Below are 140,039 nucleotides of genomic sequence, written 5' to 3'. Positions count from 1 at the left end.
AGCAATTGAACACTAAATTCCTCCCATTTGGCCTATAAATTAATGTAAATGAGATTTTAAAATCATGTTTTATTGTGAATTCTTTGTGAATGTTATTTGGACACTTAGGCTATTTAAAAATGTTAATCTTTTCTTAAGAAATGGATATATATGTTTAGATCTAGTAATTGAAGTTTGGAATTAGCTACAATTGGGTAACTAACTAAGTAAATGCTTTCATTTCAGGTCATCCAAGTAAGATTGTTTCATATTTGTTTCAGAATGCTTCAATCTATAATAACTGAAAATTTCTTTCAGTTCTCTTAATTTTTAATAAAGTTATGGCCATTTCACTGTCCTCGATCACAGCTTTTGTGTTAAGAATGGAAAATCAATAGGGAACAAGATGCTAATTTCCGAGTATGAAAATGGCCATAACATTTTTAATACTGAAGATATGAAAGTGAACTAAGTGTCAAATTAAACTTATTTTTGTGCTTTATCTGATGGGATAAATTGCAGACGATTTTTTAAATCTCAAAATTTTGTAACATTGCTACTGCATGTGATCAGTATCCCTCCATTTCTTGCTTATCCACGTACCTATCTAAAAACCTCTTCAATGTCACTGTTTTATCTGCCTCCACCATCACCCCACCATCGCAGCAAGTTCCAGTCACCCACCACTCTCTGAGTACAAAAGCTTGCCCTGCACATCTGCTTTAAATTTTGTTCCTCTCACCTTAAAGTTCTTGACATTTCCACCCTGGGGGAAAGGTTCTGACTGTCTACTCCATCTGTGCTTCTCGTCATTTTATGAACTCCTATCAGGTCCCTCGTCAGAACACCATCTCTTTTCAAACCCTCACCAAAGCTTTTCTGAATTACATTCTCCTGGATCTGTATCAATTACTTTACCAATATATTTTATATTGCTTTCATGGATAGGATTTGGAGATTATGTTGAAGTGATTATATTTTGAATTGAAATGGATTTGTACAAGTTTGCAGCAAAATGCCTCAACTTGTCGAATGTGTAGCAAAACCACTCGAGCAAAAGATATCACTAAACACTGCCTACTTGTCCTAATTGTCCCAATGGTGTAAAGCAAATTAAAATTATCAACAGACGTTTTATGCAGTGGGGTTGTAGATGACTCAGGGTTGCTTTAGTAGTATATATTAATGATCTGAATGGAAATATAGGACTTGTGATTTAAGTTTGCAGATGATGAATGAATGATTGAAACTTTATTATCACATGTGACATGTCGCAGTGAGATTCTTTGTCTTGGATAGACAAGAATGCAAATAGTCATCACATTTAGTGAAGGTGTTAAGAGAGATTACAGCCTAGAATCAGAATTCACTTAAAAGAGGTTATGTGCAGCTGGGTTAGGATGGGAGTGGATTGAGATGTAGCTTCATTGAGAGTGGAATTCCTAGCCTGGGATCAAAATCTGTAAATAATTTAAGACGCAGACAGAGAGGTTGTCAAAAGAGAAATGTTTCTGTGCAGAATACATGCACCTTGAATTTTGCAAGATCTCAGCCAATTTTAATTTCAAGGTAAAAGAGGCAAAGATCCTGAAGAAATTGCATAAGTAGCCTTAACAATGCAATGAAAGATGCTGTGGATTTTATTTACGGCGCCATTTTATTCTCACCGTGACATGTAACGTGTGATAATAAAGTATCATTCATTCATTCATCATCTGCAAACTTAAATCACATCCTATATTGCCATTCAGATTATTGCAGCAGGACGTCAGCACTGGAAAGAGACTGTAGATGACTTGAACTTTACGCACTGCAGCAGGAAGGCTTGGACTCTCCTACGTCATTATAGTGACAGTTTTTACAACGTCTCAAGGATTTAGTCCCTGATAGCCACTAAAGTGCTGACTATAGGTCAGAAGGTAATCTAACGCATTCCACGAGCTCTCCACAAGGCATTCAAAGCTGTCGAAAGACAAGTATTCCAGAAACAGTCGCTTGATTGATAGTTTCTTTATTATAGTAGCACAAACAGTAAAATCACACTCAAAACTTATTCTAGTATAAGTACATCATCTTCCAGCATATGTACGTTTCAATCATACTCGTGTTCGTGTTCATGGTCAAAAATTATATTCTCCCATAGTCTTCACCGAACTAAACTAAAATATCTGGGCGTCTGCGCCAGAATCCTCTTGCCAAAAACACGACTCGACTACGTGTATATCCCACCCACATAATTACAGGCAGATACAATTAAAGGTAACTGGTTTTAATAATAATATACTGAGTTAAGCTAAATGGCTGCTACTACATCTTGGTTCAGCAAATGCTGCCATCTCTCGCCTGCTGGCAAACACGAAGGTCGCCACTTCCAAAGAAGCCCGACAAGAAGTGAGACAGAGCCTGACAAAGTCCATCTTTTCTTCACCATCCTCAAACCCCCTTTCTAATCTATACACTCCAGTTGATGTAGACAAAGGCCTGTCCTCCACTAAAGCTGGGAAAGCAGCAGGAGTTGAGGGGATCTACCTGGAATTTCTGAAGAACCTTGGCCCCCATGGACGCAACTGGCTGGCTGCTTTTTCACTAATGTCCATTGTAGTGGAATTATCCCTAAGGCCTGAGAGGGTCTAATGTCATCGCCATCCTCAATCTCATCCTCAATGGGAAATCTGATGATCCATCTAGTTACCGACCCATCTCCCTCTTGTGTACATCCTACAAGCTGTTGAGCACCTCCTGCTTGCCAGGATTTCTCCATTGGTAGAACCTATTCTGCCCAGAGAGCAAGTGGACTTTAGACCTGGTAAAAGCTGCACAGATCCTTGCCCTCACTACCAATATAGAGGCTGGCTTCCAACGTGCCCTGAAAACTGGTGTTTCTCTCATAGATCCATCCTCAGCAACCATCGATTTAGGGTCTCGCTTGTCAGGACCCTGAATGATGGTCTCCCCCAGGGCTCTGAAACAAATTATTTCTGCTCAGAGTTTGTAACCTGAAACAAATCATCATTTTATGGCACAATAGTGTGTGCAGGTGCAGTAGTTATGCAATGGAAACTATTTGAACATGCCAACATTTTACATTTATTTGTGATCTGTCAAAGATAAATTGTAAAGCTTCAAGAAGACAACAGGGGATAGGGATAAGTTGTGTGCTTAGATTGTTTAAAGTCCTCTTCATGTGTTCTAATAATTCAGTGCTTTAAGGAAGGTTGAAACAGCATGCGTAAATGACATTCACTGCTGTCTACTTTAGTCAGATTCTGTTCTCTATTGCCAAAGGAATAATGACAATCGTAAAACAATAAAATAAGGTTGAAAGGGTAACAGGACATTTGCTTATTTGTAATGGGGTGACATTTGACTGTATTTACTGTTCGGTGTTTTCTGGAGGTGAATGGTCTGTGAGGGTTCTAAAACCATTTGGGAAGAAGGAAAATTCCTAATTTGCTGGCTTTGGTAAACAGAACATCAAAGGAAAAGTCTATATATAAGGAGCAGATGAATCTTTGTTCGTTAAGCAATCTCCTAGATTGCTCCCAGTGATCATTGTATTTGGCGCTCTTGAATAAAGTCTTGATTGGCTTGCCCGATCTTTGTGTTGTGTTTTAATGTTTTCTTTAAAGTCAAAGTGAATTTTATTCGTCACATACACCCGAAGGTGCAGTGAAATGAATTTGCCAGCAGCGATACACTTAAAAATAACACACAATACACAATAGAATTGACAGAAACATCCACCACGGCATTCTTCACTGTGGTGGAAGGCAACAAAGTTCAGCCAGTTCTCCTCCTTGTTCACCCGTGGTCGGGACCATAACTCCTCTGTAGTCGTCGCTATGGAAGGCCGGATGTACAAGCCCTCTCGTCGGGATAATTGAAACTCCGACGTCGGGACGGTCGAACACACTCCACGGCTTGGAGGTCCCGAATCGGCATTTTCCTACCGGAGACCGCGGCTTGAGGATGTTATAGGCCACAGGCCGGCGGTCGGAGCTCTTCTCCGGCAATCCCCAGCAAGGGATACCAGGCTCCGGAAAGTAAGTCCACATTAGTAAGCCCACGGATAGAAGCTCCGCGGACCACAGCCCCATGATTTCAACGTCACCAGGCCAGTGATTAGAGCACTCCTCTCTGGCGACCCCCAGCAAGGGTTAGCCTGCTCCGCGATGGAAAAGTCCACGCTGCGCCCGCTGCTGAGCTCCGGGCCCGACTCCGGGAAAGGCCGCTCCAATCCATGCTGTTAGGCCGCACTTAACAGCTCCCAGTGAGAAATAATGGACTTGTTTAGGAATGTTAGAATTGTGCAATGCTCTGTGGACAGCAGACTATCAGTCAAGACTTGTCTTTAACTTTATCTTAAAATGGTTTACCAATTATGTTTATTACCACTGAAAACAAAGTTATTTTTTTCTGCCTTGCAATTTATGAATCACTAAGACAATTTTCTACATTGTAAATTGAAGTTGTTATATTGGTTAACCAAATCAATTAGAATTGACAAAAAGTAAAACTAATGCGACAACCATGACATAAAATCATTCGGTGCCAACACCAAACATATTAATACTAGACAAAGTTACCAACTGTCTGTAAGAAACATTACATAATTTCCTGAAATAAATCCCAAATTCAATGCCAATCTGTGCTTACAAAGGAGGGCAATTGCTCATTTAACCAGACAATTACAACTTCACTTGATAATCCACTGGGCTTTGTTGGATATCAACTGTGCATAATTTCTGATATAAATCTTTCCTTTCTGTACTCTACCTACATGTAGGGTCAGCTTCATTGCCTGCCACTAGATGGCTTGGATTTAAGACTTATCCAATACATTTGTTTAACTATAAAATTGAAAAAATTGCACATATTGGCAGAATCTGTGGATAGAGAAACGGTCATAATTTCAGGTCTGAAACCCCTGCTAATTTGTTCCCACAAATGTTATTTATTCATTTGAGAGCAGACGAGTGTGGTGGATCCCTGATTTTACTGGAGCTCATATGTAAAAAAATATCAATACAGTGCCAGTCTTTAATTGTCTATAACGGACAGCCTTCAGCATTGTCCTGGTAAGAGAGGTATTAGCAGCAAGCCAGTCTGGAAACAATCCTCATAATCAGTGGTATACAGGCAATCTGTTATTTGGATAAATTATCATTGTTTATTGTAATAATCTGCAGTGTGGAAGAGAAAGATATAAAACCCGTTAATTTTCTCCCACCCCATGTAGTAATGGCAACTGAAAAGGAAGGTCACACACTCGCAAGGTCACATACTCGCAAGCCTCCAACAAGAAGAGCATGGTAACACTCTACTAGAATAAGCTCAAGACCCACATAGTTACCAAACATTTATTAACATTTATTATTCAAATGTAACCTAAAATAAGCAACGTCAACATTAGGCATGGAAGTGTGGACCATCAACAGCAGCAGAAGTGTGCACAACCACAAGCTGCTGATCCTGTATATCCCTAAGGCTACCATTACAATTAAGCCAGTGAACAACCCTGGTTCAATGTGGAGAGCAGAAGTGCATACAAGAGGCACTACGAGAAGTAAAAAAAATGATATCAACTTGATGAAGCTGCACATGTGCTAGAACAGCATGCAACAGCCCGAGCTACTGTACAGTGCATTCAGAAAGTATTCAGACCCCTTCATTTTTTCCACATTTTGTTACGTTACAGCCTTATTCTAAAATGGAATAAATTCATGTTTTTTTATCATCAATCTACACACAATACCCCATAATAAAAAAGTGAAAACAGGTCTTTAGATTTTTTGCAAAGTAATTAAAAAGAAATAACTGAAATATCACATTTACATAATGTGACTTATTCATACATATTCATTTTGTATGTTAATGAGTTGGTGTTCAATATTAGCAGGGGATGCTGGGTAATAAAACACACGTGATGCAGGCAACCAATGTGTAAGTCTAGTTCTTCATTCTGCCGTCCGGAATATAACAACACAACACACAACAACGGGTGACTCACCTGCAGAACTGTTGATGAAGAGAAGGCTAAGAATACACCTAAGTCTAGAATACACCTAAGTCTAGAATATGCTGAAGACAATACTGGTTTAAATCAAGTATCACAACAACAAAATGGTAACCGAGTACTTAGATTTAATACTTTAAAAAAAGGAGAGCAGTGTAATGTACTCATACATATTCATGTTGTATGTTAATGAATTGGTGTTCAATACAAGCAGAGGATGCTGGGTAATAAAACACATGTGACGCAAGCAACCAATGTGTAAGTAGTTCTTCATTCTGCATCCGGAATATAACACATAAGTATTCAGACCCTTTGCTATGACACTCAAAATTGAGCTTTGGTCTATCCTGTTTCAATTGATTATCCTTGGGATGTTTCTACAGGATGCTGGGTAATTGTGACGCAAGCAACTCCACTGGAGTTAAATTAAATTGATTGTACATGATTTGGAACGGCACACACCTGTCTATAAAAGGGTCCCACAGTTGACAGTGCAAAAACCAAGCCATGAAGACGAAGGAATTGTCCGTAGACCTCCGAGACAGGATTGTGTCAAGACACAGACCTGGGGAAGGGTATAAAACAATTTCTGCAGCATTGCAGGTCCCGAAGAGCACAGTGGCCTCCGTCATTCTTAAATGGAAGAACTTTGGAACCACCAGGACTCTTCATAGAGCTAGCTGCCTAGCCAAACTGAGCAGTCGGTGGAGAAGGGCCTTGGCCAGGGAGGTGATCAATAACCCGATGGTCACTCTGACGGAGCTCCCAAGTTCCTCTGTGGAGAGGGGAGAAACTTCCAGAAGGACAACTATATCTGCAGCACTCCACCATTCAGGCCTTTATGGTAGAGTGGCCAGACGGAAGCTACTCCTCAGTAAAAAGCACATGACGGCCCGCTTGGAGTTTGCCAAAAGGCATGAGAAACAAGATTCTCTGGTGAAACCAAGATTGAACTCTCTGGTCTGAATGCCAGCATCACGTCTGGAGGAAACCAGGCACCGTTCATCACCTGGCCAATGCCATACCCACGGTGAAGCATGGTGGTGGCAGCATCATGCTGTGGGGATGTTTTTCAGCGGCTGGAACTGGGAGATTAGTCAGGGTTGAGGGAAAGATGAACGGAGCAAAGTACAAAGAGATCCTTGATGAAAACCTGCTCCAGAGCGTTCAGGACCTCAGACTGGGGCAGAGGTTCACCTTCGAACAGGACAACGATCCTAAGCACACAGCCAAGACAACGCAGGAGTTTATAAGTCTGTGAATGTCCTTGAGAGGCTCAGCCAGAGCCCGGACTTGAACCCGATCGAACATCTCTGGAGGGACCTGAAAATAGCTGTGCATCGACGTTCCCCATGCAACAGGCTGAGCTTGCGAGTATCTGCAGAGTAGAATGGGAGAAATTACCCAAATACAGGTGTGCCAAGCTTGTAGCGTCATACCCAAGAATACTTGAGGCTGTAATCGCTGCCAAAGATGCCTCAACAAAGTACTGAGTAAAGGGTTTGAATAGTTATGTAAATGTGATATTCCAGTTATTTATTTTTAATTACTTTGCAAAAATTTCTGAATACCTGTTTTTGCTTTTTTATTACGGGGTATTGTGTATAGATTGATGATTAAAAAAAAAAAATTGAATCCATTTTAGAATAAGGCTGTAACGTAACAAAATGTGGAAAAAGTGAAGGGGTCTGAATACTTTCTGAATGCACTGTAGGTGACCTGATAACCAACAAATGTAGACATAACTGGCACTGGGCAATTAAACAGTTAACATGAGAAGGCTAATCCAAGATCACCGACATTGTTTGCAAACATACTCGTTCAGAAGTGCCGAGTGGATAATCTTGCTTGACTTCCATCCAAGATCTCCAATAGCAAATAAGTCTGTAACGAGGTCATTCAATTAATTCCACATTCTGTCAAGAAAAAGCTGAGAGCACTGGATACGACAAAGACTTCGGGACCTTATACTTACCTGGTTGTAACAATGATGGCGAGCACTGCAGAATAGCTTGGCTCCAGGCAAACTGTTCCAAGCAGTTATCATACAGGGATCCACCAAAAATAGCCCAATTATGTTCACAGTAAGTAAGATAAGTCCAATTTGGCTAATTATTACACAGCTTGTTCCCAATTAACGCAATGATAGACCGCACCATCAACAGTGCTATCCAGCATTGCTTTTTCATCACTGCCCTGTGTGGATTTTGCCCTGTCTATTTGGCTCATGACTTCTTCACAATCATTTTCCAAAAGTGGACAAAAAGACCTGAGCAAGGAGGGACTCGCAAGCACCCACTGAGAGCAAGGTGGGCCATCGAGGAGCAAGGAAGGCTGTCGGAGAGAGGTGGGCTGTCGGAAGCTGAGTGCCGTAGAGCTGTTCAACAGAGGACAAGAGGACCCGGCAGCGGGCAGCTGAGGACAGGCCGTGTAAGTGCTGGTTGGCTGCGCCGGCAGTGGGTGCTGGGAGGTGTTGACCCTATTACCTCTATAGGGTATCAACTGACATGTCGAACAAAAGACTAAACCATGGTTTAGTTTAGTTTAGTACAACATAATCTTTATTAACACTCGAGTAACTTTAAACATGCATGCAAACAATTGACTTCTAACAACTTCTCATTTACTTTACTATTTCAACATCACTTCTTAAACTCAATCACAAAACTCATGAGTTGGAGTCAGATATTACCCGTATGAATGAATTGGCCAGATTCACTCTGTAGGTAGGGTGTAATCTACTCTGAGCTTTGAACTCGGGTCCATCCTTCTTGCGATGGTTGTTCCTGGGTTGTCGCTCCTGATGTCTGAACCGCCCTTCTTTATTCTACTTTTCCTTCCATCTTCGAAAGGAAGCCTTTGTTCTAACCCAAGGTATTCATGGCTTTACAATCAATCATTTCAAGCTGTCACTCCTCCAAGGGATGAATAGACAAAACACATCTTCATTCCTTATCAGGCTATGGAGTTCTTAATTACAGTATGTTGCTTGTTCATATCTCCTTCTCATTATAGAGTTATTTTGCAGCATGTCCGTTTCCAGGCTCCTTATCTTCTCAAGGCCGTACTGCCTTAGCCGTGAAGTTACCTTCAGCTCTGCTTCCACCAGATGCCAATGACGTGACCATTTTCATGGCTCTCCTTTGTTCTCCTGGCTCCAGCATTTGGCTCGGTCTGTCTCTAGCTAGTAGCATCCTCCCAAAGCCTGTTGGGATACTTGACATCCAGTCCCAGGCTATAGGGGGCAAAACAAAGAGGTACCATGGGGACTACATTGAACGTTGACATTTTTTCAGCACCCTATACGTGGTGATTCTTTGCATACTTTATGTATGGTAGGCAGAACAAAGAATTTAATTGTGTAATGTCACATGTGCTAATAATGTTTTAATCGATCATTGTTGGCAACTTCAATCAAACTACATCCAGGCCATACTGCCCAAGCACCATCTGCGTGACCTCTGACTTATGCGGGTGTTGGAACTCAGCAACAATGATGAGACGGGGTAAAGAAAATATTTGGGAGCCTTGAGTCATGGTGCCAGATGGACAACCTAGTCCTTAAGGTAAGCAAGACAAATAATTAATAGTTGAGCTAAAGTCCCAACCCTGACTTCATCAATAAAGTAGTTGTAGAGATGGTTGACAGATTCAAGTTCTTAGACATTCATATCATCAGCAACCTAACCTGGTCCCTTCATGTTGATGCAGTGATCAAGAAAATGCCTCAACGTACTTACATAGGAGTCTGAGAAGATTTGGCAGTTCAACAAGGATTTGCTTGAAGCTTTACAGATGCGCTATAGAAAGTATTCTGATAGATGTATCTCACCCTGGTATGACTACTGCTCTGCTCTTGACCACCTGAACCTCCAGCAAATGGTGTACACAGTCCAGTCTGTCAGAGGCTCGTCACCTTCTTCCACCCAGTCCATCCTTATGGTGCCTTGCGTCAGGAAAGCTGGAAGTATCATCAAGTATGTTTGCTGGCCTGACCATCCCCTTTATCTCTCCTCTACCTTCTGGATGAAGATACTGGAACTTGAAAGCTCAGTCATCTAGACTCAAGGACACCTTCTCCACTGCTGTCAGCCTCTTGAAGCAATCAACTCTTTCATAACCTCTTCCCAGTGGTGCTGCCATGTACCCTTACTCTTAGTTTCTACCTCAATCAGTTATTCTGTTATTGCATTTGAGCACTACTTCAGATTGCACTATGATTTTTGAACCATATTGCTAATTTATTATTATTATCACGTGTTATTTTATTGTAATGTACATTATTATCATGTATATTGCTTACTCAGTGCATTATGCCATCAAGGAATTTCATTGTACCTCAGTCTATATGACCATGAACAAATCTGAGTCTAATGTAGATCTCACTGTGTCCAGTCTTCATTTCTGTACTGGATGAGATGTGCAGTGTTTTATTTTGCCTACTCCCTTCTCCCTCTCCATAGTGCATGTTATATTCAGTCTCATGCTTCGGTTTGCTGTTCTTGTACTATGCTAATATTTGATCACCTTTTGTTGATTTTTCCCTCATGAGATTGCTGAATCTATCTGTTTGACGTTGTTTTGTTTGTTAATGTGACAACTGAAAAGTAAACTTTGTTTTGCAATCACCTGAATATTTTCCGCAAAAAGTGCCTTGCATAGGATATACACCACAGAAAGAAGCCATTTGGCCCATCTGTACTTACCAGCAGTTATGCTCTACTCTATTGATGTTGCTATTACATGTACTGAGATAATGAAAATAATTGTTTGCATGCAATCCAGTCAAATCATACTCAACATGAGTACAATCAAGTCATATACAATTTCAACAGGTAATGCAAAGAGTGCATAATATAGTGTTATAGTTATAGAGAAAGCACAGATTAAAAAAAGTGTAAAGGACACAATGAGGTAGGTTGGGGGCTCAGGACAATATCCTTATGAGAGGTCTGTTCAATAGTCTGATAACAGCAGGGTAGAAGCTGTTGCTGAATCTGGTGGTATGTAATTTCAAGCTTTTGTGTCTTCTTCTTGATGGTAGATGGTAGAAGAAGGAATGACTAGGATATACATGGTCCTTGATTATGTTGGCTGATTTCCAAAGGCAATGCGGAGTGTGGATGGATTTGATGGAAGGAGACTGCTTTTTGTGAATGACTTGGATGCATCCACAACTTTCTGTAATTTCTTGCAGTCTTGGGCAGAGCTGTTTCCGGAACAAGTTGGCAAAAGTTGCTGGAGACATGCCAAATTTCCTTTGTCTTGTAAGGAAATAGATATATCTCTCCTCATCTAAATCTATCAGCATTATTCTCCATTCTCTTCCTTTTGATGTCCATGTCAAGCCTCATCTTAAGTGCATCAGTGCTATTCAATTCATTTTTTTTTACAATACAATACAATACAATATTTATTGTCATTTGAGCCTCAGTGAGGCTCAAACGAAATTCCGTTTCCACAGCCATACAAACAAAGACAATTTCCTACAGACATACACACAATTCAATTTACACAAACATCCATCACAGTGAACCCACTGTGATGGAAGGCAAAGTATTTTCTCTCCCCTGTTCTCCATTTCTCTCCCGATGTCCAAGCCCCAGGCGGGCGATGATAAGTCCCACGGCCATTTTAAGCCGTGCTGAGCGATGTACGGCCCCGCTCTGGGTCTAAATGTCACGAAGTTGGAGCCCCTGGCGGGCCACGGCCATGAAGCCGCGCCAGGTGATGTACGGCCTCGCTCCGGGTCGTTCCAACCCCGCGACACGGGCTGGAGAAGACGCGGTCTCTCCACCCGGACCAGCAAGCTCCCGATGTCCCACTCCACCGGACCTGCGGCTGCGTTGCTGGAGCCTCCGAGCCCCAGGAGTCGAGTCGCAGCAGCGAGTCAGCACCGCTCCTCACGCTCCAAGGCCGGCCAGCCCCACGATGGTGAGTAGTCCGCAGCTCCGCAGTCTCCCGAGCCCCCAGGTCGTTCAGGTTGGAGGCCGCTCCATGGTGCTAGGCCCTAACGACAACGGAGACCTGACAGGGAAAAGGTCGGGTCTCCCGGACAGGGAAGAGATTTTAAACAGTTTCCCCCTTCCCCTCCCCCCGCCCCCCGCATATACACATTTAAAACTAGTATTAAAAAACACCAACACTACATTTAACTAGACCAAAAAAAAAAAAAAAGACAAAGGAGCATATTCCATATTTTCACCACTCTTTCGATTAAGCAGTTAGACCTGAGTTTTCCAATCCAGTCCAAACTTGAACATATATCACTTTTTGGACTAATTTAAATCAGAAATGTCGGGAAGGTTATTAAAATGAAATTGAAGCACGTAAAATTAGTTGTTGAGTTAATCATCAAAGTTAATCAATAATTAACATGATCTAACCTTGTTTGAATATTTGCAATAAATATTTCTTATCTATCTGGGCTGAGAACTGCCAACTTTACTTACAGGCCACTGCTCATGTAATGCAGCTCTGCCTGCCATTAGAGTCCATACACTTCTCTTGGTGTAGACTCGCCAGGGTTTTGTATAATTGCAGCTTTTTATTTAAACTTCTCGTACTCCAATTCCAATACAAAGGCCAGCATACCTTTAGCCTGTCTGATTGTACATGATACCTTACTTGTAAATTTACATGGATTCCAGTCTCTTTGGACCTCCACTACTTTTGTCATATATCATAGATTGCATTTTATTCTGTACTTTTTGAGATCCAAAACACATCACCTCATATTTTGTTAAGAACTATTTGCCACAATTCTTAACCATTTGCTGCTGTTAGTGTCTCTGTAATTAAATGTTTCCATCTGCACTAATGACATTAAAACTGTCTATTCCCATTTCTTCTCATTTCAAAAATCTTAATTTTGAAAAGAATTCTGACAATCTCCCATGATCTCTCTTTCTTTCTGAAATATGTGCTGGCCACCTCTAGTTATTTTCTCTTCATACAAGGGAGTACTATTGTCATTAATTAAAGTTGCTGCATTATTCCCACCACAGCTATTAACACAGGTGAGCTCTGAATGCCAAATGAAAATAGGTATTACATTACATTGCCCATCTGTAACACACAACTCCTAGAGTCATAGAGTTACTCAGTGTGGAAACAGGCCCTTCGGTCCAACTTGCCCATATCAATCAACTCAGAGCCTGGAAATATACTTTCCTATGTATAGTATAGTATAGTATAGTATAGTATAGTATAGTATAGTATAGTATAGTATAGTATATCTTTATTGTCATTTTCCTGAGTACTCACATACCCAGAGGAAACAAAAAATGTTGCTCAACCAGTGTCCATTCAGTGTGCAGTAAAAAATAAATAGAAATAAAAATACATATATCATGAACAAATTTTACTTCGGAGTCACGTTAGTGACTACGTGAAGAACCCACCCAGTGCGCAGGCGCGGCATTACGCCAGCAGCGCAACAGCGGCGGCAGCTGGAGTCAGGCTCTCCAGCTGCAGGATAAAACAAGACCTTCAGGTAAGTGTTTTTCGTTGAATAGGAGAAAGCAGTCGTGAGTATGGCTTCCAGAAAACGACTAGCAAAAAGGACTGCCTGCCTGACTCCCCCTGAGGAGGGTTCGATATCTGGGCGGCAGCCACTGGCGGCGGGACAGCTGTTCGAGCGCTCCCCAACACCTGAACCCGAGCCGCTCCCTGTGCCGCCGACTTCTACACCGCGCACAGGGAGGAAGTCCACTCGAAAAACGGACCGGCCGGTGGTCTCCGATTCATCGGAGGAACAGGATGAGTCTCCCCCTAGGAAGCGGAGAGACAGCCGCCTGAGCTGCATGAGGCAGCTCCTCGAGCAGATGCTCGATCAGGAGATGCAAGACAAGCATCCCTATGGAGGACGGGCTTATGCCTCCTCAAAACTGTCACCGCACCCCTCTGCTCCCTCTTTATTCGAGGTTAGCAAGGGAGGCCAGGGCTGGGCTGGCTTAACCCATGGGCAGGCGGACGACTGCGCTAGCATGCCAGGGGAGCAGGAGCACGAAGAGCTGCTGGGTGTTGTTGACCGCTACGCGGCACCTCCAAAAGCAGGGAGAATACTGGAGCCGAGGATGGCAGCCAGTATAAACAAACTCTCAAATAAAGCCCTGCAGGAGAAGGTCATCCTAGAGGCTCTAGAGACCTACACAGCACCTGAAAACTGCGAGGCGCTGAAAGTAAAAACAGTCAACGGACAAATTTGGAGCCAGCTCGGACAACATATCCGTGCACAAGAGCTGAAAATGCAGCGCATCTTAAAGCTCCACACAGCGGCTATCACCGCCTTTGCTCGGTCCACAGAAAACACCGACCTCACCACCTGCCAACTACTAGCACTTATGTGCAACACTCAGTACGAGATGAACAACCTGAGGCGGGATAACATCAGACCTGCCCTCAACCCCAAATATGCGGGGCTATGCAAAGCCCCTGCACCAGAAAATGAGGCACTGCTGTTTGGGGCCGACCTAGCCAAAAGGCTAAAAGAACTAGAAGAGGCAGCCAAACCTGTGGGCCTCATGAGGGCAGGCCTAGGACCGAGCAGGACTAAAACACCCAGTTGGCAGCACCCCTCGGCATCCACCAGCAAATATCGAACAAGGACTGGTGAAAGCCCGGCGACCGCTTCATATTACCCCCAAAGGTCTTTTTTAGACAGGGGCCCAGAGCGGAGCCGTGGGAAGATGCGCCGCCCTACGACAGCACCGTTAACAGTACTACAGAACCGGGCCTACAAAAGAAGACAACCCCAAAAATGAACTTGGAGGTAGGTGGGTCTGGTTCCTGTCAACATACGCTGAACAAGGGTGCTCTACTAACAAGAGGGCGACTACACTTGTTCAAAAAAGCTTGGGGTACTGTCACTAACAACAAATACATACTCAACAGTATTAGTGGATACAAAATTGAATTTAAAACAGGCATAATACCGCCGGTTCAGCATATACCCCAAAGGGTATTTCTTCCCTCTGAGAAAGAGAAACGGGAAGGACAAGCTGAACTAGAAAGGCTCATGTCAAAAGGAGTCATTGAAAAGACCAGACATGAACCATTGGAATTTGTATCAAACATATTTACCAAAACTAAAAAAGATGGTGGATGTCGCATCATCATTGATCTAACATCACTAAATAAATCTGTTGAGTATATACACTTTAAAATGGAGACATTTGTCACTGCCAGACAACTGATCTCAAAAGGATACTTCATGGCAAGCATTGATATCAAAGATGCTTACTATTTAGTACCCATACATAAGGATCATTATAGATACCTGAAATTTATCTGGATGGGGCAACTATGGCAGTATAAAGCATTGCCCAATGGCCTAACCTCAGCCCCCAGATTATTTACCAAAATTCTAAAAGTTGCCATGAAAATATTAAGAGAACAAAAACATATAGTCATGGCATATCTGGACGATATTCTCGTATTGGGGAGAACCAAGGAATTAGCTGTGGCAGCAGTTTCAGCTACTAAACAGCTCCTTGAAACGTTGGGGTTTGTCCTACACCCAGATAAATCAAAATTGAAGCCATCAACTAACATGGATTATTTAGGCTTCACTATTAATTCAATCCATATGACTGTTACTCTGCCAAGAGATAAAATGGTTGCATTAGCACAGTCATGCAACAATTTAATAGTCAACAAACGACCAACAATCCGACAAGTTGCCAGAGTAATTGGAATTATTGTAGCAGCAATTCCAGCTACACAATTCGGACCTTTGCACTATCAAAATCTACAAAGAGCAAAGGTACATGCACTGCATCGATGTTTGGATCATTATGACCGAAATATGTATTTACCCACTGAAGCTATATCAGAACTACAGTGGTGGGCAGACAATGTTTGGCACAGTTTCAGTCCCATTATCATCACTAACCCTAACTTAGTTATCAGAACAGATGCCAGTGCTTTAGGCTGGGGAGCAACTAACTCTATATCCAGCACAGGTGGCAGATGGACTAATTCTGAGTCATCGTTACTACACTCACTGGGCATCAACTATTTGGAAATGCTGGCCGCCTACTATGGGCTAAAAGCATATGCATCTAAAATGCAGCACGTGCATGTTAGGTTACAGATCGACAATACTACGGTGGTGGCTTACGTTAACCACATGGGTGGCATAAAATCAGTATCATGCGACAAATTGATCAATGCAATCTGGCTATGGTGTGTCAAAAGACATATTTGGTTATCAGCTGCCTATATACCAGGTAAGCTAAATACAGTGGCAGACACCAGGTCACGAAAATTCAATGATAACATCGAATGGATGTTAGATCCAAAAATGTTTGCGAAAATTATTAAGCAATATGGAACGCCAGATATCGATTTGTTTGCATCTAGATTGAATCACCAGTTACCCATGTATGTGGCTTGGGAACCAGACCCAGAGGCAGCAGCGGTAGATGCTTTCACGCTGGATTGGGGAAATTTCTTCTTCTATGCTTTCCCTCCCTTCTGCCTCATCAGTCGGGTACTCCGGAAAATTCAGACTGACTCTGCTTCTGGAATTTTGGTCGTACCCGACTGGCCTACCCAACCATGGTTCCCAGTCCTTCACGACATGGTGGTCGAGTCACCAATGGTTTTCCATAGTAACCCACAACTGCTGACTCACCCAGTATCCGGCATGAGTCACCCATGCCATCAAAATATTAAACTCCTGGTTTGTAGGTTCTAACCAGACCTTACCAGGGACTGGGGCTATCAGAAAGAACAATCACCACCATGTCGGCAGCCCTGCGGGATTCAACAAAGAAGCAGTACCTGACGTACGTCAAAAAATGGGAGAAATACTGCTTGGACGCAGGGACATCGTATGACACAGCCTCAATCACCGACGTGTTGGAGTTCCCGGCCCACTTATACCATGATCAAAGGATGAGCTACAGTGCCGTGAATGCAGCACGAAGCGCCCTGTCTGCTTATCTTAAACCAGCAGGACACCAGAGCATAGGGTCCCATCCGCTAGTGATAAAGCTCCTAAAGGGTATTTATAACAACAAACCCCCAACACCCAGATATACCCATGTATGGGATATTAGTGTGGTATTATCACATCTCAGAGGATGGCCACCAGCGGGATCCCTCAGTCTAGAGGAATCTACTCTAAAAACACTTATGCTCATGGCGCTCGTATCTGCTCAAAGGGTCCAGTCGTTACACAAGCTACGACTGGACAACATGGTAACTACCCCAGACTGCATCACGTTTGTCATTCCAGATCTAGTAAAACAAAGTAGGCCAGATATGCCCAACTCACCGATTATTTTCCGGGCCTACCCTAGGCTATGTGTTGTGACCCATCTCCAGAACTATGTAGACACAACCCAAAAACTCAGAGGGAGTGAGAAAGCCTTATGGGTCAGCCACAGGAAACCTTTTGGACGGGTAACCAGCCAAACCATATCAAGGTGGCTAAAGCAGGTCCTGAAAGCTGCGGGAATTAATACTAACGTTTTTAAATCCCATTCCACCAGGGCAGCATCAACATCAGCGGCGGAACGCATGGATGTCCCAATAGACCACATCCTACATACGGCAGGATGGTCAAGGGAGTCGACATTCCGCAAATTTTACAATAAACCGCTGATGAAACCAGACCTATTTGCAGAGAAAATCTTACAAACTGCAAATCTATAATTTAAGCCCGGGGGAGCAATTTTTTGAATTTTGTTATTGTTAATAAACATTTTTGTTTTTAAAAAACAAACAGATTCGTTGGTCATTAGATACCACTTCCTCCCTCAAGAACTTCGGCAGCGAGTGATATAGCTGTTACACGGTTTGAAATCACAGACCTTTGAAATCTTCACGTAGTCACTCACGTGACTCCGAAGTAAAATAGTAAGATTAAACGAGTACTTACCAGTACGAAGTTTGATCTGTATTTTATGAGGAGTTACGATGAGGGATTACGTGCCCTCCGCTCCCACCCTCATTATATGGATCAAACTAGTAAACTGATGTCTCCTTAATCTTTACTATCTTCACTTCAAATATTGTGTCTACCTGTGATTCCACACCGCTGCTTGGAAGTATGCCGCGCCTGCGCACTGGGTGGGTTCTTCACGTAATCCCTCATCGTAACTCCTCATAAAATACAGATCAAACTTCGTACTGGTAAGTACTCGTTTAATCTTACTATTAAACACTCTACTCTCTACTAAACATCAACAGGCGTTCCGATCGGCAGCGACACGATAGTGGCTCTGCTGCAGTGTGTCCAGGTTGGTGGTTGGTGCGCGATACTTTGGCAGGGGGCAAAGTCCGTTTATCAGTCTTATAGCCTGTGGGAAGAAGCTGAGGAGCATCCTGCTGGTTTTGCAGCTAATGCTCCTGTATTTTAACATATTCTTCCAGTCCTCATTTAATTTAACAAACCACCAAAAGTTGCCTTTTATGTATTACAAGCTCTCATGTCACTTTAACCAGTTCAATGTTTATCTACTTCACAATAATATTCTCTTCAATAGTAACAAACCATTTTTTTTCTCTCAAAGCTCCCACCTCACATTAAAACAGTCATGTTATAATAGATCTTCAAATCTTTTGGTAGTCTTTCCTCACAATCTTCCTTATTTCTTCCTTACTATTACATATTTTCCCATTACTCGCAGACACTTGTCTGTGCATGCCACCTTGTTGATTTTAAATCTGTTTAAATTTCTTTCTTTGTTTGTGGCATCTTGGAAATAGATTTTTTTAATGGTTTTCACAGCAAGACACCAGAGTGGTCCCTGGGAGAGTGACATAATTTCCTTGACAACAAGTGTCTTGTTTATTTACTTTAGTTTAGTTTAGAGATGCAGGGTGGAAACAGGCCCTTCGGCCTACCGAGTCCACACCGACCAGCGATCCCCACACACTAACACTACCCTACACACACTAGGGACAACTTACACATACACCAAGACAATTAACCTACAAACTTGTACGTCTTTGGAGTGTGGGAGGAAACCGAAGATCTCAGAGAAAACCCACATGGTCACGGGGAGAACGTACAAACTCTGTACAGACAGCACCCATAGGCGGGATCGAACCCGGGTCTCCAGTGCTGCAAGCGCTGTAATGCAGCAACTCTACCGCTGCACCACCTTTATTTTTTACATTCATTCTGAAGACATGAATTTTACTGGGAATCCATCAGTTATTGTTCAATCTTTAGTGCGTGAAAAAGTGGGTGATCTGATACCCTTTGAATCTTTGAGGTGACAATGCTTCCACCTTCCTGCTGAGCAGGCATTAACGAGACAGCAGTATATCTCCTAGTCAGAATAATGTGCAACTTGGAAAGGAACGTATAGGTGATGATATTCAATGCAGTTCCTGACTGGGTTGTTCCCAGTGGAGGTTACAGTCATCTTTCACAGCTAAGCATCAAGTATACATCTGCAGAAGTTCAATTCTTTGAATAGGATCCCACAATGATAAACAACTTCTGCCTTCATCTTTCTGTACGTAAGAGGATGTAAAGAATCATGCAACATTCATTTTATATTGATGGCAATGCAAGGGGGCCATGAAAAATTATTGTGCATTTGGACCTGTCAAATGTCAAGCATTTTCCTTCCCCACTTTAAATAAAAAGTCCATGACTTTGTAGATATTCATGTTTGAAATGATTAAGAAATGAGTTTTGAACACATAAACATTTTGTTTTGTGACATATATGCAGATTTTGAACTTTGAATCACTATACTTTGCTGTCTTTTGAGATTTTGTTACTAAACTCCATAGTCCTCAAGCCCAGGACAGGCCAACAGCTGAATGACCCCCACAGTGCCATGAACTGCCAAGTCAATGACACTCTTTTCCATTGCCCCACTGTTCAGTGTGTCATTCACTGTTTGTTCCTGGTACAAATATTTAAACAGCACTAAGTTACTTTCTGTGTAGAGATAACAAAACAATTTGCCTTTCCAAAGGGTCTTCAAACTATTTCAGGATAACACAAAGCCCGTGATGGTTGTTCTTCAGACTGAAGAAGGGTTTTGGCCCCAAAAGTTACCTATTTTCTTTGCTCCATAGATGCTGCCTCACCTGCTGAGTTTCTCCAGCATTTTTGTCTACCTTATAATAAAGTTTAGTGGGCATTTAACATTACCGGTCGGTTTTCCTTGGTCCTGAAAACGCCAATGAGCCAATTAAAATGCCCAGTCAGTGAAGGAGATTGCCTACGGCTGCCGTCGACTGCCTATAACTACATAGCATTATAACTACATAGCGACCCCACTCCACTGCACTACGAGTTCAAAAGAACCATGCCGACCAATTTTTATTCGCGGAAATTTTTTCAACTTGCTGAAATATTTTCCTCGACCAAACTGAGGCCGTGAGTATGCGGGAACTTCCCTTGAGCATGAAGGAGAGTTCCAGTGACCTCATAGGACCATGTGTCGACCATGCTGCGAGTTTGAGTCAAGGGCAAACTTTCTAAACTCGCAGATTAGGTCGCCACAGTGGGACAGCCCCATCTATGTTTTTGTATTCCAGTCCTCTTGATAGAAATGCTAGCATTGAATTTGCCTTCCTTACAGACAATTCGACTTGCAAATTACCTTTTTGGGAGAGTAATGGGAGAGTGTTGAACTTGGGGGTTAACCTCTGACTCACTCTTCCATTGGCCTAATGGGCTTTGGAATATCCTGAGGCATTGAAAGATAGGATCCAAGTTTGCCCTTTCACTTTTACATGGAGTTCTTAATGCACGATGTGCCCACCAGGGATCAGCGCTGTTTGAAAACATCGAATATTATGTGCATATATTTAAGAATAACAACTGCAGATTGAAATCCAATCTAAAATGGAATGCAATTGGAAAGGGAAATTGGCTTTTGGTTAATTGGTTAATGTAAATTGCCCGTAGATGTAGAGACGTAGCAAAAATAATCAAAGTGGAGTTGATGGACATGTGAAAAAGAATAAGTCCCAGAGTTCAGGGAAATAAAGAGAAGGGGAATGGGATTGAAAGGATTGCAGTGAATGGAACTAATGGGCCAAATGGCCACCTTCTGCTCTGTCATAAATAAGGTATCTTCCTGCAGTCTGCAACTTATTTCATTGAGATCAGCCGCAATGCAAATATTAGAAACATCAGCAAACGTATTCATCGTGGCCACTTAAATCGTGATCATTAATGTAAACACACATACTGAAAAGCAAGAGGCCATGTAAGATACATGCAGAACCCAACAAGTCCCCAGATATCTATCCTGTCATGAAAATGCCTGCTGATCATTAGCCTCTGCTTTGTCTCACTGAGTCCGTTTTTAATACAATGTTGTACTCCCTTGGATTCTATAAGCTTTTATATTCCTAAACTCCAGGCTTGTAAAACATTGTCAAACATTGTAAAATCCAAATGGTTCCAAATGGAGCATACTAAATGCACTGGCCTCATAGATTTTTCTTGTGACTACTGCAAACAATTCAGTTCAGATTTTTAGATATATCCTTCCCTTAATAAATCCATGCAAGTTGTTTGATGCACCATTGCCTCTCCAAATGTTGATTTATGTTCCTGCAATTTTTGTTTCCAATAACCTGTCCAGTAAAGATATTAGGCCGATGTTAGCTTGTCCATAGCTTTATCCTTTTTGAAACAAAATGCTCCATATTTTTGTCATCTTCCATTTCTCCCAACACCATGTCAGTAGCCAAGGAGGATACATAAATGACAGTTCCTTTTGCTACTTTTTGTAAAAACCAGGGATACATTTTATCCTGACTTGGCAATGCACCCATTTTTTAATAAGCTAGATGTCTTAATGCATCCTCTCCCTCTCATTTTATCATTTCTTGTACTTCACATACTCTCCTCTTAATGTATAGAAAGGAACTGCAGATGCTGGTATATACTGAAGATAGACACAAAGTGCAGAAGTAATTCAAAGGGTCAGGCCCGCATCTCTCGTGAAAAAGGCTGCATGACGTTTCAGGTCGAGACCCTTCTTCAGATAGCGTGAAGAAGGGTCCCGACCTGAAGCAGCACCCATCCTTTTTCTCCAGAGATGCTGCCCGATCGTGTCTATCTTCCCTCCTAATGTATCTGTCCTGCTCATCCTATGTAACGGCTGATTCAAGTTCAAGTTTAAGCTTACATTTATTGTCACATGTACCAACTGCTACAGTGAAATTTGGGTCACCGTACAGCCATACGAATAAAAAAAGAACACAACACAAGATAGAATTTAACATAAACATCCCCACACAGCGGAATCAACGTTTCCCACTGTGAGGAAAGGCAATAAGGTTCAGTCATCTTCCTCTTTGTTCATCGGTGGTTGGGGCCTCCCGAGCCCTCCGTGGACCAATGTTCAGGCCCTCTCGCCGGGATGATTGTAACTCCGATGTCGGAATGGAAGAACACCCTCAGCGGCTTGGAGTTTCCGAATCAGCCACTTCCTACCGGAGACTGCGGCTCCCGAAGTCCACAGGCCGAGCTGGGCGGAGATTCATCACTAGCGGCCCTCGGCAAAGGGACCCCAGGACTCCGCGATGTTAATGTTTGCGCCGCCCGAGGCTCGAAGCTCCGCAACCACAGTTCCACGATGTTGAAGCAGCAGGCCCAACACACCGGAGCTTCAAACAGCGATCCCCGGTAAGGCATCGCCCGCTCCGCGATGGCAAATCAGTGCTGCGCCGCTGCTGAAGCTCTGGTCGGTCTCTGGCAGGAAAGGCCGCGCCAATCCAGATGGTAGGCCTTGAGGGGGGGAGAATAGTCGCATCCTCGCCAGGAAGTGACTGAGAAACGGTTTCCCCCTTACTCTCCCCACCTCCCCCACATAAAAAGACTAAGAAACCTCCAAAACATACTTTTTAAACAGACTAAAAATAACAAAAAGATGAAAAAACAGACAGATTGTAGGCAGAGGCTGCCATCATATGGCGCCCCTGGTGGTCCAAACTAGCGCCCCTGATGGTTCAGACACACATTTAAAACTTCATGGCTCTTCTGTTTCACAGGCTACCATTTTGATCTCTAACAGAATCTATCCTTTCCTTTGTAATTGTATTCCCATTCACTTTATTTGCAAATGGGGCACCAGAACCGTGGAGACTCTTGTGTACTGACTCAGTGTGATCTACTACTCTTGCACTCTTCTACTCGAGTATGATTGTGTTTATGTATAGTAAGATTTTACTGAACAATACAAAAATAAAGAATTTCTCTGTACCTCGGTGCATGTGACAATAAAGTAACATTGAACCACTGGGTGAAACTTAAACCCATGAGGTGAAACTATATTCACAGCTAAAGTATAAGGAATTCCAGGGTGATTGTGATGCTAATCTAAGGGATTATATTTATTTTTTGACAGTATGCTTTCATGCATCCCCTTGGCCTTTCTGATTTTCTTTTTTATTTAATTCCTGCACCTTTTATGTTCCGATAGGTTTCTGCAGTGTTGAGCTCTTGGTATTTGTCAAAGCCTTGTCTATTCTTTCACTTATTTGAGAGGGGGCTCGTTTATCTATGTGGTAATACTCTTAATGAGAGTTTTTATTTTGTAGGAACCAGTATCACACTACTTTACTGTAAACAACTGTGCACTCAGTTCTGCCATTGGAAACAGTTATTGTGTTTGTTCAATCTCTTCTTTTTTCAGTTTTTACTTGCAGACTCTTGTTAATAGTGATTATTAGACCCCCATTTGACTTGCTCGTAATCTCCCTGGAGTTCTTTATGTCCTCACTATGGCTTAGTTTGCTGCAATCATACCTTGTGATTTCAGTGCCATGTGAGCCAATGCCTTTTAGAGATGACACTAATGCCCCCTCTGCCCTTTCAGGTAAAAATAAAAGATTCGGTTGTCTCATTAAAAAATGAGGAAGACAGTTCTTTCTGGCAGTTTTGCTGAAATTTATCTCACAGTTGATGTTATCACTCAATAAAACGGATCATACTTGTTACTAATTCACTGCTAATTATGAAACTTCCTGTATGCTATCTGCCATTAATGCGAAAATACAGCACTGACTACACTTTAGAAGTACTCTATATACTCTTATGGTCAATTGTTCAGCGGTGTTCTGAAGTCATCTAAAGATACAAAATGGAACCAGGCCCTGCTGAGTTTCCACCAACCTTTAAACATCCATTTACCCATCCTAGATTAATCCCATTTTTTTATTCTCCCCACATTCTCAACAACTTACTTCAGATTTTATCATTCACCTTCCTACTTGGGGCAATTTACAGAGGTCAATTAACGTACCCCACTGCACGTAAACAGGAGCATCCAGAGGAAACCCATGCGGTCATAGGGAGAATGTGCTAACTCTGTACAGACAGCACCTGAGGTCAGGATTGAACTCGGTTCTGTTGCAATGCAAAGCAGCGGCACTTCAATTTTCTATGTTTCAATGTTTCAAGCTGTGCCGACTGTACCCTTCCAAACTCAACATTTCCTTCCTGACGTAAAATGCATGAAACTGAATGCAGTATTCATGATGGTAGAAACGTCTGTCCTGTCACAGCTAAAGTATCCCCACACAAATTCAAATCTTTCTTTCCTCCTCCCCCTAATTTCTTTAATGCCACACAGAACATTCTGCGGCCTTGACTGGACTACAGAATCACAGAGCATCTTCTTTGCTTTTGTAATGTGACCCCTCTGTTTTGCAAGCTGCCCTCTGTTGATCTTGTGTACTATTAACCAGGATATTTTTCTAGCCTCTCTGCTAGCTACAGACTTCTACGAGCAGTTGCTAACCATGCGGCTGATCAGAGATTCTCTAATTTTGCAGGTTTTGATCCTTGCGGCTGTTCAGTTTTGCCGGTCTGAGAAAGGTATGTATGTTGATGTTTGTTCATGCTAGTTTGCATTTCATTGAGATGTTCAATGGTACATGTGTCACTAACTCAAATCGTCATGTCCAAATGCAGAATGTAATTGCAATGGAGTTAAGTTAGGGGAGGGAAGTGAAGGAAGAGATAGAAATCCAGAGAAAATATGGAATAATAAAGTTCTACTTTAATTGGACAGAGTTTTCATGGAATAGCCATCAGGAATATAGCTTTCTGCTAAACCATTGTACATCAGAAAGGAAATGTTGTGATTGGAAGCCCACAGTGCAAATCTACCAACATGTACCAAGGCTTAAAGAGTTAGAGTTAAATTATGCGGAAGGATCGGATGATATTGATTGTATTCCAATAAGTCTGGAAGGTTGAATGTTGATATAATTAAGTTCATCATGATGGTTAAGGATTTTGATAAAATAAACTAGAGAGGGACTCCAGATTAAGAGGATTATACATGCCTTTTAGGAGAGAAATCCAGCAATAACTTTGCATGGTGTTCCCCCAAATGACAGCGGTAGGGTCACTTGACATTTTTAATATTGAGATCAATAGATATTCATGAGATTAGGATATCAAATGGTATGGAAACGTAGAAACATAGAAAAATAGGCGCAGGAGTAGGCCATCTGGCCCTTCGAGCCACCACCACCATACCATTCAATATGATTAAGGCTGATCATCTAAAATCAGTACACTGTCCCTGATGTTTCCTCATATCCCTTGATTCCTTTAGCCCAAAGAGCTCATTCTAGCTCTCTCTTGAAAACATCCAGTAAATTGGCCTCCACTGCCTTCTGTGGCAGAGAATTCCAGATTCACAACTCCCTGGGTGAAAAAAAATATCCTCAACTCAGTCCTAAATGGCCTACCCCTTTTTCTTAAACTGTGACCCCTGGTTCTGGACTCCCCCAACATCGGGAACATTGTTCCTAGCTTGGTGAATGGAGCTGAGGTGCAGATCAGTCACACTTTACCTAAATGGTGGAATGTGCTGGGGACAATTGTTCCTTCCACATCACAAACACATGCAGGTTGATTGGTTAATGGACCCCCCTAGTGTAGAATCTGGGAGTGTTATTGGGAATGTGCGGAGAAAAATAAAGATTCAGTTGGGATCAGTGAAAGTGTTTTGACAGTCAGCGTGGACTGTGGGCTGAAGGGCCTGTTTCTGTGCTCATTGGCTATGGTCAGGCTTGCTGTTCCATGGGTGCAAGTAAAAAGCAAACTGCTGGAGGAACTCAGTGGACCAGGCAGCTGAGTTCCTCCAGAAGTTTGTGTTTTGTTGAAGATTTCAGCGTTTGCAGTCTCTCGTGTCTCTGTTGGATGATAGCTTGCCCCCAACAACATTGCCTAGCAGCTTCATTTATGAACAGCAGTGATAGGAGTTCACAGAATTGGGCACAAATAGAATCACAGTTAATCCTAAAACAAAAGGAGGACATTCAACTCGAAAGACTTCTTCCCACATCTGACATTCCACTATCTCAGCTTCATATTCATTATTATCATTTCCTAACACAAATCTTTAATGGACCAATTTGTAGATAATATAATAAAAAGCTGCGCATCTAAGATTGTTGATCATATCAGGACAGGCAATGTAGCATTAACTTACAACGCAACATTAATTGATTTAACAAACTGACAATACAGTGACAAATAGATGCTGCCATTTGCGGCTGAGAGCTGTCACATTTTACCTCAAAAGTTAGAACAGAATCTCTCTCTCTCTGTTCAGATTGATGGTATATTTTACCAGTTATTGACATTTTAAACTTTATAAAAAACACTTTAAAAAACTTTCCCACTTGCCCCGCCCATCAGCAGTGTTTCACCCCACAATTACATCACAATGGGATCTCGAATTTCATTTACATTAAAAAAATCAGTTAAAAATGTTTTTTGATTTTCATTGTGTGTGTGTGGGGGGAGGGGGGGGGACAGGAGGATAGAGGGAGAGGGGGGGGGGGGGGGGTAGAGAGGGGAGAGGGGTATGGAGGGAGGAAGTGGCTGAGGGTAGGGGAAAGGAGAGGGAGGGAGTGGTGAGGGAGGTAGTATGGGAGGAGGAGAGAGGAAAGAAGAAGGAGGGTGAAGAGGAGGGGGAATGGTGGGGAATGAGGGGGAATGGAGGAGGGTATGAGTAGGAAGAGGGATGGCGAGGCACAGTTGGGGAGGATTGCCGTGATTCCCGACACAACGGGGATCTCTGGCATCACAACAGGAACCCGTCAGCCGCGCCTGCGCAGTTGTGGGCTATGGGTGAGTGGTGGAATATTGCATTGGGGGAACAGGGCCCAACGGGTCCCACTTGGTCTAGTATTTTCTAAAGAGAGAAAAACAGCTGCCGTGGCCATCCAAACAGACTTATGAGTCCACATATTTATTAAAATGATGCGGACTGGTTCATGAAAACAATCAAAATAGCTCATGGAATGTTGGCCTCTGTATCCAGAGAATTGTAATAAATAGTTTGAAGCTTTTCCACAGCTGTACAGAGTCCAGGTTTTGGAGGGAGCACCAAGTAGATTTACCAGGATAATGTCTGAAACACCAGGGTCAGGTTATGAAGATGATGAGGGAAATTAGGATTATTTTCCCAGGAATTTGAAAAGGTAAAAGGAGACCAATTTCCACTGTTAATGGACCAATTTCCACTGTTAATTGGCATAATCCAAATATTAAGGCTGAGCTTTTCAGATGTCTGAAAACATGTGGATGATGTCAGAATATTGGAACTCCTGCTAATTGATGTGTATAAAGTCATTTGGAACACTTTTTTACCAATGGATCAATTAGAGTCATAGAGTGATACAGTGTGGAAACAGGCCCTTCGGCCCAACTTGCCCACACCGGCCAACAATGTCCCAGCTACCCTAGTCCCACTTGCCTGTGCTTGGTCCATAACCCTCTAAACCTGTCCTATCTATGTACCTGTCCAACTGTTTCTTAAACAATGGGATAGTCCCAGCCTCATCTCCCTCCTCTGGCAGCTTGTTCCATACACCCACCACCCTCTGTGTGAAAAAGTTACCCCTCGGATTCCTATTAAATCTTTTCCCCTTCACCTTCGATTCCCCTACTCTGGGTAAAAGAGCCGTGCAGCTACCCGATCTATTCCTCTCATGATTTTGTATACGTCGTAAGATCTCCCCTCATCCTCCTATGCTCCATGGAATAGAGACCCAGCCTACTCAACCTCTCCCTAGAGCTCACACCCTCTAGGCCTGACAACGTTCTCCAAATATTTTCTGAATGCTTTCAAGCTTGACAATATCTTTCCTATAACATGATGCCCAGAACAGAATACAATATTCTAAATGTGGACTCACCAATGTTTTATACAACTGCAACATTGAGTATAGAAGTTCTCCTAACTTCTATACTCAATATTCTGACAGATGAAGGCCAAAGTGCCAAAAGCCTTTTTGACCACCTTATCTACTTGCTACTCGACCTTCTGTGGAACCATGCACTTGTACTCCTAGATCCCACTGCTCTACAACACTACCCAGAGGCCTACCATTTACTGTGTAGGTCCTGCCTTTGTTTGACGTCCCAAAATGCAACACCTCACACTTCTCTGTATTCAATTCCATCAACCGTTCCTCCGCCCACCAGGCCGATCGATCCAGATCCTGCTGTAATCTTTCACAACCATCTTCATTATCTGCAAAACCACTAACTTTTGTATCAACAGCAAACTTGCTAACCTTGCCCTGTATGTTCTCATCCAAATCATTGATGAAGATGACAAACAGTAACGGGCCCAGCACCGAACCCTGTGGCACACCACTAGTTACAGGCCTCCAGTCTGAGAAACAACCTTCCACCATCACCTTCTGCTTCCTTCCATGGAGCCAATTTCCTATCCATTCAGCTATCTCTCCTTGGATCCCATGAGTTCTAACCTTCCAGAGCAGCCTACCATGCGGTACCTTGTGGAAAGACCTACTAAAGTCCACGTACACAACATCTACAGCTCTGCCTTCATCGACCTTTTTGCTCACGTCTCCAAAAAAATCAATCAGATTCATGAGACACGACCTCCCATGTACAAAACCACGCTGACTGTTCCTAATCAGCCCTTGCCTATCCAAATACCTGTATGTCCTATCCCTCAGAATACTCTCCAGTAACCTGCCAACTACAGATGTTAAATTTACTGGCCTATTAATAGTTCCCAGCATTTTCCAAGCAGTCCTTCTTAAAAAGAGGCACAGCATTTGCCACCCTCCAACCCTCTGCCACCTCTCCTGTATTTAAGGACGACACATACATTTTAATTAATCAATTATTAATTTTTGCTGGCTCCTGCCAACCCAGAATGGGATGAAAGGTTTTTTGTCCAAATTATTGGCTCTGTTTCTCTCCCACAAATGCTGCCTGACGAGCTGAATATTTCTAGAATTTTATTTTTTTATTTCAGGAGATATGAGACATTTATAGACTTTGAACCACAAGGTCCTGCCCCGAGCCTCATTCTTCAAGTTTAACCGACCTAATGAAAATGTTGCTTACCTTGTTGCAATTATGTGATTCGTTGTTGCACAGTGACTATGGTGCAGATTTGGAGGAGATAGATTCATGGTATCATGCAGCACAGAAACAGCCCTTCACCCCACTGAGTCCGCACCAACTATTGAAGCACCCATTTACATCAATATCCCTTTTATTTTCCTTGGATTCACCTCAACTCATCCCCACATCCTGATTCCCACCACCCACTTACACATTATGAGCAATTAACCTACCTGCTCTACGTTTTGCATTTGGGAGGAAACATGAACACCTGGACACAAACCATGCTGTCGCAAGGACAGCGCACACGCTTTATGTGGACAGCTCTGGAGGTTTTCAGTTTAGAAATACAGCGTGGAAACTTCCCACCGAGTCCACGCCGACCAGCAATCACCTATGCACTAGTTCTATCCAACACACTAAGGACAATTTACAGAAGCCAATTAACCTACACACTTGCATGTTTTTAGATTGTGGGAGGGAACTGGGGCACCTAGAGAAAACCCATGCGGTCACAGGGAGAACGTACAAACTCCGTACCGACAATACCCGTAGTCAGGATCGAACTCGGATCTCTGGTACCAACTCCACCTCAATGCCGCTGTGCCATCCTAACTGTACCACCGTGCTGCCCTAGTCTAGATCCGGTCTGAATAGAAACTAGGTTGCGGGAGCTATGAGGAAGCAGCTCCATTGTGCTGCCGTCATGTTGAGGAATCCATGATTTTGGTATTCAAAATTGTCTGCTTGGTGTAAAGAAATTGCATTTCAGACAGGCAGTGGAGAAAGTGTAGGGTTTGCCAAATGACCTTGTGAAGACTCAGTATGTTTACAAGCTGGGGCCTATCTGGAATGAACCTTTGGGAATAGGCAGCTGACCTAAAAGAGAGATGTTACCCTTGTGACTACATGTAAACTTGGGCTAATGAGTGCAGGCGCAAATATTCTGATGCCATCATTGAAGTGATTGGACATTCTCAATTGTTTACCTGAAATACAAATGAAGCCCCTGGAAAATTGCAGTCATCCAGCAGTGTGAGGGCCTTCTCAGTGGGAAGAGAGTAAAGAGTATCTCATGTATGAGCAAGGTGAAGGAGGTGGTCACCTTCTGTTTGGACTATTCATGTTGATAGAGTGAATCTTTCCACATGGCAGCACGTATTGAAGGAAAGGGAATGCCAATGGGAACTGACACTGCTGCTGCATTATTGGTGATGTGTGAATAGGAATTTAGCCCAACAGTGCTTTGAAGCTGAAGGAGTCATTCACCTCCCTTCATACTTAGAGTAAAAGAGTCAGATAACACAGAAATAGACCCTTTGGCTGAACATGTCCATGCAGACAAAGATACCCCATCTAATCTAGTCCAATTTCCCTGCATTTGGCCAATATTTCTTCAAAATCTACCCTATCCATGCATCTAACAAAATATCTTGTGTGTTGTTATTGTACGTGTCTCAGCAACCTCGTCTGGCAGCTCATTCCATATATCAACCACCCTCTGTGTGGAAATGTTGCTCTTTTCTCCCTCACCTTAAACCTATGTTGTCTAGTTTTTGCTGTCCCAACCTTGGAAAATATTCTGTACATTCATCCTATCTATTCCCCTTATGGTTTTATACACCCACAGCCTCCTGCACTCAAAGGAATAAATTCCTAGCCTGCCCAACCACTTCCTTTATCTCAGGCCCTTTAGTAGTGGCAACATCCTTGTATTCTCTGAACTCTTTCCAGTTTAATGGCATCCTTCTTACAGCAGGATAATTAAAACTGGACATGTGAAGAAATAAACTGTAGAAAAACTGCATAAACAACAGGAAGCAAGAATTGGTTGTTTTCTCAATGTGCTATTCCAGCTGTTCTTGTTGTCGAGATAGATAGCACCATTAGGAGCTATGGAGATAATTTGTTAGATTGTAGATGATTTGTTCGCTCTGATGGCCAGAAGACAGACCTTTGCAACCCTTGTCATACTACATGCTTACCAGCAGATTAGGCTGGACAAAGGTTAAGAGGAGTATTCCATGTGTACATCGGAATATTTTAATAGACAGTCGTCCATTTTGGATAGCAACAAGTCTATGGTTGATGGGTTTATAGTTTTTTTTCTGAACATGCTTTTATATCTAAATGATTGAATAATGGGAATAAATAAACCTTTGGAGGAGCTCAAAGGGTTAAGCAGCATCTGTTGGTGGGGGGGGGGGGGGGGGGGGGGGGGGGGGGGGGGGGGGGGTTTAGGGGGAAAGAGAGGAATTGTCAACATTTTGGGGTTGTCTCCTAATCACTCACCTGAAAACCATGTGAGTTACAAGGCCCTGTGGCGCAGCGGTAGTTGTTGCCTTACAGCGCCAGAGGCCTGCCTTTGATCCTGACTACGGGTGCTGTCTGTATGGCGTTTGTACTTTCTTCCTGTGACTGCGTGGGTTTTCTCCGGGTACTCTGGTTTCCTCCCACACTCCAAAGACGTACATGTTAGTAGGTTAATTGGCTTCTGTAAATTGTAAATTATCCATAGTGTTTAGGATAGTGCTAGTGTATGGGGCGATCGCTGGTCGTCGTGGACTCAATGGGCCGAAGGGCCTGATTCCATGCTGTATCTCTAAAGTCTAAAACTCTAAAGGGAGGTCACCCGTCCAGTTTTCCAGTTCTCGGGAAGCTTGATGGTGTGGGCAGTGAGAACTAATTCTGATATTTGTTTGAGCAACAGACTGTTGCCTATTGTATTCGACACATTCTTCACTTGTCTCCTGGTGTATTGTTAATCTTCCCCTCTCCAGTGTTCCTCAACACACGGGATGCATTCTCCATGTTGAAACGAACCCGGCGAGCCAATAGTTTCTTGGAAGAGACAAAGTCAGGAAATTTGGAACGAGAATGTATTTCAGAATATTGTGACTTTGAGGAGGCTCGTGAAGTGTTTGAGAATGATGAGCTAACAGTAAGTAGCAATACCAGAAAGGACGTTTATTTAGAATATTTATTAAGTGTGCTGTGAGGACACTAACAATGACATTTTTGAATGACTTTTTAAATGCCAATATTAATTAAATAGTGCAAATATTGACCGAGGAAAGCAATTTGCTACGAATTCTGAGTGCAAATGTTCATAAGCATTCAAAACATCTCTTGTGTATGTGCGATGAGAGCTACTGCAGAATCAACAGATTAAGAACCTTGCCTTCTCTATTTATATTTGCTTTCATTATCACAGGTGTGAATTGGTTAAATTTACACCTTGTCAAAGTAGTGATTTTAAGAGTTCGATGCAATATTACCTTTAATAGGAAGTTCTATGTTAAAGGTGCATTGATGTCTTGCTAGGTGTACATACAGGGAAAACAGTTAAGTATTTGGTTCTGAGACGATGCATAGAGTCATACAGAATGGAAACAGGCCCTGCGGCCTAACTCATCCATGTCAACTAAGACAATGAAGCTAATCCTGTGTTTGGCCCATATCCCTCTAAACCTTTCCATCCATATGCCTGTCCAAGTGTCTTTTAAATGCTGTTATAGTTTCTGCCTTAATTTTCTCCTCTGGCAGATTGTCCATGTACCCACTACCCTCTGAATGAAAATGTAGCCCCACCAGGTTTGTATTAAATCTTGTTCCACTCACCTTCTTGTTTTTGATTCCCCTACCCTTATTAAGAGACTATCTTTTTGCCCTCTGATTTTATACACCTCTTGATTCCACTACTCTGTGCAAGATACTCTGTGCGTCTACCCGATCTATTCCTCTCATGATTTTATGCACCTCTCTAAGATCACACTTCAGCCTCCTGTCTCCATGGAATAAAGTCCAGGCTTGCCCATTCTCTCCCTATAGCTCAGCCCCTCAAATCCTGGAAACATCCTTGTAAATCTTCTCTGCACACTTTCCAGCTTAATGCCATCCTTCCAAAAGCAGGGTGACCAAAACTGAACACAATACTCCAAGTCTGGCCTCACCAACATCTTGTACAACTATAACAATGTCTAACTTCTCCACTCAATACACTGACCGATGAAGTCCAATGTACCAAAGGCCTTCCTGACCACCCTAACTCTCTGTGATGCCATGTGAAGGTAACTATGTACCTGGACTCCTGGACCCCTCTGGTCTACAACACACTCCAGGGCCCCTACTATTTACTGAGAAGGTCCTGCCCAGGTTTGACTTTCCAAAATACAACAGCTCACACTTATCTGCATTAAACTCCGTTAGTCATTCCTCAGTCCACTTACCCAGCTGATCAAGAGCCTGCAGTACCAACAGCAATGAGCCCAACGCCAATCTCTGAGGTACACCACTAGTCACAGACCTCCAGTGCAAAAAAACACACCTCCACCACCATCCTCTGTTTCCTTCCATGAAGCCAATTCTGTATGCACTGGAAATAAAATAGATTGCCCTTCATCAGAACTATCGCAAGACACTGCTGTGCAGTTTAAACACTACAACCTGAATTTATCATAATGGACTATCACAGTAAATACAACTCACCTGCACATGTTGTGAACCCCAGCTTTCCAACTGAACCATTGTGACTTTCTGAGGTTACCAGCTCAGACTCGATGACTGTAGCTGTGGAGCAGTCATGGCAGGTGAAGATTAATGAGGATTCCTGTTCTGGGTAAATTATCATATGCAAGTCTGGTCTTCAAGCTAAAATTCAAATCATGTTGTCCATTATGTTTTTGACTGAGTGTAAAATCCAGTTATGGAACAATTTGCCTTCACTATCTTTTGGCTCTTGCACCATTGCTTGGCCTGGTTAAGAACATGAAAAAATAGATTTGGAAATAGACCACTCGGCCTCAGGCCTGCTCACCATCCAATATGATCATGGCTGCTGTATCACAGGCCTCATGATGATGATGACACTTTATTGTCACATGTATCTAGATACAGTGAAATTCTTTGTTTTTGCATATAATGTGCACAAAAGAGTCACCACAAAGATGCCAACAAGGTTACAAAAAGTACTCTTTAAGTAATGTTGGTCCCTTCTTCATCCAGGCCCCCCCCCCGCCGGGCCCCTCAGTGCTTTCAGCGCCCCCCCCCCCCCCCCCCCCCCCCCCCCCCCCCCCACATCATGTCCCCCTTAGTTCTTGGCGGCCCCACCACTCCGGGTTCTCCATTATTCTTAGTGGCCCCGACGGCAGCCCCCTCACACCTGGTCCCCCTTTGTTATCGGCAACATAGCCCGTCCACCTCGGCCCAACCTCCAGGGACTTCGACCTCTGCCTGACTGCCAGGATTCTGACCTCCAGGGATTCTGACCTCGAGACTCCAACCTTGGCCCGATCTCAGGGACTCTGACCTGGGTCCGTGCCGGCTTCCCTGTAGGCCAACTTCTAGCTGCGTGCAGCGCCTTATTCATCTGTACCAGTTTTTTTATTGTATTCAATTGCTGGATGTTTCAAAAATGTATCTATCTCCTCTTTAAATACCTCTGACGATCTAGCCCCCACAACCACCCAGGATAGAGAATCCCAAAGATTCAACACCATCTGCGAGAAGTTGTTCTTCCACACCTCAGTTTTAAGTGATCAGCCCCTAACCTGGTAACAATGTCGCCTTGTTCAAGATTTTCCTACTTCTTCTTGTGTATGGCGTGCACAGCCTAAAGTTGTAGGACAACTTGTTCTATTTGATCTTACTTGATTGTGCACGCCAGGTTGATTGTATTCGTCGAAACAGGGCGGACCACGTAAAGGTTGCAATCTCCCACCACACGATTTTCCAATTAGAAATATCTTGATTTTTCCCATGTCGCAGCCCAGAAGAATTTTATGTTTCATTGAGATCCCCTCTCGTTCTTATGAACTCCCTCTAGTTTTAGAATACTCGAGAAAAATATTTTGAATGTTCACTTTATCCATGCCCCTCATGATTTTCTGTACTTAAATCAGATCATCCATCAGCCTCATATGCTTCAAACAAAATAGCCACAGCCCATCCAGCCACTCCATATAACTCAAGCCCACAAGTCCAGGTAATAGCCCGATGAATCTTTTCTGCACCCTTTCCAACTTAATGACATCTTCCTATAGTCAATTGCCAGAACTGCGCATGTAATCCAAGTGTGGCCTCACCAATGATTTTTGCATGATGTAAAAGCGTTTGTACTCAACACCCTTCCCAGCGAAGGCAAGCATGCAAGCCCCTTCTTCACCATTCTGTTCACTTGAACCACCACTTTCAGGGAACCATGCATCTGTACTCCTAGATCTCTCTGTTCCACAACACTCTCCTGGGCTCTATCATTTACTGTATAATACTGCCATGATTTCCAACATCACTCAAGTACTGTGGTTCCCTAAATTTTCCATCCTTCCCCTTTAACTTAACTTGAACATGCTGTCCCTGTACTCTTGCTATCTCACTTCCATTCCCTGACCTGTAAATGGACTCAACCATTCGACCTCTGCATGATCCCTCTTAATGCTTCCAAAATCAACCTTCCCCAATTTAGGACCTTAACTTGTCCCTCCTCTATCCCTCCCCATAACAACTATAAAACCAATAGAATCATGCTCCCTACTCCCAAAATGCTCCCCTACCTCATTCCCTATGAGGAGGTCCAGCGTTGCATCCTCTCTGGAGGCCCCTCTATATATTGATTGATTATCTTGAACATATTTAACACCTTCCATTCCATCCAAGCCCTTCACACTATGTGAGATCCAGTCAATATTAGGGAAGTTGAAATCTACCACTAATACAACTGCATTATCCTCATTACAGCTATCTTCAATCTCCCTGTACATCTGATCGTCTAATTCCTGCTGACCTTTGGGTGGTCTCTAAATACGGGGATAGTGAATGTTAGATATGAGGATACAGTCATCATCTGTGGCTTGGCCCTGTCACTGAGGTTTAGAGGGAACTGGGTGTTCTAGTGCATGAATCACTAAATGTTTGCAGATAGGTCATTGGAGCAGTTAAAAGGGCAAATGACAATTGGCATTTAATGCAAAGGAATTGGAATTTGAGAATAGAAAGGGTTTGTTCCAGGCCACGCCTGGAATATTGTGCACAGTTTTGGTCGCCTACAAAAGAATATCAAAATTGGAGGCAGTCTAGAAGGATAGATAAATTCTAGATTACATTTTGAAGAAATGAGCAATATGGGGAACTGGCACAGGAGGAGATGAGGCCAGATAGATCAGCTTGATCATATTGAATGGTAGGACAGGCTTGAGGAGCCTGGTGGCCGACTCCTGTGTCTACTTCCTTGTATTCTAGGTGTAGCAGAGGCCACTCCAAACATTGTGCATTTTCCTCCATGTGGGTATTGTGCAGCCCTGCTTTCCCCCCCAATGTTTAGCACCCGCTGCCTGTAATGCTGTGTCATCTTAACCTGCAAGAGGGATTACAGTTTGTTTGCGGCTACCATGCATGTGTTTGAATGAATTTGTGGTCCATTAACAGTCTGTATTAGCCATGAGGTGCGACGTGTTGCAGGGTGCACATGTTAAACAGGACCTGTGTCTATACTGTTGCGTGATTATATTGCTTTTGTCCACCTTGCAACACACCTCACCTCATATAACCATATAACCATATAACCATATAACAATTACAGCGCGGAAACAGGCCATCTCGGCCCTACAAGTCCGTGCCGACACAACTTTTTTTCCCTTAGTCCCACCTGCCTGCACTCATACCATAACCCTCCATTCCCTTCTCATCCATATGCCTATCCAATTTATTTTTAAATGATACCAACGAACCTGCCTCCACCACTTCCACTGGGAGCTCATTCCACATGATTCATATTCACCGTTAATGGAGATTGTGGTGGGTGAATGGTGGTGTGGAGGATCAATAAAGTACGAGGCTCTTGCTGCAGCTGGATTGGGGTATCAGTTGGTAGGTAGCAGGGCAGTTCTCCCTCTCTTGTGCTTGTTCTTCTATTCATCTGAGAGTATTAGCCTCACCACTAACTGGCAAGTTGACTTGGCATACAACCTCATTTCTTTAATCCTATATTTCTGTTTATCCACCCAGACTATGGTTATAACAATGTGCTCAGGTTAAATATAAATTTATAAATTCATAAATTATAGAAGCAGAATTAGGCCATTTGGCCCATCAAGCCTACCCTACCATTCAATCATGGCTGATCTATCTTTTCATCTCACCCTCATTCTCCTGCCTTCTCCCAATAATCCCTGACAGTTTGATTAAAATATGTTGTTGAAGGAGCAGTCACGGTTAGTAATTTGGAGAGATCACTTAGGGTGAAGTTAGGATTAGGATTTTAAAGTGGTATTTGGAAGCAATAGTCTGTGACTATGCAGCTTTTTTGTGCTATGTGTCCATGTCTCTGGGTTTGACGTGGCTGCGATCTCCACAGCCCATCCCTTCCACTGCCTCATGAGTGTGCTTCAGTCTCCCTGCTGGATAAATAGTAATAAACAATGATTTTAACTTGCAGCTCCTTCATGAAAACCTCCAGTTGCATCACAAAACCGTGGAGCCGTAGACCTCCATTGATGGGCAACTCTTCAATGACACCCAAACCAGACGTGTGCCCACCATTTGCTGGAGTGTTTATACATCCCCCATTTGAGGTGCAGGCAGGCTTTAAGATGGCTGCTTTTAACCAGCACAGGCCAGCTTTAAGCATTGCCAGACGCTCAAAATATTGGCCCAGCGATGATATTGGCCCTGAGATGAATAAACCACACAGTTAATGATTGAAGGAATTAAAGCAGCAGTAGGTCATATTGGCCTTCAACCATTTGATGAGATCCTAGCTGAATCTTTGCGTCATTCACCCTCCTGCCAATTCTTCAAAACCTTTTAATTCTGTTTGTGTTCAAAAAATCTATTGATCTCAACTTTGATTATGCTCAATATCACAGATCTCTGAAGCAGGAAAATCCAAAGACTTGCAACACTCTGCCTAAATAACTTTATTTTCATACCATGGGCATGCTAGTAAATTAGGTGGGTTATTGGACGAGGAGACAGAATTCTGGGACATTGATCGATGCACAACTGTACAAATCCCACCGGTACCTGGAGAATTCATGTAACTAAATAAATCTGGTATCCAGAAATAAAGCAAAGCTAGGCTAGTAATTGTCAAAACTACTAGATTATTGTAAAAATCCATCTGGTTCATAAATACCAATCAGAGAAGAAAACCTGCCTCTGTTAACAAATCCGGCAAATTCAGCAAACACAAATATCCATTCAGCATATTTGTAGCGCCAAACAGCATAGTGTGCAGATGAACCTTCTTTCCCTAAAGACCATACAGTGGTCAGTTCTATCAATGATAGACAAAGTCAAGTAGTTTAAGCCTCTTCTTGGCTCACTCTTCACCTAACGTTGGCCCAATTTGCCAACCATGTCCTTCAGATTCAATCGCAATGGCGTTACCGTGCTACTTTTGGTGATGGACATAAAAGTCCCACCCAGATTACAACCTGTATCCTCACTACTCTGGATGCCTCTTCTTGAACATAGAAGACTGCTGATTCACCAGCGCAGGGAGCATTGTAGATTGTGATTGGAAGGAGGTTCCATGTCCATGTTTAACCTGACGCCGTGATACCATACAATCTGGAAACATTATTGAGAACCTATAGGCCACTTACGCCCTGCTCTCTCACAGTTTTTTCAGTCTTTTCCCAGGATTTGTGTCAGTTTTTTTCCCAGGATTTGTGATGGAGACACTTGACACATTGCTTGTAAAATATGATTCTGGTCAGTTCACCTGACTCTAGATGTCTGAGAGAATCTAATAAGGTCTGTCTGATTTGATTCTTATCCTGTACACCAACATGGTAATACAGTAAACCCTCATTTTTACGGACCTCTTAATAACGGATTTTGGTTTTAGCGGACTGACCTGCCAACCTTCACCGTCTGCCTGGGCTGTCGACACCACCTCGACTCGTGCCGCCCCTCTGGTCATTCCCACCGCCGTCATCACCCCTAACACCGCCACCACCGCCAAACACCGCCGATCCGCCCACTCGCAGGCCACTGTGGCTGTGCCGATACTTGCCTCTCCTCGGATGGGGCCATTAACTCGCATGGATTCCAGGTCCAGTCCCAGACTGAGAGTCTGAAGAAGGGTCTTGACATGAAACGTGAATGGAAAATAAGGCCATTTGGCCTCCTTGAGTGCCGGCCATGCTGTCAGGAATAGCGAAGACATGGCTCAGAGTGACTCCCTACTGAAAAAAACCACATGCCTGCTCTGTGGGCAACAGAACTGAGGCCAGGAGCTCACTTTGTGAGGGCTCATTGTTCATGAAGGTGTCTCATCTTATCCCGATTCATGGTGAAACAGTCCCTCGACAGCTTTGGGTAGCACGGCGGCACAGCAGTAGAGTTGCTGCCTTACAGCACCGGAGATTCGGGTTCAATCCTGATGACGGGTGCTATCTGTACGCACATTGTACATTCTCCCCATGACCGTGTGTGTTTTCCCCAGGAGCTCCGGTTTCCTCCCACACTCCAAAGATGTGCAGGTTTGTAGGTTAATTGCCTTTGGTTAAAATTGTAAATTGTCCATTGTGTGCAGGATAGTGCTTGTGTATAGGGATCGCTGGTCAGTGTAGACTCGGTTCACCGGAGGACCTGTTTCCACGTTAATCCCTGGTTCTCATTCGCTACTTTGGCATATTGAATGGTAAAGGGTTCTATCACATTGTGCATGGATACAGGGAACATTGAATGCCTTCTGCAGAAAGGCATAGATTCATGTATGAACATTTCTGCTGATAAATTCCTAATAGGAGCCAAGTTTAGGGAGAACAGGAGTCATTCCCTCCATTCAAGGAATGCTTGATGTACCAGGGGATCTCAAGAAAAGTTAGCGCAAACATAAATATATATGTTTAAGTACCTTATGCTTTTCCTTTTCACAGCAATCAGTGTTCTAACAGTTTTCTTCCTCTTTCTCAGGATACATTTTGGAAAAATTATAATGGTAAGAAACTCTTTTCTACCTCTTGCATACCTTTATTCCCCAGGGTGGTAGAATCAAATACGAGTCAGCATAACTTTAAGGTGAGGGGGGCAAGTTTAAAGGAGATATGCGGGGCATGTTTTTTACACAGAGGATGAGTGGCTGGAATGCAATGCCTGGGGGAGTGGTGGAAATAGATGTGATTGTGACATTTAAGAGACTTTTGGATAGGCATTTGGATGTTCAGGGAATGGAGGGACATGGATTATGTGCAGGCGGGTAAGAGTTGGACTTAGCATTATGTTCAGCACAGACATTGTGGGCTGAAGGGCCTGTTCCTGTGCTGTACTGTTCTATGTCTATGTTCTAAAACAGATTGTCCTCTCCCTCCCAACCCATTGATCAGTTGGCTGATATTACATGTCACCTTTCTCTCTCTGTGTTCCTCTCAATTGCTGCGATTGAAAATAACAGATCCAGCGGTTTTGGCTTTGGAAAATCCTTGAACAGTGACATCATGGATTCGGATAGAACTTTAAAAAATATTATTCTCAAATGTAGACATTGGTGTCAAAGAGAATGTTTATTGTTCAAGAGAATTGGTCTTCCTAGTTGCAGGCTAAATGATAGGGCATTTTTTTTAGTTAACAATTGAATACAAGCAAGTAATTTACTAGAAACCTCTGGAAAGATTAAAACTGTAAGTTGGACGCACGGGAGACAGATATCACTGATGAATACATATGAACCAAAACACTAAATGCTGGAAGACTCAGTGAGTCAGGCAGCATCTGTGGAAGGACTGGATAGGTCGGGCACCTTCATCAGACTGATCATGGTAAAAAGGTAGAGTGAATGGGGTTTGATTGACAGATTAGTTGACAAAGACGAGAAGAAGACAAAAGGGGAAGAAGGGAAGAAGAGTGAAGTTAGAGGGAGGAATATAGGTGAAAAGGGACAGGGAGGAGGTGGGGGGTTGCAATGGGTGAGAACTGTAGCGGCAGAGCAGAGGAAAGCGAGAGGGGGATGAGGAGGGTATTACTTAATTCAATGTTGTTGCCATCAGTTTGCAAGGTACCTGAGTGAATATGAGGTGCTGTTCCTACAGTTTGCATGTGACCTCACTATAGCAATGGATGTGGCTCAGGACAGATGAACAAATGAAGCATTGCTTTTAACGTTAACCCAATGGCCTCATGTCTATTTCTACTGTACAAACAGTCACAATGCATTTGAATTCACATTCTTTGGAGTACTTCTCCAAATGGGTTGTCAAATTCCCCCATTTCTAGTATACCTTTGCTGATATTTGCTGCTACATATCCGATAATTGCATTGTAACATTATGGTCTACTTTATTTTCAGATTGCATTGGAGATAAAACAGGCAATTCCCCTCCAGCATACCTGAAAGAATGCTTGGCTGGTAAATATTTACCTCTACCCTCTGCTAATTTACTTGGTTAACACAAGACTTGGGATTACTCAAATTATGATTGGGAAAACAATAATCTTAAAACTGCTGTAATTCTCCTGATGTTATAATTCTCTCCACTGTCTTAATTCAACAGTTTAGTTCAGTTTAGAGATACAGTGCGGAAACAAGCCCTTCGGCACACCGAGTCTGCGCCGACCAGCAATCTGTATAGGAGGATCAATCATCTGAGTGAATGGTGCGAGCGCAACAACCTTGCTCTCAGCATCAGTAAAACCAAGGCACTGATTGTTGACTTTCGGAAAGTAAGGCCAAGGATCCACAAACCTGTCTTCATCAAAGGAGGGGTTTGTTCCTGGGCATCCGAGTTGCCGAACCAGGCTGTGATGCAACCAGTTAATATGCTGCCTACTGTACACCTGCAGAAGTTCAAGAAAGCATTAATCGAAATACCAAATCTCCTTGAACTTCTGTGGAAATAGAGGCGTTGATGGGCTTTTGTTTTCATTGCATCAGTGTGCTGGGTGCAGGACAGATCTTCAGTGATATGCACACTAAGGAACTTGAAGTTGTTGACTCACTCCTTCAATGAAGACAGGTTTGTGGACCCTTGGCCTTCCTTTTCTAAAGTCAACAATGAGGTCCCTGTTTTTACTGATGCTGAGAGCAAAGTTGTTGTTCTAGCACCATTCATTCAGACAATTGATCTCCCTCTAACTCATCATTATCTGTAATTCATCCAACAATGGTGCTGTAGTCAGTGGATTCATAGATGGAGATGGAACTCTGTCCGGTTCCACTGTCATGGGTATAGAGCGAGTTGAGCAGAGGACTGAACACACGGCTGTAAGGTGCTCCTGTACTGATGGTTATCATGGAGGAAGTCTTGCCAATTTGTACCAATTGTGTTCTGTTGAGAATCCAGTTTCAGAGAGATACGCAAGGACCCAGTTCCCTGAGCTGGATGGTGTTGCACGCCGAGAAGTAGTCTATGAACAACAGTATATGTAAGTATTTTAGTGTCCGAGTGGTCCATTGCAGAGTGGAGAGCCAGGAAGATTGCATCCTCTATTGATCTATTGAGGCGGTAGGCAAATAGTAATGGGTCCAAGTTCTCTCTGAGGTAGTAGCTGATATGCATCATATCCAACCTCCTAAAGCAGTTCATCACCACAAATGTTAGTCCCACCAGTCGGCAGTTATTGAGACACGTCACCTTACTCTTTGAGCATTGGTATTGTTGATATCATTTTAAAGCAAGTGGGAACCTCACATCTCAGTAATGAGAGGCTGAAGATATCAACAAAGCCTCCAGCCAATTGGTCCACGCAAGCTTTGAAAACACGACCAGGTACACAATCAAGTCCAGACACTTACTGAGGGTTCATCCTCCTGTCAGGGGCTATATGGGGACCCAAGAAAACACATTAGAGTTCTCCCTCTCGAAGCATGCGTAGAATGCATTGAGCTCGCCTGGGAGTGATGCCTCACTATCACTTGAGCCACCCCCCTTCTTTCCTCTATGCCCCTTGAGTTTGACCTCTAAAAGGTCATCCCTCAACCTCTTGCTTTCCAGAAATGTCCCAGCCTCTTCATATAATTCAAGCCCTCAGGTCCTGGGCATCCCAACTCCTGTACCCTGACAGGTGAAAGTTAGCTTGCCAAATGCTTTCTTCACCACCCTGTCTACCGGTGAAGCCACTTTCAGGGTACTGTATATCTGTCCCCCAAAATCTCCCCCAAATGGCCCTACCATTTACTGTGTAAGTCCTGCCTTGGTTTGACAAGCCAAAAGGCACACCCTTACACTCCATACAGACAACACTTGCAGTCAGGATCGAACCCTGATCTCTGGTGCTGTGAGATGGCAAATCTACAGCTGCGCCACCGTGCCACCCCAAACTAGTTAAATTCCATCTGCTATTCCTTGGCTCACTTGCCAAGCTCATTTCCTTTTTATAAACATAGTCTCTGTAAAGTTCCTCACTATTGACATCTGCAAAATAATATGAATGCTTTCCAGTATGTTGTTCATCTCCAACATCTTCATCACAAATATATTTTTCCAAATGATCTACCATATTTTCAGTTCTCTTCTTTATGGTCATCCTCATTGAAAGCAATCCTAAAATCATGACTAAATTATTACTTTTATTTTTAATAAGACAAATTCTGGAAACCCACTTATTAATAGAAACCTTCTTTGCTTATGTTACCGAGGGGAAGGACAGGAGATTCAACTCTGAAAAGATAGGCCACATCCCAAGATTATGCAGAGCAACAAACTCTCACAGGCCACAGATGAAAATGAAGAGGGAGTCGAGGGATTTCCGAAAATAAGTCATTGGCAATAATTCATTGGGTGGACACGGTGGCGCAGCGGTAGAGTTGCTGCCTTACAGCGCCAGAGACCCGGGTTTGATCCTGACTACGGGCGCTGTCTGTACGGAGTTTGTACATTCTTCCCGTAACCATGTGGGTTTTCTCCTGGTGCTCCAGTTTCCTCCCACACTCCAAAGACATACACGTTTGTAGGTTAATTGGCTTCGGTAAAGATTGTAAATTGTCCTTGGTGTGTAGGATGATGCTAGTGTATGGAAAACTCTGGTCTTGCTAAGCTGAAGGGACTGTTTCCATGCTGTATCTCGAAACTAAACTAAAGACACATCATTGAGAAGCCCACAAAGCTGCAATAAGGTGCAGTCCTGGTTAAGGCACCGATATCCCTGGCCAGCCAAACTAAACTCTTGGATCTTCTGATCCCCAGAACAAAAGCTATTCATCCAAATTGGCTGTTAAAAAGAAACAAAATTGGATAAAATTGATTATTTTTTTGCTTCCTTTTCAGATAATTGTTATCAAGAAATCGGCTCTAATTATAAGGGCAATGTTTCAATAACGATATCTGGACGGGAGTGTCAGAGCTGGTCAAGAAATTATCCACATAAACCAGAGTAAGTGACTGAGACGGCTTCCACTGGTTGCAAAGTAATTGCAAGTTCTCGCATGCTTTGTTTCAGCATGATGGTGTTCACTCACTTTTTCCCACAGATATAACGATAAGCAGTTGATTCTTTCAGGACTGGAGCTTTCTCATCAGCTGAATGCCACTGCCATTTTCTGTTTTTATTTCAGATTTTTGGCATCTGCAATTTTTTGGATCAATTTATCCTTTCTCATGAGATAATCCTGGATTTAAAATCATGTATTTTACATTCTCATCCAAATCATTGATATAAAATACAAACAGCAATGGGCCCAGCATGATCCCTGAGTCACCCCACTAGTCACAGGCCTCTAGTCTGAAAAAACAACCTTGGGTGGGGCGGAAAGTCTCCAGAGTCATGAACTCCCGTTCAGGTTTCCTAAGTGGGACGGGGGCATTAATTTTGAATCTTGAATCTACTAGCTACTTATTAGAGCACAGGAGGAGGCTGTACAGCCCATCGTTCACTCCCAACATTGCAACCCATCAATCCCCTTACCCCTCTCTCTATTTCCCTGTCTACCTGCAATTTATTGTCTCTCACATTCTCATCAACTCCCTTTGATTCTTTTCCCATTTTGTTACACAAGGGGGTTATGGGACGAGCACACTTTGGGGTTTTGGGAAGAAACAGAACACCTGTGGGGATGCTGCTTAGTCACAGGGAGAAAGTGAAAACCCACACAGATTGCACCAGCGATCTGGATCGAACACACAACTGGAGCTGTTAGATCCTTTCTCCCTGCTTTCTTCACCCTACTCTCACCTTCTTTTCTATTTTGCCTTTCTCTTCTAATCATCATTTGCCATCTGGGTGGTCAGGCAGGTATCTACAGCTTACTGCTTCCTTTTAGTGATATCAAGGCTCGGCACCACGGTAGGTTGTTGGCTGTGGGTTTAGTATAAAAGACTGCTGGGTTGGAATTTTGTTTCATGACAATCGAGTCCTGGTCTGGCTCTCCTTTGTGTAGTCTCTCTGGGAATCTCTTGGGAGGTAGCATATGTAACGAAGCTGAATGACGTCAGCAATATTGTGTGTAGCCCCAGTCATCTCTCTGACAGTCGGCCCAGATTCAGGACAGAAGGCATGGAATCTGGACCGCCACGATGAGGAGAACACTGTGCATGATGAGAACACTGTGGAACAAAGAGATATCATCCTCGAAGAAAGCTGCATGATGTGCAAAAACTAGCAAGTCATAACTGGACAGGCCAACCCAAACAAGGTTCCTGCCCACATATCAAGTTAAAAGATATAATGTTAGGGTGAAAATCCATATTATTGGAAGGGGAGCTGTTGTTCTCATTGGCGTGGGAAGTAATGACTTGGGGAAGGGAGGTATATCTTTCATACAAAGGAATTTTTTGAGATGTAACGTTGTTACAGGACGTAGTTTCAAGATCACTCTGTACAATACACTGGACTCACAATGCAGAAGTAGATTGAACATTGTGTCGAGAACAAATGGTACGCATGAGAGAACCATGCGCATGACCGAGCTTTGTGAATGGAGAAGGGAAAGAAAGCCCAGAATGTTAATAAAAATACATTTAAGAAAAATCTGTACAAGTTAAGTTGGAAGTATTCAAATCAGGTGAGTGGATCAAATCCTGAACTACGATGCCACCTCAGAACCTATTTATCCTCGAGTGAGATTGTAGAGATCTTGCAGTGTTCAAGAAGGGGATGCTGGACAGATGGGAGCAGCAGCGGTAAATGCATGTGGCATTGTACTGGGTGTGCCTCCTGTTCAGGAATTATGGCTGCATTGCAAACAATCAATTACTTTTTTTTTTCTCTCACCACTAATCAATCACTTATGTGTCAACATTCAGGTATAATCCAGTGACACACAACGAATCTGACCTCGTAAATAACTACTGCCGGAATCCAAATGACAGCCTGAGAGGACCGTGGTGCTACACTAAAGACCCAACTGTTAAAATAGAAGCCTGTTACGTTCCTCGATGTGGTGTGTTCCACTTTATACTGTTTAGCTGTTATCCCAGATTTATAAGGGTTTTTAAGAGGTGCTTATTTTGTGGCTTATCTGTATATTTTAACTTATTTTATAACAGAGAGACTTTCACACAGGTTTGTAAAAGTATGAAGCAGAGAAGGAGATTTACTCTATCATATTATTCAATGGGAAACAATGTCACGTCCCAATTCTTCAGGAGGGCAGGAACATGACTAGAGGGATTAACAGAAATAGCACCATCTGAAAGAGACCAGTTAATTCAATTTCCAACCAATATTCCCTTATACTGTTTAAGAGCATATGACCTTAGTATTTCTGCTGGTTGTTTCAATATATTTATTTCATTTAATTTGGACAATCGTCTCTCTTATTCCCCACACCCATTCTTTACTTAAGAGGCTAGTCGTCCCGTCGCAAGGAGCCATCCTGTACCTTGTCCAGATTCTTTGCGTTGAGACATTAAGCTATTGGATTATAAAATATTGGGATGGTGGCATGTGGTTACAGACGGACTTAATCCTGTCCCCACCCAAACATTCTGATGTAAATGGGTTGAAAAGGGCATCTAAAGGGTAATTAAATGTGGGGATCCTGGACCACTTGTTCCTTGCTCATCCGTGTCCTATCCCAAAGATGATGAGTTCTGCCTTTTGCTGCCACGACTGAGATCGGGTAGCAGAGAACAGACCCGGGACCTCCCCAGTCTCCGTAATTCCTTGATTGACAATGCTGTTGATTTAAAGGAACGGAATCAGCAATGTACTCTGCATTGAATCCCCATGGGATATCTTTATACTGCATGTGAGAGGGCAGGTAGTGAAGCTATCTGGTCTGTCTGTGTTACATCCCTTTAAGCTCATTGTTCACTCCACATCACTGGCCTCTTTTGCTGATTGAATCAGCAAACTGAAGACGTTTAGGCACAAGCCATTTAGACACATCAAAGCCCTAGTGTGGAGAAGATTTGGTTTACAGTAGCGTTCAATTTCCTCTTGAACCGCACAGTGGCGAATCAGTAGAGTTGCTGCCTAACAGCACCAGAGACCCAGGTTCAATCCTGACTATCAGTGCTGTCTGTATGGAGTTTGTACTCTAACCCACTTTCACTCTAACCCGATGCACACCAACTAAATTGTCCACACATTCCCATCAATCCAGCCCAACATCCCCACCACCACCCTTCCCTTTCCCATTTTGCCACCTATCTACATACACACAAGACAATTTACAGCAGACAATTCATCTCCCAAACAGCACATATTTGGGATGTGGGAGGAACCCAAGTAAACCCTGGTAGTCACAGAGGGAATGTGCAAACTCCACACAGACAGCACCATATGTCAGGATTGAACCCTGAGCTTGCATCTCCAGTAGCTGCACCCAACTCAAGACTAGGGATGTTCAGTTGGATCTGACATATTTATTGTTAATTTCAGGTGAAACGTTGCCACCATTGCCAGTTCAACCACCAAAACAAAAGCCATCTGCTCCTTGTGTTCCAAGTCAAGGATTATTCTACCACGGAACATTGAATGTAACCAGAAGTGGAAAGGTTTGCCAAGCTTGGAGCTCACAATATCCTCACAGGCACAATTTTACCACAGAGAATTTTCCCACAGCAGAACTGGAAGAAAACTACTGCAGGAATCCAGACCATGATGAAGATGGTACCTGGTGTCATACTAACGACCCAAGGACAGAAACAGAATACTGTGAACTCGACTATTGCGGTAAATTGTCTAATAATCCTGCCGAGGGAGCTAGCATTGACCACAAATGAGTCATAGAGCCTTACAGCGTGGAAACAGGCCCATCAGCCCAACTTTCCCACACTAGCCAACAGGTTCCATCTACACTAGTCCCACCTGACTGTGTTTGACCCATATCTCTTTAAACCTGTCCTATCCATGTACCTGTCTAAATGTTTCTTAAGATACAATAAGTTGAGATAGTACCTGCCATAACTACCTCCTCCGGAAGCTCGTTCCATACACCCACTACCTTATGTGACAAAGTTACCCCTCAGGTTCCCATTAAATCTTCCGCCCCCCCCCCCCCTCACCGTAAACCTATGTCCTCTGGTTCTTGATTCTCCTACTGCGGGCAAGAAACTCTTTGCGCCTACCTGATCTATTCCTCTCATGATTTTGTACACCTCTATAAGATCACCCCTCATCCTCTTGCGCTCCAAGGAATAGAACATCCTCGTAAATCTTCTCTGCACTCTTTCCAGCTTAACAACATCTTTTCTATAACAGAAAAAAGAACAGTCCCTTTTGTGTAATAATGCACACCACTCATGGAGCTATGTATGAGCAATTGATGTCTATCCGTGAAGAGTCAAAGATTGTGCAATGGCGCAGGGAACACACTAGGCTTTTGAAATCATAGGAATTGTTGAAGAAACGGAGCATAAGATCAGTTTCATTGGGCTTCTTTATATGTAAATGAGTTGGCACTCGATTGAGCTTATGAGCAATAGAAAGTGAATAGGAAAGACCTCAAACAGGCGTGAAGGGCCCAAAGGGGGCCATGCTTTTTACATGTACGATTTAAAATAAGGGAGTGACCAGGAAGAAGGTAGAACCATTCTATCTTTGGAGTTGGAGGATGTTTGTTTGTGAGGTACTAAACAAGTACTTTGCATCTATATTCACCAAGGAGAAACATTTGGAGGATAGCGAGATCAGGATTTTAGATAGGGACGTGGAAGTACAGGGAATAGCGAGATATGGATCGTATACAGGAGTCATGTTCGGCACAGATATTGTGGCCGAATTACCCGCTCCTGTGCTGTATTCTGTTTTATCAAAGGATCACAAATTCTTTGAAATCGTGGGGATAGTGGTGAATCTCTGCAAATAATCTAAGTTATCCTTGAGCCTTATCTGTCATTGATCATAGCAGCTGATTCTCTACTCTTAGGCAACCATTCTACCTGTTCCCCTGGAGAATTCCAAAGAATTATTTGGAATTTTCTATACCAGAGGACCGCGAATGCTTGGCCACTTGGTCCAACAGATCGACAAATAATGGATTAGGTGGGCATAGATTATGTGAATACCCACAGTCTTTTCCTCAGGCTGAGGTAGTCTAAAACTAGAGTACATAGGTATAAGGTGAGAAGGGAAAAGTTTAAAAGGGACCTGAGAGGCAACTTTTTCCACCTGGAGATTGATATGTTTACAGAACGAATTGCCTGGGGAACTGGTAGAGGTGTGTACAATTACAACATTCAAAAGTCCATATGAAAGGTACATTGATAAGAAAGGTTTAGAGGGATAGTGACCAGGCACAGGTAAGTAAGGTTAGCTCAGTTAGACGACTAGCTCGGCAAGGTCGAGTTGGCTTAAAGGGCGTGTTTCCTAGCTGCACAGTACTGTGACTGTTTCTGCTGCTATTTCTTATGGAACAATGAGCAATGGTATAGCCAGAGCAAAGAGTTTGGTAATAAAGCAGGGAGAAGTGTACTTAACATTGGGAACTCATTTTAACTCCCACACTGATTACCTGTGTCAATAGCTTAGAATAGAATAGAATAGAATAGTTTCTTTATTGTCATTGTAACATGAACCATGTACAACAAAATTTAAAAATGTCAGCCAGTCAGTGCACCATTCAAACATTTCTAAAAGCTAACGATACATACAAGATAAAATATTAAAAGATAAACAACTAAAATAAATATCATGAAAATAGCACGCATAAACACCCAACCCTCCATCCTTCTGTCGATTTCACAGTGTATGTGACATACAGTCCCTTAGTATGTATCGCCCCTGCGTTCCTTGGCGGCTACACTTAGTGCTTTTATAGCAGTGGGGTAAAAACTGTTTTTTAGTCTGTTCGTCCTTGTCCTTGTAGATCTGTACCGTCTGCCTGACGGCAACAGTTCAAACAGGGAGTGTCCGGGGTGGGAAATGTCCTTTATAATACTCTGGGATTTTTTGATGCAGCGGGAACTGTGTAAGTCCTCCAAGGTAAGGAGAGGGCAGCCGACAATCCTCTGGGCGTTGTCAATGGCCCTCTGGAGCGCTTTCCTCTGAGCCGCTGTGCAGCTGGTGTACCACACGCATACACAGTATGTTAGTATGCTCTCAATGGAGCACCGTATGAGCTTCCTCCGTATGATCAGAATAAGTTGATTGCTCCTTCCTTTCCCACCTAAAATACCATTCCGTTTTTGTTTGATCATACACATGAAGAATTACAAAGATTCACAACCCTCCCCCAGCTGCCTTGCCCCATGTAACCACATCATTTGGCCTATTTCTCTTTGCTAAATTTCAGATCTTTCTCTTGGCCAAAGCTCTTAGCTAGAATTATACTACAAGAGTTTAGAGATACATCGCAGAAACAGGCCCTTCGGCCCACCGAGTCCCTGCACGTTAACACTGTCCTACGCACACTAGGGACAATTTACATTTCGACCAAGCCAATAAAACCTGCACGTCTTTGGAGTATGGAGGAAACCAAAGTTCTCGGAGAAAGCCCACGTGGTCACGGGGAGAACGTATAAACATAGAACGTATAAACCGGGTCTTTGGCTAGTAAGTGCTGCAAGGCAGCAACTCTACCACTGCGCCATCGTGCCGCCCATAAGGAGCTCTCCCTTCTTGGTTCTGATCCATTGACACTTTCTGTTTCAGGCAGATAGTGCGTATTGAATAATGTTTCTTTCCATCCATTAGATGATCTCTGGAATCCATTTGAACGGCCAACACTGGATCAAATAGAGAAAGAGGATACATTTGCTGGTCGAACAATTAAGACTGAGTTTGAGCCCTCATTCAATCCAAAATATTTTGGTAAAGGAGAGAGCGGTAAGTTCAGATGAATTTTTAATATTGTTGTTTGAATGAAGAATTAATCTAGTTTTGATTAGAATCAGTAAAATTATTCCAATTAGATTTGCCTGGGTTACTCTTGTGTTGACTAAGTGCTGACAGAATGGTGTAGTAAGCCTTGGAATCACCCTTGGCATCTCTGAGAGTGCCACAGAATGGAGGGCCTACATTTTTAAGACTTAAAAAAATATGAAATATAATTGTGGAATTGGTCACAAACTGGAAAGGCCACTGTTCTCTGATAATCCCAGGCACCTCATCTACAGGTCATCATCAGCGAGTTAAAGAAACTAATTCACTGCAGATTTATTTGGATATTAGAATATGCACTGCATTCAGTCAGATGGTTAATCTGGCATACAAAGTGCTGGAGGAATTCAGCAGCTTTGGAGAGAAATGAATAGATGATGTTTTGGGCCAAAACAGACTCCTTAGTCTAGCCTTTGTCTATTTGCTAGATACACTGCACCTAACCCAACCATTCTCCATCTAATCTACCCTTATTGCACAGTTTAATTTCCACCATTATGCAACTAGGTCTTGAGTGCTAAGTTCACTCCATCCACCCTCACCCAGCTGGGTTAACATCCACCTTTTGTTTATCTACTCTTAGACCTACGGATTAACTCCAATCCCTTTTTAATTTACTCTTCACCTCCTTATACTTTTGGATTAACTCCCATTCTCTGCTTCGCTGTCTTTAAATTGGTGAATTAAATACAACACTGCTTAATTTATCTTTAGACTATCTTAATCGATAGTCGAACACCCATTCTCAATTTAATCTACATTCAGAGGAATGATTTAGCTGCAACCACAGTGCCTAATCTATCCTTAAACTGGTGGTTTAACTCCACTCCACTAGCTAATATCCCCTAAGGATGATGATGAGTCAACTTGCACTCTAAATAAACTATATAACAGATAGGTTAACATTCTCCCTGTGTGTAACCTACTCTCTGTTTAGTATACCCTGAGTATGTTGTCTCTAGTGTAAGTAATTTACACTTAGACCTGCTACACACTAGGGACGATGAGTTAGTTCTCATCTGTTGTTCAATCCACCTAAACCTCTACTATCTAATTTTATCTTGGACTAGTGGATTAACTCCCTTCTCTACACAAGGGCTTTGCTCAAAGAGAGATTAAGATACCTTGTTGAGAAACTGGCAGTGAAGGATTTAGCATTATTCCAGCAGAATTTACCGTGTGCTTAGCATGTTGTAACATCTGGTACAAAGGCTAGTTACAGTTTGGACCTGTAAATGTAGTCACTCAACTATTTTCATTGACCACAGAGTGTGGACTCAGGCCATTGTTTGAGCGCATAAACAAAGAGGATTCACAGGAAAGGTCGTTGCTGGAATCCATGAAAAGCCGGATTGTGAATGGAGAGAATGCTGAAGAAGGAAGTGCACCATGGTGAGTGAAGCGTCCATTAATACTCCCATTTACACCGGGGCATAATCTTCACCAGCATGATGCTGCAAATGGTATAGCTTCTGGCCTCACAACCCCAGTAGCCTGGGTTCAATCTTGGCAGAGTATGCAGGTTCTGTCTGTGACAAGGTATGTTTCCCAGCGGTGATCTGCTTTCCTTCCAGATCAGGTTATTGGCCTCTTTAAATTGCCCCTATTGGAGGTGGTGGTAGAATTGATGGGGATGTGGGGAGGCTTAGTGGGGAATGAGAAAGAGTGAGACATTGGATGGGTGAAACACTGTGGTTTTGTCACCTTGTGGATTCCTTCACAGCTGCATAGGTCAGTATTCAATCCTGACCTCGGGTGCTGTCTATGTGGAGTTTACATGTTATCGTATTTTCTCTGAATGCTCCATTTTCCAATCACATATCAAAAAATGTGGTGAGTTGGTGAGTTAATTCAACATTGTATGCTGCGTCTAGAGTAAAGCAGCTCAGTGGGAAAAGTCAGTGGAGTTGTTGGGAATGTTGGGAGAATAAAATGGAATTCAATTAAATGGATGATTGATGGTCGGCACGGGTGTGGGGCTGAAAGGCCAGTGTCGATGCTACATAGAACAATGTTTCTGTTATTTCACAGCTGCTTCTGTGCAGAATGAAATGACAGGATTTGTTAAGGTCACCAAGATTCAAGATTCAATAGAGTTTATTGTCATGTGTCCCAGATAGGACAATGAAATTCTTGCTTTTCTTCAGCACAACAGAATATTGTAGGCATAAATAAATACAGAACAGATCTGTGTGTCCATATACCATTGAATACACACACACACACACACACACACACACACACACACACACACACACACACACACACACACACACACACACACACACACACACACACACACACACACACACACACACACACACACACACACACACACACACACACACACACACACACACACACACACACACACACACACACACTTTTCACACACATAAATAAGCAGCACGATAGGCTATTAACCAGATTTTTGTTTGAGTTGAGTTAATAGTCTGATGGCTGTGAAGGAAGAAGCTGAGTCCTGAACCTGGATGTTACAGATTTCAGGCTCCTGTACCTTCTACCCGGCAGCGGAGAGATGAGTGTGTGGCCAAGATGGTGTGGGTCCTTGATGATGCTGCCAGCCTTTTTGAGGCAGCGACTGTGGTAGATCCCCTCGATGGTAAGGAGGTCAGAGCCAATGATGGACTCACTGGACAATGTTTACAACTTTTTGCAGTCTTTTCCGCTCCTGGGAGCACAAGTTGCCGAACCAAGCCACGATGCAACCGGTCAGCATGCTCTCTACTGTGCACCTGTAGAAGTTAGAGAGAGTCCTCCTCGACATACCGACTCTCCGTAATCTTCTCAGGAAGTAGAGGCACTGATGTGCTTCCTTTATAATTGCATCCATGTTCTGGGACCAAGAGAGATCTTCGGAAATATGCACGCCCAGGAATTTGAAGCTCTTGACCCTTTCCACCATCGACCCGTTGATATAAACAGGACTGTGGGTCCCCATCCTACCCCTTCCAAAGTCCACAATCAGAGCCAGGTTATTTGGTCAGTCGGTCGATCTCACTTCTATACTCTGACTCGTCTCCATCAGTGATACGTCCCACAACAGTGGTGTCGTCGGCGAACTTGATGATGGAATTTGCACTATGTCCAGCTACGCAGTCGTGAGTATAGAATGTGTACAGCAGGGGGCTGAGCACGCAGCCTTGAGGTGCTCCTGTGCTGATTGTTATTGAATAGTATTTCAAACCCCTGACTCTCTTATCCTGGAGTACTGCTCGGAAAGGGGCAGTGGTTCTCTCTAGCTATTCTGCGTGTCAACCCAGGAGTGAGGGCTGGCAGAGAAAACTTAGCCCTGGCCAGACCTCACATTGTCTTATCTACTCCCGCCAGCTGTGAATATCTGGTTCACCATCAGAAGTGGAACGGCGAGTATTTCTCCTCACTCCTTTAAGAGGCTGAGACTAAATATTAACAGGTTGACAGTACACACATACACACACACACACACACACACAGGATCAAACACAGGATCAAACACAGGATCTTGTTTTTTGGCTTTCCAACATTGGTCAAGCTCTTTTCAGAATCCTGACAATATGATCAGTATAATTAAATACTATGGCAATACAAGTTCATCCTCTTTCCATTTCTCATCAGATCTGACCTGACAATAACAAAGACCCAATGAATAATCTAACTCATGCTAACTATTTTGATCCAAATTTTAACATCAAGCCATCCACTGCATTTCTGCACCAAATTAAAGGATTTGCTCTCAGACAATTTGAAGTAATAATCTTGTGGCCGTTTTTCAGCTCAGATTTTATTTTAATGTTTTCACAGGCAAGTGATGCTCTTCCAAAAAAGTCCCCAACAACTGCTTTGTGGAGGAAGTCTATTGAGTGACCAATGGGTTATTACTGCTGCACATTGCATCCTCTATCCACCATGGAATAAGAACTTCTCAGCCACTGATCTAGTTGTTCGTCTTGGAAAGCATGTTCGAGCCAAGTAAGTTTCAAAATAACCAACTGGTCTTTAATTAAGTGAACAAACAAGGCCCCATGCTATCAGGAGATCAGTTCTTCTTATTGGCCTAGTTGATAGTAATACACCTATCAATAGCACAAGCAAAGATGATCTGGTCGTGATCAGTTTGACGTTTACAAAACCTTGCTGTGTAAAAACATTAGTTACAGTTTACAGTAGAACTTTGATAAAGTAGCATCTGATTGTTCAGAAATCCTGATATTCCAGCCTCTGGCTCACACTTCAGTCTGGAATAGCATCCAGGTTTGCAGCTGGATCCAGGGTCTGCAATGCATGTAAGTATCCCTCTCTCTTCAAACTCACAAGATTCATTGGATATATTACACTACAGGAACTGCCCGACTTACATTATACTCGAGTAACGTAAACTCCCACTTGCGTGAACAATTCACAGTAGCTGATCCCGTTTCCTGAATGATGGGTGTTATTGCAATGGGAAGAATGCGAGGGCTTACCATCCACTTCATAGTTATAAAAGCCTCGCCCAGGCACACTGCTTTTCTAGTTTCGGCCCCAGCCTGTGCGACACTGGGAAGGCAAGCAGGAACAAGGGAGGTGGTGGAGAGCAACTCCCGGCTGAGTCTTCCACAAGGTCCATCAGCGAGCCCTTCTTCACCAGCCGCCGCACAGTCCGGTTGACTAGGCTGTTGTTGCGGCTTCGCTGTAGCACCTGGTCAACAGCGCTCTCTTCAAGTTGCCACCACCGACAGGATCCACGCAGTCACTGGGGCTCCTCCTCTCACTTCTTCTGCTATTCTTGTTGACCATCACATTGTTCGCTTCCCCCCCACCCCCACTGATTCCTCCTCCTTCTCCCCTGCATTTACCTTTATATTTCATGACTGTGAGGGAGAAGGAGCAGGTACAGGTGGCGGCAGTGGAGGGGGAAGTGGACAGCGATGGCTGACAGGAAGAAGCTGCATCTGGTGAGAGAGAGAGAGGAGGGACCCCAGTGACCGAACACGTCCGGTCTGTGGTGTCAGCCTGAAGAAAATGCTGTCGATCAGCGGCTACAATGCGAGTCGCAGCAACAACTGCATCAACCATGCAGCAGCTGGTGAAGTATAGCTCGCTGGTGTAGACCAGTGTCATCGGCGCCTAGTTTGAAGGTGAAATGACACAGTGCTGGAGTAACTCAGTAGACTGAACCAGTGAAGAAGAACCTCGACATGAAACATCCCCCTATCCATGTTCTTTAGGATGCTGTCTAACCTGCTGAGTTACTCCAATACTTTGTGTTACTTTGTGTACTAACCAACATCTGCAGTTCTTTATTTAGTTTTAAGGTTATTCTGACTTATGTAAAATCTGTCGTACGTAAGAGTTCATGGACCGTAACCCTTATGTAAGACGTACCATGTCTGTACCATCTAACGTGCAAACTAAGTGAAGTAAAGGAATGTTTGATCGTTAGTTGGAGTAAGGCCCAATAATACAAAAAAAAATCTATTAATTCCAACTCCACTGAAGTCCACCTATTGACCTGACATGATGACAATTACAACATAAAGGCAACTCTTTCTTTCTCATTACTCTGAATGGATTGGCAGTAAAATGGATCACTGTAATATTGTGAGGTGATAGTAGTGGAAGTAAGGTTTACTGGCGATGTTGAAGGTGGCTCAGTATGAAGATGGCGCCGGTGTGTGTGGCTGCTCGTCTGTCACTCTGTCTGTGTTTGGTGTTTTTCCTTGGCACTATACAATTAAAGTCTCTGTTGGTGTACGACCGTCAATCTCTCCTAGATCTTCGACATAATGTCGGTGCGTCTGTTGGTGCGTTTGACTATCGCGAATATAATACCCTGCCCCCGTTCTTATCCGGAATCTCGACTCACCTGGACTGGGCCTTGCCTCGAAGGAAGCGTCACCGACGCCGTGGAAAGCGCAGCGGTCGACTGGTGAGTTTTAAACTGGGTGCACCCGGCAGCGGCCGTCAGCAGCTCCCTTGTCAGCGACTTCTTCGTGGGTTTCGCCTTCGGGGTCTCCAGCCTGGTGCTTTTCAGCTGCCACCGGACCACCTCCTTCCAGAGGGTACAGAGCGCTGCCTGCCTGCTGCGGCCTGGAGAGCTGCCCGGACACGCCGCCTCGGAGGGGAAGGGGGTGGCCACCAGGTGTGCCCGCTCTTCCGGGGTCTCCAGCCTGGTGCTTCTCAGCTGCCACCGGACCATATCCTCCCGGAAGATGTAGAGCGCTGCCCGCCTGCCACGGCCCGGAGAACTGGCCGGACACGCCGCCTCGGAGGGGACGGGGGCGGTCGCCGGGTGTGCCGGCTGCTTCAGGCTGCTCCTTTCTCCCACCCCCACCCCCTCTCCCCTCTTACGATCGGAGGTTGCAGCGGGACCGGCTCCGCTCCCCCTGCTCTCCTCGGCCCCGCCATCGTGGGGTGAATATCCGGAACCTGCGGACACTGCCCCGGGCTCCCCGATCTGCAGACCTAAAGAGTCCATCCCCTTCCCGGGTTGGCCTGGTGAACGCCAGATCGCTGGCAAACAAAACTTTTATCTTGAGGGATTTCTTCTGCTCCCGAGCCCTGGACTTCCTCTGTGTGACAGAGACTTGGATCGGTCCTGGTGAGTGCAGCGCTTTTATTGAACTTTTACCGGCGGGCTGCTCTTATTTCAACTCGCCGCGGATGTCGGGCCGTGGTGGTGGAACTGCAGCCATTTATAAAAGCAATTTTAAATGCAAGCAGTGCACTACATTATCAACGTTCTCCAGCTTTGAAGCTACTTTATTTGAGGTGGGTCGCTCCGACACGGTGCTTTGTGCTGTCATCTACCGACCCCCCAAATACCATAAGGACTTTGTGAATGACTTTTCTGAGTTTCTGGCTGGGATTATGCCCAACTATGACCGTGTCCTTATGGTTGGGGATTTTAACATACATGTGTGCTGTCCTGATAAGCCGTTGGTGAAGGACTTTTTAAGTCTTATTGACTCTTTTAATTTTGTGCAGTGTGTGTCTGGTCCCACACACGAACATGGACATACATTGGACCTTGTTCTCTCTTATGGCTTGCCTGTGTTAAACTTGGAGGTCTGCGATAGTGTGTTTTCTGATCACATGCCTGTACTATTTGATGTTGGTTTTTCCTGTGCTGCAGTTAGACCTGTAGCGTCTGCTCGGCGCTGTCGGACCTTTAACCCTTCCGCTCTGGCCAATTCTCTGCTGCTTTCGATCAGCTCTGTGCCCCCTCTGCGTCCACTTCCCTTGGTACGGAGGAGATTAGTTCTTGGTTCCACTCCTCCTGCAGAACTATACTGGACTCCGTGGCTCCGTTAAAAACTTTGCAGCCCAGAGCTAAACCCGAGCCCTGGTTCAGTGACGTAACTCGTACAGCTCCACGGGAGTGTCGCAGAGCTGAACAAAAGTGGAAGAAGGACAGGCTGCAGGTTTCATCGCAAATTCTAAAGGACAGCTGGCGTAATTACCAAAATACTGTTAAAGAGGCCAAAAGATATTACCTGTCTAATATAATAGTGTCTAAGCGTAACGACCCACGTGTGTTATTCAAAACCATTGATTCTGTTTTAAATGCCCCACAGCCTGTCTGCCTGGAAGCATCGTCCGAATTGTGCAATGACTTCCTGCACTTCTTTATCAATAAGGTTGTTTCTATAAGGGCTCTCATCTCAGCTCCTGCCTCTGACCCCTCTGTTCCGGCCCCATGCCTGGTGGCATTCGATAAGATTGTGCCTCTGACATTGTCGGGTCCAGAGGATGTGGTTAGCCATAGCAAGCCGTTGGGTTCCCCTTGTGATGCTGTCCCTCCTCTTCTTTTTAAAGAGGTTTTCCTGAGTATAGGGCAGTCGGTTCTCGCCATCATAAACAGTAGCTTGTGTTCTGGGGTTGTCCCCGAAAATTTTAAACATGCAGTAGTGCAACCACTACTTAAGAAACCTGGCCTGGATCAAACTGTTCTGGCCAATTTTAGGCCGATCTCCAATCTGCCATTTATCTCTAAAATCATGGGGAAAGTAGTTTATGCTCAGCTGAAACTCTTCCTGGACGAGCACAATATTCGGGAGGTTTTCCAGTCTGGATTCAAAGCTATGCATAGCACAGAGTCAGCTCTGCTAAGGGTTTTTAACGACATCCTCCTGGCAAACGCCTCTCTATACCTACTTCCTCTGGGCTCAATTTTAAGAAGGCATGCCATCTCCTTTCACTTTTACGCAGATGATAGCCAGTTATATATGCCACTCAGGAAGGAAGACGACTATTCTCTAAAATCACTTCCGTCTTGTCTTGAGGACATTAAGTCCTGGATGGCCTTAAACTTTCTGGGACTTAATGAAAAAAAGACAGAGGTGATTTTGTTTGGCCGCAATGGTTGCCGTGAACCTCCCTTTGTTGACTTGGGTCCATTGGCATTGTCTGTAAAGCCAACAGTTTTAAACCTGGGTTTTAGGATGGACGGTGATTTTAAACTAGATAAACAAATAGGCGCGGTGGTTAAGTCCAGCTTCTTTCACCTAAGGAAGCAGGCAAAGGTGAAGCCCATTCTCGAGCGGCAGCATTTTAAAACAGTAATCCATGCCTTTATTACATCTAGGCTGGATTACTGTAACGCACTCTACTCTGGAGTTGCACGAGCTTCATTGGCTCGTCTCCAGCTGGTTCAAAATGCTGCCGCTCGCCTCTTAACCGGAACTCGAAAGAGGGAGCACATTACGCCAATTTTGGCCTCCCTTCACTGGCTCCCAGTGCACTTTCGAGTTAATTTAAAAATTATTTTATTTGTTTTTAAATCGTTGAATGGGCTCGCCCCGCCTTACCTCTCTGAGCTGCTCCACCCATACGCCTCAGGTCAGCTGATCAGCTGCTCCTTGAGGTACCAAGGTCTAAGCGGAAGCTCAGAGGGGATAGAGCCTTTTCTGTTGCTGCTCCGGCACTGGAACACCTTGCCGTTGCACATCAGACAGGCCCCCTCACTGTCCATCTTCAAATCCACCCTAAAAACTCATTTTTATTCTCTGGCTTTCGACACTGGCTGAGACATTGCTCTTGTTTTTAGTGCTTTTAATGTATTTTAATTTTTACTGTTTTATAGTTCTTTGTTTTACGGTTTTTAATGGTTTGTAATAACTTCTTGTCCATGAGTTCTCATGTACAGCACTTTGTGGCAACTGCAGTTGTTTAAAGTGCTTTATAAATAAAGTTATTATTATTATTATTATTATAGCTGAGGAATTACAAGTGGGAAGCTGAATGGAAGCTGACCATTGTGACTCTAGGTGGAAACTAAAGGCACTTGTTAAGGAATGGCAATGAGCGTAAAAGTGAACCAAGAATGAAAATTTAAAAAAGAAACTGCAAATGCTGGAAATCTGAAATAAAAACAGAAAATGCTGGAAATAGTCAGCGGTTCAGGCAGCATTTATAGAAGAGTCAATTTTTTTAAATCTGGGGCCATTTGTCGGAACTGGAGTAAAAAGCACAACAGGCTAGTTTTCAGGAGAGAGACGAGGAAAGAACAAAAGGAATATTTGTTAGTGTGTGTCCAGATGGGTTAATGGGGGCAATTATCAGTACATTATGCCTCTTTGTGTGTAATGGATTGTGAATGCAAGACTGTTTGGACCAGGTATGTCACTGCCAAAGGGCTACATTTTTTTTTAAACACTGCTCATTATTTCTTAATTTTGCTTACTTATCTTTCACTTTTCCGTGCACTCTGTCATTAACATTTATTGTTGCTGACCCCTTCATCCTGCAGATATGAGGAAGATAGAGAGAAAATCTTGAAGATTGACAAAATCCTTGTGCATTCAAGATATGACTGGATGAGGAACCTTAATCGTGACATTGCTTTGTTGCATTTGTCAAAACCTGTTCCTTTCACTAAGTATATTGCACCCGTCTGTATACCATCCAGGAAAGTTGCCTCAAGGTTTGTATTCAGTGTAAATTGATTTAGTTACCTTTTTATATGCAAGCACCAATATAAAAGCTTTTTGGTGACTAAATACAGCTTTAAAGCAAGAGGTAAAAAAATGCCATGGCATGGTTTCAAAGATTCAGGTAATGATGGGAATATTGCACAGTTTCTTGTTAAAATGAGTGATATTTTTAGTGAAAACTGTAAGAATAGGACTTAAGAACTGCTTAAATCTGTTAGCATATTTGACCATTTGTGGTTTCTGAATTGTGGCTCCCATTTTTACGATAGTCACAAATGAATTATTAGTGAGATCAACAATCTTAGCATTGAGAACTGGATGTTACTGTAGTTAGTGTGTTTTTAGGAAATACAAAGGATTTTGGATAAATTCCATGATTAAAGAACTTGTATTTCCTTTCATTTGTGCATACCTTATTAATTGGAGACAGGATGACTAAGTAATGTCGGTGGCAAATAGTCTGGCGATTGAAGAAAATATCTAATTTCTGCCTTTTCAACTCAAAATACCACACTGTACCATAATGGCAGAATGACAGTACATACAGTATGTCAGATGGCTATTCAGAACGCATGCAACTTTTAAAGTTACAAAGTGGGCGAAGGATTGGGAGTACAAGTATGGTGCAGGTGGTGCTTGGAGATTAAGTTTATCTGTATTCATAATTGCTTTTAGCATCATTTGAGAGAAGGATATGAATGTTTCTCAATTTTAACTGATATATCTGGAGGAGTGTAAACAGAAGATAAATAAGGGCAATCGAGAGAGTAAACTAAAACAAGCTGGAACAGTGAGATGCAGAGCAGTTACTTGGAATTTTAAATATAAGAAAATGCAGGGAATACTCATTAGGTCACAAGGAATAGGAGTAGAATTAGGCCCATCAAGTCTACTCCGCCAATCAATCATGCCGATCTATTTCCCCTAACCCCATTCTCCTGCCTTCTCCCCATAATCTCTAACAATCGTACTAATCAATATTCGTCAGTTCGTGTAGTATCTGTAGAAAGAGAAAGGATGTGAATAATGAATATGCATCAACTGGCCAATACACAAACAGAGAAAACTGGTTATCTGAAATTGTTGAATTCACCAGCAAGGATATAGCGGGTACCTGGAAGGAAGATGAGCTGCTGTTCCTCAAACCTTTGTTGGGCATCATTGGAGATGAAGACTGAGGAGTTGGAATGGAAGTGAAATAGAGAATTAATCACACAAGCAGTTGGAAGGTCTGCTTTGTAGATATCCCACATCCATTTTCACAAGGCTTTGCTTGTTCATTCCAGAAATCTCCAGAAATTCCAATGAGATGCCAGCTCAATTTGGCAAATGTAATAGAGAGAGGGGATCAAACCGAAAAATGTATGTTTGTGATGGGAATGGATCAGATTGTCAACTTAGTCTACGCAATGCTTCCCAAAGAGAAAGCAAATCAAATGGACGGCTGGTCAAGGCAGAGAGTATAAATGTAATTCCTGGGTTATTTTCAATCACAAAGGAGTCCTCTCTTTTTTTCTCCATTGTTTCCAGTTTGCTACGCACTCAGCACAAAGGTCGGGTCACAGGTTGGGGAAATCTGGCTGAATCCTTTGTGAATACTGGTTCCATTAAACCTCTCGTGCTACAGCAGATCCAGCTTCCTGTCGTTGATCATGACGTCTGCAAGGCATCTACCAGCATTAAAGTGACACTCAACATGTTCTGTGCTGGTGAGTAATAATAAACTTGGGCAGCTTACAACCCAGCAGTATGAACTTGATTTCTCTCATTTCAAGCACTCCCTGCATTATCCCTCTATTTGATAAGATAGGTTTCATGTTCATTCCATCTATCTTGAAAGGCCAACAAAATCCTAACTGTTCAATCAAAAGCAAAGTCACGGAGGCACTCCTGAACCACGTCAATAGCTGAATTTGTATCTCAATATTGTGGCAATCCACAATCGCCATTATAGGTGTAATAATAAATAAATAATAATGCATTTTATTTGCTGGCGCCTTTCTGGACACCCAAGGACACCTTACAGGACATAAAATCACAATACATTTATCAATATTAAAATCAAGTTGATTAAAAACAAAAAACAAAAAAACAAAAAATACACAAAACATTTTAAGTCATTAAAATCAGGGTGAACATGGTGGAAGTTATATCGGGTATGCTAATCTAAACGGGTGTGTTTTGAGTTGTGATTTGAATTGATCGATAGTGTCCAGGTGATGGATGGGAGGTGGGAGAGTGTCCCAGAGACGTGGGGCAGAGCAGCTGAAGGCGCTGGCACCCATGGTGCTGAGTCTAAATGTGGGGACAGTGTAAGGTGCTGTCTGTTGGATCAAGAAAACAAAGCTAAGTGGAAGGAGGACAATGGGACTAAGCCCATTTATATTGGGAAGAAAATGAACAGGGATGGAATTTTTTTCATCGATTGACTTTAAAGAACAGTCAGGCAAGAGTTGACTCAATCTCAGTATAATCCCGAGGTCAGTTGATAAAACTATTACCCAAAGGAATACATCTAGTGGCTTGCTTTTCAGTTTTTTGTTTGTAAAAAAATTTGAAAACCATGTATCATTTTCCTTCCACTTCACAATTATGCGCCACTTTGTGTTGGTCTATCACATAAATCCCAATAAAATACATTTACATTTGTGGTTGTAACGTGACAAAATGTGGAAAAGTTCAAGGGGTATGAATACTTTTGCAAGCCACTGTACCTCCAGTATCTTACTCCTAATCTGGAGCGCAGTTCATGAGCAACTTTTTGGGGACTTTGCATTAAAAAAAACAAAAAACTAACTTTTTCTTGTTTTTAATAAAAAGCAAGAAAAAATTAACAAAAAGATATTTCCATACCCATAATTATTCCTTGCTTTAAAACATTTCTTCAGTATCTCTAAAATGTACAATATAAATGATCATTAGCAGATAGTGAATGACAAGGATATACGATTAAGAATTAAGATGTTATTGAAGATGGGAGAAGGATGGTGATAAGGTGGAGTGCAGATGAATAGTAAAAATGGAAATGGAGTGGATGGAGATGGTTGAGTAAATTATTCAACAAGAAGGGGACTGGGATGCAGCAAAAGAGGGTGAAGAAAACGGCGGTGAAAATGAAAAAATGGATGGACTGAAAAAGGGGAAGCAAAGAAATTGGATGTTGGGACAAAAATATGAAGGGAAAGTGAAGGTTGGAATAAGTGTAATAAGAAGGCAATTAAATTGTTCCTATGGAGGTAATATGACAGATTGGAATGTGTCCTTTACATTCACTTTATTAATAACAGTTTAGAAAATGATGTGATGAGCATAATGGTTGAGATGGGCGAGTGAGGCAGGAACACAGAGCTATGGTAGAATGATGAACAGAGTACACAATACCCAAGGGCTGTTCGTCACCACAACATCACCTTTTGAAAATATAAAATAATCTATTTTTTGTTCTCTGTAGGTTTTAGTGAAGATGAGAAAGAGCATGGAGATGCTTGTGAGGGAGACAGTGGTGGTCCTTTTGTAATGAAGGTAACTGTATCATATTTTTTATCATTCTTTGTTTTATAGTGCTACTGGAAGTATGGAAATGTATCTTGGCCAAATCCTTTTGCATCCATCTGTATTCTCTTAACCTTCTCTCTCACTCAATCAATTCATATTTACCCAAAATAATATTTCATCTTTTCCCATTTTTCCCTGTATTACATGTGCACTTAAGTTGAAAGTCCCTTGCCAATGTAGCATGTGAGCAAGATGCTAAGGCTAAGTGAATGGGCAAATGGAACATAATATGGAAACATGTTGAGGCCATTCCCTTTTTTGGAGCCAATGGATAATTTTATTTATTTATTTATTATTATTATTTTTTTTTTTTTAAAGCAAATGATTAAAAGGTTGGTGCTCAGAATGATATGAATGTCCTCATACAAAAATCAGAGAAAGTTAACCTAAAACTCAAGCAATTAGGAAGATAAATGGATTTTAATGCAATAGGATTTGAATGCAAGCGTAGAGATATCTTATAGCAATTACATGGGGCCTTGATGAAACATAATCTGAAATATGGTTGTTCCTTCCCTTTCATATCAGTCTGGAATTGATATTACTCCTCTGTCTTCATTCTGCAGTGTTGATTCAATGAACTTGGGGTAATACTTATGCTCAATCACAGAAGATTCATCTGCGATAAGCCAAATGGGTCAAGTTCCCTTCAGTTTATGTTTCACATTATCTTTCCCTTTTTACTGCCAGCTTGGCTGTCACTCTTTTCCCCATTTCCCCCATTCTCTCTTGAAAACATCCAGTAAATTGGCCCCCACTGCCTCTTCTGGCAGAGAATTCCACAGATTCACAACTCTCTGGGTCAAAATGTTTTTCCTCATCTCAGTCCTAAATGGTTTACTCCTTATTCTTAAACTGTGACTCATGGTTCTGGACTCCCCCAACATTGGTAACATTTTTCCTGCATCTAGCCTGCCCAATCCTTTAAGAATTTTATGTTTCTATAAGATCTCCTCTCATCCTAAATTCCAGTGAATACAAGCCCAGCCGACCCATTCTTTCATCATATGTCAGTCCCGCCATCCCGGGAATTAACCTCGTAAATCTAGGCTGCACTACCTCAATAGCAAGAATGTCCTTCCTCAAATTAGGAGACCAAAATAGCACACAATACTCCAGGTACGGTCTCTCCAGGGCCCTGTACAACTGCAGTAGGACCTTGCTCCTAAACTCAAATCCTCACTCAATGAAGGCCAGCATGCCATTTGCTTTCTTCACTGCCTGCTGTACTTACATGCTTACTTTCAGTGACTGATGTACAAGCACACCCAGGTCTCGTTGCACCTCTCCTTTTCCTAATCTAACACCATTCAGATAAACTGCATTCCTGTTCTTGCCACCAAAGTGGCCTCACATTTATCCGCATTTTTCTGCACCTGCCATGCATCTGCCATCTCACCCAACCTATCCAAGTCACCCTGCAGCCTCATAGCATCCTCGTCACATCTCACACAGCCACCCAGCTTTGTGTCATCTGCAAACTTGGAGATGATACATTTAATTCCCTCATCTAATTCGTTAATATAGTAAATAACAGGTCCCAGCACCGAGCCTTGTGGCACCCCACTAGTCACTGCCTGTCATTCTGAAAGGAATCGTTAGTTCGTACTCTTTGCTTCCTATCTGCCAACCAGTTCTCTATCCATGTCAATATGCTACCACTAATACCATGTGCTCTAATTTTGCGCACTAATCTCTTGTGTGGGACTGTGTCAAAGGCTTTTTGAAAGTCCAGATACACCACATTCACTGGCTCTCCCTTATCCATTCTACTTCATACATCCTCAAAAAATTCCAGAAGATTAGTCAAGCATGATTTTCCCTTCATAAATCCATGCTGACTTTGACCGATCCTGTCACTGCTTTCCAAATCTGCTATTACATATTTAATAATCGACTCGAGCATCTTCCCCACTACTGATGTAAGGCTAACTGGCCTATAATTCCCCATTTTCTCTCACCCTCCTTTCTTAAAAAGTGGAGTAACATTAGCTGCACTCTAGTCAACAGGAACTGATCTACAGTCTCTAGAACATTGGAAAATGATCACCAATGCATCCACAATTTCTAGAGCCATCTCCTTGAGTGTTCTGGAATGCAGACCATCAGGCCCTGGGGATTTATCTGCTTTCAGTCCCAACAGTTTACCTAACACCATTTCCTGACTAATGTGGATTCCCTTCAGTTCCTCCCTCCCACTAGATCTTCAGTCCCCTAGTATTTCTGGGAGATTGTGTCTTCCTTAGTGCGGACAGAACCAAAGTACTTGTTTAACTGTTCTGCCATTTCCCTGTTTCCCATTATAAATTCACCTGTCTCTGATTTTAAGGGACCTGCATTTGTCTTCACTAATCTTTCCTTTTTTACATATCTAATGTTATCCAGTCCATTCATTATTCTTTATTTTCTTTCATTGACTTTACCTTTCTTTCACCATTCCATTCCCGTGCCCCATTCCTACATCTAGGTCTCTTGCTATTAACTTTTTTTCAGTCCCATCCCACCCTGCTTAAAACATTGCCCAAATATGTTGCAAATGGTTTTCCTAAAGCTTTAAAAATAGATCCAAGGTTTGATTATTTAAATTCAATATATTTGTAGTACACAGTTTTCAGCAACTTGAATCCATTCAAGTTTTCAATTTCAGCTTCACTCAGAATGACAGCAAAGAACCATTACAATGTTTGGAAGGGTAGGCATATTTGCAGCCCATTGAGCAGTGCAACTGACCAGTTACAGAATAGCACTGATAAAAGGAGTTGGACACCAACTTGCCAGTTACTGTTTCCCAATAGAAACATTGTTTTAAACGTATGATAAGTGAACACACAACTCAGAAAGATGCGTGTGCTTTCCAACAACAGTACACTGTTCATGTTCTTTCCATGTCAATAATCTCTTATCTGATTGTTGATCTCAACAAGTGAACAGGTAATATCAAACCCAAATCAAGGAACACGAGCAGTAATTATAGAGAGCAAAGGGAAAAGGATAACATAACCTTAAGTGCAACATAAACCCAAAAGAGTAAAGATAATAATGGAAGGATAACATCATCCTCAGAGAATAAGGAGATGGTAACATGCCTAAAGACGATACGGGTAAAGTCAAATACTAGAATGTGAAGAACTGTATTGTCCGGTGGCATCAAAAGTAAATGGACCAAGGACTTATCCTCTCCCTCTATAGTTCATTCTATACAAACAGCTGCAATGAGAAAGACACCCAAGAGAAACAGAGTGAGATTTTAGATACAGTCCATTAACTTACCCATTAGCAAGGGAACTTGACCCCTTTGGCTGATCTCATAGATGAACTTTGTGCTAGATCATATGGGTTGCCCTGTTCATGGAATCTCACAGCCTGGAAGCAAGCCATTCAGCCCATTGAATCAGTGCTGACCATCAAGCCCCAATTCTGTTTAGATCGCATTTTATTCTCCCCCTACCTCCTCACTATTTCCATCAACTCACCCAGATTCTACAACGACAAGATAATTACAATCTTTGTGGAATCTGGGAGAACATGCAAACTGAACCATCGAAGATCTGGATTGAACTTGATCAATGGAAATGTGAGAAGCAGGTCTACCAGCTGCACTGCTTGGTCATTCTTTAAACTAATTAAGAGTTCAAGTCTCACTCTGAAGAGTGTAGCATAAAATCCAGACCTGTAGTTCAAGGAATACAGTACTATCACATGTTCAATCTTGTATTTTAATGTTCAACTGGTTGTAGAAGATTTCCCCTTTCACATGAAAATAGAGTGTCTCATGAAACTTTCAAAATGACCAATGAAATGAAGTGACCTTCCCTTAAAAGCAAGTTCTCAACTTCTGTAATTGCCTTTGTCAACCAAGCATTAAATGACAACCATGTTTGCTTCAGTGCAACAGTAACTAAACCCTAAACGTGCTTCATTGGCTATAAAGTTCCTCCAGGCATCAGGAGTCCATAACAACTACCAGATAAATGTTGTTCTTATCTTCATATGTATCTAGATTATGCAGCAATAGTTCCCATCTCTCTGGTGTATATTATTTTTAAAGATTATTAAATAAATATATATTTTTTGCCCATGATACAGAATCCCGAAGATAATCGGTGGTACCTGATGGGAATAGTTTCTTGGGGAGAAGGATGTGACAGAAAAGGGAAATATGGATTTTACACTCATGTATTCAGGTTAAAGCAGTGGATCAAGAAGAATCTGATGAACTATATTGCTTCCCGTTAAAGATTGCAATGTTCGACTTTGATGATATGGCTACTTTTTGATTTTCTCTGGAAAATCAAGACCATCAAAGACAATTTTTTTTAATGAATCTATCATTCTGTCAATGGAATTACTTTTAGATGTGTTTGAAATAAAACAAATTAATAACAAATAACATTGTTTGTCTTCTTTCCATCAAATTTCCCCTTTTATTTTCCTTCTGTTCGTAATGTCATTTTCTACCCGTCTCACTTATTCGATGATTCTTGCCTTTAAAATCCATCATTTACATCACTTAATTGCTTCAAATTTATTGTCATTCTTCAGTGGGAATAAAACCAAGGGTTTCATCCAGTAAAATATAGATCGCACGCAGTGCATTAGAAATTCTCATTTAGAGCATATATGCTAGCTTATAAGAAATAAACATACATTATATACAAATAGCCCCAATTTTCTCAAACTATAGTGGTATTATACAACTTCGCCAGATGAATCTTTGGAAATGATCTATCTTTGGAAGTGATGTCTTCAAAATAATTTGCAGCAGAAATATTTGGTAAATGATATTTCCCCAAAATATAAGAAATAAAAAAATGGCTGATCTTCCACATTTACTTGCCCACCCTATCCCCTAAAATCCATTGGTCCTGGCCTTAAAGGTACACAAAATTGAATAATTAAAAATAAACTGAAGCAATTTAGTGGAGGATTCCAAAGATTCATTCATAGATATCCTCTTCTGGATGATTTTCCATCGCCAGCCACCAATCTGACCATTCTCCAAGATATATCCATCTGTCATATTCCCAAGATAGACTAATAAACTACCTTGGTTTAAGCCTGCCTGTCCTTCCTGGCTGGTTTTTGTTCGACCTCAACATATACCTCTCATTGTCCAGTCTGCTCTTTCCTTCATCTACGATTTTTCCAACATTCAACATTTTAACAGTGACTGCTTCCTGCTTCTAAAAATCAGCATTTTACCATGGACATGTAGTTCCACTTCACTTCTTAAGTCTCCCAGCTCTCTCTCTTCTCCCATCGGACTGAACATGTTCTTGCATTGAACAAATACCCAGCTCCATTCCTCCACAAAGTGTTGGTGCAAGAACACAAATAGATCTATGTTTATCTAATTGAGTGTTTATGTGGAACATTATTTCAGTCCCAACTTCTCATCCATTTTTCATAACCTTGGATGTTTAACAAGGACACATCTATGCTGCTCTTATTCTCACTGACACCCCGACTAATTCCTCTCTAATGTTGCATGCAAACCAGTCAGCTGAAAGACTATGCATGTTTACATGTATCTCTGACTATATTTTATCTCTGTACCACCCACTCCCCTGACATCAGTCTGAAGGGTCTCAACCCAAAACATCTCCCATTCTTTCTCTCCAGAGATACTGCCTGTCCTGCTGAGTTACTCCAGCATTGTGTGTCTATCTTCAATTTAAACCAGCATCTGCAGTTCCTTCCTATACAACTTTACAATCAAGCCATCCACAGTGTAACAATACACAATAAAGTGAATAACATTTAGTGTAAGATAAAGTCCAGTAAAGTCCAATTAAAGGTAGTCTGGGGGTCTCTAGTGAGGTAGTGTAGCTCAGGACTGCTCTCTAGTTGCAATATGATGTTTAAGTCGCCTGATAACAGCTGGGAATACCATACATATATCACTCTGAAAATGTTTCCCTTCTCATTTTAAACCTATGCTATCAGTTAACTGTTCCCCTCATGAAGATTTCCTAAATCTATAAGATCACTCCGCAGCTTCCTGCACTCCAAGGAGTAACACCTTAATTTGAAATAAGGTTCTGGCTTTTATTTCTTTTTATATTAGAGCTTCATCTTCCTTTTTCCTCTCCAAAATCATTGATAAAATCCTTGATCATCTCCATTTTATTTAGAGTCGTAGAGAATGGAAACAGGTCCTTCAGCCTAACATGCCCACACAGACCAACATGTCCCACCTGCCTGCATTTGGCCCATATCCCTATCTGCATATCCATATACCTGTCTTAATGTTTTAAAAATGTTGCGATAGTACCTGCCTCAACTACGTCCTCATGCAGCTCGATACACACACCAACCTTTCCCGTTAAATCTTTCCCCCATACCTTAAACCCATGTCCTCTGGTTCTCAATTCTTCCTCCTAGGCAAGAGATTCTGTGCATCACCCCGATCTATTCCTCTCATGTTTTTGTTCACCTCTATAAGATCACCTCTCATCCTCCTGCCCTCCATCAAATAGAGTCCCAACCTGCTCAACCTCTCCTTCAGGCCCTGGCAACATCATAAGTCTTCTCTGCACCCTTTCCAGCTTGACAGCATCTTTTCTAGAAATGGTGACCAGAACTGAACACAATACTCTAAATGTGGCCTACCAACGTCTCGTTGGAGTCTTATATAACTCCAACATGACATCCTAACTTCCATACTCATGACTCTCGTTTTAGGTTTGCTTGGAACATTGGGTTTTTGAGATTTTAGCCCATCCTTTTCAATCTAGGAACCTTGATACTCAATGAAGCCGGATAACCTTACTGCTTCCCTCTGCATTCTTGAAAGAACAAAAACTACAACACATCCTTTTACCTCATCCCTCCATCCCTCCATCCAAATATTCCTTACACATGAAAATGTACTCACAACTCACTCATACTACAATTACACACTGGAGAATGAGTCTTGACTGATGATGGCTTAGTTAAGTATTTCTGTTTAGTTTACAAATGTAACCATGAGCTTTTGACTGCCTGGGTTTGAAGTTTTGTTGAATGCAATTGTCTGTGGATTCAATGGCTAAGATTCAAGCATGAAAATCTACACATTTCAGGGCAGTACTAGATACTGTGGTTCAGATCTATATCGGTGAGACCAAGCGGAGGTTGGGCGATCGTTTCGCCGAACACCTCCGCTCGGTCCGCAATAACCAAGCTGACCTCCCGGTGGCTCAGCACTTCAACTCCCCCTCCCACTCCGCCTCCGACCTCTCTGTCCTGGGTCTCCTCCATGGCCACAGCGAGCAGCACCGGAAATTGGAGGAACAGCACCTCATATTCCGTTTGGGGAGTCTGCACCCCAGGGGCATGAACATCGAATTCTCCCAATTTTGTTAGTCCTTGCTGTCTCCTCCCCTTCCTCAGCTCCCCTGCTGTCTCCTCCCACCCTCCAGCCTTCTGGCTACTCCTCCTTTTCCCTTTCTTGTCCCCACCCACCCCCACCCCCGATCAGTCTGAAGAAGGGTTTCGGCCCGAAACGTTGCCTATTTCCTTCGCTCCATAGATGCTGCTGCACCCGCTGAGTTTCTCCAGCTTTTCTGTGTAACCTTCGATTCTCCAGCATCTGCAGTTCCCTCTTAAACACTGTGGTCATTGAAGCCATCTTTCCTCTAGCACTGAATCATATTGTACTCACCTCAGAGCTCCATTGAAGACCCTCCTCAAAGGACGTCTGACAGAGCAAAGGAATATCATGCCAGCGCCAGATGCATTTTCCACAGCCTTCAGTTTGTGCCACGTAAATGAGGTGAATGCAGCTCATTTTTGCTTTAGTTACAGTAAATTTAAAATGAAATGCTCCCTATGAATATTTTGAAAGGCATGCACCAGTTTCTTCCCAGCTGTTATCAGGCAACGGAACCATCCTAACACCAACTAGAGAGCAGTCCTGAGCTACTACCTACCTCATTGGTGACCCTCGGATTCTCTTTGATCGGACCAAACGTTATTCCATTTATCTTGTATCTGTACACAGTGGATGACTCGAATGTAATCATGTATAACCTTTCCGCTCAATGGTTAACATGCAACAAAAGCTTTTCACTGTACCTCGGTTTGTTAAACAAAACAGTGGATATTGCAGTTACTGCACAACTAGGGACCTGGATCCAGTCTTGACCCAAAGATGCTGTGCAGAATTTGCATGTTCTCTAACTGGGTTTCACGTGTTCCAGTTTCCTCCCACATCTTAAAGATGTGCAATGAAAATTGTCAATCACAAGAGTGGATGATAAAAGAGAACAAAAATATAAATAACAGAGAAACAGACTTAGAGTCTGAAGAAGGGTTTCGGCCCAAAACGTTGCCTATTTCCTTCGCTCCATAGATGCTGCTGCACCCGCTGAGTTTCTCCAGCTTTTTTGTGTACCTTCGATTCTCCAGCATCTGCAGTTCCTTCTTAAAGACTTAGAAACTGCATTGACTTAATGGTCAAATTACACCCATGAGAAAAAAATGGAGGTCTTTCAGACAGTGACAATACAATACCAATACAAAAGCCAAATACCTACACAGGAACAGTACTAGGGTGGGGAGGAAGAGGTGGGGCAGAATTTGCAGGACACATCAAGCCTATTAAACTCCTTTAGGTCAGCTTTCCTTCAGCAAATAAAAGATTGTGCTGATTTTCTTTGGCGACCACAAAATATGTGTGGTATAGACAATAAGTGCAGGAGTAGGCCATTCGAGCCATTCACTGATCATCCACAATCAGTAACCCGTTCCTGCCTTCTCCCCATATCCCTTGACTGCGCTATCTTTAAGAGCTCTAACTCGCTCTTGAAAGCATCCAGAGAATTGGCCTCCACTGCCTTCTGAGGCAGAGAATTCCACAAATCTGGGTGAAAATGTTTTTTCCTCATCTCTGTTCTAAATGGTTTACCCATTATTCTTAAACTGTGGCCCCTGGTTCTGGACTCCCTCAACATTGGGAACACGTTTCCTGCCTCTAGCATGTCCAATCCCTTTATAATATTATGTTTCATATTATATTATATTATAAGATATCCTCTCATCCTTCTAAATTCCAGTGTATACAAACCCAGTCACTCCATTTTATCAACATATGACAGTCCCGCCATCCTGCGAATGAACCTTCTGAACCTTCGCTGCACTCCCGCAATAGCAAGAATGTCCTTCCTCAAATTTGGAGACCAAAACTGCACACAATACTCCAGGTGTGGTCTCACAAGGGCCCTATACAACTGCAGGACCTCTTTACTCCAAAACTCAACTCCTCTTGTTATGAAGGCCAACAGGCCATTAGCTTTCTTCACTGCCTGCTGTACCTACATGCTTACTTAAGTGACTGTTGAACAAGGTCCCACAGATCATTTGTACTTCCCCTTTTCCCAACTTGACACCATTCAGATAATAATCTATCTTCCCGTTTTTGCCACCAAAGTGGATAACCTCACACATTATACTGCATCTGCCCACTCACCCAACCTGTCCAAGTCACCCTGCATCCTCCTCACAGTTCACACTGCCATCCAGCTTTGTGTCATTCCTCTGAAGATGTACTTTTCAATATCTTTCAATCACCATTGTGATAATTATTAATCAACAATTTTTGCCACTTTGCTAATTATGAGTTTGCCATAAACAAGCAAGGTCCTGTGTACTAGGGAAACCACATTTCAAAAGCATCTGATTTATGCACATGCAACATCCATGGACAATGAAAGGCACTAAGTAAAGGCTTTAAGTCTTCAGCTTCCTACACCATTAAAGCTGAAATAACAGAATCTCAGATGGTCCATTTGGCACAGTTTGGTTTTCCATTCTCAGTGCAAAGCAATTTGGAATTTCAATATAGAATTGCCAGTATTTCCCTCTTATTAGGACATTCAAGACACTTACATAACCATGTACAAACATGGAACAAACATGAAGCAGATGCTGATGAATTGATGATTGTGGTGGCACCTGGTGACAACCCAAGGTCACAACGAACCATCGGCTCTGGAGAGCGGCGTCTTGGTGTGGGAGGCGCTAGTCACGGGGTCGGTACCCGATTTGGTATTTAAGGCCAGGCAATGCCCGTGTGCTTCGAGGAGTCGGGAGCTGCATTAGAGAGATTAAACACGTCTAGTCCACACAACTCGTGTCCGACTAGTTTTTGGCTGGACTCCCACGAGTCTACGATACAATTTCGTGAATTTCAATAGAAAGAAAATGGTTGCAAAAGATTTACTTTAAAAAAAAAGATAAGATTGTTAAATTTGAATTATATTAATTCCAAAAAATTAAAAATTTAAGTTTTTGAATGGCTTGATGACAATGTTTAATAAAATTAGTTCAGATACAACACAGCACCACACCCTTCAGCCCATCTGCACTGATTATTCACCCACTCACATTACTTCTATATCATCCCACTTACTCATCTACTCCCAGCAGTCGAGGAAATGTACAAAGGCCAAATAACCTACAAGTCCCCATATCTTTATGTGGGAGAAAACTGGAACACCCGGACGAAAAACACAACCACAGGGGGAATGTGCTATCTCCACACAGACAACACCTGAGATCTGGATCAAACCCATGTCTCTGACACCAAGAGACAGCAAATCTATCGCTGTGCCAATGTGCCGCCAGTTGAAGCATTTCTGTGGGATCTTGGGGATGGAAGGAATTCCATATTTCATCATGTAATTAACTTCAATTATGAACTTTCCAAAGTCTCAGCCACATTAAAAAGTTACCCTAATACTATTTGAGAAAGGGAGTATTCAGGCCAATATTTTTCATGTCAATAAAAAAGGATTATTTCACGATGTGCCTCATCTGATTTATCGAAAACACTAAAATACTACACTAAGTTTCTCATTCAAGAAGCTGCTTTAAGTTGGCAAATTCATGAAGAAACATTCCATCAATTGCGGTTTTTGCTGGAAACTGATTACTACTGTCAGTCAATTTACGTTTTAGATAGGCTAAGATTGAACGATTTTCACATTTAGCTAGTCATCAAGTTTTTTTGGAAGAGCAATTTGATGACCATGCTTAGAAAACAGTTTTTTTTTTAAAAAGTAACATCTTTAACATTACATATGGGAAGTGTGGTGACTGCTATCAGATATGGCATTATATCAGCACGAGGTAACAAATTAAAATACTGTTATCTGAAAATACATAAGGTAATGGAATACAGACGTGGAGGCATCTGTGGAAAACCATGTGCAAAACACTCAAAGAAAACAAATTCAGCATTGATCACTTTAATTGGAAATTAAACATCAACAAGTCAAAAAGAATCCAATTCAAATTAGTCAAGAACATGTAACAAAAATGATCAAATTGAAATGTCAAATGACTATTGTGAAGCCAAAGGAAAATTAAAGCCAGCAAAGATGTTATATCAAAAAATATATAGTGCGTGGAATGAATAGTTGTTGTACTTAAGTCATTCAGACGAGACTTGAAAACTCAACTCTCACTGACAGATTGAGTTGGAAGTATTTATGATATTAGCAAAACAGATTAAGTGCTCAATTTGAACTTCCTTTCTCCAACAGCCCACTTTCCATGTTATTAAAATCATTATAGTCCAATGACTTAAAGTGCTGCATTTGTGCAGCATGATTACTTGCAGTATGTCAATGCAAGAACAAAGGCACAAAAGCTATGAATTGAAGTTAGATGTAGAAATCTTAACATGTGTGCAAAGTATAAATGTTAACATTAAAGGAGAACAATCTTCAATAATCACTGTAGGCATTCAGCAGAATTATAGAAGAGCTGGCTCAATGACAACTGCTTGTTATGAAACTTTAACATCATCATACCCCAAATCAACAAGGCAGCATTTAACTAAATTTTGACAAGTTTTATCTTTAGAACCATACAACTTAAATAGGAGGCCGGTAAGGAACTGCTGTTGCAAATGGGGAAAACTGTAGAGCAGGAAAGAAGGGAACATATGATTGGTTTCAAATACAAGCAGCCATCGGATTTTTTTCTCAAACAAACAATTCAGGAAAATTCTTCAGTTATGAACAGATTTGAACTTGAGCTAATCAGTATAATCAGTTAACAGTTGCAGCTGATTTGAGTCTGGACGTTTTTGCATCAGGAAGAATGCAGAAAAAGTGGCAATGCACATTCAATTCAACTTATCACAGATTAGACTTCTCAGAAGTTGCAGCACAATCAGAAGTATGACGAGAATAGGTTTTGATCATCGCCTGCAAAAGAATAACTTCTTATCTAATGTTAGGAATCATTTATAAGTACAAACAAATTATTTGATGGCACCACTTTTAACTTCTTCATTCCTAGAATATGGGCACTGGAAAAGCATTTCCCTCAAATTGAGTGGCTTCAGAGGATATTTCAGAGGCAAGATGAGAGTTAACAATATTGCTAAGTCTCGAGTCACACATTGGCCAGATTACCTAAATCGGGAGTATTCAATGTTGCCTGGATTATGAGGTATTGGCTCCAGGGAGAGGCTGGACAGAGACAAATTGTTTTATCTGGAACGCAGGTGGTTCCGGGGAGACCCATTAGAAGTATATAAAGTTATGAGAGGCATTGATAGGGGAGACAAAACCTTTTTTCTCAGCAAGGGAGAACTCAAATAATAGAGGGAACAGTTTTAGAATTTGAGGGTCAAAGTTTAAGAGGCGAGGGGCAAGGTGTTTTTTTTTTGTAAAAACAGACAGTGGTGAGTGCCAGGAATGCATTGCCAGGGGTGGTGGCTAAGGCAGATATGATAGTGACATTTAAGAGACTCTTGGATAGGCATATGCAGGGATGGGGGGGGGGGGGGGGGGGGGGATATGGATATGTGCAGGCAGATAAGAGTTTGTTTTGGCATACTTAGCACAGACATTATGGGCCAATGGGCCTGTTCTTGTGCTGCTTTGCTCCTTGTTTTAATAAAGAAATTTCCTTAATATTTTCCTTGATAAACTAGTACCAATTTTGTGCTAATGCTCAGATTAGGTCATTGTAATTGATCATGAACAAGTTTCAAGAGAGAACACGGCAGCACAGTCGTAGAGTTGCTGCCTTACAGCACCAGAGACCTGGGTTCAATCTTGACTACGGGTGCTGTCTGTATATTCTCCCCATTACCTGCGTGGGTTTTATCAGGGTGGTCCGGTTTCCTCCTACACTTGGTATAATTGCAAATTGTCCCTAGTATGTGTAGGATAGTGTTAGTGTGCGGGGATCACTAGTCGATGCTGACTCAACGGGCTGAAGGGCCTGTTTCCACGCTGTATTCCTAAACTACCAGTTAGCATCAAGAAAAATGTAAAGATAAGAATACGTCAAGTACCTTCTGAGGATTTGCAGCATTGTGCTTCTCCAGGAATGAGGAAACTTGTGCACCAAATTCAACATGCACTTTGGTTAACAGATCCACCTACAAAGATAACATCTATAATCATAAATACTGTAGCATTAGCATTCCATAAACAATGTCATCCAATTGCACTAAATTCCTCTTCAAAGTTCTTTATGCTAAAGACTTTGCACGAGATCAAGTTGAGGAGAGTTTGTCATATGCCCAGGTATGGTGAGGTACAGGTATAATAAAACTGGATTGCAGTGGCATCAAGGCATGTAAACAGACAAGAATACATACACTATAAATTATACAAGGCAATGTAAAGAAAAAAAATCTGCAAAACAAGATATTAGTGCAAAAATAATTAGAATCAAGTCCATGGTGGTGCAAGAGGTGGTCTGCAGTATTGTTGCAGGGGTGGGATTAGGGCTGAGCAAGTCAGTTCAAAAACCTGATGGTTGTAGGAAAGTAGAGTAACTGAACCTGGTGGTGTGGGACTTCAGGCTTCTACTAACATATACTTAAAAAAAAAAAGAAATATGATAATCAGATCTGATAGATTTCCACTTGATTCATCTGCATATTAGAGCATCACTTCTGGAAATTGGACCAGAAATAATATTTATCAACTGTAAGGCTAGCAGCCTGTCAGATGGAATTTTTGACATAAAAATAAAAACATTAAGGTTGGGGGAAGGACAGAGCTAGTTTTTCAGTGAAAAAGGCAGAGTTCTTGCAATTATTTTAACAGCCATGTTCATCTTTTATTTATTTTAACAGTTAAACTGAAATGCCAATTTTAAACACCAACTTTAATAATGTGAAGGGCCTGAAAAAGAAAAAAAAAAAAGCCAACCTGTAATTTACAGTGCCCTCCATAATGTTTGGCACAAAGATCCATGATTTATTTTGATATAAAAGGCTATTTTTATACATTTTGGTTTCACCATGTAGAAATTACAGCTGTGTTTGTATATAATCTCCCCATTTCAGGGCACCATAATGTTTGAGACACATGGCTTCACAGGCATTTGTAATTGCTCAGGTGTGTTTAATTGCCTCCTTAATGTAGGTATAAAGGTGCTGTCCCACTGCGGCGACCTAATTGGAGAGTTTAGAAGAGCTCAGGAGAGCTTGAAAAAGAGTCATGAAGACTTCCTTCGACTGTTGAAGACCAGCTTCGACTAGCTTCGGGAAAATTGGACAACGAATAGTGGAGAGTGAAGACGACATCCTTCGACCATGTTGAAGACTATCTACGACTACCTTCGAATACCCTCGATTACCTACGAATAACATGCCAACCTACTACGATCTACCTCTACTAAACACATGAATAAAAAAAATTAAATTAAAAAAATATTTTTTTCCCCCATGGTGACCTTTTTTTAAACTTGCGGGCATTTTTCAGCATGTTGAAAAATACGCCGCGACCTAGCTGATGCCTCGAGTACGTTGGGACTACACTTGAGCATGAAGGAGAGTTACAAAAACCTCCTAGGACCTAGTGTCGACCATGCTGCGAGTATGAGTCGAGGGCAAACTCTTCTGAACTTGCGGATTAGGTCGCCGCAGTGGGACAGCCCCTTAAGAGAGCCCTCAGCACTTAGTCTTTCCTTCAGTCTTTCCATCACCGTTGGAAACTTTTATTACTGTTTATCAACATGACGACCAAAGTTGTGCCAATGAAAGTCAAAGAAGCCATTATGAGACTGAGAAACAAGAATAAAATTGTTAGAGACATCAGCCAAACAGGCTTACCAAAATCAACCATTTAGAACATAATTAAGAAGAAAGAGAGCACTAGTGAGCTTACTAATCGCAAAGGGATTAGCAGGCCAAGGAAGACCTCCACAGCTGATGACAGAAGAATTCTCTATAATAGAGAAAAATCCCCAAACTTGTCCCGACAGATCAGAAAACCTCTTCAGGAGTCAGATGTGGCTTTGTCAATGACCACTGTACGCAGAAGACTTAATGAACAGAAATACAGAGGCTACACTGGAAGATGCAAACCACTGGTTAGCTGCAAAAATAGGAGGCCAGGTTACAGTTTACCAAGAAGTACTTGAAAGAGCAACCACAGTTCTGGAAAAAGGTCTTGTGGACAGATGAGACGAAGAATAACATATTAGAGTGATGGCAAGAGCAAAGTATGGAGGAGAGAAGGAACTGCCCAAGAACCAAAGTATACCACCTCATCTGTGAAACAGTGGTGGGGGTATTGTGGCCTGGGCATGTATAGCTGCTGAAGTTACTGGCTCACTTATCTTCATTGATGATACAACTGCTGATGGTAGTAGCATAATGAATTCTGAAGTGTATAGACATCCTATCTGCTTAAGTGCAAACAAATGCCTCAAAACTCATTGGCCAGCAGTTCATTCTACAGCAAGACAATGATTCCAAACATACTGCTAAAGCAACAAAGAAATTGTTCAAAGCTAATAAATGGTCAATTCTTGAGTGGCCAAGTCAATCACCCGATCTGAACCCAATTGAACATACCTTTTATATGCTGAAGAGAAAACTGAAGGGGACTAGCCCCCAAAGCAAGCATAAGCTAAAGATGGCTGCAATACAGGCCTGACACAGCATGAACAGAAGACACCCAGCAACTGGTGATGTCCATGAATCGCAGACTTCAAGCAGTCATTGCATGCAAAGGTTATACAACAAAATACTAAACACAACTACTTTAATTTACATGACATTGCTGCGTCACAAACATTATGGTGCCCTGAAATGCAGGGACTATGCATAAACACTGCTGTAATTTCTATATGGTGAAACCAATATGTATAAAAAATACCCTTTATTAAAATCTGACAATGTGCATTTTAACCACCTGATTTTTTTCTATTACAAACTTCAAATCGTGGAGTACAGAGGCAAATAAAAAAATGATGGCTCTTTGTCCCAAACATTATGGAGGGCACTGTGATTGTTTCTCTTCCCGCAGATGTTGCCCGACTCGGGATTATCCAGCTTCGCTTTTATTTTTGAATCTATTTCTACTCTCTTCATTGATTATGGCCCTCTACAAAAAGACATTGGATGTAAGAACTCAACTACAAGTTATTTTAAAAACAAGTTTCCTATAGGTGATTACTGGTTCCATAACTGAAGACTAGGAATGTAAATTATTAGAACACAGGTCAATGTCCATGAGAACACCATTAGTGTAGCATCTTATGCTAATAGCATAACCGATATGATAACAGCGTTAGTGTACTACAAAATCATAAACCTTTCTTGCTTCTACAAAATTAGCATCAGGCCATTTTAGGTTGAGTCTATCAATATTTTGTTCCACACGTCTTCTCCCAATGGTGGCGGTACTACAAGATGTTAGTTGTGACATGAAGTTCTTTCAATGGTGAAAGTACATTAGTCCTAGTATTTTGCCCAAGTATCTAGTGTCCAATTTTTCTTAGTGTGAAGGCAGCCTATCAATGTACAAAATCACACTTTATCTCCTTTAGCAGAGGTATGAGAGAAAAGCAAATGATCCTTGAAGAGACCAGAAGAAAATGAGAGAATGCATTTAGTATCAATCTTTAATTTAAATTTCCCCTTAGAAAAACTTAACCCAGGATTTCCGACCTAGGTAAATTACCAATGTAGCAAGAAACCCAGAGTATACCAATTCCTCAACAAGACTTTCACAATGCTTAAGGAATTTAAAGTATGGATTTCTCCGACAACTAATACAAGCAAAGAAAAGCTTGAGACAACATCTTGTCCAGTCTTCAACTCACCATTCTTCTCTGAATGAAATGCTGAGCATCCTTGAGACTCCCTGCAACATTCTCACACAGTCTCCGGCGCTCGTCTGCATTTAGTACACTCACATAAAATGACGTTACCTAATCCAGACAAATAAAAACTCAATCAAAAAGGTGCTCAAATAGCTTCTGTTGGAAAATCATGGCTTAATTAGAAAAGACTTAATGTCAGCCCAAGGTACTGAACTTAAATATGTATGATCACATTTATTTCAAACTGAAATGTACTTAAGGTTTGATAGCACTTAACCAACGATGAATTTATGTACTGTTGGCCGAGTCAGTCCTGTCAGCTATTAAATTATAACCTTTATTCAGAACAATACCCAGTGCAAACGACAACTGAACACACATGGAACATTTAAGATTACAGGCATAATCTTGTGTTTTTCCATTGTCTACATAGTAAGTGAATCTCCTGGCAGGTTTGCCAGTCTCAAGGACTTGAGAGTACTTTAAGCTGTACATGCAACCCCACAATGAGCCCAGATTAAAAAAAAAACAAAAAAACAACCTACTGGGAGTGGGAATCTGTACTGCAAATGGGGGTCTATACTGCAATGCAGCATCAGAAATGCTAAAAGATCTACGGTCAAATGCACCAGATGCTCATAATGGCATCTCCACTGGACACAAAATTAGATGATAACAATTATAGGCACTAAATTAATGATCTATTATCCCATTAATAGGCGATTTGTTCCCAAAGGGTAAACAGCTAATAGACTGACAATGTTAATATACCTAGCAATGTCTACAATTAGCTTGCACTGTCACTTAGTGGATTCAACTGTAAACCCATCAGCCCACATTGGTCATGTCCCATGCTTCAAGTTCCAATTAAGTGCAGATAACTGTTTTCATACAAATTCCTCTTCATGCTCAAGGTTATTTACCAGCAACAAATTACCAAAAAGCGAGATTAAGCTTAAGACTTGAATCAAAATAAAGCAGTACTCTCTCCACACCAAACTTGAGGCACTGGCTTAGCACATTTGCATTTACATCGTACTCCCAATTATTCCCATGTGCTAGTGAGGGTAGCAAGAGAAAGATAGGACAGATGTACAAGTGTCTGATGGATTAGTGCAGAGATTCAGATCCAGCAATCTCTTCTGGGGAAAAGATGACCGATACAAGGAGAATCTTAACAAGTGGAATAACACTAGCTACTCTTCAATCCACAGGAACTGATCCAAAATCTATAGAACATTGGAAAATGATCAATGCGTCCATCATTTCCAGAGCTATCTCCTTGAGTACCCTAGGATGCAGACCATCAGGCCTTGTGGATGTATCAGCCTGCAGTCCCATCAGACTACCCAACACCATTTCCTGACTAATGTGAATTTCCTTCAGTTCCTCCGTCATCCTAGGTCCTCTGTCCCCTACATCTGGGAGATTGATTGTCTTCACAAGGGAAGACAGAACCAAAGTACCTGTTCAACTCGTCTGCAATTTCCTTGAACCCCATAATACATTCACCTGTGTCTTCAAGGGACCCACATTTGTCTTAACTAATTTTTTCCTCTTCACATACCTAAAGAAGCTTTTACGATCCTCCTTTATATTCTTGGCCAGTTTACCTTCGCAGTTCATCTTTTGTCCCTGTATTGCCTTTAGTTAGCTTCCGTTGATCTTTAAAAGTTACCCAATCCTCTGGTTTCCCACTCCACTTTATGTGAAAAACTTTACTACGTGTTCCCTTTAATTTTTATACAGTCCTTGACTTCCCTTGTTAGCCCCGATCGCCTCTTACTCCCCTGAGAATCTTACTTCCTCTTTGGAATGAAACGATTCTGCATCTTCTGGATTATTCCCAGAAATAGCTGCCATTGCTGTTCCAAGGACATCCCTGCTAGTGTCCCTTTCCAGTCAACTTTGGCCAGTTCCTCCCTCATGCCTCCATAGTCCCCTTTGTTCAACTGTAATACTGATACTTCCAATTTTACCTTCACCCTCTCAAACTGCAGATTAAAATGTATCTATTATTGTGACTACCTCTTAATGGTTCCTTTATCTTTAGTTTCCTTATCAAATCCGGTTCATTACACAACACTAAATCCAGAATAACGTTCTCCTAGTAGGCTCTCAAACAATCTGCTATAAGAATCCATCTCGGTGGAACTCTGAAAAATCCCTTTCTTGGGGTCCAGTACCAACCTGACTTTCCTAGTCTACCTGCATGTTGGAATCCCCCATAACCACCGTACCATTACTTTTGCTACATGCCATTAGGGTCTTTTTACCCATACAATTTCTCAATTCTATCCACAATGACTCTACATACATATTGAAAGTGCAGGATGTACATGTTCCTCTTTGAGTGAGGGGCAAGACCGGTAGGAGAAAGGAACCTTGGATGTCAAGAGAAATAGTGGTTCTGGTCAGGAAAGAGGAGGCATGGGTCAGGTATAGGTAGCAGAGATCAAATGTATCCCTGGAGGAGTACAAGAGATTGAGAATCATACTCAAGGAGGAAATCAGAAAGACAAAAATTATAAACAGCCGTGGGATAACTCTGGCAGATTAGATTCATTTGAATCAGAAGAGTTATGTATATTAATGGAACAAGGGTAACGAGAAAGAAAATGGGGAACTCCGAAACAAAGTTGGTCGTCTGTGCGTAGAGCCGCAGGAGATGTGCGAGGTCTCCCGCTTTTACTTTGGAGAATGACATGAAGGCTATGGAACTTAGGAAACTATTACATTTGAGGTGCTGAATGTCCCAAGATGCATGAAGATATCTCTCCCAGACTTGATCAGATATATCCAAGGACACTGGGAAGCTGGAGAAATTATTACAATGGTCCTGGCTGAGATATACGACCATCATTAGACACGGACGGTGTCTAAGAAGATTGGAGGGTAGCTGATGCTGTGCCTTTATTTAAAAAAGGCCAGAAAGCAAAACCTGGTAGGAAAGTTATTGGGACGTATTCTTTGGAGTGCAGGAGGCGGAGGTGTGATCTTGGAGCTCTATAAAATCTTGAGTAGGAATAGATAAAGTGAATGGGCAATGAATGCAGTGGTAGAGCTGCCGCATTACAGCACCACAGACCTTGGATCAATCCTGATCTCAAGTGCTGTCTCTTCTCCCCGTCTGCACATTCTTCCTGTGATTGCTTGGGTTTCCTCCTAGTCCATTGGATTCCTTCCACATCTCAAAAACGTGCTGGTTTGTCGGCTAATTGGCCTCTAAAATTGCCCCATGTGTGTAGGGAGTGAATGAGAAAGTGGGATACTAACAGAATGCACAGTCTTTTCAGGGGAATGACGAACGGCAGGCAGAGGTTTAAAGGCAATGGGGGTATGAAAGTCCCAAAACTGTGGAAGGTGCTTTATTTATTAAATACATTTAATAAAGTCACCAGCGAGCACCTTCCAAATCACAAGACCATTTCCAACACTGCTATGTCCTCTGCCACATCTCTTGGGTTCTGATGCGACTTCCAATACCCATCGCCATCTCCACTACACCCCGGCCCTGGCGCATATACCATTAACACATCTTTCCCTCATCTTCTTGTTCTGTTGTGCGCAAAGTCCTGAAGACGCCAGATTGAATGCCTATACCCACTAGGCCCTGGTTCTTGCAGACTCGCCATTAACACCTTCATTGGCATTACCTTTGTATCTTGTTGTATTTGGAACAGAGAGGTCACAATCTAGTATCAGTTGTTATCATCAAGTATCTTACCTTTGTACTCTTGTGTATGGAGCCAAGAAGTCCACAACTTATGTACAAATGTAAAAGTATAGATCCAGTAATTAACATAACAATCTACCTCACATTTGTACTTCTTTGGTAATTATCTTTTTGGTGTATAATTGCTCTGCTGAACCAACTTAATTCTAGAGTTCTGATCACAGCCTTTGACTGTGACACTCTCTCCTTGTGCAAGTAAAATAAACTCACTGCTGATGGTTAATCAAGTCATCCATGAGTCTTATTGCAGGGTTTGACTTTGACAGGGGAAAGATTTAAATGGAACCAGAGGGGGTATTTTCCCCTATATGCGGGTGGGTATATGAAACAAGCTGCCACCGGATGCAGTTGGGGCACATACAACAGCATTTAAAAAGACATTTGAAGAAGTACATTGAATGGAAAGGTTCAGAAGGATATTGGCAAAAATCAGGCAAATGGGACATCTTGGCTAGCATGGATGATTTTGGCCAAAGGGCCTGTTACCGCGCTGTATGACTACTTAATATAGCAAGCGTGTGAATTTGTGACCAGAAACTATGTTTCACCATGATCAACACAATGCACAATGCCCAGTTGACTCAAGAGGTATATTTCTGCTGTATGAAAAGTGGCACTAAGAAAAAGCACTGACCACAAAAGTCTAATTGAACTCACTTGGCAAAAATCATCCTCATTTGAGCAATACCGAGCAACATCATTTGTTACAGCCAGAGAGTGCTCAATGGCCTGAGGCTGAGTTTCAGGGGCACTGAAACTATTTGGATAATAATTTGGAGCTCCACCTGCAAAGGAGAGCAGAATACATTTTTATTTATATATACACAATTCCATCATTCCAATTTTCTTCTGGAAAGCACGTATTTCATTGCTTTGCTCATGAACACAGGAGAGGTTCTCATGACCTCTCACGTTCATTATCACACCAACCCAAGAAAACAAGGTGTCAATTCCAAATAAGTCACTGTTTGAAGCAGAAGAAGACTAGCCCTGGCTCAAACAGTTGTGGTGGGAGAGCAAAAACATTCCCCTGTGTCTCTGGCAGAGAGGTTGACAGGGAAGAAAACAAAGAATCTGTATTCTCATTTTGACACAATCCAAAAGATCTGCTGGGAAATGTAAACATGGCCATCAATAGGAAAGAATCAAAGCCACTTGTTGGTTCATGTGTTGAGAAAGCTATTCACTATCCAAAGCAACACTTTTGCAATTAAAAATGAAAACTGTTGGGCAACATATAGCAGTTCACTTCATAAAGTAACAGGTTGGGGGTTGAATAGGTGCAGGATGTTATGATGCTACAGGGTAACTTGGATAGGTTGGGTGTGTAGCCAAATGCTGTATAATGTGGATAAAAGTGAGGTTATCCACTTTGGTGGCAAGAACAGGAAGGCAGATTACTATCTGAATGGTGTCAGATTAGGAAAGGGGGAGGTGCGTCGAGACCTGGGTGTCCTTGTACATCATTCACTGAAATTAAGTACGCAAGTACAGCAGGCAGTGAAGAAATCTAATGGCATGTTGGTCAATTTGAGTTCAAGAAAAAGGAGGTTCTACTGCAGATGCACAGGCCTCTGGTGAGACCACACCTGGAGTATTGTGTGCAGTTTTGGTCTCCTAATTTGAGGAAGGATATTATTGCTATTGAGGGAGTGCAGCGTAGGTTCACCAGGTTAATTCCCAGGATGACGGCACACACACAAAATGAAAGAATGGGTCAGCTGTGCTTGTATTCACTGGAATTTAGAAGGGTGAGAGGGGATCTTATAGAAAAATAAAATTCTTAAGGGATTGGACAGGCAAGATGTAGGAAAAATGTTCCCCATGTTGGGAGAGTCCAGAACCAAGGGTCTCAGTTTAAAAATAAGGGGTAGGCCATTTAGGACAGATGAGGAAAAGCTTTTTCGCCCAGAGAGTTGTGAATCTGTAGAATTCTCTGCAACAGAAGGCAATGGAGGCCAATTCACTGAATGTTTTCAAGAGTTAGATTTAGCTCTTAGGGCTAATAGAATCAAGGGATATGGGGGAAAAGCATGAACGGGATACTGATTTTGGATGATCAGCCATGATCATATTGAAAGGTGGTTCAAAGGGCCTACTCCTGCACCAATTTTTCCGTTTCATCCTTTCTCTCCAGAGATGTTGCCTGTCCCGCTGAGTTACTCCAGCATTGTGTGTCTATCTTCGGTTTAAACCTGCATCTGCAGTTCCTTCCAACACACTCCCATGCAGTAATCTAAATGGTTTGTGGTAATTTTTTTTATAATTCTACATTTAAATCTGATGGAATTTGAACTTTGGTTCAGCAAATCAGAAACCTAGACTCGAACCATAGACCACTCTTCCTATAGCCCAGTTCTTGTAACAATGATACAAATCTGGTTAATTTCATTAAAAATCCTCACTGCATAACCCCACCGTAATCTCTTCAAGGGAGCACAATTTTAGTTATGCTGCTCTTATATTATTCCAATACCACCACAATCATAATTTCAATACTGATCATCAATACAACAGCATTCAATTTTTAGCAAAACACCCAGCATGAGATTAAAAAAAAAAGACAAACCAAGAGGTTTTATCTCCTTGGTGGAACCATGGCTCCAATTTACTGGAGCTAATTATGGTAGAAATTGTCTATACTATAATATAACAGTCGGTTAATGACATGCTTTACTATTAGTGTTGTCACTTTAGACTTGAGATAGTGTGGAAACAGGCCCTTCGGCCCACTGAATCCACGTCGACAATAGCAATATCCTGCACATTAGGGACAATTTACAACTTTACTAAAGTCAATTAACCTACAAACTTGGATGTCTTTGGAGTGTGGGAGGAAGCTGTAGCACCCAGAGAAACTTACAGTCACAGGGAGAACATACAAACTCCATACAGACAGCTCCCGTAGTCATGATTGAACCTGGGTCTCTGGCGCTGCAAGACAGCAATTCCACTGCTACACCACTGTGCCCAGCTTAATATCACCCTTTGGACTACTTTACAACACAAAATGTTAGCAGCAAGTGTGCAAGTGCTTACCCTGGTAAAAGAGTGCAAGATACAAGTGCTTACCCTGGTTATCAGTTGAGCACATTGGTCCATCCCTTTGATAGTTAGCCACACGACACTTAAATGGGCAGTTCACAGGCAGCTGAAGATAATTGGCACCCAGGCGGTGCCTATGGGTATCAGGGTAAGAAAACAAGCGACCCTATACAAGATTGGGAAAAGATCACAGAAAGTTGCTGCATTAAGTTAAATCCATGCAATTAAACTATAATCATAAGACCTATTAAAAAGGGGAACATTCTCTGATGGATGTTTTAACCAAAAAACACAATTTGCTTCCTGTGTGACTTGAACTGTTTCGCTGCTGACATAAGGATATGCCTGAAATAATAAATATACACAAACTACTTCATACAAATGTTCCAGTGCAAGCTTGTTGCTAACTAATGTATTAACATAATTACAAAAATACATTAGTTTCATTTTCTACCCTCTGCATGGGGCTGCAAAGCACTATTCCATTTGCCCACTTTCCTCATCCCAATGAAGTCAGTCATACATTTATGCCATTTATTTCCTGAGTAACCATCCGAGTAATATTACTGTAACATCCCGAGTAACGCTGCACTCATCTTTCTTGCTATTTAACCTCTCCAGCCTTCCATCACGCAGATCTTTGTTCTCCCTCTATTTGGCCACCTGCACTTTAAAGGGCCTGTCCCACTATACGAGTTTACCCAAGAGCTCTCCCGAGTTTAAAAAAAACAAACAAAAAACGTAAGTACAGGTGCACAACCTTTTATCCGAAAGCCTTGGGACCAGACACTTTTCGTAATTCAGAATTTGTCGGTCTTCGGAATGGAAATTTTTTAGCGTAGATTTTAATGGCTGGCTAAATGGTAGAGTGCTCGGCTCATATCCGCAAGGTCGCGAGTTTGCGCCTTGATCCCGGCAGTTACTCGGTCGCGAGTTTGAGTCTTCAATATCGTTTTTTTCTTGCAGAATAAATGTTTGTATGAAATGCAGTGTAGGAGAGGTGTACTGACTGTGTGGGCAGAACTTTGGAAGTGATTGCCCACCAGTCTAAAAAGCCGCTGTGTCTCCCTGTCCCTGGGATAGCAGGGGGCGATCAAACAGCACAATACCCCCCCTTCCCCTCCAACTCCAGAGGAATCCTCTCCCCGATGGGCCGCTACGGCGACAAGTGGCAGTTTGCCCACAGCCCGAGCTACGCCGGAGAACACCTTGCACACCTTGAACACCTTGAACACCACGGAGAACACCTTGCACACCATCCGCTTCTGCCCCTACGTGTTCCCCTGGAGTTGGAGCGGGGCTGGGCTGGAGTTGCTGCTGGCTGTGGGTCTCTGGGATCTCCGTGCTTGCAGTGGGCCTGGGGGTCGCTGTCCCGTTGGTCCTGACGTCTCCGGCCACCCCCCTGGACTGGAGCTGAGACTGGGAACTGTACCGCCCTTGCCCCCTCCCTCTGCAACTGCAAACAACCCCACTCTCCTGCAAGGGCGGTACAGTTCCCGGAGGATAGCAGGTGGCCGGAGACGTCAGGACCAACAGGAACCCGCTCCCCGATGGACCCCTACGACGCCCCGAGCTGCGCCCCGTCATCCGCAACCCAGGTTCCTCTGTAGTTGGAGCGGGGCTGGGCTGGGCTGCTGTTGGCTGTGGGTCTCTCGGTTCTCCGTGCTTGCGGTGGGCCTGGTGGTCGACGTCCAATTGGTCCCGACGTCTCCGGTGACTGCACTGTATGCTGCCATCGCCGACGTGAAGACAGTTCAAAGCCCCCGCGCCGGTGCATTGAGCGGGGAGCTGGAGAGGGGAGGGATTGGGCCACACACATGGCTGGGGAGCAGAGGGGTGTAGGTCGGGTGAAATTGAACGGAGCGACAATCTGCTGCTGCCTGCACGCTGAGTTGAGAAGTTCCCACGCAAGACTCATGATACACTGTGTATCGTGAGTCTACCGTGGGAACGTTTTAACTCAGCGGGCAGGTAGCAGCATATTGTCAATTATTAACCCTCCCGCGCAATATACCCTCACCTTCTCTTTTATGAATGGGGATTTAGTTCCCCTTTCTTCGAGGACCGACCGGAGGTTCCGCTGTCACCTCTGCGGGCCGCCCTCGGTGAACGTTTTCAAGGACCTTTCTTCAAGGAGCGAAAAAATGTCGCCATTCGGAGGTTTTCGTTATTTGGATCTTCGGATAAAAGGTTGTGCACCTGTACTTAGAATGTACGTAGCGGGCACATCGGAGCTTGGGACGTTCTTAGCGGCTCGTAACACTAACGGCAGGTACTCTGGAAACGAGGTAAGCTCATGAAGTTTTCAACATGTTGAAAAATGTCCACGAGAGCCCCGAGTACCTACGAGCGGCTATTACGTAATTCTCCGAGTTCGAATCAGGGAAAACTCGGGAGAACTCTTGAATTACCTCGTACAGTGAGACAGGCCCTTAACTCTACACTCTAACTTTATTTGGCAAAAGGCAATCAACCTGGAACTTTGCCACAAATACTGTTATTTGGTGGTTTGCAGTTTAAACGGTCAAAAATCCATTCTGATATCTGAAAGATACAATGCATTTTTAGAAGCAAGCATCTGCAATGTGTGATGTCTGGCCAGCAAGTCAATGGAGAAACACTACCCAACTACAAAACATGTGGAAATGTTCCACACTTTTGTTGCTTCTAGACTTAGATTTCACAGCTGGCTCTGGAAGAGGGGTGGAATGGGATGAATAATTGAATCATTGACCATTTTTAAAAAGTTTGATTAAAAGCATTAAACTAAGTGTATTGACGATTTCCTTTTATTCAGAACTGTATCAAGACGTCTCATGGAAGGGTTGTAGCAATAATATTAAAGTTAAGCATCTGATGAATTGCTATGGGTGGTGCCTGGTATTGGCATCTCATAAAAGGACGTTGACCTTACTAAAAAGATGAAGCAGGAAGGGCAAGGATACAGCCAGTAATCGAGTGTTTAATACCAAAATTATAGGGGCAGCAATAAACAATGCAGGAGATAGAATTAAGAAGGAGGTCAAAAATTTGCTTTTATTCTTACCACAACCTTAACTTTGAAAGTGGTTTTAGAAAATAAAGCTGAATGAGAATTGTACGTTAAGTTTGAATTTTTTAAGCTCGGAATGGTTGTCTGAGAGGGTTGTCAGAGGAATGAAGTTCTAAATCTTTCTAATGAAGCTTGCCCAGTCAGTTACCTGTATCAGGAGAGTCCCAAGATCCCCCAAATTCAAAATTCAATAGTACTTATATTTTTAAATCACTGGTTCACAAAACTTTTTATATCGGCAACTTTCAATTCAGGGCATTTCCCCTAGAGTTCTTAGACTTCATTGCCACTGGAAAAAAAAACAGAACTAAGAACACAAGTGAGCAGAATGTTTTAAAATTAAACTTTGGAACCACAAAATGTAATTACATATAATTATCTGCATTTCCCACATTATGCTTGTTCTATTATTGTTTAAATGCTGGTTTTGCAAAAAGACCAAACCTAAATCTAGGAGGGCTACGTAGCATTTCAATCAGTGATTTTACAAGGCCAAGTGACAAAATAAAGATCTGGTTTAAAAAGCTATCAGTCAGTCACAAGGATACTTGACATGCAGGCAGAATTCATGAAGGTGTTCTGAAAAATGAAAAGGTACTGTGATCAAAGGATTAAAAACAAACATTTAAATTAGGATCAGTGAGCCAAGTCGAGCTAAATAGTTTCCCTCATCCATATCAATGCCAAATTCCCATTTGTTCAATAGTACTTCACAAAGGTGCAACATTTATTTACCCACCATGCTATCAAGAAAACAGGCCACTGAAATAAGTCCTTTCATCCAGACTTTCTGATATCCACTGCATGCATTGGGCAGAGAGCAAGTAGAATACAAAATCTTCACATTGTGCAAAATATTGATGCAGCACTGGCCAATTTATAGGAATCTGAAATCTGGAAGAGTATTCACTTCCCATTCCCAGATATTTCCTGATCGTTAGACATCATCCACAGGATAGGATAGCAGCGAGGTATAGACCAAACAGTAAAGGTTTCAAGTTCCTCAGGTTCAGAAACATTTTTCTGTAAATAATGTTTCTATACAGTGATTTCCATTTCACTGCTTGTCATAATGGCAAGCTTACAATTTAGGTTGAGGTCTACAGTCAATTAACAGTGCATCAACAGCTGAACCGTACACATGAACAAAGGCAAATAAATTATTGGAAGCCAAGTCTTAGGTATTCTCAACACATTTTCCAGTGGCCTGGCTTTTGGGACTCAGGTTTTCTCTATGCCAGGATTAATTGAGGGTAAATAAAGTTTCACCTTTGCTGGGTATCTCACAAAACATAGAACATTATACAGGCCCTTTGGCCCACGATCTCGGTGTTGAACATATTGTCGCCTTAAATGAATCCCTTCTGCCTGCACATGCTCCATATCCTTCTATACTTTTGCATTTGCATAAGACTCAAACGTCAGTATTTTACCTGTCTCTAAGTCCTATCCTGGCAGCACATTCCAGGTATCCAACACCAAACAAAATGGAGCCACACATCTCTTAACCTTTGCTCCTCTTACCTTAAAGCTATGCTCTCTAGTTTAGTTTAGAGATACAGCGCGGAAACAGGCCCTTTGGCCCACTGGGACTGTGCCGACCAGCGATCCCTGTACATTAACACAGGGGAGAACATACAAACTTCGTACAGACAGAACCCGTAGTCGGGATCGAACCCGGGTTTCCAGCGCTGCATTCGCTGTGAGGCAGTAACTCTACCGCTGCACCTTCGACATTTCTACACCAAAAAAAAAGTGCCAACTGCCTACCATTTGTATGATTTCCTTTTTAACAACTTCTATCAGGTCTCCCCTTAGCTTCTGGTGCTCCAAAGAAAACAATCCAAGTTTGTTCTTTCTTTCCCTATAGTTAATATCCTCTAATCAAGGCAGTGCCTTTGTAAATCTCTTCTGCACCCTCTCAAAACACTAATCCTTCAAGTAGTGTGGCAGCAAGAACCACAGAGAGTATTTTGCAGCATACCTGAAGCATCTTGTCAGGACTAGGTTCAATGCCTGGGGGCATGTTACTGGGATCAAAGGCAATTTGTTCCACATCTGCAAAATAGTTGACAGGGTTCTTGTTGAGGACAAGCTGCCCCACAGGGATTAGTGGGAACTCCTTGTGAGGCCAAATCTGCAACAAATCAGAAGATACATTTAAGAGAAAGAAAACCGAACAGTAATTTCTGTGCTGAAGACCACTTCTTCTAAAGTAAGCCTTTAATCATTGTCCAAACCTTCCATTAGGTTCCTGTGTGACTGAGCAAAAGCATTGTGCTCCAACTTAAACATTTGCCATACTTTTGAAACAGAAGTTTCCTGTGGATTCCTCAAAGATCAAGAAGCTACATCAACGACATTATGTTAATTTACTAAACCGTTCAGTCACATTCAGATTCCAATCATATTTCAATATCGGGAAGCTGAAAGGTCCGAAGGTGGATAAGTCATCTGGACCAGCCTGATTTCAGTGGTTGGTAAGATTAAGAGCTCATTAAGGATGAGGTTACAGAATAGTTAGAAACATGATAAAATAAGCTGGTCAGTAAGGTTCGTGAAGGGGAGATCTTGCCTGACAAATCTGTTTGAATTCTTTGAGGAAGAGCAGGTTGAACAAGTGGAGTCAGTAGATGCTGTTTACTTAGATTTTCAGGCCTTTGATATGGTGCTGCACATGAAGTGCTAAACAAGATGGGAACCCATGAAATTATAGGGAAAATACTGGCAGAAGACAAAGAGTAGGAATAAAGGAAAGCTTTCCTGGTTGGCTGCTAGCGACTAGTTATATTCCACAGGGGTTAGTTTTCGGACCACTAATTTTCACGTTTGATATTAATGATTTGGGTGATGGAATCCAAGGCTATGATACGAAACAGGTGGAGGGGCAGGTAATGTAGAGGAAGTGGGGAGCCTACCGAAGGACCATGACAGGTTGGGAGAGTGGACAAAAAAGTGGCAGATGGAATGCAGCATAGCAAAGTGCATGATCATGTATTTTGGTAATAGGAATAAAGGTGCAGACAATTTTCTAAATGGGGAGAAGATTCAGAAATCTGAGGTGCAAAGTGATTTGGGAGTGCTGGTACAGGATCCCAAAAGGTTAATTTGCAGCTTGAATCGCTAGTAAGGAAGGCAAATGCAATGTTAACATTTATTTTGAAGGTACTAGAATATAAAAGCAGGGATGTAATGCTGAGGCTTTATAGGGCTCTGGTTAGACTGCATCTGGAGGATTGCAACCAGTTTCTGGCCCCATCTCCGAGAGATGTGCTGGCATTGGAAGGGGTGGAGGAGGCTTGCAGGAATGATCCCAGGGGTGATTAGATGAATGAATGAAGAGCACTTGGTGAAGGCTCTGGACCAGTACTCACTGGAGATTAGAAGGACGACGGGGGGGGGGGGGGGGGGGGGGGGGGGGGGGAATCTAATTGAAACGTACTGAATCATGAAAGGCCTAGATTGAGTGGATTTGGAGAGGATGTTTCCACTAGTGGAAGAGTCCTATCATATAAAAATGACTGTCCTATGGACTTCAAAGTTGACTCAAATTTCCAATTGCTCAATCATGATTGCTCAGCACTGTCCTGCAAATGAATCCGCAGTATTTACATTGTAAAGTTAGCACAATATTATGTGCTCTTCGTAAATGCCCATTAATCTAGACATGTTTTAAGACAAAAGCATGCTGTTTATCTGCAAAATCCAACATTGACCTTTGTCACATCAAAGGGATTCCATCGATGTACTCTCGCTTCTTGAAAGCTCATGACTTGGATATACATGGACCAAGATGGGGGATTTCCAGTTGCTATGGCATTGTAAAGGTCTCGAATAGAATAGTCAGGGTCATCAGAAGCCAGACAATTAGCTGCTTCCCCAGAAAGATTTTTAATGCCTTGATTTGTCTGCAGAAAAAACAAATGAATGGATTCAAATAATTGTTTGTTATTTGCAGTGGATTTTGAGACATCAAAACATTCATTTGATCTAAGTAGCAAGTGCCTGGCCCAAAACAGAATGAGAAAAAAAAAAAGTTATGGTGCTTTGACATTCCCATTTCAGAACTGTAGTTGTCCAAAATCAACATGCAGGTACACGATACCTCTATCTACCAGCTTAATTATTTAGGAACTCAGTACTACAGCAAAGTCACATGCCAAACTTTGATTTGCTGGACACAAACAATAGAGGACCTTTGCTGGTACTTCACAAAGATCAGGGCTCCATTGCTAACTTGACTCCCTTTCACATGCCCTTTGTGCCAATAAACCTGTCCAGATGTGCTCAGTCAGACATTTAGTGCCATCGTTCGGATTCACTATCAAAGGTTTCTCAAAATAATTAAACAGCTATTTCAGAAAATAGAATATCGAGTGGCAGCACCACCCCATCCATCTCAATCTTAAACTATATCTAATAATAATAATAAATTTTATTTATGGGCGCCTTTCAAGAGTTTCAAGGACACCTTACAAAAAATTTAGCAGGTAGAGGAAAAACATGTTAGGGGAATTAAATAAATAGTAGAGACATGACTAGTACACAAAGTAAAGACACAATACAATTCAAAACACAATATGAGGCAAATAGTGCACAGATGAAAAGGGAGGGGGACGTGGGGCTAAGGATAGGCAGAGGTGAAGAGATGGGTCTTGAGGCGGGACTGGAAGATGGTGAGGGACACGGAATTGCGGATCGTTGGGGGAGGGAGTTCCAGAGCCTGGGAGCTGCCCTGGAGAAGGCTCTGTCCCCAAAACTGCAGGGGTTGGACTTGTGGATGGAGAGACCGGCTGATGTGGATCTGAGGGACCGTCAGGGGGAGAGGAGGTCAGTGAGATATGGGGGGGCCAGATGGTGGAGGGCTTTGCATCTGCACTTGTTACCCATACTTGACTGTCTCAATGCACTTCTGGCCTCTACACCAAAAATATCTTTTGAAGTTAACTAACATTCTGCCTTCACGTGTACAGTGTTTTCTTCTGTCTGCTTGCCTTTGCTGGCAAGGTGGAAACAGTATTAAATTTGTTAATTCCAAGCTCAAGCATGCAAAACAACTTAATTCTCAACCCCAAAAAACAAGTCAAGAGTCAAGTGTTTTATTGTCGTTTTTAAAATTCTTACTTGTTGCAGCACAACAGAATGTAAATATAGTACACTGTAAACAATATGATAATGGAGAGGAAAAAAAGCTCAGTGTGTGTATATGTGTGTACACACAAAAAAACCCAATAGTGCAATAATGATGATAAGTCTATTCAGAGCTTATTTGATGTTGTAATGTTTAAAAGCCTGATGGCTGCAGGGAAGAAGCAGTTCCTGAACCTGCACGTTACAGTTTTCGGGCTCCTGTACCTTCTTCCAATGGCAGTGGTGAAATGAGTATGTCCAGGATGGTGTGGGTGTCTGATGATGCTGGCTGCCTTTGAGGCAGCGATTCTGATAAATCCCTTCGATGGTGGAGAGGTCAGAGCCAGTGATGGACTGGATAGTGTTCACAAATATTTTCAGTCTTTTCCACTCCTGGACGTTCAAGTTGCCGAACCAAGCCATGATGCAACCAATCAATATGCTCTCTACTGTACAACCTGTAGAAGTTCAAGATAATCATCTTTGACATACCAAATCTTCTTAATCTCCTCAGGAAATAGGTGTTGTGGTTTATTTATAATTGCATCGGTGTGCTGTGTCCAGGAAAGATCTTCGGAAATATGCACACCCAGGTATTTAAAGTTTTTGACTGTCGCCACCATTGTCCTTTCGATATCCTCATCCTTCCTCTTCCAAAGTCCACAATCATTGGTTTTACTGATATTGAGCCAGGTTGTGCTGGCACCATTTGGTCAATCTCACTTCTATACTCCGACTCAGTCATCACCATCTGTAATTCGTCCAACAGTGGTGTCATCAGCAAACTTGAAAATGGAGCTCGCACAATGTCCGGCTACAGTCATGAGTGTAGAATGAGTAGAACAGGGGGCTGAACACACAGCCTCGAGGTGCTCCCATACTGATTGTTAATGAAGTATTTCTGCCAATTCAAACAGACTGTGGATGAGGAAGTAAAGGGTCCAATCGCAGAGGGATACGCAGAGACCCAGTTCTGTGAGCATGGTAAACAGCTTTTTTTTTTTTTTAAATCAAATGTATTCAATTATTAAAAATAATATTTACAATGCAGTAAAACAACAGAACCCACCACCATAATACAAGACAAACAAATAAACGAAATAAACAACTACATTACAATCCTTGTCAAGGATTTATTCAATCCCCCATGGTGCCCAGCTGTCCCGGAAATCTCCCAGGGTGCCCATGGACACTCTCCAAAACCACCCGGGCACGGAAGTAACCCCGGAAATGGAGGGATGATGGTATCCAGCTTGGAGGGGATGATGGTATTGAACGGCGAGCTGCAGTCTATAAAACAACAGCCTGACATGTGTTTTTATTGTTCAAGTGGTCCAGTGCAGATCGGAGAGCCAGTGAGATCACATCCTCCGTTGACCTGTTATGACGGAAGGCAAACTGTAGTGGGTTCTTGTTGAGGTAGGAGTTGATATCCATCAAAACCAACCTCCCAAAGCACTTCATCACCACTGGTCGATAGTCATTGAGGCACATCACCAGTATTATTGATGCCCCCACCTTGGGCACCAGTATTATTGATGCCCCCTTAAAGCAGGTGGGAATCTCAGACCTCAATAGTGAGAGGTTGAAAATGTCCGCAAAGCCCAGCCAGTTGGTCTGCACAGGTTTTAAGAACCCTATCTCTAAAATAAATTCCACCAGGTATACCATTAGGTCCAGAAGCTTTCCGAGGGTTCACCCCCCCCCCCCCCCCCCCCCCCCCCCCGAAGGATCTTCTGACATCGGCCTCTGTGGCTGTTTTCTTCTTGCGTATGGAGTGCACAGCCTAAAGTTGTAGGTCAACTTGTTCTATTTGATCTTTTGTTTATACACATCGGGTTGATTGCATTAGTGTGGACCACGGGATGGTTGAAATCTCCCACCCCTCTGTGACTGTAATACCATCAGATCATCAGATCGTACGGGGCTCGGGAATGCACATCAGTGTTCTCATATCAAGGCATGCGTAGAAAGCGTTGAGCTCGTCAGGGAGTGATGCTTCACTGTCGTTTGAGCTGCCTCCTAGTTTCGCCTTGTCGGAGGAGATAGAATATACCTAATGACTTAACATGTACAAAGTGTTTACTGCTGCTGCTTGCCTATGCTGGCTCTAGGTCAAGCAACACATTTACTTTAAAATTCTGACTCTTGCTGCAATGCAGCTGATTATTTCACCACCCTTTGTCTGTAAAACAAAAGTATTTTAATAAAATTCTTCATCCCTCCATTACTCTGATAAATGAGCTTTAATTTTGGCCACCAAATTATCCTCTACTTTACTAGATCTACCATTGGCAGTTGTGCAGTCATGCAGAATAGGTATATTCAGTAGAGGCCATGAGTAGATTGGAACAGTGAAGTATGGCTAACAAGACCAAAACAAGAGTTTCAGTAACAGACAAGTCAAGGCAGTGGCAGAGTCAGCTGAAATAGGAAGACACGAGATTCAAAACACATTTTTAAAAGAATAATTCTGAAATTTGTTAAGTTATTGATTTCTCTAATTCACAATGACGGAGGACTACTAAAATCACTGACAATATATCCAGCATGTTAAACTACCTTGCAGAAAAACTTCAATTTTGTCATGTAACAAATGGAAGATACACAATTGCCAACAGAACATGGGCTATAACACCTGATCAGGGACTGATCAGAAATATCCAGGAACATTGTGGGTAACCAGAGAGAGAGTTGCGGGAGTCATTGTTGTAATCTAATAGTAGTTTTTAAATACGGGAGAGGTGCCGGAAAGGCAGCAAATGTTGTGCCTCTATTCAAGAAGGGCTGCAGGGAAAATGCTGGGAACTATAGGCTAGCGATCTTAACAACTTAGTTGGAAAGTTACTAGAGTATTCTGAGGGATAGGATATGCAGGCATTTAGACAGACAAGGGCCGATTAGGGATAGTCAGCATAGGTTTGCATGTGGGAGGTCGTGTCTCACAAATATGATTGAGGTTTTTGAAGACATGACGAAAAAGGTTGATGAAGGCAAAGTTGTAGATGTTGTATAAATGGACTTCAACAAAGCATTCAACAAAGTTCTACACCGTAGGCTACTCAGGATGGTTAGATCACATGGGATCCAAGGAGAGAGCAGGGTAGATAGAATATTGGCTTCATGGGAGGAAGCAGAGGGTGATGGTGGAATGTTGCTTCTCAGACTGGATGCCTGTGACTAGTGATGTGCCTTACGGTTCAGTGCTGGACCCGTTACGGTTGGTCATCTATAATCAATGATTCGGATGAGAACATATACAGCGAGATTAGCAAGTTTGCAGATGATACAAAAGTTGGTGGTTTTGCAGATAGTGAAGATGGTTGTGAAACATTGCAGCAGGATGTGGATCGATTGGTCAGGTGGACTAAGGATTGCTTAATGGAATTTAACATGGAGAAATGTGAGATGTTGTATTGTGGGAAGTCTAACATGGGCAGGATCTACACAGTAGGGCCCTGGGGAGTGTTGCAGAGCAGAGGGATCTTGGAGTGCAGGTGCATGGTTCCTTGAAGGTGGTTGGATGTTGATAGGGTGGTCAGAAAGCTATTTGGCACATTGGCCATCAGTCAGAGTATTGAATATAGAAGTTGGGAGTTCATGTTGCAGTTGTACAAGATGTTGGTGAGGCCGCATTTCGAGTTTTGTATTCAGTTCTGGGCTCCAAGTTATAGGAACAATATTGTCAAGCTGGAAATGGTACAGATAAGATTTACAAGGATGTTGCAAGGGCTAGAGGGTCTGAACTATAGGGAGAGTTTGAGTAAGCTGGGACTCTCTTCCTTGCAGCACAAGAGGATGAGGGGTAATCTTATTGAGGTGTATAAAATCATGAGAGGCATAGATCGGGTAGATGCAGAGTCTCTTGTCCAGAATAAGTGAATCGAGGACCAGAGAAAGTAGGTTTAAGGTGAAGCGGAAATGATTTAATAGGAATCTTAAGGGTAACTTTTTTATTTTTTATAAATAACACAAGTGTGTGGGTGTATGGAACAAGCTGCTAGAGGAGGTAGGAGGCATGGACTATCCCAACATTTCAGAAAGTTCAGCAGGAACATGGATCAGACAGGTTTGGAGGGATATGGATCGAACGAGACAGGTGGGACATGTTGACTGGTATTGACAAGTTGGGTCGAAGGGCCCGTTTCCACACTATCACTCCATGACTCTAACCCTGCTTCCAATTCTAATTTGCTGATTTGTAACATAAAGGTTAGTAATAGTCCCATTGTGTGCCTTCTTTAGACAGAAATTTAATTTAAAATTGGATTACTTTCAAGAAAATAAGGCATTAGGCCTTTGCTCTTCATTTGAAATTAAATTTACATGCCAATAACAAATATCATTGTACCTTCAAATGGAACTTGCAATATACAGCTTCTTGCTTGTCATTGACCAGCTTGAATGTGTGTGATCCATATCCATTCATATGACGATGCCCATCAGGAATTCCACGGTCACTAAACAGAAAACTGAGCTACGACAATAAAAGTTGTGCATCTAAAAAAATGGTAATCACAACATGCCACAGTATATTGTGCAAGCAGTTCAACAGCAAGTTGATATACACAAAGGATTCTGCAATGAGCACCAGTGGGGACATTGCAAAGGACCAACATATTTATTACAAATACAAGTAAAATCAGATCAATTATTATCTTGACAACATTGAAGTATAATCCAAGAAATTTGATTAAGCCAACTACAACTTGATAACCACCAGTTAGCTACCATTAAGTGCCATTTTTATCTGAAACATGTTAAAAATGAACTGCAACGAGAGTTAGAATACAGATCCAACCTCAGCTTTATTCCTTATATTTCTGCACAAAATATTCAACTTTCACATATATCCAGCTCCTTCAGAAGCAAGATATAGGTTCCGTCCCTTGACAAGATTCCTATTCATTAATTCATACTTGGCAGCTTAAAAAAAAAATTAGACATCCCTCATTTACAGCTTTGCTCAAAGTGTTTCAAAATATTTCCTTATAATCTTCTAATCCCTCGAATTACTAACAAACTTTTATGATATGGAGTGAATCGCACCATTCCTAATTCTGCAGCATATTGATTCTTTTATTTTAAGCTTTCCATTTAATTTTATGTGCTCAAAACATTTAGAAATTGATTGAATTTACTTTTTAGATTTGACATAATAATTACTTTAATTAATCACTTAATGGTCATTGCTACATTAAATAGAGATTAGTGACAAGTCCTCAGGAGAATGTTGGCTTCAAATTGCAATTCTAAAATAAAATAGGCTATTGAGATAATTAAACAGGAAAAATGTATTTAAAGTCTCTCAACTGATAATTTATCTTTTGGATACATTATCAACAACATCAATTATCATAGATCAAGTTTTTATCCAAGCCTACCCAGTAATTTACATGTTAGCACGTCTTGGCCAACTCGCACTAATTGTTTGTGCAATATCATGGTTTGTTTTTATTCAATCTATACTGAACCTTTTTGTTATGGTGCTTACAAAGTACTATGCTTCTATATCTGTTGAGATGTGGCAAGTCACAATTTCATTGTTCCATTTCGGGACACATGACAATAAAACACTAAACTTGTGAAATAGAACATTGTTACTCACCTGATGGAGCGTCTCTGGACGAAGTGAGAAAAAGTCCCAGGTCATATCTGCATCCTTGAGATGAGTTTGGGGATTCCTCTTCTGGGTATGAATGAATGATGGAAACTGACAGGAAAGATGGAAAGACAGAGAGTTATTAAAAAAACAAAAACATTTATACAAGATCTTACTACAGTTCTGTAACTTTCCAATTACAGATTTCGAAGTTTACTGAAATATGCCAATTAGCGAGCCAATTCTCTGAAAATACTTTAAGTTGACCCCTATTTTCTTCCACCAGCCTCATTATTTGGAATTTTAGAAAGTTAAAGTATTAACCCAAGAAAAGCTACATTGTTTTGCAACTGGACTAACAGGATGTTGCTGTAATTTTGTAATCTTTAAAAGAATATGAAACTACGTCACCCAAAATCTAGAGATGCAGTCAATATTTCGGAGAGCTCCAATAAACTAATTTGCAACAAAATGTTCAGGGCTTCACACATCATATTTACATTAATTTTCCATAGCTTCAATGCAAAGTTAATACCAAAAGCTTCAGGATAATTGGTTTATTGTAGTCACATGTACAGCTTAATCATACCAGATTAATACATCAGGAGATGCAAAAAATAAAATAAATAAAGCAGAATATACTGTTATAGCAACAGAGAAAGTAATACGGCCACAAGGAGGTAGATTGGAAGATCAGGAATTCATCGCTAGCATATGAAAGGTCCTTTCTAAAATCCAATAATGCGGGGAAGAAGCTGTGCGGAATTCAATGGTACGCACTTAAGCTTTTCTATCTCTGCCCAATAGGAGATAAGTGGAGTGAAGAAAGAATGTGCGACTAATCCAGTTATGTTGGCTGTTTTCCTAAGGAAGCGTGAAATGTAGATGGAATCAATTTGGAAGTGGAATGAGAGACTGGGTTGTGACTGGGCAGTTTCTCACATTTTGGACAAAGCAGCTATCACTTGTTAATAATGCCATGTATGTTCGCATCCAAATCATTGATAGATGACAAACAGCAATGGGCTCTACATCAAACCCCGAGGCACAGGCCTCCAGTCCAAAAAGCAACATTCCATCATCACCCTCTGCTTCCTTCCATTAAGCCAGTTTTCTATCCATTCATATATCTCTTGGATCCCATGGGATTAAACCTTCCAGAGGACCTTACCATACAGAACGTTGTTGAATGGCTTGCTTCAGTCAAGTGAATCATATCTAGTAGCATTCTCAATTCGAGAATTATGTACCATGTACAGTAGCTGTAGAACTAAACATTTATGCAACAGACAGCCACCAAACTCTTGGAAAATTAGACATCTTGACAACTTCACAGAAAAGCTATAGTGAATTTAGTGAATATAATAAGTTTAGTTTTCAAACAGCCAAAGATTCTTGATAGTTTACTTTCATCAGCAGTTGCTACTAACCAAGAAAGGATCCCGGATGAAGAATATAGGCGTGTTGTTACCAACCAAATCCCAAATTCCATCCTCAGTGTAAAATTTGCAAGCAAATCCACGAGGGTCACGAACAGTGTCTGCAGAACCGGATTCACCCCCTAGAATTTAAATCGGTTAATTCAGTTAAAAAAATGCAGCAGTGACATGTTACCAGATATGCTAGATAAGCAATAGTGCTATCAACCACGAAGCAACTAATATGTACCAGTCATCATTAGGTTAAATTTCCAGTTTCATCAAAATAAAATGCTGATTGAAAGGAATGAAAACCGTGGCCCAAAATTTGTGAACTTCATGTAGCAGATGAAAGTGGAAAAGCAACATAACTGCAGAAGCTGAACATCCAAAAAAATGCAGAAAATACTCAGGCCAGGCAGGATCTGCAGAGAAACAAAGTTACTAGTGACCTGAAAAGTTCCTTCATGGTTTTAATTTGCATAGAAAATTGGAAACAATTTCCAGTTTCTGAAGATGAGATTCAGACAAATAACACCCAATTAAGACCTCTGTCAATGATATTTTGAAGCCAGTAGGGCATCTTAGAGCTTATGAAACATGGTGGGAACTGGGCCCTTCTTCAGAGTGATGGTTGGGGGGGGAGGGGGGTGGGGAGAGAAGAAAGGAAGAGGTGGAGACAGTAGGCTTGTGAGAGAGCTGGGCTGTTCAACCTCCTTCAACCTCATCTACTGCACCCACTGTTCTCGGTGTCAACTTCTCGACATCGGCGAGACCAAAAACAGGGTCTCGATCGCTTCGCCCAACACCTCCGCTCAGTTCAAACTACCCAACCTGATGTCCCAGTGGCTCAGCGCTTCAACTCCCCCTCCCATTCCAAATCTGACCTTTCTGCCCTGGGCCTCCTCCATTGCCAGAGTGAGGCCCAGCACCTCATATTTCATGTAAAGGTAGACACAAATGCTGGAGAAACTCAGCAGGTGAGGCAGCATCTATCCATTTATCCAGCATCTGCAGTTCTTTCTTAAACATCAATTTTCACTTAGGTAGTTTACACCCCAGCGGTATCAACATCGACTTCTCTAATTTCAGATAGTCCTTGCTTTCTCCCTCCTACCCAGCTCTCCCACAAACCTGTCACCACTTTTTCCTTTCTTCCTCCCCCCCCCGACATCAGTCTGAAGGGCGTTGACCCAAAACGTGCCTATTCCTTCTTTCCATAGATGTTGCCTCACCTGCTGAGTTTCTCCAGCATTTTTGTCTACATTTGGTTTAAAAAAGAACAGCAGATGCTGTAAAAATCATAGTGGGAACTGGTATAGGAAAGTAATTGGATTTAGTAAATTACAGCCGCAAGGATAATGGGAAATAAAAGAAAAGATGATCAAAGCCAACTGGAGACCAGGTTCACATATAGTGCCCGCCATAATGTTTGGGACAAAGACCCATCATTTATTCATTTGCCTCTGTATTCCACAATTTGAGATTTATAATCGAAAAACGAAAAATAAGGGAAAAAAAAAAATCACATGTGGTTAAAGTGCACATTGCCAGATTTAATTAAAGGGTATTTTTAAACCTTTTGGTTTCACCATGTACAGGACCAGATCAGCAGGTTTTACAGGTGGGGTTGCAAACATATGAACTAAAGAATAACTCTTACCTACAGATGAGAAGCGGACAGATGCAGATGTTCTTTTTCCCACATGCTGAAATACTTTGGCCTTGCAGTATTTTGTAATGTCATGAGTCACCTCAAAATAACCAAACGCACCTGGCAGAAATTAAAAGATTTGCAAGGTACAATTATCTCCCGTTTGAGATTTTAAAATGAGACACATTTTGAATTATGGTAACCTCAAGTGAAATTATACCTCATCAAATCCACTCAAGATGAGTAGCATTCAGATTTAAAACTGATAAGAAAGATCATCATTGGAATTGACAATGGTGTTTTGCATTCACGAGTACTTTATTAAAGCGACAAATCCATATCACTCCACAATCCCATTCCCCAGGTTACAAATCTTAAGAGTCATGGAACATAGAAAATAAGTGCAGAAGTAGGCAATTCAGCCCTTCAAGCTAGCACTGCCATTCAACATGATGATGGCAAATCAGTACCCCATTCTTGCTTCCCCCCCCCCCCCCCCCATATCCCTTGATTCCTTTATCCCCAAGAGCCAAATCGAATTCTCCCGAAAACATCAAGTGACAGAGAATTCCACTGATTCACAACTCTCGGGTGAAACAGTTTTTCCTCATCTCAGTCAAAAAGATGAACTCCTTACTGAAAAATGAGAAATCAGAAGAATGCTCAGAAGAATCAGTGATAACTTGTCATAACTCAAACAATATCAATTATTTAAGTTTGCAACTCTTCCATTCACCTGACCCGTGTTTCCACTAGATACTAAAATATTAATCAAACACTGTCAGCCTTTTGGCCAAGTTCAAAGGGTCTGCTCCTACCAGTTAGCAAAGGTGGAACCATGCTGATTGGTGGACCTTTGGTGGACACCTTTTCATATGTGTGAAGATACATTTGCCTGTCACACCCCAACTCTGGGAGACTGGAAAATATGAAAACCCAGCACACCCCAACTCCAGGAGACCGGGAGCAGCACAGAGGCCAATGCCCCCCCCCCCCATCTCCAGTAGGGTGGAAACAGTGGACTTCCCAAAGCACTGAGCTCCAGGAGACAGAGGGCACAGACCTCCCCGAGGAGAGACGATCAAGGGGGGGAGGATTTCCCCCCAGCAACATTGCCAACTTTGCCAGGAGAGACCCCGCTCCCAGAAAAAGATGGCACCTAGTACCCAAGCAAAGAAACTGTGCTACCATTCACCAAAGACATGGGCATAAGGGCTCAGGATAAAGGACTATGAACTCCAAGAGTACAATGGAGGCAAAACTGGCATCACTAAATATGCACTAAAGAGCACTGTGTGATGTATTAATGCCTTGCAGTTCCCTGCCAGGTCAAGGCAGGTATCACTTTTATACAAGAGTGTGGACTGCCACACCTCCACAACTATCAGTGTTTATTGCAATGCCGGGCTCGAAATTAATGGTTGCCCGGGTGCCAGTGGCAATGAAAAAGCCCTGGCATTATTCCTGGCTTGGCAAGCACCCAGGACACCTATCGTTCAACTCTGAGTGGGCCTCCCTCTATATCTCCCTCCCTCACTCTCCGTCTCCGCCCGCCATCCGTATCCGAGTCTCTGCTCGTTCCACATCCGCCGGCACTTGCAGAATCACTCCCTGGAGCTGGAGTAACGCCCGGGAGTAACACTTGCTTCTTGGTTTCCTTGTCCTCCAAAAATATTCCAAATGGAATTTAAACTGTAATGGACCTACCACCACCAAACTCCAAAAAATAACAGCCTATTGCACTTTATCTGTTTATTTATTGTGCATATATATGGTCTATGGTATATAGACACATTGAACTTTTATCTCCTGTTCTGTATTATGTTTACATATTCTGTTGCTGTGCAGCAAGCAAGGATTTCATTGTCCTATCTGGGACACATGACAATAAAACTCTTGACTTTGACTTAAGCAATAAAGGGTTCTTGGGGAAAAAAGAGCTACCTTAAATTTAGTTGCATCTGGTTGGGTAACTATGGTAGGGTGAAGACTATTCCATGCTTTAATTGTGCGGGGGAACACCATGGAGCAGCCAGCATCTCTGGATAGAAGAAATTGGGTGACGTTTCAGGAAGAGGCCCTTCTTTAGATTTCCTCTGGTTTTAGTGTTTTTAGTTTAATTTAAAGATACAGCGTGGAAACAGGCCCTTTGGCCCACCGAGTCCACTCCGACCACCAGTATACTAGTTCTATCCCACACATTAGCGACGTAAATTAAGAGGCTCACGTCCCAGTTAGAACAATGAAATCCTTACTTGCAGCAGCACAACAGAATATGTAAACATAGTACTCTGTAAACAATGTTATAAATGAGAAAACTATGTGTGTGCGTAAAATATATACACACACACACACACAATTTCCCTCCTGGGATTAATAAAGTTCTATGGTATAGTATAATGTGTGTAGGAAGGAACTGCAGATGCTGGTTTAAACTGAAGATAGACACAAAAAGCTGGAGTAACTAAACAGGTCAGACAAAATCTCTGGACAAAAGGAAAATATCACGTTTTGGGTTGGGTCTGAAAAAAGTTCCTGCACACCTTTGGAATGTGAAAGGAAACAAGAGCACCCGGAGAAAACCCATGCGATCAAAGGGAAAGGGGGCAAACTCCATACAGACAGCCATATTCAGGATCAATTCCGGGTCTCTAGCAATATTAGGCAGCAACTTTATGGTCAACCCCATAGTCTTGAACTGAATTAAAACATACAGTAGCTGTAAAGGGGGACATATCGTCACTTAGAGATTTAAGACTGAAAATGGATAGTTTCTTTCTTTTTTTAGTAACCAAAGTTAACGACGTTTAATGTTTTGTGTGTTGGAAAATAAAATATAGCGGCCCAGCTGGTGGACTTGGTGCCTCACTCTCCAGAGATCTGTGTTCGATCCTGTCCTCGGGCACTGTCTGTGTTGAATCTGCACAGTCTCCCTGCAAGCGTGTGGGTTTCTTCCCACATCCCAAAGACGCATTGGCTTTGTAGGTTAACTTGTCTCTGTAAAATTGCCCCCAATGTGTTGCGAGTGGGTGAGGGAAGTGGGATAACAGAACTTGTGTGAATGGGTAGACAAGAATGCTGGAGAAACTCGGTGTGTGAGGCAGCATCACGGAGCAAAGGAAATAGGCGATGTTTTGGGTCGAGACCCTTTTTTGAGACGGATGTGAGGGTGGGGGAGGGAAGAAGAAAAGAAGAGGCGGAGACAGTGGGCTGAGGGAGAGCTGGGTAGCAGAGGAGAAAGCAGGGACTATCTGAGATTGGAGAAGTCAATGTTCCTACCGCTGGGGTGTAAATTGCCCAAGCGAAATACAAGGCGCTGCTTCTCCAATTTACGGTGGTCGTCACTCTGGCCATGGAGGAGGCCCAGGACAGAAAGTTCAGATTTGGAATGGAAGGGGGAGTTGAAGCGCTGAGCCACCGGGAGAACAGGTTGGCTATTGCAAACTGAGTGGAGGCATTGTGCGAAGCGATCACCAAGCCTGCACTTGTTCTCACCGAGGTTGATCATACGCTGAATAATCCAACCAGATTTTTGTTTGGAAGTGGAAAGAAATAATAGAAATTGCATTCATCGCAATGTGTAAAAAGAGATGAGATACTGTATTGTAATTTTGCTGCATGTCATTGTGGTATATCATGTCTTGATTGGTGAATATGTTTAGTTTGTGACTTTATTTGAAGCAGAAATAATATGTGAATGCTTCAAATATTGAGCATAATTCCGACTGGTATAATTCCGACTGGTAACTACGCATTTCGTCCGAGCACATTATCGCACGCGTCATGCAAGCTGTCTTAAATGACCACCTAAACTGTCATTTGGCAACATAAAACGCTGCTGAGGTTGCCCGGTTGGCAACAGGAAAACAAAGTTAAGTGAGAGCCCTGCAATGGTGGCCCCACAGACTGTTGCTATGGTTGAGGAACAATTACTGTCACACTTCCAGCCTGGGGATCTGCTGCAGGGAGGGAGCTTCTCGATCACTGGTCAGGGAGGCGGTGGGGGGTGTGGACAACCCTTTGTGATAGATAGAATGCATCTTAATGCCCCTGTCCCACTTAGGAAAACTGAACGGAAACCTCTGGAGACTTTGCCCAAGGTTTCCGTGCGGTTCCCGGAGGTTTTTGTCAGTCCCCCTACCTGCTTCCACTACCTGCAATCTCTGGCAACAACCTGCAACCTCTGGGAACCGCACGGAAACCTTGGGTGGGGCGTAAAGTCTCCAGAAGTTTCCGTTCAGGTTTCCTACGTGGGACAGGGGCATAACCCTCCACTCCAGCTGATCAATGTGTACACTTTGCCTCTGCGAAGTGTGCAAATGGGCAACATCCAACAGCTCTCATTGCTGCTGGCAAAATCCCAGCCAGTTGTTCTGGCTGGTGACATCAACTGCATCATTGGAGCTGTGGACCATGGAGTCAAATAAGTTGAGCTTCATTATCAGAGCGACATATGACGTCCTTCCCTCTCCCACAAACCTAAATCTTTGACTGGGAGAGGATCCAGCCTGCCCCCTGTGTGCAGTTCCAGCAAATCCTGGCTGGTTGTAAGACCAGCCTAACAGAAGGCAGATACACCTGGCGACACAACCAGATGCTGAGGTGTTTGGCCGCAGAACTCGAGTGCAAGAGAGTTACCACCAACGCCATGCCTATCAAAGCCCAGATAACATTCCTGCAAATAGCATCCTTCATCCGGGAAGGAGAGAAATGGAGGACTAACCCCTCGCCTCTCAACTCATGCCCACTGAACGCAGCCAGGGACTGGGAAATGCGTGTTGACCTAGGCCAGAGGCTTTCGTTCCCAGTTGAAATTCAGTTACCAACCTGTGACCAGACCTCGTTCTCTGGTCCAACTCCTGTTGGCGTGTTTTCATCATTGAGCTGACGGTCCCAATGGGAGGAGGCGGTGGACGAGGCTTATGAAAGGAAAGAGCTTCGATATTCAAACCTTGCAGCAGAGGCAGAGGAGAGAGGTTGGAGGGTAAGGGTGTGTCCAGTGGAGGTGGGGTGCAGGGGCTTTGTAGTCAGTTCCACCGCAAGGCTCCTGAGGGAAGTAGGAGTCAAAGGGCAGGCATGAAGGAGAGCAATAAAAGAACTTGCCAATGCCGCCGAACGGAACAGTCACTAGCTGTGGCTGAAGAGGAAAGACGCTGTCTGGGCCTCCAGGTGACCAACTGGAGGCTACCAATAAGACACACACCCAGGTCTGATCAACCTGCGGTGGGCCTGCCTCGACTGAGGGGGGTCTTGTGATAAAAGGCTGAAACACCCAGTGACGTTGAGGTACACAACTGAAGATGTGTCTGATTGTTAGCAAATTCACCTAGTGGTCATACCAAAGAATGTCAATTGTAGTGAAATCTTAGGGATTGTAACCCAGTCCTACTAATCAATCTCAAGCCCCGAATAACCAGACAGCATGTGTTTACAAGGGAATTCCAACATTTTGGGGAATTTGGTTGGGAATAGCATTTATTAATTACCCAGTTTCATTTTACAAATGAACAAAATATTCTTACCTCAAGTATCAACTCACCTGCTCCCTTTGCATGTACAACACGCTCAGGGATCCTCTCTCGATCAAAGTGTGCCATTTCATCAATAAACACTGAATCCTGTATGAGTTGTGGCCCTCTTGGTCCTGCAGTAAGGACATTTAACTTGTCTCCAACAGGATGGCCTGCTCCAGTGGTCAAAGTATCGACATTCTAGAAAAAATGAGCATTGCAAATCTTGATGAAACATGACATACCAGAAATTCAATCAATGTTTTTATGGAGAAAAGCATACCCGTTCAGGCCACTATCTCGACTTGCAGTCAATATTTACATAAATGTTTAATATTTGGGATCTTACTTCAGCCATATGTAAATGGAAATCTACACCAGCTTACCTTGCTAGTTTCAGGTTCTTATTTGGCCCAAAACAAGCACTTGGAATATGCAGTCAATTAATACAAACAGGATTTCAAAACCTTATGATCATGCATCTTTTGTTGCATTTGTACTATTGTGCGTTTTGATTTTCCTATTATTTTAATATCAGTGCAGTAATCTTCCTTCCATATGAGAACATATTACAGCTCCTGCAATCTCATTTCCATTTGTCAAACAGTACCAGATTGTAAATAATTCCCCTTCCTAAACCACATTCAATCTCCCAATGCTTAGCACGCATGCATAGTTTCTTCCTCAGAGACCATTCTCTCTCTGTAGACTACATCTTTTGCCTTGTTCTCTCATCCTTTCACAAAGGCGATGGTGCATTTCCATTAATGTTTCTCCACCCATATCTCTTTAGTAACCCATGTATTTCAGGGCTCCAGCTTTTGTGTCTTTACTATTTACAAGCGGTTCTATGTGGTGGTGCTTGAAAGCATCGTGTCAGTTTTCAAATTAATGAACTCACTTTGTTCCATATATTAAATCTATATTAAAATATGCTCATAAAGATATTAGAATTACCCTCTCTATATGATCTTAACTTGCTCCAACTTGTTGACTACAGAAGAGCCTGACAAGACATGAAAGTAGGTCTGTACAAAGTAGAACACTTTACAATACTAACAATTCAAAACAGGTCTTCTTTGTAAAAATATAACTGAGACAATCTTTACAACCTAAATTATTTTCTCCACATCAACTCCACCATTCCCTTAACTTTTGTTCTTCAAATATACGTGTTATAACTTTGTGGCCCAAATCCATTGAAAGGTCAAAAGCCTGCGGTGAATATTGAATATTAACTTTTAGCAACTTTTTCCTCTTAAAAACCACAATACTTCCTCAGTCCACTTCAACTGTGGTACTTAAAACTACACTTCAAAATGTGTGCACAGTTACTTGGAATTATCTTTATAATTTGCATACTAAATTGCTTTCACTAGTGCCCTTTCAATTTGGACTTTGTCAACATGTTGGAAGATATCCAGTATTCCAACCTTGATCACTAATGTCTGCTGATCAAAGACCAATGTTCTTCTTCCACAAGCTTTAAAAACAAATCCAAACAAATTTACTGATCGAGAGAATACATTCCAATTTTAACTAGTGAAATGTCAAATGAATGGTCCACATGCGCACAGAGAATAAAATAAAATGGGATTAATGCAGAATTAGTGCAAAGGGTCAATTTCTAGGCTGCATTTCTCCAGAATACTAAATAAGGAGAAGTAACAAGTCTTGCTCCAACTATACAGTACTAACTGATAGAACACTAAACGGGTCAATTAACTATTCGAAGGGTCAACGACAAATTATTAGTAATAAAGTGATTAAAATGAACAACATATTAATTTACTACTTGCTGCAAATCCTCACTTGGTGACAAATCCAAATGCGAGGTGATTTTAGATGATTCAAGAGGTTTTCGAAATTTAAGACAATGATTCTGAAAGGCAGTCATATGAAGCAATCATTAAATTTCAAATCTGTTGCATTCAAATATTTGGACTTGGTGAGACCACACCAGGAGAAGGCTTTTGTCTATCAGGGGTTAAATGTCTTTGAGACTCTTGCAACAGGGGTATAGTTTTGTACATGCATGCTTAGATAGATTTCTAATCAACAAGGGCACCAGACATGGGGAAGAGGCAGAAAAAGTGACTTTAAATAATTCACAGCAAACCACAGTTCTATTGAATGGCAGAGTAGGCTTGATGGTCTGAATTACCCCATTTCTAATTATGGCCTTATTCAGATAGGCCTATTGCTATTTAAATCATGATGCAAATTAATTATTTTTACACACAAAGCTCAGAGTAAACAGAAGATGACAGATACAACAATAGCACCAGTACAAAACAGAATGGTGTAAAGATTGTAGTGCAAAAAAAGCACAACAAAGTGTAATCAAATCGGGGAGTTAGAATATTAGACAGCGCAACCGACGTCGCAGCAGCCTCTGCAGTCCGTCTGTCTTTTTTTATTTTATTGTCCTGTAGAATGTAAAGTTTGCGGTGGGTTTTTGACTGTGTATGTGTGGGGGGCGGAGGGTGGGTGGGGGAAACTTTTAAATCTTTTCCCTGCATGGGGACCCGACCTTTTCCCTGTCGGGTCTCCGTTGCCATTGGGGCCTAGCACCGTGGAGCGGCCTTCAACCGGAACGACAGCTCGAGTCACGGAGCCCGCGGAGCTACCATCGTAGAGCTGGCCAGCTTCGGAGGGGGGAGAGCTGCGGTGGCGTGCTGCTGCGATCCGACTCCGGTGGATGGTGACATCGGGAGCTCGCGGGTCCCCGGTGGGAGACTGCTTTGCGGGGCACCGGCAACTTCTCCCGCTTGAATTGCGGGGTTGAGAGTGACCTGGAGCGGGGCCTTACATCACCCGGCGCGGCTTTAAATGGCTGCGGACTTGCTAGTGCCCGCTGGAGGCTTTGACTTTGGGAGAGGAATGGAGAGCAGGGGAGAGACAAGACTTTGCCTTCCATCACAGTGAGGAGGAGATTCACTGTGATGGATGTTTGTGTAAATTGCGTTGGTGTGTCTTGGTTCTTTTCTTGTATGGCTGCAGAAACCAAATTTCGTTTGAACTTCATGTGAGGTTCAAATGACAAATAAACGGTATTGTATTGTATATACATCAATACCTCCACAAATGGGTTGTGAAAGTGGTGGTTGGTTCAGGGGCCTGGTAGCAGTGTGGAAGCAGCTGTTCTCAAGTCTGGATGTCAAAACTTTCAAACTCCTACATCTGCTCCCCAAAAAAGTAGAAGAATATAGCCTGGGTGCCAGGCAATCTTGACACTACATCAAGCCTTCCTGAAGATGGACTGACTGGAAGGAAATGACAAGCTTGTGATGGACTGCATTGAAATATACAGTCATTAGATGGATTTATGGGGCAGGGAGAATGTTCTCCCCCCAGACATTTTCAAAGAGATAGGCCTTTTCGGGAATGAGCGACGCAAATTGTCAGTGATATTTTGAAATTCTCCCAAAGGGTTAAAACATTGAAAATATTATTTTGTTGAGGGGTTAAAATGGAATAATGGACTATGCCGGACAGCGTAGAAAGATAACGGAGTATTAGATTATTAACTAGGGTTTTGTTGGCTGGCTCAAGTGGGCTAGTCGACCGCTTAACCCATTTCTCATGTTCTCCTCAGTTTTCTCCGGAAAACAAACGCCTTCAACTCCGGCTCCTCCTCACATGCCGTCTCTGCTACGTTGAAGAAATGTGATTACCATCCGAAACAAAACAAACATCTTGTGAGAACCGAAAGTGATTTAAATCGCACGGTCCCTCCACTCCGTCCCCATCGCAACCTCGGCTGTCCGCGGGCTCCTTCTACACGTTGAATGGTCCCGGCCACACTCACCAGGTCAGCCCGGGTGTTCTTCCAGCTCTGCAGCTGTTCGCCAGCTTCATCCCGATGGCCCTCCATTTTGCCTCGACGCCCGTCAACGGTCGACTGAGTGCGCGTAGCCCCTTGTCTCCCATATGGCGCCGGCGGCCCCGCCCGCCCGCACGCCCAGCTCGCGCCACCCCCATTGGAGGCGCTCAAACCGAGCTCCCGCCCTCGACCGTTGGATCGCCCCTCCCCTCCCCTCCCCGGAGCTGAAGACGGGGTTCAACCCGAAACGTCACCCCCATTCCTTCTCTCCAGAGATGCCGCCTGCTCCACAGAGTTACTCCAGCATTTGGTGTCTATCTGCAGTTTACACCGCCATCTGCAGTTCCTACACATCAAAACCCCGACTCGTTCCCTCTCCGCACAAGTTGCACCTAAACAAACAAAAAACAAGAGCAACGTTAGGACATTGGACCTAAACACCTCAAAATCCACTTTAATAAGTAAGTGATTTTTAAAAAAAACTGCAGCTGCTGAAAATCTAAAACAGAACAGAAAATGCTAGTAAACACCTCATCATCCACTTCAATAAGTAAGTTAGGGTATTTTTTTTAAACTGCAGATGCTGAAAATCTAAAACAGAAAATACTGGAAACACTTCACTGAGCGTCAGAAAATACTGGAAACACTTCACTGAGTGCTCAGCAGGCCAGGCAACATATGTGGAGAGTGAAATTGGGCTAATTGGTTGGAAAAAAGGGCTTTCTATCTCAAATATTAATTTTGTTTCTCTTCCCACAGATTTCTCTTCCACCTTGTGAGTATTTCCAGTATTTTTTTACTTTTATTCAAATCCTCGGGGCCTGATCAGCGGAGGGGGACTGTGAGTAAGATGGCCAAAAATCACAGCCATAGTGGTAGCGTTTTTTTCTAATATCAAGACACAGCGCAAACACGAAGTGGTCAAGATGACGCTTTTAATTATATAGATAATTATAAATGAGTCATATTCAGACACGTGCCGTGAGTAATTACTCAGGGAAGGCAGCCAGTCAGATTTAAAAAAATCTTAAACCGCACATGCGCAGATTGTTCTCGCCGTAAAAATAAAAATAAAGAAAGTAACAATTCAATTTGCCCAAGGCTTCCAAATCTCCTCCTTTCTGAATTACTGAATGGGTGGGGGGTGGAGGGTGACGGCAGGTGGAGAGATGGTGGGAAAAACGGGAGCACACTGGGACAAGTTGTATCCGTTGTGATCTTATTGAATCATAATACTAGTTCAAAGGACCAATTGGAGGGAGAGTTCCTTTCGCAGCGTGTGGGGAGTCTGGCCAGAGGTAAAGTTGCAGGTGAGGGCAGCAGCGTTGAGAAGGAGGGGGTCGGGGATCATGCCAGTAACCCACTCACTCACTGCTGCCGCGGCGCTTCGGGCGCGGAGCCACCGCTTTGTGGCCAGGGAGGGATGCAGCTCGCGTGGTCACGAGCGGCCGCCAGGCCCACAGCACCTTCTGCCGGCCTGCTCACCTCTGGCAGTGCTCTCCGTCTGAACAGTGAGGGGGCCAGCTCAAGAACAAAGATCATAGAGTGGAGCGGGTCAGCTGGTGATGGATAACAGGACAGTGGGCGGGTGGAGCTTACTCCTGTGTCAGCGCGAACAAGGGATCAATTGAGGTTACTCGCACTGTCATATGGGGTAAGCTCCACCGCCCGCTGTCCTGTTATCCATTGCCCGCTGACCCGCTCTTGAGCTGGATGCTGGCATGATCCCCGACCCCCTCCTTTTCAACGCTCCTGCCCTCCCCACAACTTTACCGCTGGCCAGACTCTCAACATGCTGCAAAAGGAACTCTTTTCCCCACCCCCCGTCCAGCGTCGCTGTCCTTTTACAGCCTGCAGCGTCACACACACACACTAACTACCCCTCACACACATACACACACTAACCACCCCCCACACACACACTAACCATCCCCGTTGATATATTAATATAGGGTGATGTCACGACATTTGCCGTGGAGGTTTAAAGGTCCATTATCGCGTTTGCTCGCTGAATTTCATAAAAAGTAAGGCATTATTGACCTTACTTTTGATGAAATTCAGCGAGCAAACGCGATAATTCCCGATATTTTGGACCTTTAAATCTCCACGGCAAATGTCCGCTGTTCACTTCCGATGGATTGGCACCTTCAGCTCCCTCTTTAATTTACCTTAGTTTCTATCGTTTTTTTTTACTGTAAATCTAGGTAGCTGTGCCTCACGGTCACCCCGACTGGCACAATAAATTGCAGATCAAAACCTGGCCGTTTTCTATGTTTTTAACGGGTGGGAAAGTGCATGTTTTCCCATCCACCAACATGTACCGGATGCCTAGCATGTCCTCCACTTGAGATTTTCGGTCACGTGGGTGCGGATCTACGCTCCAGTGACCTTTTGCGAAATCACCCTATTATTCACTCGCTCTTTTTACCCCATCCCCGCCCTATCCACTCATGTAGAGGAGCCCCTAACTCACAGGCGCATCTAGAGAGGGAGAGGGAGGGGAGTAGAGAGAGGGGGCAGAGACACAAAGAGAGGGGCAGAGACACAGAGAGAGGGGTAGAGAGAGAGAGAGAGAGAGGGGGGGGAGAGAGGGAGGGACAGAGAGAGAGAGAGAGGGGGGAAGGGGGAAAGAACAGAGGGGGAGAGAAGAAGGGGGAAAAGAGGGGGGAGGGGGTATCTGAGTCTTTCCAAATCAACAGCAAATCTTTTTGAAAGCGATCGAAAATCTGTCAGAGTAAATAACCGCAAACTTTTAAAATTATAAAGAAATTAGTACTGGAGAAAAAAACAGGAAGTAAAAAACGGGGAAAGTTTAACGTTAGAAATATATTTTAAAATTAAAAAAGCGCTGTCTTTGTAATTAAATGTTATCTTTAGGAATTAGTACAGTTAAATGAGACTGGAAAGTCTTTAAAGAACAAAAAATACACTATTTTTGAAGTTAAACCAAAACAATGAAGTTCAATCAGACTCTTATCTTTAGCGATGTGGAAGTCAACATTAAGCCTCATAAATCAAAGTGATATAATGACTGTTGAGAAAGTTCTGGAAAAGCAAGCCGAGAAGCTTGTGAGCGTTTGAGAGCCCTTGGAAGCGCTCGGGAGCTGCAGTACAGAACCCACTTACTCGTTCTTTTTGCGTCTTTTGAAGAATCAGGGGGGAGTGAGGGGAGGGGAGGTGATGTCACTCACTGCATGTGGAACATAGGGCAGCAGAGCCATTGTGACGACATCAGCGAGACCATCTCGTTTATTTTCCAAGTTTCATAAAAGACTCGAGAAATAATGCATGACATTTTCAGATAATGCGATTTTTGACATCACGGCATCAATCTCTATCGGAATATGTAAACTTTTTACCATTAGCGCGTCGCGTTTTCGAGGAGATGTGAAACGCACACGAGCAACACACACACACACACACACACACACACACACACACACACACACACACACACACACACACACACACACACACACACACACACACACACACACACACACACACACACACACACACAAATACATACACATCTAAGATCAGAGTTTTATTGTATATCTTTATTGTCATTTTCCTGAGTACTCACATACCCAGAGGAAACAAAAAAACGTTGCTCAACCAGTGTCCATTCAGTGTGCAGTAAAAAATAAATAGAAATAAAAATACATATATCATGAACAAATTAACACTCTACTCTCTACTAAACATCAACAGGCGTTCCGATCAGCAGCGGTACGACAGTGGCTCTGCTACAGCGTGTCCAGGTTGGTGGTTGGTGCGTGATACTTTGGCAGGGGGCAAAGTCCGTTTATCAGTCTTATAGCCTGCGGGAAGAAGCTGAGGAGCATCCTGCTGGTTTTGCAGCTAATGCTCCTGTACCTCTTCCCAGATGGCAGGATGGAGAATATGTGATGCGATGGGTGGTAGGGGTCTTTGATGATGGAGATGGCTCTGCTGATACATCTCTTCCTGTATATGTCCAGCAGGAAAGGGAGTGGAGCACCAATAATCCTGCTGGCGGTCTTCACAATCCTGTCTAGTTGGTGCCGTTCGTACGCCTTGCAGCTCCCAAACCAGGAAGTGATGCCGTAGGTTAAGATGCTCTCGATTGTCCCCCTACAAAAAGTTCGTAGGTGTGTAGTGGGGAGACCTGCTTTACGTAGTCTTCGGAGAGGGTGTAGTCACTGCTGGGCTCTCTTGACCAGTGCTGTGGTGTTGGTCGTGGACGTCAGGTCATCTGACAGGTGGAGTCCTAGGAACTTCACGCTGCTGACCCTTTCCACATCAGCTCCATCGATGTGCAGAGGTGTATGGTGTTGTTTTCCTGCCCTCCTGAAGTCAACCACCATCTCCTTAGTTTTTCCCACTTTGAGAATGATGTTGTGGGGTTTGCACCATCCTGTGAGCAGCTCCACCTCCATCCTGTACGCCGACTCATCATTGTCACTGATGAGACCCACCACTGTTGTGTCATCAGCGAACTTGTTGATGAAGTTGTTGTTGAGTCTAGCAGTACAGTCGTGTGTAAGCAGACTAAACAGCAGGGGGCTTAGGACACAGCCTTGGGGCGAGCCAGTGCTCACGGCTATGGTTTTTGATGTCCTACTGCCCACCCTGACTGTCTGCTGCCGTTGCGATAGAAAGTTCAGGACCCAGTTACATGTGCCAGCATCAACCCCCAATAGCTCCAACTTCTCCACCAGCTGCTGCGGAATGATTGTGTTAAAAGCAGAGCTGAAGTCTATGAAGAGGATCCTGGCATAAGTATTTTTCCGATCAAGGGGTGACAGTACGAGGTTCAGTGTTGTTGAGACTGCGTCCTCTGGATCGGTTTGCTCTGTAGGCGAACTACAGTGGGTCTAGGTCGGCAGGTAGACTATTTTTTATATGCTGCATAACCAGTCGCTCAAAACACTTCATTACTATGGGTGTTAGAGCCACTGGTTGAAAGTCATTATGGCATGTATAGAGATACCGATAGAAGTGATATTTTGATTAATGAACACAACCATGCAAGAACATATAAAGATGTCCTCAGTGATACTGGGGATTACCTTCCCAGAAAAAAGTCCCTCATTTCTCCTTTATACCCCTTTGTCTCCTCTGCCCCTCCCACACAGATCCCTCCCTCTGGCTTTACTTCTCATTTCTCCTTATCTGACCCCCATTTATGTTGTTTTCACCTCTACCATTGCAACTTTACTCATCTACTAATTAAATCCCCTTCACTTATATCCACCTATCACATGTCAGGCTTCGTCTTGCCCCCAACTCTCTTTTTTAGCTTTCTCTCCCTGCCCCCCCCCCCCCCCCCCCCCCCCCCACTACAGTACAATCAGCCTGAAGCCTGCTCCAAAATGTCATCAGTCCATTCCCTCCTCAGTTGCTGCCTGATCCTCTGAGTTCCACCAGCACTTTATGTTTTGCTCAAGGTTCCAGCATCCGCAGTTTCATGTGTCGTCAAACATCAGTGCTCGGCATAATAAACTATCTATTGCAATACAACTCCAATAATCTACTCTCTTACCGTATAGAAATCTGGATAGTTTGATATGTAGCTAATCAACTAATGTATGCCATGCTCTCTTCCGAATCGTCGGGACACTGGTTTCCGTGTTGCCTTACAACTCACCAATATCCTGGTTCCAGAGTGTTCTTTCAGTTACTGAGTCTCCAGATCCCACACTCCATTTTTGGTCACCTGATCAAAATATTCTCTTATAAAGATATTAGAATTACCCTCTCTATCATGATCTTAACTTGCTCGAATAATGGCTCACTCTTTAAGGCTAGCTCCAACTTATTGACTACAGAAGAGCCTGGAAAGTCATGGAAGTAGGTCTGTACAAAGGAGAAAACTTTACATTATCAATTCAAAACAGGTCTTCTTTGTAAAAATATAACTGAGACAATCTTTACAACCTAAATTATTTTCTCCACATCAACTCCACCATTCGCTTAACTTTTGCTCTTCAACTAAACGTGTCATAACTTTGTGACCCAAATCCATTGAGAGGTCAAAAGCCTGCGGTGAATATTGAATATTAACTTTTAGCAACTTTTTCCTCTTAAAAACCACAATACTTCCTCAGTCCACTTCAACTGTTCCAAAGGTGGTACTTAAAACTACACTTGTGTGCACTGTTACTTGGAATTATCTTTATGGTTTGCGTACTAAATTGCTTTCACTAGTGCCCTTTCAATTTGGACTTTGTCAACATGTTGGAACACATCCAATATTCAAACCTTGATCACTAATATCTGCTGATCAAAGACCAATATTTATGCTCTTCTTGCACAAGTTTTAAAAACAAATCCAAACAAATTCATTGATCGAGAGAATAAATACACTTCAAGTTTAACTAGTGTATGGTCCACATACACACACAGAATAAAATAAAATGGGGCATGCAGAATTAGTGTAAAGGGTCCATTTTTAGGCTGCATCTCTCCAGAAAACTAAATAAGGAGAAGTAACAAGTCCCTTGCTCAAACTATATGGCTCTAACGGATGGAACACTAAACAGGTCAATTAAATATTCGAAGGGCCAATGACAAATTATTAGTAATAAAGTGATTAAAATGAACAATATATTAATTTACTGCTTGCTGCAAATCCTCAATTGGTGACATCTAATACAAATACAAATGTGAGGTGATCTTAGATTATTCAAAATCTCTCACTATTTTTTCTACTTTTATTACCAACATGGAGGCCTCACAGTATATGTTGAGTCTAGAGCTGGGGGGTTCTCCATCTCAAAATAAGGAGTAGGTCATTCTGGTCCTGTCCCCACATTCCCTCTAATACAACTGGGCACTTGTTCCCATGCTTCCATCACAGTCACCGAGGCTCCTGTTCTTGCGCTCCCTTCCGACTCAATGGGAACCCATTCACCATGCTCTCCTTCAATAGATCCATGTTCCTCTTCCCATGTTCCCTTTAAACCTGCAAGATTTACTGGAAAATGTGTCATACTGCTCTGTACCAATTAAAAGAAGAAAATTAAAAATTGTCCGATATTTGAATGAAACATCCAGAAAATCTGCTTGTCCCTCACTACCAAAGTCCTCAGTCCACTGGCTTATCATAGTTTTACTGTATTAGGAAAATAGGAAATGAACATTCATAAAATAATAACATGGGTTCAGCAGCATCAACAGACATGAATGAAAGGGAAATCATGTTTGACATAGCAGAACTTCTTGAAGTTGGACCTAATGAAAATAGTTCAAGTTCAAGCTCACATTTATTGTCACATGCACCAATTGGTACAGTGAAATTTGAGTTGCCATGCAACCATATGAATAAAAATAACACAATACACAATTGAATTTAACATAAATATCCACCACAGTGGAATCAATGTTTCTCACTGTGATGGAAGGCAATAAAGTTCAGTCATCTTCCATTTTGTTCTCCCGTGGTCGGGGCCTTTGAACCCTCCGCAGTCGCCGCTACGGACGTCCCGATGTACAGGCCCTCTCACCGGGATAATCGAAACTCCGGCGTCGGAACGGAGAGAACACACTTAGTGGCTTGGAGTTTCTGAATCGGCCGCTTCTTACCAGAGACCGCGGCTTCCGAAGTCCACAGGCCGAGCTGGGCAGAGCTCCAACACTGGCGATTCTCGGCAAAAGATCCCAGGTCTCCGCGATGTTCAAGTCAGCGTCGTGCCCGTGGCTAGAAGCTCCGCAGACTACAGTTCCATGGTGTTAAAGTCAGCAGGCCCAACACTCCGGAGCTCCAACACTGGTGATCCTCAACAGGATCCCAGGCTCCGCGAAGCTCCGGGCTGTCTCCAGTAGGAAAGGCCACGCCAATGCAGTTGGTGGGCCGCGGTGGGGGGGGGCAAAGATGCGACACAGAAAAGACGCATCTCTGTCCAGGTAAGCGACTGAAAAACGGTTTCCCCCCTATTCCCCCCCCAACATTCCCCACATAACACATACTGAGAAACATTAAAACATACATTTAGATGCACTAAAAATACCAAAGAAGGCGAAAAGACTGGCGAGGCAGCCACCACGCTGGCACCACCCGATGAATGAAAGATAAGGGGGGAGGCCAGTCAATATGGTGCCATTGAACTTTCTAAATGCCCTTGATAAGTTGCCATGCAAAAAGTTCTTTAAAAAAATTGAGGGGACGGATTAATGTAATTGACTTGCATGATTTGAGGATTAGCTGGTTGCCACAAGGATGGGTGCTGGGAACCCCAGACATTCAGTTTCTATATCAATGATTTAGATGAAGTGATCATGTAATATTTCCAAGTTTGCTGGTGATATTAAGATTGGTGGGAAATGATTGTAAGGAGGGAGACTTCAAGTGCTAAGTAAGCATGCAAGGACACAGCAGATGGAATATAATGTGGACAATTTTAAGATCATCTACCTTGATGGAAAAAATAAAAAAATAGAGTTTTTAATTGGTGGTGAGAGATTGAAATGTGTTGGTGATTCTGAGGGACCTGTGTGGAAACTTAGTGAATCATTGAAAGTTAAAATGCAGCTGTTGCAAGCATTTAAGTACTAAGGTGAAATGTCTTACTAAAATGATGTGGGAGTTTGTTAGACTTCACCTGTAAGATTATGTACAGGTCTATCGCCCTAGCATTACTTGCAATTGTGAGAGTGCAGTGATGGTTCGCCAGACGGCAGCCTAGAATGGGTGGCGAGTAATGGGCTATCCTTGGAGGTGAGGTAAGATGACTGTGCCTATATTCTCACTTACCTTTGCTGACACATTCTACATAAAATAATTGTCCAGAGTCAACTGGCAAAATGCATCATGATTGGCAAGGATTTGTCCTTCTAGCCTCCAGGGCAAAAATCACTATTTATCTCGGAACAGATTCTACAGACTGAAGAAGGGTCTCGATAAGATGTCCAGGCCGCTGAGGAGGTCCCCCAGCCCTGACGTCGGACTTACATCACCCCGGCGAGCGGACCTGAACATCGGGCCTCCCGTGGCGGCGACTGTGCAGGGCTCGGGGACTGACTTTGGTGCCTTCCTCACAGTGGGAAACTTTGATTCTGCTGTGTGGGGATGTTTTATGTTTAACTCTATCGTGTGTTGTGTTCTTTATTTTTATTGTATGGGTGTATGGTTATCTAATTTCACTGTGCCAACTGGCACATGTGACAAATAAATGTATCTTGTTGATCCGAAACGTCATCCAATCCTTCTCTCCAGAGATGCTGCCTGTCCCGCTGAGTTACTCCAGCATTTTGTGTCTCCCTTTGATTTAAACCAGCATCTGCAGTTCTTTCCTACACAGATTACTATGTACCTTTGCAATCGTTTTTCAGTCAATCAGAAATCGGTTTTTGAAGTGGAATGGCCCCACCCCAGTAAAAACAGTGTGATTATGTCCAAAATTCCCTCCTCTTCCAAAAGTTGTGCAATAAATATATTTTTCTATGATATATGGAATAGTGAGAAGCTGCTGTATAATCTAATAGATGTGCCTAAAACTCCTTTTTAAACAGAATGAAAGTTATAAACAGAAACTTTCTGATTTTGAAAATTAACAACCATGGAATCTCATATCTTTAGATTTTAATTAATGTTGGAAGTTTAGAAAAACCAAATAATTTTAAAAAAACTGTTTTTATGCTTCTTTTACGTCTCAATGTAGTATTTCTTTTAATTTTATAATCTCCGCACGATTTACCATCCTATTCGGTATTTTTGCAAAGAAATTGCCAAATTTGCACATAACACTTTTTTACAGCATTATGCAATTGAAAATCAAAATTTTTGGAGTGAAAGTACATGTCCAGGTCATTTTGTGAGAAATTGCGAGAGACCAAGCCCGAGGGAGCGTAGCAACTGAGTGCGGGGAGAAGGTGTGGGAGGGGGGTGTCCCCCCTCCCATTGGTATGCAGCTTTTGCATTTTTCAGTTTGAAATTGTGCAATCTGGTGCATACTGTAGCGAGTCTTTTAACTTGCACTTGAATGCAATATTTATGCTTTAAATTGGATTAGCTATGAATAAGGTTATGCTAAATTACATTCCTAATTACATTCCACAGTAGAGACAGGCTCTGATCAACAGGTGCAGCACATGAATGATCTTAGTGTATTCATGTATGGAAATCAGATTATAATCAAGCACTTGGCCCATGTTGACCAACCTGGGTCTCACTGCACACCTGGCACTAATCCTGACCCTGACTCCAGTTGCATACCTTCTCTCATTCCTGACCCTGAGTCCAGCCTTACACCTGGCCCCCTATTCTACCCTGATCATAGCTGCTTGCCTGCTTAGGTTCCCAGTGCTGAACACGCCCATTGTCCCAGTTTTGACTACACACCTAGTACTAGATGGCGGTGCTGGCTTAACAGCTGCGGCCCACCTGCAGTCCGTCTGTTTTTTTTCTTTCGTTTTGTTCCTTGTCATGTTTTAGTTAATTTTGTTTTATTAAGTTGTGTATGTATGTGGGTGGGGTGGGAGAAACAATGCTTTGGCCTCTTCCTTCGGGGGATGCGACTTTTTCTTCGGTCGTATCCCCCGTCTCCGTCTGCGCCGAAGCCTAATGGCGGAGCTGGCGGCAACGGAGCTGTAGCGGCGGCAGCGGAGACATGACTGGGCACCAAAGTTGTGGCGGCGGCAGCAGCAGCGGAGACCCGACTCGGCATCGAAGCTGTAGCGGCGGCAGCGGCATCGGCGGAGACCTGACTCGGCACAGAAGCTGTAGCGGCGGCAGCGGCAGCAGCAGCGGAGACCTGACTCGGCCCTGGAGCTGTGGCGGCAGCAGCAGCAGCGGAGACCTGACTCGGCACCGAAGCTGTAGTGGCGGCAGCAGCAGCGGAGACCTGACTCGGCCCTGGAGCTGTGGCGGCAGCAGCAGCGGAGACCTGACTCGGCACCGAAGCTGTAGCGGCGGCAGCAGCAGCGGAGACCTGACTCGGCCCCGAAGCTGTGGCGGAGGCAGCGGCAGCGGCAGACCCGACTCGGCCTCTGAGCTGTGGCGAGGCAGCGACCACCCGTGGAGTTTGAACCGTCGCCTCGGCGCAGAGGGAGAACAAAGAGGGAAGAGCCAGACTTTAAGATTTTGTCTTCCACCACAGTGAGGAGGTGTTTGGTGAACTCACTGTGGTGGATGTTAAATTTGTGTTGACTATGTGTTTTGTCATTTTTTTAAATTATATGTATGACTGCAGGGAAACAGAATTTCGTTCAGACCGAAAGGTCTGAATGACAATAAACAAATCTAATCTAATCTAATCTATTCCAGACCTTGACTCTGGATGCACACTTGGCCTTGCTCCTAGCCCCTCTGCACTGACAACATATCTGGCCCACACATAAAGCTCCATATCTGACCCCCTAGACTTAATCTATTACGTTCAAGTCCACAGGTGCTTATCTAATGCGGTAATCTTTTATGCGGCACTTCACGGACCAAATTTTGTATAACAAAATTTGCTACATCCATTGGCTTCCTTGTTATCTAACATGCTAGTTACTTTGTCAAAGAAGTCATCATGGTTGAAGTCAATTTCTCATCCATAAAATTATACTCACTCAGTTGTATGTATTCTGTTACAATTTCCTTCATTTTCCTAACAAACTGTTCTGAAGTCATTTTCACCCCCAATATTTTCAGTATTTTGCTGTCTTCCTTCTCAGCTGGGACTTTTCCCAAATGCAAACTCCAATAACTATTATATATTTAAGCAATAATATCCTATTTAATCTTGAGAGTACATCATATTTTCTGTGGTGTTCAGAACACAACAATGATAAAAAGATCTTGGTTTTGATTGCACCTACCAACATGCATACATTATTATATTACAGTTAATATGTACCGAGGGCAATTTTTTGTTCCATTGCTCCACATTCCCAATTACTTTTACATTGAAGTGATTGAAATCCAAGTGAAGTTTAAATGGTATCAGAAAAATAAAACCTCCGGAATGGATGATATTGATTATGTGGTTGGTTGGAGTCAGTATCAGCACAATTACTATGTTAAATTTTGAATCTTCAGATGTCCTGGTTCAAGCTAAAACTAAAGACAAATAATAACCTCCTCACACATTCCCCTGCAAGTATCTCTGTCACTCCTTTAAAATATGTCCCTTCTTTGACCAAGCTCTTAAATATCACATCTGAATCAGTTTCCATCTGATTGCACTCCTTGAGGATGTTCATCTACCTGTTTAATTAATAGAACAATGAGATTGGGGACATTTCTATTCAACCTGTGAAAGGAATTGAGGGGGGGGGGGGGGGGGGGGGGGGGGGGGGGGGGGGGGGGGGGGGGGGGGATAGGTAGAAATAGTCAGTTAGGTAAAACAAACAATAGTTGAGTGGCTAAAGACAATAGTGCAACCTTCCCAATATTTAACTGAAGGAAATAATGGGTCATTGGGGCTGTATGTTGTAACAGACAGCCTGACACCTTACATGTCATTTTAATATTACACTTATTCCATCCCCCTGGATATTCCAGATTAATAAATTAAGGTTTTGTCAACTAATTAGAAATCAGTAACATTAACATTAACCAACTCCGAAACACGAACCGATGAGCATTGGGATCCAGATGTCACGGACAACTGGCCTTAGTTCCTCGGTCACATGTGGCAGTGCTCTCCATCTGAACCATGGGTCGTGGAGCTTTTTTGGAAGTGGGGGCTGAGCGATCATTAATTACTGGCCTTGGGGGTATCCGACAAGGGAGGGGAGCAACCGAGTGGGGGGAGGGGGGTGCCCCCCCTCCCACGGTAGGGACGTTTTGAAATTTGATGTATTAAAATCATGTTTTAGTGCATTGTAGAAATATGATTTCAATGTTTTTTGTTTGAAGTATTTTTAAGAGGTAACCTTTTAAGGGGTAACTTTTCCACACAAAGGGTGGTGGGTGTATGGAACAAGCTGCCGGAGAAGGTAGTTGAGGCAGGGACTATCCCAACTTTTAAGAAACAGTTAGACTGATACATGGATAGGACAGGTTTGGAGGGATATGGACCAAAAACAGGTAGTGTAGCTGGGACATGTTGGCGGGTGTGGGCAAGTTGGGCCGAAGGGCCTGTTTTCACACTGTATCACTCTATGACTACATTATAGCTCCACCAGGCATTAATGCTTCAAAATCAAGTGGTCGAGTTTTATTGCCATATACTCAAGCATAGAAACATAGAAAATAGGTGCAGGAATAGGCTATTTGACCCTTCGAGCCAGCACTGCCATTCAATATGATCATGGCTGTTCATCTAAAATCATCTAAAATTCCTCTTTCCTGTTTTCCCCCCATATCCCTTGATTTTGCTAGCCCCATGAGCTAAATGTAACTCTCTCTTGAAAACATCCACTGAATTGGCCTCCACTGCCTTCTATGGCAGAGAATTCCACCGTTTGACAACTCTCTGAGTTGTGAATTTGTGGAATTCCCTGCCACAGAGGGCAGTGGAGGTCAAATCACTGGATGGATTTAAGAGAGAGTTAGATAGAGCTCTAGGGGCTAGTGGAATCAAGGGATATGGGGAGAAGGCAGGCATGGGTTATTGATTGGGTAAGATCAGCCATGCTCGCAATGAATGGCGGTGCTGGCTCGAAGGGCCAAATGGCCTCCTCCTGCACCTATTTTCTATACCTATGTCTATGTCTCTCTGGGTGAAGAAAGTTTGTCCTCATCTCAGTCCTAACTGGCCTACCCCTTATTCTTAAACTGTGACCCCTGGTTCTGAACTCCCCCAACATTTTTTGTGCAGTTACAATAAGTGAAAATCTAACCACCTCCAACCACCCTTATTTGAAGGCCACTAACTTCCACCGTTTCTACCCAGTGATTGGTACCTACTTCCAGCAGCCACTGGTTGTCCTCCAGGATGCACCAAGCCACAGCCTGGGTCATGCCAGTCACCAGGGCGAATTAGGCGCAGAGACTCTCACGGCAGCGGCGCAACGCTTCCGACGCCTCCGATGGCCCAGACTGCTCCATGGCCGGAGCTGCAGCGAGCGACTTGCCAGCCCGGCAAACACTCGCCAGCCCTAGCTCCCCGTCTGCATCTGCCCCCGCCGCTGCTTCTGCTTCCATTCCTCCCTCCGCCCCGGCTCTCCAACACCCGCGGCCCATGCAGTTGATATTAGTTTTGAAATTCTCAGTGATCACAGAATTTCTCACAGAGCGTGAGAAAGTTGTGTTCAGCGTGAGAGCATGAGAATTGGGCGAAATGCGTGAATCTCATGCTCAATGCGTGAGGGCTGGCAGCTCTGCCTCCCACTTGCTACCCAGAGCCTGTGCCTCCAGAGACACTGATCTTTCCAGTCTCCTTCCTCCCCAATTTTATAGAAAACAACAGGAAAATGATAGAGGTATTAAATAAATTTTTATCTTCATATTTATCTTCATATTTATTCAAGCAGATATGCATCAGAAAAATAAAATTAGAATGATTCAATCACAGTCATTCCAGCCATTCCAAATTTAAATAAAGAAAAGTGAACAAAATGTAAGAGTTATCATCTATCTATCTATATTATAATATTAAAACTCTATGGCTGTGTGTGTGTGTGTGTGTGTGTGTGTGTGTGTGTGTGTGTGTGTGTGTGTGTGTGTGTGTGTGTGTGTGTGTGTGTGTGTGTGTGTGTGTGTGTGTGTGTGTGTGTGTGTGTGTGTGTGTGTGTGTGTGTGTGTGTGTGTGTGTGTGTGTGTGTGTGTGTGTGTGTGTGTGTGTGTGTGTGTGTGTGTGTGTGTGTGTGTGTGTGTTTCTGCCTGACTTGTGGGTGCCAGCCTTTGATTCGTTGCTACGCCAACACCAGACCCAGAAACGGGGGTTTGGGTTGAAGTGAAAAGGCACGGCCTGTAAATGGTTGTTTGGGGGGTTTGGGTTGAAGTGAAAAGGCATTGCCTGCAAATGGTTGTTTGGGGGGTTTCGGTTGAAATGAAAAGGCACTGCCTGAAAATGGTTGTTTAGGTTGAAGTGAAAAGGCACTGCCTACAAATGGTTGTTTGGGGGGTTTGGGTTGAAGTGAAAAGGCACTGCCTGCAAATGATTGTTTGTCCAAACTTGACAACTTCCTGTTTGCACTATATTGATTTTAGATAAAACGCTACCACTTACAGCTGTGATTTTTGGCCATCTTACTCAGTTCCCCGCCGCTCATCAGGTGCAGAGGATTCTTCCCATCAATGAAAAACAAAAGTGTTATTAGTGTTTAAAAAATGTTGAGAATCTCTCTCCTGTCAATCACACCATGATGGCCACACCTTTTCCGGTGGGAGGAGGAGGGATTATAAAACCCGGAAGTGTGGGTGTGGCTCAGTCTCTGCATGATGGGGGAGGGAGAGGTCACGACTGTCTGAGCTGTGAATCAACTGAACACACTGAATGTCTACTGAACTGTGAGTGTGGTGTTTTGTGTGGTTTTATGGTGGTTTTATGGTGGTTTGAAATAGTATGAAAACTGCTTGAAATAGTATGAAACTGCATCTGAATGTGGTGGCCTTGCACCCTGCATGAAATGGTATGAAACTGCATTTGAATGTGGTTGTTGTTGCACCGTGCATGAAATGGTATGAAACTGCACTTGAATTTGGTGGCCTTGCACCCTCCTTGAAATGGTATGAAACTGCACTTGGATTTGGTGGCCTTGCACCGTGCTTGAAGTGGTTGGAAACTGCACTGGAATTCGGTGGCCTTGCACCCTGCTTGAAGTGGTATAAAATTGCACTTGAATTTTGCGGCCTTGCATCCTGCTCGAAGAGGTAAGAAACTGCACTTGAATTTGGTGGCCTTGCACCCTGCATGAAATGGGAGGAACATTGATTTGAATTTGGTGGCGTTGCACTTTGCTTGAAATGGAATTTCAAGGAATAGTCAGTCGTGAGTCAACTGCCAGTCCACCAGCCGTGAGTGAGCTGCCAGCACATCAGGCGTGAGGGACTGGACTGCCATCCCAAGAATCCATTTGGCCCACAATGTCCATACTAGCCCTCTGGAGACCAGTAGTCCCTGCAGCCAACAACACCCATACCAGCACTCCAGAAGCCCCCCCCCCACTGGCCACAAATATTGGAATTGGTGGAGAGGTGGAATATTGCGTCGGGGCCCTCCCGTGTGAACATGGGACCCAACGGGTCCCACTTAGTCTAGTAGATCATAAAACTAAATTGAATATTCTACAGATGCAAAATCAGTATAGTTTGAATGGGAATAAAGCCTCTAAAAGCAATTGGAATAAAAAAAGCAAATTTTCAACAAAGTTGGAATAATTGGGTGGTGGTTGTTGAGATCAGTAGTTGATTCTGACAAGAACAAATTACAAGAAGTATCGTAAAATGACAAAATGAGCATATAATTAGGCAATAATTTTCAGTACAGTTAAATGTAAGACTTTGCATATTGATGATAAAATTGTGGAGGTCACACATTAGTATGAAATAATTGACATTAAAATGCTGATGGATAGTGTCTTAGGATCAGAAATACTGAAGCATAGTGTATTAGAAGTCTTCAAAATAATGAATAATTTTAATTGCATTTAAACCCCTTTCTCACGGGGCGACTTGACGCAAGAGTTAACCAGAGTTGAACATCGTGGGAACCTCTTGCGATAACCGGACGGCATTCGTGGACCACCGTGGCCCTAACGGCAGGTACTCGTGTAACTTGGTGACTCGGGAGAAAATTCAAACAAGCTTGAATTTCTCCAAGAGTGACTTGTACACTTGTGGTTGAACATTGCAACATTATATGCACGTAGTGGCCAGTGCGATATCCGTACTGACTCTTGCGTGTACCGTGGGAACTCCTGCGAACAGTGAACCCGGAAGCTGGACAGAAGGTGAGTAAAAATTGTCTTCTGTGGGATTAAATTTAAAAAATAAAGATTTGCATCCGCATATGGACATCAACTTATTCATGAGTTATGTTAATCAGATTCAAGAACATAACTATAATCTTTAAAAGGGACTTTACTGAAAGGTCCCGCATTTTTATGGTCCGTGAGAAATTTTTCACATGTACTTCTTTGAGAGATACAGCTCGGAGTCCTCGCCGACCAGCGATCGATGCCTTTCCCAAGCAGGGTCCGGAACACTACCAATCAATGTTCTCCAGAGACCCGTGTAAAGGAGTGAACTGCACATGCTGATTTAAAACGAAGACAGACACAAAAAGCTGGAGCAACTCAGTGAGTCAAGCAGCATCTCTGGAGAAAAATAGGTGATGTTTCGGGACGAGACACATCTTCAGACTCAATTCCGATTAGGATGTCTGAAGAAGGGTTGTCTTGAATCGCCACCTACTCTTTTTCTCCAGAGATGCTGCCTGACACGCTGACTTACTCCAGCTTTTTATGTTTTTCTTCCCAGATCTGACTTACCTGCTGAGTTACTCCAACATTTTGTGTCCTTTTGTGCGTATTAACCAGCATCTGCAGTTCCTTTAGACATTACCTAACTTCAGATTTTAGAGATATAGCGCGGAAACAGGCCCTTCGGCCCACCAAGTCCGCGCCGACCACCTATTCTTATACACTCCAGGGACAATTTTACAATGTTACCAAAGCCGATTAACTTACAAACCTGTAATCTCTGGAGTGTGAGAGGAAACCGGTGCACCCATAGTCAGGATCGAACCCCGGTCTCTGGGGCTGTGAGGCAGCAACTCTACCACTGTGCCGCATGTAGTTAGATTTAATAAATTGCTGGTGTTGCTTCCAAAGACAGAGGCACTTATAATATTAGATCATAATTGCATCTTTCTGCTAATAGTCAATTATTAGTCAATTAATAATAGAATCAATTATTGTTGGTGACATTTCACCTACGAATATCAGACTATTTTCGCAGAGGTAAGGGCCAATTAGGCATAGCAAAAGGTATGAACACTTTTAAACATTTTTTTCCGACTATTTTGTCAAATGCTAATACAGGGAGAATGATCAAAGTGCTCACATGGCTCACTCTGTTAGAAGCGTTCTGAGTTTAAATGTTCCGTGTATTCCTTCTTAAAGTATACATTTTTGTGTGGCCAGGGATGCGATTGAGAACAGCTGGGAAAGGGCGGAGGGGTCGTCACGAATAACAGCATTTCCCTGGCCATATTATGGCCCATTCCCCAACCGTAACATTAATCAAGCTCTGTCTAACTCCGCCTTCACACCATCCCCCTGTGACATGGTTTAGTCATCGCTGGGCGGGCTGTGGGCCGAATGGCCTGCCAACGGGAGTCAGAGACTTGACACTGAGATCCATTGTGCAGGAAGGAACTGTGGATGCTGGTTTTTACCGAAGATAGACACAAACGCCACCTGTTCATTTTCTCCAGAGATGTTGCGTGACCCATTGAGTTACTCCAACATTTTGTGTCTGTGTTCACTATGAACATTGAATTATTTAATTTTAGGTAACTTACACTCTCTCTCTCTCTCCCCCGCCCACCCCCCTCCTGCCCCCCCCTCCCCCATGCAGTAAATGTCGGTTAACCAGTCCAAGGTTTGCAACGATGGTTCCCTCTTGGGATCACACTACCCCTAGCCAACAATTGGCCTATCAGGGAACCAAATATAGACATAAAGTGCTGGAGTGACTCAGTGGGTCAGGCAGCATCTCTGGAGGAAAGGGTTAGGCGACATTTCGGGTCGGGACCCCTCTTCAAAATACCCTGCTGAGGTCATCTGTTGTTGGCCCTGATTTGTCCCGGTCTTTTCTTGCTTCCAGTTCCCCCCTACAATCATCCCGAAGAAGGGTCCCGACCAAAAATGGAATCTATTCCTTTTCTCCAGAGATGCTGCTTGGCCCGCTGAGTTACTCCAGCATTTTGTGTCTAACTTGCTGATTCAGACAGTTTTTGATTATCAAGGATTCTGCGCTGACTTTAAACTTGGGCGCAACTAACATCGTCTTACTACCGTGGGAACTCTTTAACTCAGCGGGCAGGCAGCAGTTGATTGTTGCTCCCTTCAGTTTCCCAGGGGGTCGGGACGGGACTGGAGTTGGGAGGGAAAGGTGGAGGAGTCGAGGGAGAGGAGGGGGAGACAGATGGGGGTGTCTTCATTTACTGGCGGCGGGTGTCTGTCACTGAAACAGGCAGGTGAGATTTCACATCCACCTTGTGTGTGCCTCTCTCTCTCTCCCTCCCTCCCTCTCACACAGGCTGAGAGACTCTGCCTCTGTGAGTGTACGTCTCTTTCTCCCCCTCTCCCACACACAGTAAGACCGAGGTACTGTGCTCAGTCCATCTGTGTCTCCCACATACACCCTCTTCCTCCCCCCTCCATCTCTCCCTCCCCCTCTTCCTTTCTCTCTCCCCCCCCCCCCCCCCTCTTCCTCCCCCCCCCTCTCTTTCTCCCCTCCCCCCACCTCTCTCTTTCTCCCCTCCCCCACCTCTCTCTTTCTCCCCCCACACACAATAAGACCGATGTATTCTGCTTAGTCTCTCTTCGCTCCCACACACAGATAGACCAAGGTCATGTGCGCTCTTTCTCTGCCGCCAGTCACCCCGAAGTACATCACACTGCCTCTGTGCCTCTCTCTCTGTCTCTCTCCCCCTCTCTCCTAAGTAATGTGGCATCTTCCTGCAGTAAAGTTACGGCATTAGTACAGGCATGTCTCCAAATGAGCCAATTCAACCAAGGGAGGATATTTATAGTGTGTGGAAAAAAAAGTGACATCATTTGTGCCACGTGATGATTTAATTACACTTGACAGTTTACAATGTTCATTCAAGATTTAACGGGAAAGCTCGGGAGATGGACAAGGCACTCGCACAAATAACAGAAATGCCGAGTACCGTGGGAACTCTTTGTCTACCCCCCCGTTATATCATGTGATATCGTGCTAGACCACGACCACTTCACTCTGGTTACATCTTGCGTCGTCGCCCCGTGAGAAAGGCCTATTAAGGAAACAGATGACCAAATGGTCACAGTCTTTGATAATGTCTTGATTCAACAGTAAATAAATGAAGAATACAACTGATTATAGTGAAGTTTTGAATAATATCCCAGAAACTTTGCTGACAACTTTGTTTCAGTTATGACTAAAGTGCGTCTTGTAAGTAAATCTTTATCCTTGCATGATCTCGTCTTATGTGGCTCCATGCACATAACAATGTGTTCGACCATGAACTGTCATCAAAAATGCCCAGCAACCATTTCGGTACTGTCACCCCTCTATATTTAATTGCTCCTGACCATGCCGGTCCTTTTTTGTTAGTGATTTATGGTCAATGCTCTGATGTCAGGGAAGGTAGTGCATTCATGGATAACAAAGGAAATCAGGGATAGTATCAAAACAAAAGATGAAGCATACAAATTAGCCAGAAAAAGCAGCCTACCAGAGGACTGGGAGAAATTCAGTCCAGCAGAGGAGGACAAAGGGCTTAATTAGGAAAGGGAAAATAGATTATGAAAGAAAACTGGCAGGTAACATATAAACTGACTGCAAACGTTTTTATAGATATGTGAAGAGAAAAAGATTAGTTAAAACAAATGTAGGTCACTTGCAGTCAGAAACAGGTTAATTAATCATGGTGAATAAGGACATGGCAGAGCAATTGAATAACTACTTTGGTTCTTTTTTTAAAAATTTAAAAATAATAATTTTATTTATTAGAAATACAGTACGATAATAATACAAGCCAAGTATAGCTTATTACATTTATTGTACCACTTAATTTTTTAAGCTTTAAAAAGAGAAGAAAGTAAAGAAAGTGAGAAATAATCGCGATATTGTGAAAAAGTGATCAGAAAGAGAAACCTATTAAGCAAAGTTAGGGAACGTTAAGAAATAGGGCGTAAAAAAGAAAAAAGAGAAAAAAATTTGAATTTTTATACAAAAAACAAATGAGTGCGCTATAATGGCTTCTTGAGAGAGACATTTATCACAAATAGGGGAGAGTTTAGGAAAAAGTTTACTTATTTTGGTTTTTGAGTAATATAAACTATGTAAGATTTTAAATTAAATTAGAGTGTTTCTTAGGTTGATCGAGCATTTATGCACATATAGCAAATGTTTATCCCACTTCTCTTTTGAAATTTTTATAGCTAGTTCTTGTTCCTAGTCTCTTCTAATTCCATCGGTTGATGGCATTTCTATATTTAGAATGACGTTATACAAGTATGATATTAAATTAGCTGATTCGGCCTTTGTATTCAATGCTTCGTCCAGTAAATCTGGTGGCAAATTATAATAATCTTGTGTATATTTTTTTCAAATAGTCACATATTTGAAAATATTTGAAATAATGATTATTTCTCAAATTGTATTTTATGTGTAATTTTTGGAATGATAATAATTTTCAAGTTTCTCCGAGCATTTTAATTCCTATTCTTTCCCATTGTGTAAATGATTTATCTATAATAGAAGGTTTAAATGACGGGTTATTAACTATTGGAGATAAAAGAGATACATTTCTTAATTTTAGGGTATGTTTTATTTGTTTCCAAGTTCTAATTGTACTGTGTATAATTGGATTTTTATTGTATTTTGTGTTATTGGTGAGAGGAGGATCGCTCCAATATTCAGATTCATTGGTGAGACCTGCTGGGCAGAATTATCTAGCAGGTGAATCATATTTTTGATATTTACTGCCCAGTGATAGTTCATAAAATTAGGAAGTGCTAAACCACCCAATTCTTTTGTTCTTTGTATTCTATAGGATTTATAGTCCCATATAAAATGTGTAATGTCTGAGACCAGTTGTTTAAAAAACTTTTTTTTTTAGGTATATTGTAATTGACTGGAATAGGTATAGAATTTGTGGTAGAAAAATCATTTTTATAGCATTTATTCGCCCTATTAAAGACATCGGAAGCGTTTTCCAGAATTTGATTAAAGCATTTAATTTCTTATGTAGGGGACTATAATTTGCATTAAACATAGCTTGATATTTTCTAGTGATTTCAATTCCCAAATATTATAATTTTTCTGTAGCTATTTTAAAGCAATTTTAAATGGTGTGTTGAGTCTCTGGGTTTTATCGACATAATTTCACGTTTATTCCAATTTATTCTGTATCCGAGAAAGATCCAAACTCCTCTATTAGGTTTAATATGTTTGGTATACTAATTTGGGGTTTTGTGATGTACAATAGTACGTCATCTGCGTATAAAGATATTTTGTTATTTGAATATTTTGTATTATAACCGTGGATTTTCGGATGTATTCTAATTTTTTCAGCTAAAGGTTCAATTACAAGAGCAAATAGCAGCGGTGATAGTGAACAACCTTGTCTATTGCCCCTTGATAATTGAAATTTCGTAGATAATATATTGTTGGTTAATATTCTAGCCGTAGCCTTATTATATAATAGTTTTATCCATGAGATGAAATTCTCTCCCATTTGAAGTTTTTGCAATACTTTAACAAGGTAGTCCCATTTCACTTGATCGAAAGATTTTTCTGTGTCCAATGAGATAATTGATAAGTCTTGTTCTTCATTTTTATGTGAATGCATTATATTGAGCAGACGTCTCAGATTATTAGATGATTGTCTCTTGGGTATGAACCCCGTTTGATCCGCATTTATTAATTTATTAACATATTTACTTAGTCTTCTAGCTAATGTTTTTGCTAGTATTTTTTGATCTGTATTTAACAGTGCAATGGCTTTGTATGATCCGGGTTCTTCTATATCTTTATCTTTTTTAAGTATTAATGTAATCGTTGATTCTGCTAGTGTTTCTGGTAAAATTTGTTCTTTAAAAGCACATGTATACATTTTCTGTAAACGTGGTGTAATGATGTCATAAAAACATTTATAAAATTCATTACTAAATCCATCTGGTCCTGGTGTTTTTCCGTTCTTTAATGCGTTTATTGTGTCTTCAATTTCCTTAATTGAAATTTGTGCTCCCAATTCCTCTTGTTCCTTCAACTCTAGTTTTGGAAGTTTACAATTATCCAAGAACTCTGTAACTTTATTATTGTCTGTTAACGTTTTAGATGTATAAAAATTCTGATAAAATTGAGCAAATCTTTTATTGATATCATTAGGTAATGTTAACAATTCCCCTCTATCTGATTTAATCTTCAGAATCGTTTTTTCAGTTGGCGTGCCAAAAGTTTGTGTGGTTTATCCTCAAATTCAAAATGTGCCTGTTTTGTAATTTGGAATAGTCTTATAACTTTTGCAAATAGTAAATTATTTAATTTAAATTTCAATATTAATATTTTATTATGTTTATCCATAGTTGGATCTTTAGCGTTATCTATATCCAGTTGTCTGATTTGTTCTTCTAGCTGTCTTTGTTCATTCTTATTCTTTTTATTTTGAAAAGCTTGGTATGAAATTATGACTCCTCTAATAAATGACTCCTCTAATCAATTTTTTTTTGTTTTAAATATGTACTCCCTTGAGGGTCGTTTAAAATTTGAGGATTAAACCTCCAGAATGATTTATTATTAGACTTTGGTTTGGTTTGAACTACTTTGGTTCTGTCTTCACTAAGGAAGACAGAAATAATCAGGATGCGGGGGTCAAATGAGATGGAGGAACTGAGTGAAATCCAGGTTAGTCGGGAAGTGGTGTAAGGTAAATTGAATGAAATTAAAGGCTGATAAATCCCCAGGGCCAGATAGGCTGCATCCCAGAGTACTTAAGGAAGTAGCCCCAGAAATAGTGGATGCATTAGTGATAATTTTTCAAAACTCTTTAGATTCTGGAGTAGTTCCTGAGGATTGGAGGGTAGCTAATGTAACCCCACTTTTTAAGAAGGGAGGGAGAGAGAAAACGGGAAATTGCAGACTAGTTAGTCTAACATTTGTAGAGGGAAACTGTTAGAGTCAGTTATTAAAGATGGGTTAGCAGCACATTTGGAAAGTGGTGTAATCATTGGACAAAGTCAGCATGGATTTATAAAAGGTAAATCATGTCTGACGAATCTTATAGAATTTTTCGAGGATGTAACTAATAGAATTGATAGGGGAGAACCAGTGGGTGTGTTATATCTGGACTTTCAGAAGGCTTTCGACAAGGTCAAAGGCTGATAAGAGCGTTTGAGAAATATGTTGAGAAGGCTGATAAGAGCGTTTGAGAAATATGTTGAGAAGGCTGGTAAAAGTGTTTGAGAGATATGATGAAAAAGTAATGTGGGATTTATAGATAAGCCCACATAGAATATTACGTGCAATTACAATGCTAATATATTTGTAGCAAACACAGACTTTTAAAAGCATATTCACTAAATCAAATATATTTTCCAGAATAAGTAGCAAAACAACAACTTTCTAATGAATATCTTGAGGGAAATTGATAAAATACAGCTCAATAACATGTAATATAAATAATAGGCATTAATTAGATTAATATTCATACAGGATATACCAGTGAAACCTCATAGCTGGTTTACAATGGTTTCTTGAGCAAGAGCATTCAATAGATAAGCCACGGGAAACAATACAGTGACAATACAATGTCAGCTGACATTGTATAATTATATCAACATACTGTAGCACAAATCATAGATTATTTAGTTCAGGCTGTTGTCATTTTGTAGTAATACTTTAACCTTCAGTTCAAAATTTATGATCACATTGTCAATGTTAAGAAGAAAAACCTGCCTTCCTTTTCACTTCAAGGATGCAAATGATTAACTGTTCCTTAATGAGATGAATGACGTATATAAAATGAGCCCATCCCTTCACTGATCCCATCTTACTAATAATACAAATGGTGCCTAAGAATATCCAAATGTGTAATATGGTGGACACAAAAAGCTGGAGTAACTCAGTGGGACAGGCAGCGCCTCTGGAGAGAAGGAATAGGCAACGTTTCGGTCAAGAAACTTCTTCAGACTGAAAGTCACGGGAAAGGGGAACGAGAGATATAGACGATGAGGTAGAGAAATATAGAACAAATGAATGAAATATATGCAAAAATATAACATTGATAAAGGAAACAGGTCATTATTAGCTGTTGCTAGGTGAGAATGAAAGACGTGGGTGGGGAAGGGGTGGCAATATATGTAATATGGTAAGATATTTATGCGACATAAAAGATCCTCT

At 42.5% G+C, this 140,039-nt stretch overlaps 2 protein-coding genes across 2 annotated transcripts; one reads left to right on the top strand and one right to left on the bottom strand.

The window, feature by feature from the left end:
- Positions 1–24,556: 24,556 nt before the first annotated feature.
- f2 (coagulation factor II (thrombin)) lies at positions 24,557–69,410 on the top strand. Its single transcript, XM_055649741.1, has 14 exons — positions 24,557–24,812; positions 32,126–32,286; positions 40,266–40,290; positions 41,635–41,694; positions 44,552–44,657; positions 46,526–46,662; positions 48,108–48,401; positions 51,363–51,494; positions 52,817–52,940; positions 55,353–55,520; positions 61,282–61,455; positions 62,996–63,174; positions 64,917–64,987; positions 69,107–69,410. The coding sequence occupies exons 1-14, from the start codon at positions 24,737–24,739 to the stop codon at positions 69,254–69,256; spliced, it is 1,857 nt and encodes a 618-aa protein (XP_055505716.1). The 5' UTR covers positions 24,557–24,736; the 3' UTR covers positions 69,257–69,410.
- A 6,825-nt stretch (positions 69,411–76,235) lies between these two features.
- cat (catalase) lies at positions 76,236–115,206 on the bottom strand. The gene is made up of 13 exons (XM_055649740.1): positions 115,049–115,206; positions 111,267–111,438; positions 105,737–105,847; positions 104,086–104,216; positions 102,662–102,766; positions 101,405–101,530; positions 95,640–95,831; positions 93,908–94,060; positions 88,899–89,037; positions 86,484–86,611; positions 82,091–82,198; positions 78,318–78,404; positions 76,236–77,217 (listed from the first exon to the last, which is right to left on the bottom strand). Exons 1-13 carry the CDS (start codon positions 115,112–115,114, stop codon positions 77,149–77,151), a joined length of 1,587 nt encoding a protein of 528 aa, XP_055505715.1. The 5' UTR covers positions 115,115–115,206; the 3' UTR covers positions 76,236–77,148.
- Between the last annotated feature and the right edge of the window lie 24,833 nt (positions 115,207–140,039).

The sequence above is a fragment of the Leucoraja erinacea genome, chromosome 18, assembly GCF_028641065.1.
Source record: "Leucoraja erinacea ecotype New England chromosome 18, Leri_hhj_1, whole genome shotgun sequence".
Classification (NCBI taxonomy): domain Eukaryota; kingdom Metazoa; phylum Chordata; class Chondrichthyes; order Rajiformes; family Rajidae; genus Leucoraja; species Leucoraja erinaceus.
This window is presented reverse-complemented; position numbering and strand designations above follow the sequence as displayed.

Excerpts from the sequence above, each read along its gene's own strand:
- f2 (XM_055649741.1), top strand. The coding sequence starts at position 24,737 with ATGCGGCTGATCAGAGATTCTCTAATTTTGCAGGTTTTGATCCTTGCG. Across the intron at positions 46,663-48,107 it reads CTGTTACGTTCCTCGATGTG|GTGAAACGTTGCCACCATTG; the intron begins GTGTGTTCCACT and ends TGTTAATTTCAG. Across the intron at positions 51,495-52,816 it reads TTTTGGTAAAGGAGAGAGCG|AGTGTGGACTCAGGCCATTG; the intron begins GTAAGTTCAGAT and ends CATTGACCACAG.
- cat (XM_055649740.1), bottom strand. The coding sequence starts at position 115,114 with ATGGAGGGCCATCGGGATGAAGCTGGCGAACAGCTGCAGAGCTGGAAG. Across the intron at positions 86,612-88,898 it reads GTGCTCAACTGATAACCAGG|GTGGAGCTCCAAATTATTAT; the intron begins GTAAGCACTTGT and ends TCTCCTTTGCAG. Across the intron at positions 77,218-78,317 it reads ATGCTGCAAATCCTCAGAAG|GCGATGATCAAAACCTATTC; the intron begins GTACTTGACGTA and ends ATTCTTTTGCAG.